Source organism: Oreochromis aureus, linkage group 8 (assembly GCF_013358895.1).
Source record: "Oreochromis aureus strain Israel breed Guangdong linkage group 8, ZZ_aureus, whole genome shotgun sequence".
NCBI classification, from domain to species: Eukaryota; Metazoa; Chordata; class Actinopteri; order Cichliformes; family Cichlidae; genus Oreochromis; species Oreochromis aureus.
In genome coordinates, this window is record NC_052949.1 from 4,857,357 (window position 1) to 4,988,566 (window position 131,210).

The window sequence follows — 131,210 nt, forward strand, 5'->3', positions numbered from 1 at the left end:
TCATACTGAACTCTGGATAAAATAAGACTAAAACAGGCCTTTTAAAAGTAATTTTTAAATTATTAGCTTAAAAATTTTTATTCTTTAAATTAAAGTGTGGTTATTTTTTAACTACAGTGAACTACCGTTTCAGCAGTGAATTACAGTGAATTACTAATAGATTTTCCCCCTCTTCATCACAGCTGTCGCATTTTGTTCGTATAAATAAAAAGGAAAAAGTTTGTCTTATGTTTTATATTTCATAAATGCAGTAAAACACATAGTTACTGTAAAGAAAATGTAAAGCACCAAATAACTTATATAAATATTTGAGTTCCACTGCCTCAGACTGAAGGTGGAAACAGAGATGAATGAGTCCCGTCTGATCTGGGAGTGATTTTTTTGCACTCCTTCACCATCACGGTGACTTCATAGCATTTATTTTCAAATACACATATACAGCAACAAGAATCATCATAAACCAGTTATTGAGAAAATGCACAATAACGAGAACAATCACATTTCCACAACTGTACAGCGTCAGAAGTAACCCCGAAGAGAGGAAAACAAAAACGAAAGAAGGTGACGAGTTGTTACTGTGGAAACCTCTGTGGAGATCGGCTCCCGTCCCTCGGTGCTCGCGTCAGTCCTGCACGCGGAGACGAGCGTGGAACTGGAACTAAAGAGGGTTTAGCATGCAGATTGCAAGCTTTTCGTGTGCTTGCTCGTTTAGGAAACCTTACAGCAAAGTCGGCGACCTTTTGACCCTTAATTGCACATTTTTTTTTATACAAAAAAAAGAAGAATTGGTACATCCGTCCAGTTCCAGAGCAAATATAAACAGGATATACAGACAGATCGCTTTGTGAAAGGGGGGCAACAAGCAGACGGCTGTCTCTTACATGAGCTGCATGCAAGAAGCTGTTTCACTCATTTTAATGCGAGTAATGAATCAGCGGGGGGGCACATCGGGACATCTCTGAGCACATGAACTGGGTTTGTTTGCAGGGGAACGTCTTAACCTGGCTCCAGCTGGAGAACACAACAAAAACGTGACCACATATGCACTGCATGGACAAAAGCAAGTGGACGCACCTGTCTGGCTCAACCATTTAAAAGGGATCATATTTTAATCTGATGCTTGGGCACTTTTGTTGCTAAAAGGCAGGTCTACCTTCCATTTAGTAACTTTGAAGGGTTTTTTCCCAGTGCCAAAAACTGCAGTTCCTCTGATGGCCACTTGAGGCTGGCTCCAAAAGAGAGTCATTCTCCAGAGACACCCATGTTCAAACAACAAACCTTACAGTAGAAATAAACACGTAATTTGATTCCAGCTATCAGCTGAAGTCGTCCTCGTGCTGTTGGCTGTTCCCTAAAGTTCCCTTTGGTGTGAAAGCACCATGAAGGCAGTGAAATCATCACCTCCTCTAAATATTCCTGTTCTGTACTTTGGTCAGTATTTACTGAGAATGTAGACACATTTTCTAAAGGTTAATTAAACACTTAGTCGTGGTTAAATGTAACACCTCATCAAACAAATCTGAGAAAGCACCAATACGGGGCCCAATTCTGAGGTTTCTTTTTGTTGTCTGGCACCACTGTGTGCTGTGGCGTTTGGGCCTCCTCTGGCCCACCAAACACTTCCTGTGATGCTCATCAAGCCTCGCTCGTGACTTTTGGACTACCGCTAAAAATCTGCAGTAGATAAGCTCTCATGCGTCCACAAACTTTTGCCACAAAGTGCACTTTTGCTACTTTGCAGGGAGCGAGAAACACGACCAGCTGATCAGTCCTGTGTTTCAGGTGCATGTGTGTTGGATATAGACTGCCTAACGAGGTCTTCACCGTCCACCATCCGCCTGCTGTGCAACAATCACAATCTTCTCCGTACAAACGATCCATTAACAGTAAAACAGCCGCTTTGTGTGTTTGTGTCACCGCTGTGAAAACTAGTCTACCTACCTGTAAGTGCATAAATACTGTACTCAGCCTCCTCCTCACAGTTTAGCTATGAAAATGTCACTTTAAGGTTAATTTTCCCTCCTCAAGCTGTAGCGCATTTACACAGAGCAGTAAAAAAAAAGAACACTGACAGTAGCAGGCACGATACAAATGTTTCTTCATATCAAATACATGTCATATATCCACAGAGTACGATTATAAAACTGTGCCCAACACAAAGTCTCTACTCTAGCTCTTCACTTCGTCTTTTTTCTGCATTTTTTAAATCCAGGTAACGCTCCCCTCCCCCCTCCCTCACCCCTCCCTCACCTAGGACGCGGGGAGAGCATCAGAAATGAGACCGCGGAGAGGCAGCAGCCCCTCGCTTCGTCACCGAGCTCAGATAATCGATCATTCTGAGCCGAACGACTCACACGGCCAGCAGAGAACAGGAAACAGCGGGGAACAAAAACCAGCTTAAATCAGTCAAATAAAACAGAAGAAGAAATGTGGGGTTTTCACACTTTTGGACATTTTGTTTCTTAAAATTTTCATTATTTAGCTTTAGTATTCTTCCATCGCTCGGGCCCTTTAACTTACATATTTAAGGTGAAATGTTCCCAGCACGCTGCAGCATACCTCTGCAGTGGAAGTTTGAACCTGTGAAAGTGCCACCACGCTGTAACCCTGCGAACACAAGAAGTCTGGATGGCACTGGAAGCTGGCGGTGATGATGACGTCACCGCTCGGCTTTGGTTGCGCTCTCCGCTGCGATTCTAATGGTTTAAATGTCAATCCTTTGGCTGGTTTAGTGTTTTAGACTCAGTCATCCGTCACGCTGACATCCACTGTAGTAAAACCAGGTCGACCCTCGAGGCCTCAGCAGCTGCAGGTCGCAGCAGACAGCACAACTTTACAGTATTGTCGCCACAACGAGCCAGCTACTTTAAAAAAAACTACAAAAACCTGATGCTTCAGTGTATTTATCGATTAACAAATGTTTCGATGGCTGTTAGAACAAGTTGAAGATCACCCTCACTTACGTCTGATGCACACTCGGTCATGTTTTAAGCAGGGAAGAGTTAAACAGCACAGCTGCCGTTGGTAAAGGCCTCTTTCAGCCCTCCGTTAGGTGTAATTTCTCTCTTTCTTCTCGATCTCGCGGCTCTGAACGAACATCTGAGTTCGGCGCGTCCCGTAAAAAGTCGTGTGGAGGTGGCGCGATCAGTCGCCGTTCTCTCTGCGGTCTCACTTCCGCCCCCCCCCCTCCCACCCCACAGTCTCCTGCAGTAGCTCGAGGTGCAGCACATGTCGGGACTACACAAAGCAAAGACAGCAGTGAGGTCTGAAAGCTTTTTTTTCTGCCTTGACGAGAAATATTTGCTACTTTTTCTTCTAACCGTTCCTCCGCCCACTTCACCGGACCCTGTATCTGATCCCTCTGCTTTAGCACAAACGGACCCCCACCCCCACCCCCGTCCCACAAACAGTCTGCATTAACCTCCATCTTCAAGGTTCTGTTTTTTATCAAAAAATAAATAAATAAAAAAGAATCAGGGGACACCCGTCAAAGGTGACGCTGATAAGATACACTTCTAAAAGGGTTTACAGTCAATGTGACGGGAAACCGAGTCTTAGACGATTTAGCGGGATATGTACGGAGATCCTCAGAGGGAGGATTTTGCTCTGCTGGGGTGCTTTAACTCTTAAAGGGACACTTACAAAAGGTTCAAATTAAGTGTAGAGATCAAAGACCACAGAGAGATATTCAATACATGTTGGCCTACTGGTTAATCTGTTTTCTTTTTCAAGACCTCTAATAGCAACACCTCGACGAGATTCAAAGGTTAGTGGAGGATAAACAGTGACGGGCAGCTAAAAAAATCAAACAAAAGTCCTGTGAAAGTAACGAGGAAGGTATCACAACTCCTCTACGTGGTCGTGTGGTCGAGGCGGGGAGTGCGGCAGGCGCGTTCACAAGCCTTGTTTGGCCAGGGAGGCGGACACCTGGTCGGCCAGCGTGGAGAGCTGCGGAGAGTCGGTCATGTTGATGCTGCCAGAGGAGGACACGGTGCTGAGCTGGTGGGGGGAGTCTTCCAAGGAGACGATCTCGGCGCCGTGGTCAGTGCGGGCCTTGGCTGTCTCGCGGAAGTTCAGTTTGTGGCTCTCAATCTGTGGCGAGATCGGAGGTGAAGGTCAGACATCAGAGTGTCCGATCAGCCACGGCCTGGATTTTTCTGATTTTTAAGGACTAATGATAGTCCTGCACTACGTAATCTTTTAATTTCCTGCGTTATGATTCGCCCTAAGCTGTTTACAGAGGCCAAAACCATCAAAACTGTGTGCACATGAGGTACAGTTTGCATGCATGCAACAAAAATAAAGACGTTTCCAGCTCCGGTCGATGGTTGCAGAGCGGTCACAGGAGGCTTCTGGTTGTGAGAATGAACCCTGAGCTGATTTATTGAGCTGATAAAACTTTCATGTGACCTCTTGGCCTGACTGATGATGTTAGGTTAGCTTCACAGCACAGGCCTCAGATCCTGAAAACTCATAATCAGCGCTATCCACGTCATGTCTCATAGCTGAGAGTCTGAGATGAAGCAGCTTGTAGGTACTTACAGGAGTCCTCAATCTTTATGAGAGGGTTCGTCAGGATGGGTGTGATGGGTGCTGAAGGGACAGTCGGAGGTGACTGAGGGGGGGTGACAGCGGGGGAGAGGACCGAGGGGCTGTCTGAGGTGCTCCCCTCTCCGTCTTTCCCCTCCTCCCTCTACAGAGGAGCCCCAGCAAGGAAATGAAAAGGCATGCAACAAAAATACACATGATGGTTTCAACAGAAATGAAAAATAAATAAAATAAAGCAAAACAATTGGTGAGAAAATGTAGCACAGCGTCTCAGGGCAGCTGAAGGTAAAAAAAAAATACAAATAAAAAATGTAAGGCGCTTGGGGGAGGAGTCAGATTCAGAGAATATAATCAGGAATTTAAAGTTTAAACAAAAAAATATTGTTTTACAAGAAAAAGACAAAATTTGTGAGATAAAAAAAAAGACATTTTAGGGGAGAAAAATTGGTAAAAATTAGAAAAAATGTGAAACTTACTAGAAAAATCTGATGAACATATAAGAAAATTGTGATAAAATTATAAGAAAACAAACAAATTTATTATTATTGTTAAATTATTCACTGTTTTTCTCATAGTTTTTTCACATAAAAACTTTGTCTCTTTAAATTGTCCTTTTTCTTGAGATCATCTTTTTTTCCCCTGTAAACTTTTAGCTCCAGTGGCCCCAAAACGCTGTCACAACAATGAAATTTGACAAGAACGACAACCAAAACTTTAAAATGAAGTGAAAATCAGCAGGATGAAGAAGATGGAAGCTTGAACAAAGGAGGGAAAAAGCAGAAAAACCAAGAAAAAAAGCTCTAAAAGCTGCTGTCTGTGTGACACCCTCACTAACGTCAGTGTGGCTGTTAGCGATTAACTGAAATGTTCTCGCTGTTTTAAGCTTTGCTGTTTCTGAGAAGTGAAACGTGCTGTGTTGCTGAGTGTGTTTCACCCACAGAGACGCAGAAGAGCTGAAAGCTGGTTTTCCGAAGAAGACAGCCGAGCACTGAAACATGCTTGAGGCCAAATGGTGCCAAACTTTAGTTAATTTTAATTATATATGTGTCTTCAAATTAAAAGTATGTAGGGAAGAAAAGTTATTTTCAGTTCCAGAATTTCTTAATGTTTTAAATTTTGCTTTTGAAGTTTTTAGCTGCAAATTTTATGTCTCATTTTATATTTTACTCTTTTACAGTTTTAAATATTTTTAGGATCAGTTTCACTTTTCCTCCAACAAGCGATCCAGTGTCTTCCACACAGCATGTAAACTGCATTAGCAGTAAAAGAATAAATTTTTAAAAATCTGATATTTAACTTTAAATTGGTCTCTTAGCTTAGAATAAGAGGACAAGCTTGTAGAAATTTGAATGTGGTGAAGATCAAAATGTTTGTTTTCCAATTTCATTTTTTTCTTTGCGCTGTTGGCACAGATTGGTCTCCATACAGAACCGTGACGAAGCGCCACAGTGCACCGAGTGTTTTGCTTTTAGCCTGCAGAGAGCGCATTGGTGGATTTTTACTTCACCTTCTTCTGTCCGCCTCCAGGAACGTGGCTGATGTTGCCCAGAGAGCCCACTTTGGACTGAACTTTAAACTCCAGCTTCTCGTTTTTGATCTCAATGTTTCCACCACCTAAAAAAAATAATAATCTGAGTGCAGCACCATTATTAAAGAAGTGGAAGAACTTGTACTGGTACTTAGTGTAAGAACCAGCATCAGTAAATTTCCTGCTTTTAAAATCAAACAATCAGAGCTACAGAAGTTTAACTAGTAACCAGTTTTTGTTAATATTAAGAAAACCATCATTAAAAAATGTTTTACTAAAATAATCACAGCTGCCTGAGACCTTCAGGCAGTGACCAAGGCAGTGTTTGCGGGTCGGCTCTCCAAGCCGCTTTGCAACCCACCTCCACCCCAGCTTCTTTGGTTAATGCTTTTCATAGTATTCAGAGCAGAGGCAAGAACATAAATTACTACGTGTGGTATTGCATTTACATTGAAGGTGAGGGAGACTTCTGCTACTAATTATATTGTCGTTATGCACTCATCACCTAAAATTAAGCAGAAAGTTGGAATAATATTTTACCCGGCTTGTGATGAATGTTGTCCTTTGAGCCACACTTAGATGTAACGTTGCTCAGATCGATCTTTTTGTGCACAATTTGAACCTGAGAGGAAAAAAAACAGCACAAACAGAGTTTGAATGCAGACCAGCAGAGTCAGCAGCTCTGAAGTCGCCCTGCATGCAGCCACCGAGGAACTGATCCTATAAAACCGGCCTGTTAGTAAAACTGTTCCTGAAAGCAGGTTCAACGGTCTGAGTCGTACTTTAAACTCGCGTTGGGCCTCTGTCTCTAAACGTGGGAACGTTTAGTGAATCAACACCTTTGTTTTTAGATAAGAGCGACTCAGTCAATAACATGAAATCAGATGATGATTTATGGGGGATTGTGTGGAGTTGCTGCTTTTGCCACTGTGCATCTGGTCTTTAAATTGAAGGCTTCACTTGTTGCACGATGACCAATCATTTTTTAAACATGTATTAATAATAAATCTGTGATTTCCATCTTTCTCCTTACATTTACGACAGACTTGACTATAAAAACCTGCTTTCTGGAACCGGGTTATGGAAGGAAACACAGATCAACATCACTGACTAACAGACTGGATTAACGGTTAAAGTTTTAATCTGAGCGGGGCGACCTTACCCCAGTGCAGAAAAACAAGTGACCATCTTCTGCACTAACTGATAAAAGCCAGATTTCAGCAGCCATGCATCACCATGCATGGATAGATGATGTCACTCTTGGCTGTTTGTCTGCAAACACAGAGCGCTCAGTCTCTCAGAGCTGAGGTCACCTCAGCGTGGACGACAACAGGCACTGTTTGGTGGAGAAGCCGAGGACAGCGAGGCTCTTTGTTACCCGATCGGGACACTTTGAGGGGACAATTAGTTCACTTCACATCAAGGTTTTAGGACTTTTTAAAATAAAAACGTCCACAAACAGGATTCATGCGTGTGGCTTCAGGGGCAGATTTGAGGGCAAAGATTCAACAGAGTTATTGGGCTTACATGAGACCCAGAGCATTGCATAACACAGTAGATCCACTAAACTAAGAAGACTCTGATTTAGGAACTACAGAGCATCTAAACCAGTGAAAGAAAAGTGCTGGGAGGGCGGTTTAGTGCTGTTCTAGTATGAAATGCTCAGATCTGTTCATGTGTTCAGTAAAACTGTTAATGGGAGAAGTTGACGGGTCAGCGTTTGGGAGGTCAGAAGGGCTGGACACAGACGGGAGGATCTGTGCTCCTTTCTGAGGATGCGTTCAGTGGAAGCACACCTCTACTCACATTGCCACCACCAGGTACATGTTTTATATTATCTTTGGAGCCACACCGGGACTGCACATTGCTCAAGTCCAACTTCTTATCGAGAATTTGCACCTGGAAAGTTGATATGTGGGGGGGAAAAAACACAGTTATGGTGGAGAAATCCAAGAGCTGCGAAAGAAGACGATTACTGGAGAGGAAGTTAAATGTTGGAGGGACGAGTTTGAGGCTCAGGGGAGCGAGAGCTGACCGAGATACTCGAGACCCTCGTGAGGAGACGTCCACACATCACCGCGCTGGTGCTTTGAAGCCATTACAATCAGGTGAAGCATTTCAGAGGTTTTCAAACTGTACAGGGCGGAAAACCATCAAGTTAGACCTCTGAGGTCCAAGTCATCATAGGTGATGACCCCAACTCTAACCTGGAGGAAAACAGGTTTTTATTTTATTTTCTCTAAACTGTTTTCCACATTTTTGACAATCGAGGGAAAAAATGAAACGATCAGAAAAAAGTTGAAGGTAACCCTGTGATGAGTTTGACCTTACAGGGTTGAGACTTTTCATTAGCAAAAAAACAAAAACAGTGTACGAAAGAGATCGATGAATACACAGAGAGATGACAGCACCAATTATAAATGCAAAAATATCACACTGACACTCATCAGATACTTTTTTAGATAAATCTTCTTCAACTGCTCCTCACTGCAGGTATCTGTCATGGTTTGATGCTGTGTGGCAGGCTAGGTTAGGACCAAACGCAGGACACTCACAGGGAAAACTTAACTCAAAGCGGCAGCTTTATTTTCTGGGAAAAATAATCTATAAAATAAACGGAAAACAAACCAAAACTTGAAGATAGAAACTGGAAACTAAGACGTTAACACTGGGAGGCTAGAAAACCAGGAGCACGGAGGAAACACACAGCGAAGAGAGTACAACACAGGGCTTAAATACACAAGGGAGTAACAAGGGAATGGGAAACAGGAGGGAAACACAGCTGGGATTAATCTGATATAACGAGACGGGGAGGAAGTAAAACCAATCACATGACAGCAACCCGATGCATTGAGGCATGTAGACATGGTGAAAGACCCGCTAAAGGGCATCAGACTGGGGGGAATAAAGGTGATTTAAGAGACTGAACATGGTGTGGTTGTTGGTGCTAGCAGAGTATTTGAGAATCTGTTCATCTTTTCCCCACACATCCATCTGTGGGTTCACAGAGAACTCTGTAAATGCACAACACGTCGAACCTTGAGGCAGATGGACTGCAATTAGACAACAGAAGACTGAAAAACGTTGCCTGGTCTGATGAGTCTCTGCTGCAACATTCAGGTGGTAGGGTCAGAACTGAAAGCACGGATCCATCCTGCCTCATATGAATGGTTCAGGATGGACGAGGTGGTGTAACGGTGTGGAGGATATTTTCTTGTTGCTGCTCACCATCTCTGGCATCATACTCACAGGTACTTTGGAAAAAATCAAGATTATTTACCACGACTGCTCTTTTTACAGAATTTGTAAAAATGTATTCAACATTTCCTCTTTTGATTGAGTGGATGTGCTTAAACTTTAACTGAACTGATAAAGTTGTAGATTTAGTCGTGTCAGACTCTGAAAACCTCTGAAATCCTTCAGTCTGGATGGAAAAGTGCACAGGTGAGGGGGAGACTGTTAACCCTTTGAGTCACAGAGCAGCGAGGCTGCAGGGGAAGCCTGGCGTATTTGGGTCCACGTGACATTTTCAGTACATAATCAGTTGATTCTGATGAGGTCAGGTACCTGCTGATTTTCATAGAATGGCGCTATCGTAATGACAGGAAGTTGCTTTTTTATGTAAATCAAACTGAACTGCACTTGTAAATGATGCAACAGGCTTTGTGAATAATCCCTTTTCTTGTGCCTTTGTGGAATTTGTGGGACTTCTTTTAAAGCTACAGTCTCTCTCACCTTGCCTCCACCAGGCGTGTGCTTTAGGTTGTCTTTAGAACCGCAGCGAGATTGGACGTTACTTAAGTCCAGCTTCTTCTCAACGATTTTGACCTGCAACAAGACAAAAAAAAGTAAATTCTTCAGGAAATAAAACGAGACGAGCTGGGGGAAGGGAGTCAGCCCGAAAGGAGGAAGTGAGATGGTGAAAGAGATCTTGGCGTTAAAGCTGCCATCTGTAACTCTGCATATTTGTCACACTTCGAGGAAGTCATCAGTTTTCTGACGACTTTAGTGCAGCAGATTGCAAAAATAGCGATGTTTTAATGCAGCTGCAGAGTTTCAAACAGATGTTTTTAGCAAGGGTATTAAAGTTAATTAAAACTTAATTAAGTGTAAAAAAAAATCTTTTTAGAAACAGAAATATGAATAAAAACAAAAAGCAACTAAGAAAATACAGTGCACTCACAAAATAACTTAAATGAAAAAGAAATAATAAAAATTGTATTAATTTTTTTTTTAAATTGCTCAAATTTGTCAACATAACCAACTCGAGGAGGCTCAGCTGTGTTAATGTTAACTGGGAGAGAGCGAGGTATTTGTTAAATATCAGAACAATGTAACAGTGTTTTTGTTTTTTTGTTTTCTGTGTTAAAAGCAAATCAATAATCAGTATAATGTTAAAGATGCCAGCTTTAGCACAGTACATCACCAGTTTTCAGTGAAAGAATTAAAATCATATAAAAACTTCAGTCTTATGTGCATAGACTGTATATAAATGATAGACGTAGCTTCTGGGTCTGAACAGTGAACTGAATTAAACCTGCATTCTTTCTGTGTCCAGCAGAGGGCGACTCCTGTAGTGGCAAAAAGCAGTTTTTGTTAGGTACAGCTGTCGTTCTGCTCATAATGCAATAACTAATTAGCCAATCACATGGTAGCAACTCAGTGCTTACGACTGAATGGACTCAACAGCTATTTTTCTTCATTTTTTTTCTTTTCTTTTTTCTTAGATTTGAGCTTATTACGGCCAAAAAGCATCGTCAGTCTGCTAATGCAGTGTGATTGGTCTGTTAGGTCTGTCTAACAGGCGTAGAGACTATTTGGCAACCACCCAGCATCCACCTGGTCGTTACAGAAAACTGTATATTCACCAGCTGGTTGCTGGCTGATGCAAAAAAGGTTCTGCACCCACAACCTCCTTGTTATTGCTTTAGTTGCTAGCAGAACGCCGCAGTCACCCATAGTTTGCACGGTAGGAGCCGACTTGTCTGTTCGTGGAGCCGTCGTGAAACTAGAGATGGCACGATACCACTTTTTTATGTCCGATACCGATACCGATATCATAAATTTGGATATCTGCCGATACTGATATGAATCCGATATTGTGTGTTTTTTAATCAATAAAACTGTTTTTTTAATATCTTGCTGCATTTTGTATAAGTTCATACTCAAGTTTAAATAAACAACAACACTAAAGCTATTCTGTTATACCTGCATGTAAAAAATACACTGCACCCAAAATATTTCATAGTTCAGCAACACTGATCAATCTAATAAACTTAAACCTGCTCCATCCTTCCTATTCTGGTATTTTAAAGAGTACTTAGCAGAAATATTAAGCAACCTAACTAACAGGGTTGCAAACTCCCAGCGAAAAAAAAAAAAAAATAGGGAACCCCCCACCCTCCACCTCATGATGCTTAATCGATGTAATCAACTTTAATTTGATGCAGGGTGAAAAAAAATGCACAGAAATAAATTATTTTCAAGAATAATTAAATAGATTCAACATCTTTCTTCTACAGAATTGCAGAATTCACAGACGGTATCTTCCCAAAGGAAAAAGTACTATAGCTTACTAGGGTATATAGACTTAAGAGTTACTATATACAGTATAGTAATGGACTTCTATACATTTTACATCAGATTAAAACTTTGGGTGTAAGATTCAGATAATTATTTATTAAAAGCTACATATTTTAAATGAGAATAAGAAAGAAAAGTATGTCTTTGTGCCCCCTTTTCCTGTTCATGCCCTATCGGCCCCCCTGGCTACACTTTGCTAGATCCGCCCCTGCACAGTTACCAGCCGTCAGCTACGTAGAAAAGGATCCTGGTGTAGAAAGTAATATTAAATACATTCTAACAACAGCTTATCAAGCTTAAACGTGCTGCTGTTGTTCCGCTGGTTTCTCTTTCTGGTGTAAAGTGGGCCAAAAACAAAGAAGAGAGACGGACTCATGACAGAAAAGCCGATCAGCTGATCGTTAAGCAGTTTCATGATTGAAGTAGCCGCAGCAGAGGGAGAGAGAGAGCAGTCGCTCCATATATCGGTTGTTAAGCTTAACATGGGAACGCTTTATAAACATTCAGAGATGAACTTACACACTTGCTTTACTTCTCTCTGGGATAACTTCCTCAGAGATGAAATGCTGGTTTGGTAGCGAGGCTACAAATACACACAGCCGCTCTATCACATGACGCATACTGCTGCAACGTGCTACGGTTATGAGCCGAGTTACGCTGTGTTGCAAGTTTTGTGAGGTGCTTTTTTGATATTTAATGGATCGGATTACATTTTTTATTTTTCGCCGATATCCGATCCAGTAATTTAGGTCAGTATCGGACCGATACCGATACGTAATATCGGATCGGTCCATCTCTACGTGAAACTTGAGAAAGTGCATCACAGTTGCACTTTTTGAAACACGCTGGTTGCAGCAGCAGGACAACTTTTACTCTGAAGGTAAAACATTTCTGGTTGGTGCAGACAAGTTGCCGTCTTCCATGCTAACTACGGGTGACAATCTGCTAATGAAAAAGCAATAAAAAGGTGGTTTCCAGTGCAGCACCATATACCTCTGGGACTGTCAACAAAGTCCAGTAGTGGTTACTAGAAAAGAAAGCTCGTGATTATACTGGTGGGTATGTCTAGGGCTGTCCTTCCTTGGGATCTGGAAGACGCTGCTGCATTGCATACCTCAGTTTCTCAGCCAAAACGAAGGCGTCAAAGACCAAAACAAACAGCTCAAGGCTGTTAAATGGGACTCAGCCAACCAGGGTGAGTGATGCCACAGTGGCTACATCAATCTTTTATATACAGTCCATGCCGATTAGGGATATTGAGCAGATTGTGTTTCCACATCCGAGTCCACCTTCTGATCGGATCATTAGAGGAGAGCACTTTGCTTTTACCAGGAGTTAGTTTCTGATGGTCATAACTGCAGAGATACTCAAGAGTCTGGAGTTGAGTTCATCCCCCAGTTACTCACATTGCCGCCACCGGGTACATGTTTGATATTGTCTTTGGAGCCACACTTAGACTGCACATTACTAAAGTCCAACTTCTGATCAAGGATTTGTACCTGGAAAAGTGAAAATGTCAGCTTTTAGATTTAGAGTTTAGACTTGATTTGATTATAGAAGTGGGGAGAAACTCGTGCGGGAGTGTGACCGCATGCGGGGTTGGGGAGAGTCGATAATTCAAAGTGTGCATTGGTCTTCACTTCTTCTCATTTCTTTACTTGTGGCCGGAACCAGAGACTGATTTTCAGCTCTTCTGTCATCTACCAGAATAAAGACTTTCTAGTTTGAACTCTGAATGAAGCTGAATTATTTATTTTGGTCCATAAATATCACAACACGTGATCCTTTTGAGTTTCATCAGTAAAACATCGGACACGTGACTGCACCCTGAGTAAAATTAGACCAAAGACCTGCATGGCTTTAGCTAAAATAAACCTCTAGCGCCACACACACACACACACACACACACACACACACACACACACACACATATACATACACACACACGACATCACACTGCAGACTACACTCGACACACTGAGTTGCAGACTGGAGTTTTACTTCCACAAACATTTCTGAGAGACACGGCTGCCCCGGGATGATTAGAGCTAAACAATAGTGAAATAAAAAAATAACAATAATAATAAAAGATCTTTTTTTTAAAAGTTACATTGTGTCCTTATCAAAACTAACTTGATTAAATTAATCTTTAGTGTATTTGTCTGTTGAGACCTGAGGTGTGCGGATTATTGTGAGTCAGCTGCCTGACCTGTGTTTGTATAGTAACGCCTGAACTTATAAAATCTCACCCTGACAAATCATCATCATCATCTAGTCTTCTTCTTTCGGTTCCTCTTTTTAGGGTCACCACACAGACCATCTGCCTCATCCCAGCATCCTCTTTTCCCACTTACCTTCACTACATCCTCCTTACATCTTCACTGTTACACCTGTCTCCCTCACCTGTCTGTGCTCTTCTCTCCAAGTTAAACTAACTAGTTAATCTGTGTGCTCTTCATTCTCTTCAGAGCTGCCGTTCCCTGAAATAATGCCTTATATGTAATAATAAAAGTAACAATGGAACAAGTAAAAACTAAATGAGCAAATCCACTCTGGAAACTAACACGAAGGGAAAAGGTAGGTGGAAGGAACAACAAAAGGTTCAGGGCCTTGTTTGTTGGTATTAACACTCAAGCATGTAAAATGACCGAGTGGGGTCATCAGATTTTAAACAAAACTGATTTGCAGTTTTTAATAGAGGTGCTTCTCAGACCTGAAAACTGGACAAAACCTGAACTTCCTGCCTGATTTCACCACGTTGTTGTGCAGAAATATCAGCTGATTCTGAGGAACTTTTCCCAGATTTGACCGTTTTTATAAATGGAACAACTCTCGAGGCTCTCCGTCTGCATGGTTCACTGCAAAACATCACAATGTTTAATCACAATGTAGCGATTAAAAGAGGAAGAAATGATGTTAAAAACAGCTTTGTGGCTATCTGCGCTACACCAATAGGCCAAAATGAAACGCTGCAGAAACAGAGGGACAAATTTGTGGTAGGAAAAGGTTTTATGATTAAAAACCCCCAATGGCACATAGAAATATACGCCTGGATCGTAGACGACTCCACTCAGTCACGTGAATGTTAAAACTCTAATCTGCAAACTCAGTGGGCAGTGTTCTGTGGGGGGGTGTATTCAGAGTATTTCCCAGGTTACCTTTCCCCCTCCGGGCTGATGTTTGATGTTTTCTGTGGAGCCGATCTTGGACCTGACGTTCTTCAGGTCTGGCAGCGGCACCGCGGCGGCCAGAGGAGCCGGCGGGCGGCTCTTCAGCGAGCCCGGGGATTTGGGGGTGGAGCGCACCACAGCCACCTTCTTCACTTTGTTGGCCTCGGCCCCCGACTTTGCAGAATTTGATTGGCTAGCCGGGGATTTGGGAGTGCCGGGGCTGCTCTGTCCACTCCTGGCATCTTCAGGAACCAGAGAAATTATAGGTTAGGAGGTTTACAGCGTGATGAGTCATGCATGTAGAAGAAATCATTAAAAAATAATAAAAAAATAACGCATACTAGGAGCTCTACTGGCTAAAAGCTGGCAGAGTTTGATCCAGAAACAGCAGATCAGACCGTGGCATTGTGGCCATGCGAGGCTGGAAGCGATTTCTAATCATTTGCTTGATTTTATTTTATTTTTTTACCTTTTTCATTTTTTGGAGTGAGGGATTTGTTGGCACGAGCTAGATCACAGAAAATATAACACATCATTACCGCATAGTCCAAAAATACGGTAGCCTATATTAAAGTAATATTTTAAAAATGAGCTTTAAGAGCAGACTAAATAATTATTTTACCCGTTAGGCGCCATTCTTTCTTTGAAGAGTTTCTCTGCACTGCTGTTTAGCCACCGACACATTTTCTGTTATTCATTCACTTTGTTGCTTTTGGATTTTGGGGCGAGATTATTTTATGCATGTTTCTGTGATTTAGTAAAGAATAATGACATTTCTACTGGTACATAAATCACATTTATGCAAAGAGTCCACTGATTCTTGGTTAGATGTGGACAGTTTCCTAAACATGGATCCAGTCACACAGAGACTGGTCAGCGACCTCTACCAGCTGGTTGGCATGTGGTTGCTGGAGGCTGCTTGGACCTAAAACCTGCTTGTACCTTCTGAGATGGTGAGGCACAAGCACTACAGCACGACCAGCGTTGCAGACAGCTTGGTGTCTATTAGGGACTACAAGTGACTGCAGCAATCTGCAAGCAACCAAAGCGACTACCACTAGGAACCTCTAACAACCACTCCCAGCCAGTTGGCCAACACGTATTTTCCAGATGGATGGATCTCAATCAATCAGGATTTGGCCCAGAAGATGACATCCAGCAGAGAATTACAGAAGGTGTGAATAAGAAGGGTCAACACTGTAAATATTGACTCTCTGCATAAAAAAATTACCAAAATATTTAACTGAAAAGGGCAACCACAGTCTGCAAACTAAAAGTACATTTACAGCCAAACCCCTTTTGCTGTAAAAATGAGCATGTTTCAGGTTTAAATTATATGGCTAATAGAGTCCGCTTTAGGCTTCCATACTAAAATCAATAAAATAAAAGTTGAGTTTAGCACAAAGTCCTCGGCTCATACCTGGTTGAGCTGCAGTTCTGGCAGAAGTTTTGGCCCCTGGAGTCTGAGACTTTGCACCACTCTGAAAGTCACCACAACAGTATTTTAGTTTCCAGCAGAGACTTCTTTACATTTACTTGGAGATGGTTGAACGCAGTAACATCGCACACTAATCAGTGACGAATTGATGAGTCGTTTCTTCGTATAATGTTTGGTGATAATACAGGGAGGAATCAGGTTCCAGACCATGTTTTTCTTTGACCTTTTCAAACAAGATTGAGTCAGCGAGTGTGAAGAAAACTGAGTGCGAGTCAGTCGGCTCACGTCTGAGCTCTAAGCTGCATTCAGACCTGTACTTACTCCGGGCTGCCTTGGCCCTGTGCTGCTGACTTTAATGGGGATCGAGCTGTGGCCATTTCGGGAGGATGCGGGTGATTTGGTGCTCTTGGCGGTTATGGACGGTCTTTGAGGGGAAGAGGTCGGTGTGGTGGCAGTTTGAGTCTTTTTCATGAAGAGGAAGAAATGAATGAAAAACAAAAGGTCTAATGACAATGACCACAAAACAAAAGAATGATTAAAAATAACTGAAAGGTGATAAAAATAAAGGATTTTTTTATGACATGAATAAAATGTTCTGGTTTATTATAACTTGGATCTTGTATCTACACAAACACACAAACATCTGGTCACATATTACAAATAGAATCTTTTTTATTCATTTTCACTGCATGTAGTGCCAAGAGAGGGGATAGCCCTAATATGGTCATCTCAGGCACAGAAGCCCCACCTCCCTGCTGTTTAGATGGGGCGTCCAATCCAATTTATTCTTATTATTATTATACTTGGAAGTCCAAGGGGGTGTGCTCTTGGGCAAATCAGGCAGGTGCATGAAGCAGCTTTTATAGAGTCATTGGTTCAAGTCAAGAGGCATCATCCTGGGAAATGAGGCCAGTGCCTAAAAACTGCAGTTCCTCTTGTGGCCACTTGAGACTCGCTCCAAATGTGAGTGAATCTCCATAGACTCGCATGTTAAAATGTCCAACACAGACAGGTGTAGCTGCTAGCTGTTTATTATGAATCACCTCTACTAATTGGAGTCCACCAGGTTTTTGATATTGGTGCTTTTGTAGCATTTTCATGGGATTATCCAACAAATATTATAGTTTGCAGTGTTTGTGCTCCAGGTTGAGCTAAACTGCAGTATTTTCTTAGTCAGATAATAAAACAGTAATTACTGAGAGCTCAACACTGTCGCTGGAAGGAGTTCAGTTAAATGTTGAATATATGTGATAGACATGGGTAATAATATGTCGTGTTTGTTAACTAAAGAAAATAAAACCAAAAGTTTTAATAAACCAGAATTTTTCACAACAAATAAAAGGCGTAAAGAAATGAGCCGCTGAACCTAAAAAATGCCGTTGGTGACATACCTTATCTCCGTTATCCATCACTCCTTGAGCTATAGAAAAGAAATAGAAGCAAACTTTAGCTTTTGGCACCTTTTTTTTAAAAGTTTAATATCTATATTATTTTTTCATATCCACCCAAGTGCAATAAGTTAAGACTTTTGCTTCCATGAGCGTGCCAGAATGCATTCTCATGGAAAGTGAAATGAGTGATGTTGGGTATGCAGCATGCAAGAAAACACATAAAACAAAAACGTGGCTTTTTTTTAGGGCTGCATAACCAGCAAAGTGAGCAGAGATGGAGAGATGAAAGAAAAAAGCTAAAGTGGGGGGAGGGAGGACGACAAGCTTCTCCTCGCGTCAAAGTTAACGTCCATAGAAACACTTCGGAGGGAGAGTGCTGCATAACACAGAGCAGAAGCTGCGTTGGAAATCAAAGGAGTGGAAGGAGTTAACTGAAGAGGACTGGTTCTGAACTGGTGAACATGACAGCACACAGACCTTTGAAAACAGCGACCGGCACCAAAGACTTTCTGGCTCGGGTGCTTTGGGGGGGCGTTTTCTGGAGCTCGGCGGTGCCAGTGGTCTGAGCCACACCGCTCCTCATCTCTGAGTCATTAGAAATGTCAGGCTTTGAATAGCTGGCTGTATGTAACGATGAGTCAACGCTGTTTTCAGCTGCCGTGTCAGATGGCAATTTGTTAAAAAGGCGCTGCTTCTCGGAAAGGTCTTCACAATAAGAATCTGAACTAGACTGGAGCGCACTTTGCGTATGAGGAGCCCGGGGTGTTTCTGACGTGATATTTTTGCTTCCGGAGTCACTGAGGGGCTTCAGAGCTGCTCCTTCAGCAGTCAGTCCATCGTTTGTTTCTTCAGAAATGAGCTCCTCGCCCTGAGGAACCCACAAGTTTCTGTCCCCAATGGATGTCAGGTCCTCCAAAGCCGTGCTGCGGACTAAAGACATTCCAGAGAGGTCGCTCATTTCACTCAGGCACTCGGAGGCGTCGAGACTGATGGCCCTCTGAGGATCTGCAGCTCCTGCCCACTCAGGGCTCCCCCTGCTGGCCTGCACGTCCTGTTTAATCTCTGACCCGCAGCTGAGGTCTTCAGAGACCCACGAAGACTCACTTAGCCTCTTCCCACACTCTCCCGCCGCTTTGCTTCCTGGGTCCAGAGAGCAGGAAGCTCCCATGAAGTCAACGCCCTTCCCAGCGTCTCCGTGCAGATCGGGCTCTGCAAATCCAAACTCACCACGGACTCCAGAACCAGGCCTCGCTAATTTGTTTGGAAAGCAGATTAATGGTGACATTCACAGCAGCACTTGTTATCCATCTCCCCAATGAAACAAAAAAAAAAGAAAGTATAGAAGTGATGAAGGAAAATAAAAGACTGTTTGATTACCCAGAACAAACACCAGACACTCAGACAGCTGTGAGCGGTGATGATGCAACACGACAAACTGAGAAGTGACTAAAGGTGGAAACGTGTGAGTTCACATGAAAACAAAATAAAAAACGGACAGTGATGCATCACAGTTGGGTGTCAGACGGAGAGATGATGCATTCCAGTGAACGTAACACACAGACCAGTGATTTATGCTGTTAAAGAATAAGTGATTAAAATGTGATGTAAAGCCTTTCTGAGCCGACTCTGGCAGTGCAAAAATAACGTATCCCACCCCACAACAGACCTCTAATTACACACACGAGTCTGGAGTGTTTCACAAGAATATATTTGGACATTAATATCATATAGTTATGCAAAAATGAATCATTAAATGATCACGCCTGAGAAGCAAATTTCCTCATTCTGGCATTAAATGATAAAAACTTTAAAAAGTTATGTAGTTAAATACATGTATTATTATACTATAAATTAATTTTCCCTTAAGCATATAGAATTATCCATTAACTTATTTAATTTATATTTAATTGTTATTTTAAGTAGTGGGAGGAGCCACTGGATTCAGGGGTGCCAGGTCATGATGGAGAGCGGAGTCTTTATTATCAGGGACCGTTGTTAAAGTGGGTTTAGCCCAGTGCAGAGCTGTTTCTATTCAGTTTCATTTACAGGATCATCTTTAAGTTGGAGATGTGTCATTTATCTTTTTCTAGTTTGATTTTTCTTTAGTTGGCTGCACTGCATCCAACACACTGAGCCACGGTTGTGAAGAAAGGAACAACTATTTATTTCTGCCTCCATCAGTCGGTCAACCTTCACAGTGACCTTGAGCCTGAGGACAGTTTGAGGGAAGACGCATTAGGAGATCACTGTGTGCAAGTTTCGTTCAAATATGACAAATACTCTGAGCCAAGAAGAAACATTTGCAAATTTGGACACCTTGCCGTGGCATGAGGTCATCAGTCCTTCAGCTGAATTAGCCAAAAACGTCATAAATTCCTTCGACTTTGATAAAATATGAAGGCTATCTGCGTACACCGACACGTCAGGACTACTATTGTGGAAATTTGGGGGACTAACATTTACAGTATCTGGTCAAACGGTCAATATCAGAAAAACAATTCAATATAACACATTTTCCCTTTAAACTGAAAATAATGTTCAATTCCAGGAATCTCAAATTGAAAAGTGAAATATAAAAAAACATAGAAAATATAAAAAATTTAAAAACTGAATAATAATTATTTAAAAAGTGTTTTATTGTTACCGTTATGGGTGAGGGTTAGGGTTAGTGCCTGTGGCTGCCGTCAGCCGCAGTCATGCAGTTTAAGATAATTTCATGGTTTAAGTTACAATAAATAAGTTAAAAATACTTTATTTTAATATATCAGATTTAATGTATACATTGTTGGGTTTAAAAATACACATTTAAATGGTTTACAGAATGTTTCCAGGGTGGAACCAATGTTCAGTCTGTTGTTTTGGGCTTGACAGTATTTTCAGTTGCACGCCACACTTGATAGAGGGCTGCATGCTTTCCCCTCTCACTCGGTGGTAGAGCTATGCAGACGCATGCAACGAAGTTTCCAGCTGTGAAAAGGAGTGACATTGCAAGATGTGTTTTCATTAACCCCTGCAAGTTAATGCGACCAATGAGTTCTCACCAACTCCTCCCAGTTGAAAAAGGACGCAAGTCCGTTCTTTTTTACTGGCAGGAGTTACAGTGCCACTCATTGGTGCCATTAACTCAAGCAGGGGTTAATGAAAACACATCTTGCAATGTCACTGCTTTCACAGCTGGAAACTCGCTGCATGCGTCTGCATAGCTCTACCACCGAGTGAGAGGGGAAAGCATGCAGCCCTCTATCAAGTGTGGCGTGCAACTGAAAATACTGTCAAGCCCAAAACAACAGACTGAACATTGGTTCCACCCTGGAAACATTCTGTAAACCATTTAAATGTGTATTTTTAAACCCAACAATGTATACATTAAATCTGATATATTAAAATAAAGTATTTTTAACTTATTTATTGTAACTTAAACCATGAAATTATCTTAAACTGCATGACTGCGGCTGACGGCAGCCACAGTGCCGTTTTTAAAACTATAGAAATACTCTAAAAATAAAATAATGAAAAAATAATAACTCATGCTAAATTATTATATTTACATATTGCACAGATTTGTTGTTTTTAACTTTTAAAATGATGCTTGGTGTAAGGTTTAGATGGAGGCTGATGATCTGAAGAAGGTGGTGTTTTTAACCTTTAATCCAAAAACGCATCATTAAAGGCAACTGATGAACAAATTTTAAAGATTTGCGTGTTTTACCATTTAAATAAACTGAACTGAGTGATAACGTCTGAATTCAGGTGGAACACTCCAGACTCTTTAATATAGTAGCAGGAAAATCATAAACTGTGGTCAGAGGTTTACATATGCAGACATGGATGCTGTGGTAATTTCAGCCTTATAATTATTTCCTTGAAATGTTTCTTTTCCAGGGTGGAATGATTGTACAACATACATGTTTAAGGACTTGGGCAACACAAGTTTGAATATATTAAAAATATTAAATTGTAGATACAGGCTCAGATATATACATACATCCACTTAAATCTCTGAATTATTGGTGTTGAAGGTTCTAACTTGACAAAGCAGAGGTCCATTAACTTCTCATTAGTGACTGTGATTGATTACAGCTGGTAGTTCTTCTTTGCAGCATTTGGAAGTTGGAAAGGTCCTTGGAGCCATTTCTAAAAACCTGCAGTTTTAAGATCAGCAGTTTGAACAACTGCATGAAGGTAAAAGTTATTCTGTCACTGCTTTGCTGAGGAAGACCCAAACTGTCATCGTCAGATGAGAGTAAACTGCTTAGGATGTTCAGGAACAACCACCAAGGCTGAGGCCTGCCATGAAACTGCCTGAACACCAGCATGACTGATCACAGTGAAGCAAAGTTTACATCATCAGGGATTGAGAAGATGCCAAAACAAGAAAGCCCTCCAAAATCCAAAATCAACACCAACACCTTCAAGCTTGACTGAAATTTGAGACTTCCCCTTTACAGTCAAGCCAAATGCCTTCTGGAGAAAGGCCTGATGACCAGGCGAGACAAAGACTGAGCTGTTTGGTCACCATGATGTTTGGAGCACAGGTGAGGCTTTCAAGCCTAAGCACACTGTACCAACTGTCATGGTGGTGGTACCATCATGCTCTGGAGCTGTTTTGCTGCTTGTGGTGCTGATACATCACACAAAGTGGATGGAATAATGAAGAAGAAGGAATATTCAGTTCAATTGTATTTATATAGCACCAAATCACAACAACAGTTGTCTCAAGGTGCTTTATACTGAAAGGTAAATACCCTACAATATAGACTATAACTGTCTAAACTAATGGCCTCCCCAAAGCCCCGACCTTAACGCTTTGATTTGAAAATTTGTGGATTACGATTAAAAGTCGTGTCCATGCCAGGAAACCAACCACTTTAAATTAATTCCACTAATTCTGCTAAGAACAGTGGGCAAATATCCAGACAGAATTATGCCAACAGGCTTGTTGATGGATACTAAAAACATCCGGCCGAGTTGCAACTTGCGAAGGGACTTTTAAACTGATATTAGTGGGAGTGTACAAATATATTTGAACCTATCATTTTGACCATGTGTGGCTTAGAGAAAATCCAAAAAAACTTTATTTGTTTTTGTTTTTTAAAGTCAATAAAGATGTATTTTGCACAATCATTTAACCCTGGAGAAAAAAACTGTTTGAAGAAATCATTAAAAGCCCCAAATTACCACAATATTCATGCGTGTCTGTAAACTTCTGACAGCAACTGTATAGAATAGAGGATACATTTAAGTTAACATTATATGGAACATACTAAAATACAACAGAGTGATCAGCTCCTTCCTCTCTGAGGTTACTTTCATTGCACCTAGGCTCATTCATATCTATCTCCTGCAGTAAATAAATACTGTCTACGTGCAATCAATAAAACATACAACAGCCTACCTGTTGAAGATGCTCCTGCTGCTGATGGAACATAATGAGACAGATGGAAAAGATAGAGAGCTCAGTCAGTAATGGCTTTCTGTCACTCGTGTGTGATTAATACACTCACCCGGTGCAAACGAATCAATAAAAGCTTGCATACAGCATGTCTTCAGTCAAAGCAGAAAGCCCACAGCAAATACAGGTTAGATAAAGACATCATTCAAAATCATAAAGATGGATAAGCAAAGGCACGGCGGTGTTAGGATTTTATTTTCTTGCCTCGTGCAGCAGTACCACACTGAACGCCGGTGCTCTGTGTGGTACTTGAGCTGTTTTTAACATTACCCTGGCTTTCCCCGCAACCGTGCATCTGTTTAACAGATCGCAGGACTCTTAAATCTGCCTGTGGTCTGGCCGTTCCTTTCATTCTGAAATAGCCAGGATGTAACCATCTTTTTGTTTAAAAAAAGGGGGACATGTTTGCCTCTCGAGCCTGCTTACGATCATGTTGCAGTTCTGGAAGGGGCCGCATATACCCATCCGAAAGTAAGCATTGGAAGAAAAAAGCAAAGGCAGAAACCCAGAAACTCTGTTTTCCAGTCAAGATGCTGAAAGAAACGCACAAACATACGGAGCAGCAGCAGGAAGCTTTGGTCACTTTGAAAAATACACATCTCAGCTTTCTTTTACCTACGTTATCTAAGAATAAGAAGTCATAAAGGTGTCCTCTGGCATCAGTGACGACTCACCATCAGCTTTTATGTCATTTTACAGCGTGCAAGGTTAATGTTGAGCAGGGCGACTTTTAACCAAAATCATTACCCTTCTCTAAACCTCACCATGTAGTTTTTGTGCCTAAAACTAAAAAACTAACCAAACAATGTGTGAAAGCGAAAGAAAATGGATACGAAAAACAAAATCCACAGAAAAAAGTGAAGCTTGCAACAATCTTAATAACACTGGAGAAATTTCTGAGAATAACTCCAGTGTTTAAAGGTCTGGGAAGAACGGGCTGAAACACTAACACTGTTCTCACGTCTGTACACCCAAAATAAAGACAATATTAGCTACAGTCAACTAGCTTAGCTTATAATGAGCAATGTTATAATGGGTAACAGAGACAACTAGCTGACATGATAGTTATATCTGCAAAGTCATATATTTTTAACTTTGCTTTACTGCCCACATTTTCATAAACATTTGTTTTTAAAATAAAACAATGGGTATGAAATACCCATGTTAGCTATTATATGGTATGGGGCGGCTCTTAATGCATATCTGTGGAGACAGAAGGTCAGTCCACTATTAAAATCATTAGAACTCCCTGAATTTTCAATTTGGTATCTATTTTTGATGGAATTTTCCTTTTTGTTCCTCTTCCCAAAATCGGATACCAACTTTGGTCTCCTGCATGCACTCAACCTCAAATTTTGTGAGCATTTCAAATGTGAATGAAGTCGACCTCTTCTGTAGTCTCAACCAGTGTTGGCAGATGGCCCCGCCCCTCCCTGAGCCTGGTTCTGCCGGAGGTTTCTTCCTGTTAAAAGGGAGTTTTTCCTTCCCACAGTCGCCAAAGTGCTTGCTCATAGGGGGTCTCTGTATGTATTATTTTAGGGTCTACCTTACAATATAAAGCACCTTGAGGCGACTGTTGCTGTGATTTGTTGCTATATATATAAATAAAATTGAGTTGAATTGTAGTTCATGTGAGAAAACCTTCTTTTAATAAACAACTCTGAGTGTTAGAGGATGTGTCAGGCGGCCTCCTGCTTCCACTAAATACACAACCCACGTAAACGAGTGGACTCTCATGCTAAGCTAAGCTAAACTAACAGCTGTTACAGCTTCTCATCGAGTAAGTGTATTTCTCAAAATGTCCTGCTATTCTTTTAACAATGCTGGGGAAACAAAAGGAAGCACGAGCAGCAGAAAAGAGGCAGCAGCTCAGCGTCTGGAGGCGTACCGAGTTGCCCCTCGTCTTTGCTCGTGGTGCTCTCTGTATCTTCAGCTCCTGCTTTCTCTGCAGGCGCCTCTGCTGTTGGATAAATGGATCTCAGTCAAACATCAACAGGAATTGTTAAAGTCTAATCTGACACTTCATCAGGTTCACACAGCTCAGGCTAATGTTGTGTTTACTACCACACGTCAGCAGCTTCAGAAGCTGTTAAAGAGATCAAGGAGGTTTCTCAGCCCGATGACTTCCCACCTCGCTTCGCTTTGGAAAAGCTGTCAGTCTCAGTATTTGTGATCAAAGCCTGCTCGACCCGGGCTGCAGCGACGCTACTGTGGCCACATCTTACAGGCACGGAGGGGCATTGTTTTCCATGTTAGTCACTGATCTGTTCATGTTCGCTGGCTCTTATTGCACTCTGTGTGGTAACAACACAACTCTGTAGACAACGCTGTAGAATCAGGCAAATCAAAAGGTTTTAGCAAGAAAACTCAAACTTGAATCATAAAAGGTTAGAGTTAGGGAGCAAAAGAAAACCAGCAAACCAAGACGAGCGTTTCTCTCAATACAGCTCTAAATAAAGGAGATAAATCAAGTGATGATTTGCACACAAACTGAACCATGCTAAATAAGAGCTAAAACAAGGGTTAAGCTGCAGCTCAGGCTTCATGTCAGAAGCGCAGGTGGGCGTACCGGGCTGCACCTCGTCATCACAGTGGCTGCTGTCTGGCTGAGAGAGCTCAGACACAGAGTTCACCCCATTTTCACTGAGCGCTGCTTCATCCTCTGCAAATCAAAGGTAAACGGGAGGTCAAAGTCGAGGTAATCGTGACAGAAACTTGGAAAAAAACAACCACACACGCCGCACAGAGGTCAGCTGTGAAGCACAATTCAAAATGGTTAAAAAACATCAGCAGCAGTCTGACATTTAAACCCAGAACCACGAAAAGTCTTCAGTCGGCTCTGTTTAAGGAGTAACACAGACATTTATTCACAGTCTACTCACTTGAATACTGAACTATAGCAGAGCTACTGCCTCGATTTTCCAAAAAGCAGGACTATTTCTGGAATGATGCATTTAGACAGCGGTGTCAGCCTCAGTTTGACTGAGATCCCGAGATCGGTCTAGAAAATTCATAATCAGAAGCACAACTCTATTGTATTTTATTAAATTCTATCCTGGAGTTGGTTTTCTCAGAATTATGAGAATGTCTTTTCTTGTAATGATGAGATGTTTTTAATAATAATGAGAGACTCTGACTCTAAATATCTAAATTAGGAGATATTTTGTAAATTCAGTAAATTACGACAGGCTCTTGTGATTTTATCACTAGTGCTTTATCACAATAATGAACTCTTTATGATGCCTTTTCTCTTAATTGTTTTTTATGTCATCCTGCTGTAATTCAGTAATTCTGAAATAAATCAACATTATGGGATTAATTATGAAGCTATGTTTATAATCTCTTAATTATGGGATCTAATTTTATAATTGTTATTTGAATAATATTTATGCGGTATTAGATCAGGAAAGTCTCTAAATCTCTTAATTATGACATTTTAACCCATAACTATGAGATTACAGTTGAAAACAAAATTCTTGTAACACTAAATTCTCTCTCGTTTTTTTCGCACTTAGCTACAGTTTTGAAAGGTTTCATTTTGTATGCATCACTCCAAAGAACTAAGCAAAGCACCTCTAAACCATCAGATGGCTAAAAGCTCTAAATATCCTAAACTAACTAATCTCACTTTACAAATACGTCACTTTGTACACACCACATCTGCTGCTTAAAGGGATACTCACTTTGTGTTTCACTGCTGATACATGTGTTGTTTACCCCTGCAGATGGACCTGACTCTGTGCGCTGCTTCCTGTTAGCACATAAGATGATGGGAAATGGAAACGGGGAGAACGAATGCACTAGTGAGGGCTGTAAACTGGGGAAAGCTAGGCTACGTACTAATTAGCCATGTGGTCGATTTGGGTAGATTAAAAAAAGAGGGGAGAACACATTGCTGAAAGGTCTGACACTGATTATTCGCTCTGTGACGAATAAATCTGTCCAAACACAGTGAAGCAAACACGATGCATCTTTAGCCATTTATCTGCTTTTCGTTTACGTTTCAGTCATCAAATGGAGCTTTCTGAAAATGCTTTCTGTGCTGCGTTAAAGGCCCGATTGTTTATGGACTGAATTGCGAGCGAACAGTGGAGCTTGATGGAGACGGGGCTCTTTCTCAGGGGTCTGACCCAGATGCCCGGATTACAGAGCACAGTGCAGCTGCAGTCGAGCATGTCTTCTATCCATTATGTAAGGAGAGATTAAAACAAAGCTCTGTAGAAACTCAGGAGCTCGGCCTCCACCCAGACGACAGTGGAATTTGTTTAACTCGCCATTTAAATTCTTCTCTTTGACATTTTTTGATGTCTATTCTAGCATTAAAGCTTTAATTAGAAACCTTTTACCTGTGAGCCCCAAACACAGCTAATACATGCATTTCATACGTTGTTAAAACACATTAAAATGTAGTTTTATGTAATAATTAATGTACAGCATTTAAACCTCTAATGAAGACAAACTGATTTTACAATTTGGCAACTGTGTTTAATTAAGAGTTCATAGTCTGTTTATATAACAGCCTCCTTCCATCAGTGCTCCAAAGGAAAACGCCCACATTACGAGGTGCGACAAATCATTGACTCCAGGCTTTTATATGCTTATAAATGCTAAATAGGTAAGAGACTTACTGTTAAAAATAAATCACATAATAAAAGTGTTTAATGCACAATAGAGTCAAACAGTTTATTCTTTAGCACAAAGTTTCAAACATTTATATTTAAATATTAGAATATTTTACATAATTTCCACTCAAACATGCTGTAGTTTAATTTCAGACAGATTTTTACAGTTCGCTATAATTAGCAGCTAGCTCAGTCTATGTGATGTGATCATAGAGTTTGATTACAGCCTGCTAACAGCTCTCCTCCCATTTATCCACATGTAACATTTAGCCTCAGTGTTAGCAGTGACGCAGTGATCAGTCAGTCAGTTTTATTACTGGGTGGGATCATGGTGGCCAAGTCCATCGTCGATCCCTTTTCAGGAAGCTGTTATTAAGGTGGAACAAGGATGATAATACCTCAGAGGTTTTATTATTGTGGGCACCTCACAAACCTTTAGAGCTTAACTGCAGATGAAGAGCAGTTGACAACAAGTACAAATTTAGCATTTTTTACGTTTCATAATCATTTTGGTCATCAGACAGATTTTTGTTGCTGGTGTACAAAAGTAGATTGTACTTCTGTAGGTCAGTTTTCATCAGACTAATAATATATAAGTCTTCGGTTATATTCAGAGAACGTATGGTACACACCAGCACTGGACACTCGACTGTGAGCCCAGCGGTTCTCAGTGCAGGCGGACCACGGAGGGAAAATATGGAATGATATTAAAATGATTCCTATTCCTAGCTAAGTTTTTACAGTTAATTATTTGTGATAATAAAAGTAAGTGATAAAAAGGTGATGATAGATCATTGATAGGCCTCTCCTGTTCCTACAGCCTGAGCTGAACCTGATCAGATAAAAGCCTCACACGAGCTGATCCCGGATATTAAACCAAAACCAACACTTGCACAGTTTTTCCTCATACTACAAAAACCACATTTATACAAAACAGTTGCTGTTGTCTTAATTTTTGCCTTAAAAATAATAATTTTTCAAGACTTTCCAGAGGTGTTGTATCACTTTGAATCCCCCTGATTGCATAAAGTAACCCGCTTTATGCTTTTATACTGATGAAGAGTGGGGCCATGTAATTTCCTGTCTTCGCTCTACTAGAGGGGCGGCTGGCTACGATCAATGAGAAGCGTGGAATTGACAGATTCTTCGGACGTGCACGTCAGATAAGTAATCTCTCGTATCCTTGGAAACTGAACATGCGTAGGTCTAACAGGACAAAAATAGCGTCATCTCTACTCGTGCTGTGAGAAATAATGGTTTGCAGACAGAAGAAAAGAAAGCTGCTCATTGTTTAATCCCAATCATCTGCCAACCAAAGTGCAGCAGCATCTCACAGCTCTCTGTCATCAGACTGATTTCAGACCCACCAGTGGAGCTCAGAGGATTCACAAGGTGAGCTGAAGCTGGAAAAAGATCTCATTAAAGACACGTTCTGTTCATTTTTAGTGAGTTTGCATTTGCGTGTCGGATCCTATCTTGCTTCCAGACTGTATTTCTAATGTCTGACCTTTCATTTTGACTCCGTTCTCCTGGTGGTGCTGATCCTTGATGGTCATGTTGGCTAAGGAGCTGCTCATGGTGTCTCCAGAACCGTAGCTGTTCGAAGCGTTGTTCACGTACTCCATTGCCAGTCGCGGGTCAGGCTGCAGGAAGACAAAAGCAAATTAATGAAGTACTGAAGGTCCAGGTTGTGTCTCATTACACATGTCAGCTTGAAAGTAGCTGACAAGCAAGAAAAGCCTGTAATGATGGCACACTTAACAGACACTTTGTCTTCCGGCCTGCAGAACAAGCCCGTCACCACAGAATGTAAACAGACACTGTGCCTGTGAAAACCCTGTTATTTATACATCCTGACGTGGGGTCAGCGCTTCAGGTTACAGCCTCACAGACAAAAATAGTGCCCTCTGCCCATGTGCACGCTGTCCTCGCTGTGACAGGGCTGCACCTCCTAAACACCCACTAACTAACTGCAACAACAAGTGCAGCCACGTCTCAGCCATGACAGGCAGGTCATCAGGATGCAAACGCTCCCCACTGTACAACACAACACTGACACGCTCCTTCAACCGCCGAGATGTGAATTGCGTCCAATCTCATAAAAAGAGGATTACATATCAGATTAAACCCGAGCCTCTGGTTACATCAGCGCTTTTCAGCTTGAATCATATTTTTTCCCTCTCCTCTGACACAAACACACACACCCAGGCAGTGTGGACAGCTTACGTCGTAATCAGTCTGTGCATCCAAACTGCATGCCCCGAGTTTGTTTGGTGATGCAGATTTGGCAGCTTCTGGCCTTCGGTTTCGCCCTCATGTCTGCTTTGGCACATAAACATGACACTTTAATCTCTCAGATGTACAATACAGCTTAAAGCGGCTATTATAGTAGCACATAAAATTGTCAAAGTAGTCATGGAAATAAATCAGCAAGTGCAAAAACTGCTGCTTCTAACTCAGGGAAAGTGGATTTCCTCAAGAATGAAAGTGAAAGTTTGACCCATTTAATGCTTTATCCTCCTGGGCTTTTCTCTGTTACTGCATTTATTCAGCCGATACAGTTACTTGTTACTTTACAGATAAAGATTTATACATGAAAATACTATGAGCAGCTTATAAAATCATAATAAGCTCGTGAACGCTTATTAAAAAAAGAAAAACCTGCTCCATACATCCATCTTCTGCTGCCTTTACGTTAGCTCGGTGCTACTGAAATGTCCAGACCTCGCTCACACCAACCACCTCCGCCAGGTCTTTCTGTGAGGTTCTGCCCACAGATGTGAGTTAGCTGAGAGCGTCCCTATGTCCTGGATCTGCTGCAGAGCTTCCTCCTGGTAGGACCTCATCTAAACACATCACCCAGGAGTTGTTCAGGAGCATGCCAGTCGCATACGGAAACACCTGAACTCTCTGCTTTTACTGAAAACAAATCTGATTACTTTTTCCCTCACTTCACGAATTCCTGTGACGTCACCTGATGCAAACGTCGTCTTAAGAGCAGCAGCGCCTGAACTGTTGCTATAGTTACCCCACCCTATAAAACCCGCCCTAAAGCCACGCTCAGCCCGGTTATGCGGCCTTCCCTCTGTGTACCTCCACATCTCCTGACCTTGGGTGTTTAAACAGCGCTCCACATTCAGCACAGATGGCAGAAAAGGGGCAAGGTGGAAACAAGATCAGGCTTAAGCACCACAGAGAGGCTCATTTTCACAAAGAAGCTCGATTCTTCTCATAGTTCAATTACACAGAGAATTCATCCAATCACCTACTGTGAGTTCGTCAAAGCCTGATAGATATTGTCTGTAAAGGTTCTCAGTCATCCAGGTCATCGTAGTGACTTGTGAATAGTGAGTATTTCCAGGAGAAGTGAGGCAAAATAAAGTGTGGCACTCACTTCTATAGAGGAATAATATCTATCAGGTCTAAGGAGCTTGGAAAGAAAAGCATCTGGACTTCTTTAAGTTTCTTGAAGACGTTTCACCTCTCAATCGAGAAGCTTCTTCAATTCTAAGAGCAATTGGTGGAGTCACAGATATTAAACCCTATGGGAGTGTCCCCCAGGAGAGTCATGGACCCCCGATTGATCCTCTGTCTAATCACACGAGCCAAGGTGTGAAAACGGGTGTGGGTCACAGTTTACTGAGGTCACATCCTTGGCCATTTGACCTCAGTAAATCACATGATAGGGTGGGGCTAGGTTTCACACAGGGTTCACCCACACCAGTTTTCACACCTTGGCTCATGTGATTAGACAGAGGATCAATCGGGGGTCCATGACCCTCTTGGGGACACTCCCATAGGGCTTAAAATCTGGGACTCTCCACATTTGCTCTTAGAACTGAAGAAGCTTGGGCTTTCTTTAAGTTATTAAAAACTCGGCCATGTGGAGCTGAGCTACCCAGATAAGTCATTTATACACCCAAGACGTAGCTGTTATGTTCATTACCGAATAACTAGGATAAACCCTGTTGTAGGACAAAAACAGGAGAGATGGATCAACAAAAAGAGTCACTAATGTGTGTGGTTTATACAGAGTGTGCTCAGTGCTTACAGTTTAACACTGAAGGGCTACTTAAACTGTTGTAGCTCACTGCTGGGAGAGAGAAAAGGTGGATGTCAGCTGGAGCCATCCAAAGGCCCAATCCAAAGAGGGCAAACTCTAATGGGCCAATCACAGGACTCCACCTGTCTCAGCATTAAACACAGACCCACACACTGTCTGGAGAAGCGCACCTTACTTTGTCATGTCCACATTAGCCAAGCTGTTGCCATTTCACTCAACTGTACAGTAGATAAGCTGGTTTCTCAGCTACAGCTACTTTGAGTAGTCAAATTGAGTAGAAGAGCGCCAGTCTGTTTATTTTTACTTGATAACAACAACTACATGGATTAAAAACAGTTTTATTCTGACAAAAAAACTCATTAACATAGGAGGAGGTCCTAATACATTATGTAAGTGTGTATCCCATAGGAGGTCTAATGAATAGTGCACTCTCCCGGTCCTCACACACAGTTCCCCAACAAAACCCTTCATTGTAGCGTTACACATGACAGAATCCAAACAACAAGGAGAAGGCAGCACTCGTGCCAGCGAAGACAATCCCTCTGAGAGGTCGTTCACTCTGCATCCGGGAGCTCAGACGGTTGGAGAGCAAACAAACTCGAGTCTGATAAGGAGCAGATCCTTCAGCCGATAATCATGTGTACACCAGCACTGTACATTAGTGTGAATCATATCCTCTGCCTGAGACAGTAAATGTAAGGCCAAAATAAAGAACCTATAGCTCAAACACATAACAGATTCACCACATCTAATTTTAAAAATAGAGGCGATCTGAAACCCGTTATCAGAAATGCTCGAGCGGAAGCAGTCCTGCAAACTCTCCTTTCCAAGAGCATTTCACTGAATTCAGTCCTCTGCAAACTTTACACCAGACACTTTGGACAGGACCAGCACCTCCTTAATGATTTGAACTGGGACAAAAACACACATACACATTTCACCTGCTGCAGAAAGGGAACATGACAGCAGTCTTTGTCGCAGCTTCATGAGGGGGAAAAGCCTCAGAGGGCTGCTGATGCAGCTTGTTCCTCTCAGGGGCGTGTGAAAATGTGATCTTGGCACAGACCGTGCCTCTGCAAGGAGCTCGGTCAACAGGGATGTTGACACAGCTCCAAGAGCTCTGAGCACTCAGTGAGACAAGCAGTCTGAAATTAGGTGTGTGTGTGTGTGTTTCTGCTGTTTCCCCTAGTGGGACAATAAAGATAAGTTTGAATCCCTGCAGAATTCCTGATATGTTACTCATAAAGATTAACCATAAATTGTATATAAAGATGCAGCCGCACTTTGGCCACTGTCATGTTGGCTTTTAGGGCCCAGAAGGGACCATATTTAAACGTGAATGGAGTGCTAAGTCATCAGCTAACAGTAGAAACAGGTATCTGTTAAGTACTTCCAACGAACCAAACAATAAAACTGAAGAATTTCATTAATCAAAAGTGAAGCACAAACTGCTTAGATGAGCTGCGCCATGTATTATTTCCCATTAAACAGTAGCACCAACAGCTTAAACACAGTTGAGTGGTGAGGACACCTGTCAATCAAAGAAACCACGCCCATAACTCCAGAATCCAGAGAGACGAGTTATAAAAAGGTTACCCTGTCAGCTGTTATATCTGTAACAGGCTGCAAACATCTTTATTTCTGATATAAAGTTGGCTACTAGAAGAACTGCAAACCTGCAAGTCATAATGATGGCACGAGGGTTAAGTGGACTCAGATTTGACTTTACAAACAGTTTGTGCACCTTTATAATCTGAACATGCAGAATTACAAATATGCAGCGATCTGGGGACCCTGAGCCTTCATTCTAAGCTTGAATACTGAAAAGTATCAAATTGCATTATTCTTAAAGCCAGGCCCAAAAAACATAAAAATATAAAAGGTTTTAGCGGCTAATTATCCTTTATTGACAAATAATATTAAGGGTTTCTGTCTGTATAAGTAGATGAGTGCCAGCACAGGTCCTTAGCTGCCCGTTACAGCTCATCTCTGATTCTTGAGTCTCTGAGCTGTGCCTCTTAACTGTGTTTGTTTTCTGGAGCATTTTAGTGGACTTATCAGAAGTCTTTGCTCCAGTTTTAATGACTTTCTTGTCTTTTTGTATGTTACTTAGCACTAATTAACACTATCTCTTTCAGTATGATGCACAGATACAGTTTTTGAGCAGTGTTTGCTGACCAAACTTATATTAGCACTCTATCTTCTTGTCCAAATATGGTCTTCATAACAGAACTTCACAAACCAGGTCACCTCAAAGTGGCCATTTCCAGCTTTTATATACAGTCTAAGGCTTATTTTGGAACCATAATAAGACAAATCCAGTTCAGTCCTCAGCATTTTTACAGATTAATGAAGTTTTATCCACAGATTGATCGAGTCATGGTCTCAGCTGCTATGTACTGCAGAAGAAACCTGGGCAGATTTTCTGTGTTCAGTGTGCAAAAAACAAAGATATTTCATTTACACTGACATAAAAGGAAAGAAAAGCAGCAACTTCACATCTGAGAAGCTGAAACCAGATTATATTTAACATTTATACTCGACAAATCCCAACAACTCTCGACCAATCTAATGTTATTGACCAATTCATTGAGTGTGTGACAGTTTTAGAGGTAAAATGGCTCACACTGAGAAACAAAGGCATTCGTCTGATGCCGTGTACGGGCCTGCCGGCTCACCAGCCCTGCGTGTAGCTCAGCTGAGAGACGAGGATGCTGCTCTCATGCTTGATTGCCTCTGTATCTCTGACCTACTTTGCTCACCACTCGCTCTCTCTCTGCGCTCTGGCCCAGCCTCCAGCAGCCAGCACACTCTGACTCTACCTTCCTAATGTGGGCCCGGCCCTGCAGCGGAGGGGCTGAAGGTGGAGCCCGTTTCCATTTTCCCCTCCATCTAAGCGCTGGAGGGGAAACATCTTGCAGGGCCGGTCTGCACACGGCACCACCCCGCCGTCCCGCATCTCCAAGCAGCTAATGTTTGCAATATTTCACCTTCAGGATTTCAGCCACGCCCTGCTCTGCTATCTTCACACGCATCCTCCTTTCAGTTCACATCCAAATAATTGGCACATAATCAATGCCAGACTTGTACTTCTAGGTTCCAGAGAAGTAAAAGACAAACCGCGACATTTCTGAGGCCACAATGTTGCAGTATGGAATTCAAGATATGAGGAATTCTTCTCATGTTTTCATGGTGCAGACTGTTAAATAATCAGGCACTCCAGCTGCTGCTGTATGTTCACAATGAACACACACACACACACACGCAGGTCTCCCAATGCAATGAGCCAGTCCTCAATCAGCATGGTGCCAATTAAGTGTGCACAAGAATGCAGCTGAAATCCTGCTGTGGCATTTCTTCTTCTATTTAATGAGGCAACGCATCCAGAAAAAGGCCTGTTCTGTGAAACATTACACCTCTGTGAGGTTTATCTTGTCCTTCATGTGTTCAGTAAACTAGAATGAATGCACACTTAAAGTGATATCAAAAAGATATCTTGTAAATCAAGAGTATCTAAATGTGGGAAACAACTTTCAAACTCTCTTGATGACGTGCTAAAACTTCTTGCAATGTTCAAATCATTTAAAACAGGGAAAGAGCAGCACATGGACATTTTTGAGGAGTTTGAGCCTTTTTAAAACTAATAAAGTAACTTAAAAGAATATTTCCTTAAATCAGTAGCTCAGCTGCCTGTTTGAGCTCTGAAGCCAAATACAGTAAATCTGAGTAACTTTTAGAAAAGCTCCACTCTGGAGACTTAATTGCTGTGGTGCTGTTTATTCTGCCAGCCTAAGCTCTGCAGGCGGGTCCGTCCAAACTGAAGCCGGCCGGCTGGATGCGGTTGCCTTTGGACTCGAGCCGGCGGGGGCCAACAGGCTGTCAGTCTTTGCTAAATGGAGCACTTCGGTGCGGATTCATTTCATAATGCCCGACGCTTGAGGCCATGATGGAGTCAGCAGTCACATTAAGGAGAGTGACTGATTTATTTCAAAAGAGCTGCACTGCTCACATCAGCCTGCATCTTTAACTACATTACACACGTCTGCGTTTTCAGTTCTTTAGGTTTTCTTTCAGCTTCTTCGTCAGTTCTTTTGGATTTGCTCCGTTTGTACAGCATACACATCTGCATACCTGGTGAGTGTCGTGTGTAGAAGGAAAAGGCTTTAAAAGTACAAAGTGCCATCATAAAGCTCTTGACTCAAACCACATTTAGCCAATCTCCCCTCCGGGATCTTCTCCTTATGCACTGCTGCTGCTGTTTTAGGTGGACATCCAATTCTGACTTGACAGTTCAGGCTTGATGTTTTCTAGCCAAGTGACAGTGAAGTGATGACCGTGTCTAATGCTTGGGACTGTAATAATCCTGCACGACCCCATTCTTTGTTTAAATGATGAGACTGCTCCTAGTTACACTCCTGACCTGATGCATCGCTTTCAGGCTTGGATGCTGTTTGGTCTCATCGATGATTCCCAAAAAGGAGGTTGGGTCAGTTTGAGATCTTTGGCTTTTTAACCACACCTTTTTTACTTATAACTGCTAATAGAGCAATACAAAATACATCGTAACAAGTAAAAATACAGTCAAAATCAGAATGTAAAGGATCGCAGAATAAATCTCAGGGGTGGTCAGATGAGTGATGAGCGAGTGCTGCTGAACAAATCTGCATACATTTCCCTGTCTTATGAAGCCTCGGATGATTTTACTTCTTTGTGCCTCAAACAGCTACTTAAATGAAAACATCTGAGTGGTCTGGAGCGGAAATGTCTCTTTGGTGAAAACAAGAAACCACAACTATGGTGAGACACAGGAGAATGGCTGGGCAAGCTGGTCTTTTTTGTGGAAAAATGTCAGAGTAATACATGTTCCAGAGTAAAAGGCTTGACATGTCCCTTAAAAGTGTAGTGGAGAAAGTAAAACTCAGGTTTTCAATGGAAATATAGATAAATAACCTGTGTTCTAACCTTTAAGAGGTACCTGCATTATGAGGTGGAGCTAATGAGTTTGAAAAAAGCATTTCTTTACCAGAGAAGAAAGAAGCTACAAAGATGCATTATGGGAGCGTGTGGGTTTGACTCCTGCTAGCGACTAAAAGTAGGGATGTCTCAACTTCTGCTATGTTGATTTTGATGCTCACACTTTGTGTGCTGTGCTCCAGAAACCCAAAATACAGCCAGTGTACATGCGTCAGTATGTAAAAATAACTTTCCCAAAAATATATCATGTAGAATTATCAAGCTTACAATCACATATCTCAAAGCTAAAATCTAGACCCAACATATTTCTGGTCCCTGACATATCAGGTGGCAACTTAACTGATATCAAACATTATTTCATCTACATGTATAAAAGCAATCGTACCAAATATGCTGCACAGTGATTTTTCAAATATAACAACACTCATGGGTACTGACAATGACTTTTAAGTTAGGCTGTAATGGAAATATGAAACTTTCCCATTTTTACTGACAGTTTTCAACAACTCTGCACTGTCGTCTGGCTTGTCTGCACTTGAAATTGTGCTTCATATTGCCAGCATTCAATTAATTATGCATACAGTGAGAAGTGGACCTGGGACCCCTGGCTGGAGATGTGTGCACTCAGTTGCCAGCTTTGTTCTGCTGGTAATCCAGCTTCAGTGATAACCCACAGTCCCGCAGGCAACTAGACAGGTTTATATGCCCAAATCGAAAGCAGAGAATCGGCTATAGTCTAAAGGTTTTAGAGGATAGATGCCTCAAGGCTGATCTGAACATGTCCAGCAGTGTTTTTTGGGGGGAGGAGCCCCTCTCAGACCTCCCTGTGCACATACTAGCGTGTCTCTCCAGTCGTGCCCAAGTGCTGCAGAAACTTGCAGAAGGATGTCTGAGTTTATCAAAAAACCAAAATGGCACTGAGATGTGTTTCATTGCTTTCAGTGGATCAGTTGGAATGGCTCCCAGCTGCGGTTACAGACTACAACATGCCCGCTCCTCTTCACTGTAATTGTTACAGAAATCGATGCAATGAGTGAGAACCAGTGAGGGTGGGAGAGAGGTGTGTCCGAGGAAGGAGACGAGAGATTCTCACTCCAACATCCCTCCACCAAACCGAAAGGGGGAAAAAAAATCACATATTGTTTTCATGTGGCGGGCATAAAGGGTTCGCGTTAAAAGGCTTTCATGCACCTACTGTGGGTCAGATCGCGTCCACTGACCCTGGGAGGATTACCCAAGAGCCCATATGTGTCAGATAAGCAGCCTGGTTCACTGCACTGGCCGTGTGACAGCACACGGAGACATGGGCGCTCTCCTCTGTTGATAATATGAAAAAAAAGGAGAAAAAAAATGGGCTTGGCATTTGCGCACAAGCGCTGCTTCATCCCGATTTCCAACACTATCCGCTCTCGAAACAATACAGAGACGCACGGAAATCAATTAAATACACCAGGGGCGTCTCTTTTCTTTTTCTTTTTCTTTTTTGCATGTATTTACATATCAGAATCTCACATATTAAAATCAAAGGAGCTGGTTTGTGAGGCAGCTAGTCTGGAAAGCATTTAGGCCTCAGATGCAAGAAAGAAGCGAAAGATCCAGAATAACGGGAGGGGAGGGGGGTGCATACAGCCATAAATTCACACTCAAAGCCGACACAAAGAACAAAAGTGTTATTAAATTACAGTAAATCTTAGATAAATAACACCGCTTTGTTGCCCCCCTGGGATTCTTTAATAATGAGATTATAAATACTCTGGAGGATTAGTCTCGTTACTGCGCGCCAGCACCAGAGTGGCTGTAACGAAAGCAGGACCTGCTCCGGAGGATGATGGAGACATTTTTTTCCTCTTGAGGAGGAAGAAAAACACTGAATGTATCGTGTTTGTAGGGAGGTGACTGCACCTCCAGGGCTGGTGCGATGATGGCTGCAACAAAAACACGTTTCTGTTTATTGTAGATCGACGGAGGAGCAGATCGCGCACAATGAAAAGCGTGAGCCCCGAAAACACGCAAAATGAAGCTGCTGCAGGGGAATCTGCGCTGTCATGAGATATAAGGGGAACAAATACGCCTCGTGTTCAAGTGCATGATATTTCTATACGTAAAACGCGCACAGGCCCAACCTCTCCCACCTCCTGCAAATAAAATAGCAAGTGACAGGACGAATGCCGATGCAGAATTACGACGCGGGGTTTGAGCCGCACGTCGCTCGCTCTCCTGATGTTTCGGTGTGATTGCACCCACACCGGATCGGTTAAATAAAACAAATATGTCTGGGTTTTCTTACCTGAGTGCAGACAGCGGTCTCGTCTCTTCAGCAGCGGTCGCTCACCGGGCGCGCACGGCTTCTCGTCGCAGTGCAGGCGCAGGCCGGAGCGGGGCGCTGTGGAGCGGCGATGACTGCATGTCCTGAAATGCAACCTGTCTGCGCGCAGCAGCCTCCAGCCCATCTGCTTTCATCTAGGGTGTAAACAAAGAGGTGCAAAGACGGATATTTTGCTCTCAGTTCTTCTGTTTATGCAAAAGCAGCCGTGCACAGTTATATAGAAAGCTTTCCACATCACACAAGCTTTAAGTCTTATTCCTTATTTATTTACTATCTACAAACACAAATAAGGACATTTCAAAAGGAATTTGAAGGTTTTAATATGTCAAACTACCCTATTTGGCAAATAATAACTAACTGCACAAAAATCATAGGATCCTTTTTTTCACTCTTTGTCAATTCGACTGTCAAATAGTTGCCTCAAGGTGATTTATATTTTAAGGTAAAGATCGTACAATAATACAGAAAAACTCCAACAATCAAAAAACTCCCTTCAAGCACTTGGCAACAGTGGGAAGGGAAAAAAAAACCCTTTTAACAGGAAGAAACCTCATGGAGAACCAGGCTCGTGGAAGGGCATTTGGCAGTTGTGCGTCCACGTGTGACCATTTCCAGGCCAATAACATCTACACAGAATCCAGTCACCACTGAGGACATCATTTGATCTTTTGCAGCCTCATAGAAAGAAGGTCCTGAGTTTGAATCTACCAGCTGGGGTCTTTCTGTCTTTCTTCCTCCCACAGTCCAAAGACAAGAATTGGTGGTTCTAAACTCACCCTGTTAATGTGAGCTTAAATAAACGACCTCCTCTGTCTTAGCCGTGACAGATGGGAAGACCCAGTGGATATGACCCCAAACTGGATACGCAGTTAAAACAATTGTGGATATTTTCAAGACAATTACAGAAAAAACAAGAATTTTACACACCATCAGACATACAGACATACTTACTGTTGTTAAATCAGAGCAAATAGTCACAGGAGGTTCAACATCTGTTAAAAAGGCTGAAACCAGAAAAACAGAAGCTGCTACACAAATCTCTCTTTAAAGCCTGAACTATTAAATTTTAAAAAGCCATTTCATTGAACCATCTGACAAATGTGTTTAAAAAAATAATTACATTACATTTCATATTTGCTACATCTGGGATAAAAAAAAATGCTTAAAAATGTATTGTGCAATTTATTCTGATTTTTTCAGGGGGAAAAAAACCACACAGATTATGTTGAAGTCTCAAAAACTCCAAAAACTTCATGTATCAAATATAGTACACTAAAGGGATATGGGCAAAATGCTTGGCTGTCCACATACTTCTGGACATATGTTATGACATATGATATATGTTATATTAGTACTATACTATATTATTAGTATATTTGTCGAAATATCAAATATATGGAGTCACTCTGTAACATTAAACATTATTATTTTCCATGTCATCACACGACAACATACTTTTGTTCATATAAGATCAAATGTGCGTGGATCATTGTTTTCTTTGTAACCCTATGTACAGTTTTCAGTAAAGTCTCCCTTTGTTATTCTGTTGATCTGTTATTGTTACATTATATAGTTGTTTTTAAATTAGGATTTATGCATTTGTGTATTTTATGTGTATAAAAAGGTCTTTGATCATTTTATCAACATAGATCAGTTTTATGTGAATTGATTAGGTCCTTTAAGAAGCAGCAGGCTGATATAAGGACTGTGGGTCATGGGGACAGGTCAAATTAGAACTTGAACTTGTTTTAAATGGCTTAAAGTTAATTAAATTACCCTCTGCCAATCAGGCTCAGACAGTCATTAGTCTTTACAGTCACTATATCTAGCTTTGTTGTAGATGTTTTGCCAATATTATTTTAGGGAGTGAGCACATATACGTTAGTTAAGTCAAATATTTCTAAAAGTCTTTCCCTTTCACTGCTTTTTATTTTGCTTACATATTTCAAAGTCAATTAAGTTCTGAAAAATCAATAATTTTCTGTGAGTTGTAAACATAAAAAATATATAGTTACAATAAATTATTCATGTGATACTCTTTAAATAAGTTTTCTCCATTAATTTTTAGCACTTTTTATCTCAGCCTCCTAATAAAAGATGAGATGCAGGAGTGGCGAGATCTTCAGTAACACATCAGTGACTGAGAACTTGTATTAAAGCTACACCACTCAGTCCAGAACAACTTGCTGCTGGTATCTTACACAAAGCAAACAGGCTCCTGATAGCACTGCTGCACTTAACTCCATTATCATTCTCTGGATTTTCATTTTCATTGGAAGTTGCAGTAGAGCTTCAGCATGCAGTTCATAACTGGATATATCTGGATAAAACAGTGGTCAGAGTAAATTAAGGAAAACACTCGACAGAATGGCGCAGCAATAAGGACACATTTCCAGGTTTGAATATGTTATTGATTGTAAATATAATAAAGTTTTAATAAAGGTATAAAGGTATAATTTTACCATTCTACAAAAGGAAAGTTATAAATTGCTTTATTTTGTTTTTATCCATGTATGAGAGGGGCTTCCAGACTGGACAGTAGCTACAGTAACAGATGAATGCGGTGGGCTCACAAAGGTCGAGTGTTGGCACATAAAGCAGCTGAGACCTGCCAGACTAAACAGTGCACCCTTGTGTCACTCCTCTTTCACTGCCCTCCCTGTGGCCCCTCGGTATCACACACTGAGTGCCAACTTTTACACTGAGTCGAGAAACCAGCAGTGGAATTATTGATGTTCGGATTCATTTGGGAATGCTGGGGCCGTGATGTGTTGGCAAGACAAGTACTTTCTTTCTTTTTCCTCTCCGCCTCTCTGTTTTGCCTTCCTGGAATTGTGCCCAGTGCGACAGCTGGCACTGGCTGTGTGGGTTAAGATGATTTGGTTATTATCCTGTGGTAGGAGTTCTCTGTGAGCCAGGTGCTGCCACGAGACCCTTTAAAGCCTCATGTGGGCACCGGCCTGAAGGAGCTGCTTCACAGGCTGAGGGACTTTCCCTTTTCTTTCCAAGCATTTCAAATAAATACAGTTCAAATAAAGAAATAGTGTAAGACAAATATTTGAAGTTACAGATTTTTATCTCAGATAAAACATTTGTGATTTTAATATTAAGCTACAGGGGATTACCTTTACTGACTGGCCGTATAATCATTCTTTCCATACTTTAAAAAACATGACACTAACTTCAGGCTTCAGGTATTCAGACTAAAGCTTATAACTTTCTCCATTACTCTGAAATAAAAAATAAAAAAAATAAAGAGTAAGATTTCTCCTTTTGCATCAACTTACTAGCAACAATCATCAGTAAGCTAGCAGCTCTTAGTAACTAGCATCCCTGGAGTATTTACAAGCGTTCCTATGTAAGGGATTCATTATCCTCAGCTGGGAACCAGCATTAATTAGTTAATGTGATAACAAGTTAATATAGTAATTTCTAGCATTCGCATTAACTAGCATACCCAGCCTAAAAACTTGCCTTCCTAGGCTAGCAACTAGCATTCCTAAGATAGCTACTATTAACAACCAACCTACACTACCGACTAGAATTTCTAGGCCAGCAACTAGCATGTTTAAGCTAGTAACTATTATTACCTCGCATCCTTATAATACTCACTAGCATTCCTAGAATGATAAATAGGATCCCTAAGTTGGTGACTATTATTAACTAGCATCCTGCACTAGTAACTAGCATTGCTAGGTTACAACCTAGCATCACTAAGTTATCATCCCTTAAGCTCCCAATTAACACTCTTAGGCAAATGAGTCACAATCTTAAACTAAAAGCTAGCATTAATTAATAGCGCCAGGCCTATATTTCTAAGCGAATATCTCTAAGTTAGAAACTACCATGAACTAGCAGAACTAAGCTAAGCTACCCATAGGGTTTTCAACTTTTTAACTACACTCTGCTGTACCAGAAGCGCAGTGCCACCCAGTTTTTTATGCTACATAGACCAAACATCACCTTATTTTTACAAATCACGTATTACTCTTCACATCTAATGTGCATGATGGGCCATCACTGACTGTTGTGACTGGAAAGAAACAATAATCTGATACAAGTGCAGTCAAATCAGATTTAAATGGCATTGCAGGTAATGGTCAATATATACAGGACATCTGAGGTAGAATAAGGGACGAACCAATTTTGCTCATTATACAGGATGTCCCAGCTAAAACGGGACAGTTGGCAACCCTACCTACACAACAATGGTCAAAGAGAAGTTCTTTTTAATTAAGAAATATTTCCATAATAAATTAAGATAATTCCAAGAAACCTATCACAGATATATTCTATACAGAAAATGCACAATTTCCAATTTTTTTTCTTCTGAAACACTTTGATTTACATCCATTTCATAAGCTGCTTATCCGCCAATCATAAGGTATAGATTTTTGTCAGCAGGCAAAACTTAAAAAGGAAGTAAAAGCACGTTTTTACACATCTATTCTGTGGATAAAAGTAATGTGGAAAGAACTATGAATTTGATTCTGTAAAAATAGTAGTGTTATACAGTTTCTTGCATATTACGCTAATTTCTTTATGTTTCAGTTCTGGGACTCCACAGTAGCTTTGCATGACCTTTTGTATATTTATCTTATACGATCCATTTTTGTAGTCTTTTAGTTCATCATCCTTCTTAAACTAGACCTTTCAGCTCTTGTCTCTTTAAGATCTCCCTTTCTTTAAAGTCCTCTGTTTTATGATTAGTAAACTACTGGAAGCTTGCTGAGGGGCAGCACTGAGTGTTTTTGAACTGTGCTGATCATTCACAGAAGTAAACAGACCTTTGTGAAGCCTGAACATTTGGTCCACATATGTTCATTTTCATATATGAAACAAAAAATAAGAAAAAAGGTAAAAATCCACATGACAAGTAGAACTGAAAACAGAAAAAAATTGTTTATTTGTTTTTCAGGTAGCAATTACATTTTAAAATAAAAGAAAGACAATGATTAAGAAAAATAACACTGTGCTTGGTGCTTTGCCTAAATATTGAACATGACATATGTGGTCCTTAAATCAACTATAGCTGCAGCCACTATTTTCACCTCACTGTCCTCACTTTCTATACATGAAGTGAACACATGTTCTAAGTGATAATATTTACCACATTATTTGTAACTGACATATTTACTGGCTTATGTTTTGGTATCACAATTGAATTTTGTCAAAGTTCCTCCATATTTGTTTATGTTTAGACTCTTGCAGGAAAACATTTTGTACCTTAGGTAATCACGTCCTTGACCACAGCAGTCACAGCAGACGCCAACAGAGGCTGTGGTCTGCTTTTCAAAGCAGAGAAAAAATAATGGAACAACATTGGATGGCTGAAATATTTCAGCACTGACTGAGTCAGTGCATTTAGACCAGAGTTTACCCTTCAAAGAGTGCTTGGGTTGTCCTCAGGACTGACTGGAAATATCTTAGATCCATGAAGACCATCTGCCTCCATCACTCTGAGGGAAAAATGTTGTGTAACCCAAATCAGACCCACAAGCTGTGATAATTCCTTTAGATTACTTTCCAGTAACTTCCATTACCCATTCAGTGAGCCACGTAATCCACTACAACTCACTAGAAGGCGTTATAGCTGCATGGAGAGAAATTTGTCTCAACACTCAAAAGTGTTTCACATGCATACAATATGATCCAAAAGCGTAAACTAAGATTTAGAAACGTGTACAGTGACTTGTGCGTCATTTTTGAGGACTCACAAATGCATGGTCCACTCCACACACAAACACAAAGCAGTCTGCCCACACATAAAACTATTTAACAAATGCATATATCCGAACCCAAAACACGGGTGTAAATAGCATTTGTGAATCCTCAAACGTGACACACAAATCACCGCGCACATTTCTAAATCGAAGTATATGAAATTCCAAGTTGGATGTAACACCTATGTGTCAGAATCTATATGTGAGTGATCTATTTAATCTTGTTTTAGCTGTCAAACTGTACTAAAATTGTAGATCTTCATTTTTTTAAGTTTAATTCCTTCTTCATCAAGCTGGCTGAAGGAGAACTATTGGGCTTGGTTAGCCTGCATGACTCCAGATGCAGCTGAGAGGTACTGTCAGGTCACGCGGAACATGGCTTGGGCAGTGGATGAAGCACAAACTCAGGTATGGGAGGAGTTCGGTGAGGTAATGGAAAAAGACTTTCAGACCGCCTCAAAGCAATTCTGGTAACTGTCTGGCGACTCAGGAGGGGAAAGTGGTGCTCTACTCACACTGACTTACTGACTAACTGAGGATATAGTCAAGTGGTGGTAGGAATACTTGAAGGACTTCCTTAATCCTACTGACACGTCTTCTACCAGAGTAAGCAGAGTCTGGGGATGAGGCTGACAACTCGCCCATCATTGGAGGCGAGCTCACCAAGGCAGTTGAACAACTCCTTGGTGGCAGAGCCTCTGGGTTGGATGAGGTTTGCTCTGAGTTTGTGAAGGCTCTGAGTCACCATGTGCTCTGGCAGGTCATGTGGAGTGGAGAGTTGTGGACCCAAATGCAGATAAATCAAATGTGGAAACGAAACTGGATATTAACGAAAAGCAAATCGTTTAATAAGGCTGGTGAAACAGTACAAAACAAAGGGGCAAAGGTGAAACAACATGGGACTAAACAATAACCTTAACTGGGAAAACTAACATAACGCAAATGAACATGAAAACCCGGACACGAGGAACTTGGAATGGGCAAAACTGAAACATGGCAAAACACTAAAATACACATGAGGAAGATGAGGGAAAAGGAAACACACGGGAACACAGCTGGGAAGAATGAACATAATGACAAGACTGGAGGAAGCAAACTGAACACACTGAATATGGAACATGTCACGTCTGGCGTGGCAGACATGTGGAGTAGGAGAATAGGACCCAAGATGCAACTTTTGATGTGAGTGAGCTTTATTTTATAAAGTGGGTGAAAACAAACAGAAACGGCAAAAGAGAGGATGAAAACTAAGCAAAACCTAAACTGGGAAAAACTAACAAAACAAACCTGAAACCAAAAACAGAGATACAGGGAGACACGGAGGGAGATTACGCAAACGAACCAGCAACGCACACAAGAAAACACAGCTGGGGGAAATCAGAGCTGACGAGACTGAGGGAGGTAAAACAGAATACAATAACCTGAGACACTGACCTTCAAAATAAAACAGGAACTCACACATGCAAAGGCACAGACTAAGAAACACGGACTTTACACAGAGGAACACACAGGCAGGAATGATTAAACACTAAACTGAGGAAGAACAGAACCAAAAACCAAAGAGCTAGAAAACCACAACCAAAATACACCACAATAATATAAAACACAAAAGACCCAGGACCATGACAGGACACAAAACTGTCAAAATAAAACAGGAAGCACAGAGACGCAGACCCAAGACACAGGCTTGACATAACGTCAGGGAAATAAAATATGCTCATGAGTTTCGGGTAGTGACTGAAAGAAGGAGATTGCAGATACAAGCGGTGGAAATGAGCTTTCTCTGGCTGGCCTCTCCTTTGGAGATAGAGTGAAGAGCTAAGTCATCCAAGAAGGCCTCAGAGTGGAGCCACTACTCCTCCACAGTGAAAGGAGCCAGTTGAAGTGGTGTGGGCATCCATTGAGGATGCCTCTGGACACCCTCCTGGGTGAGGTTGTTCCAGGCATGACACGCTAGTCAGGTTTTATATCTTAGCTGGCCAGGGAACGTCTCAGTGTTCCTCTGGATAAGTTGGAGGAGGTGCCTGGGAAAATGAGGCCTGGGCTTCTCTGCTACCATGCTACCAGGGGCCGGATAAGCAGAAGAAAATGGATGGATGGATGGATGAATAAAGTTTCATGGTTAAAAAGTAAAGCAAAATAAGAATACTTCCCATTGGTTTTGCAAATGCAAAGTGCCTTATAAACTGACTTTATTATTATTCTTATTGTGACGCCCACAAGTGTATGGTCACAATTATAATTTTTTTGTGGATTGTTTTTGATGTAAAAGACCTGATTTTATGATGGTATGGCACTTTTCATTTAGAGTTATGGACAATGTAATTGCGTGGCATTGCCACAAGGGGGAGATAGCGCTGAGTGCGATAGGCCGTTGCAACGCTTCTGTGCCTCAGACGAGGAAGAGCCTGCAGACCGAACGCAACTGATGTCTCCGGTCTCTGCTTTTCTGTTGAAAAAAACAGGTTAGTATAGTGATGGGTAGATGAGGCCTCGTGAAGCGTTTCAGCACATTCCCCAAACTGTATCGATACTGTGTCGACACAATGTTGCTGTTTTGCTCCATACTGACACCTGCTGGACCTTAAATATCATTGCAGGCAACTTACTTGAGACTCACAACAGACACTGATTCAATGACCTCGTCATACTTGTACACTGTAAGGTACTTTCCATGGAATCATTTTATATCTTTTACATTTCAAATATTGTAGACATCTATAAAATATATTGTGAATGACACTAAGTGAAAATTAAAATGAAAGTATTGTGAATGTAATATTACCCATTTGACTCAGAGTTTATTATAAAATTCTATTCAGAAAAATAAGTTTATCCAATGTTTTTGCATTCAGTCTATTGCGTTTTTTTAACACCATTTCCCCAGCTTTGGAAAACTCACAGGCACAGATGAAGATGGGGTACACAAAAACTGTAAAGTCAGGTGGAAAAAGTTCTGATAAGATGTCTTCCTCATCCCCCAGTACCTTAAAGGATCCTCTGATCTTGGAATGTTTCTCTCCAACACTCTCCACAATACTAAAGGGTTGGCAGTCCCTTCTAATAAAATTCAGGACTGCCTGGTCCAGAACAGTCTTCCTAGATGCTTGATTTCAAAATAATAAAACACATATTAATAAAAAAAAAAATGATGATAAAGCTGTTCAGTGTCAATATAGCCCGACCTGTGTTCATTCTCGGTGTGTTTGTCTCCTCATTTTCATGTTTGGGTTCTCTGTAATGCCTAAACATTAAGGAGGTGCTTTTGTTTGTGTAAGAAAGCGCCAGAGAACAGATGCGACATTTAACCTGCATAAAATGAAATAAATAATTTACACTTCAACTCACATTGCTGTTTTTCCTATTCTGATAGATTACACTGAAACAAAGACAGACAAACTATTACCTTCTTTGCAGTTAAAACATCAAAATGATCCCACACAGCAGAAACATTTCTTTTTCTTTCGGGCTCCATTTTGTTATGGAGAGATGTGTTTTGTTTTGTTTTTTAATCTTTGCGAGAGTAATTTCATGGTTTTTTTTTGTGGTGACTCATTCCATTGGCAGATGCGGATGCGGTACTTTTTAAACACAGTTTGGCGCGTTGGCAATGAGCGATACAGCAGCTGTATCGATCACGTGACTTTTTCTTAAAGCGACGCACGCACCGATACAGGCATCGCTAGGTGAGCTTGATACATGCGTCGGTGCGTCAGTGTTGCTGGACCCATCACTAGGTTAGTAGTTCAAGTTTGCTCACTGCAATGCACATGTAAAGGCAAGAAACCCTTTTCTGTCTTAGTTTGAAGGCCGCAAATGTTGTGAGAGAGTGTGTTTTCACCGACTGAGAAAAAGTTAACTATACCGCCATTTGTAATGGAAGCCGCCATTTCACTGTTAGCTTAAATAGGCAGCTGGTCTCATTACCTGTTTTATTTTGTGACAAATGCAGCTCTTAGACACTTCTTTTATCCTGACATTATTGGAAGTTACAGTTGATTAGGACCTACCCAGTTCTTATGTGTCAAATGTAAATAGTCTGATGTATACTGTTTGTGGATGATTGTAAACTGTTTGTGAGCAATGGTAGAATATTTTTGTTTATTGGTTACAACTGTAATATATTGTTTGAATCTGTTAAAGTATAAAGAAAGTATAATGGTGACATAAGCAGGTTAATGGTACTGCACAGAAATGTTTTTGATGCTGAACAGCAGTAGAATTTGGTAACAGATTTATTGTAAATAAGGAATGGTAAATGGACTGATTCTTATATAGAGCTTTTCTACTCTCTCAGAGTACTCAAAGCGCTCTATACAACATGCCACATTCACCCAATCACACCCATTCTCACAAGCACTTTATCTATACTTAGTGCAATCTAACTACATTCACACACATTCATACTCCGATGGATGCATCGGAGAGCAACTTGGGGTTAGTATCTTGCCCAAGGATACTTGACATGCACACTGGAGGAGCCAAGGATCGAACCACCAACCTTCCGATCAGTAGGTGACCTGCTCTACCTCCTGAGCTACAGTCACACTCATATACAATGATTATTTTGTACGTTTATTCTTGCGAGAGTGCAAGGTGACCAAAAGGGTTTGAGCAATGGACCTAATTGAATGTGTTTGTGTTGTTAAAAGAGAAATGTGTGTCTAAATGAAAAGAAAAGGACGTTGTTAAATTGTCAAGGAAGAGCCTGCAGACCGAACGCAACTGATGTCTCCTGTCTCTGCTTTTCTGTTAAAAAAACAGTTTAAAAACAGACCCCATCGGAGGCCTGTAACATTATACAAAAACAAAGAGGATAAGATGGAAAAATGCAAAAATCTGATGAGCAAAACAGAATCTCTGAAAGATCAATTGGTCAGTCACTATTTGTATGTATGGTGCCAATTCACAAGTCAGCAAGAGAGAGAGTGAACTATAACCCTTTGAACAGAACACTCTTGGATAGCTTTATTTCATGTGTTGCCTCTCTGTAACTGCAGAGTCTGCAGTTTGGGAATGTGGTGCAGCCTTACGGTGTGTTCACACCGAACGCGATAGGCGCGAGCGAAAACGCCCCTAATTTGACGCGTGCACATTCGCACCTCAACGCGTGTCCAAGAAAAATCCATCGCGTGTCAAAATTGTATATTTTGACGCGCGTGAACCGGAAATGTGGGAGGGATGTGGGAGGAAGTTGTGCCAGACGTTATCTTTGCTAGATGGCAGCTGTCGAGCTAGCGTTTGAAGAGAGAGTCTCCCTCCTCTATTTACTGTGGAGAGCAGAGCAGCGGCGTTAAGGACGTCCTCGCCGTACCTGGGTCCATCAGGTCCTCCAGAGGCGTGAGCAGTTTGGTGAGTTTCACCACTTGCTCGAGGAGCAGCGCCTGGATGACGGCCGATTTCAGCGATATCACCGTCTTTCACTCGCCCAGTTTGAGGCCTGCTGTCCCGCGTCGGTCCCAGAATCGCCCGCCTAGACACCAACTACAGGCGCTCAATCCCACCTGCAGAGCGCCTGTCCATCTGCCTGAGGTTAGTAAAAGTGTTTAATACGGTAGTCCTTTATTGATACCTGTGCTAATATATGCTAAACTATCGTTTATACACTGCTAACATGGCTGTGGTATGCTAACGGTGAATGCCGTCGGTGTTTACTGATAGCAAACTGTGGTATGGAGACGACTGTTTATATTTCTAGTGATACTCGACAGTTCTCATCAAGTCCCGATTTAATTCAATTTATGCTGTTATCAGTGTTAGCAATGATAGCATGGCTGTGGTGTCTATCAATGTATGCTCTCGGTGTTTGCTGATATCAAACTGTGGTATGAGGACCACTGTGGGTTAATCTTTGTAGTGATACTCACTCCTTTTTTCTTTACACCTGGTTTAATTCTGGTATAGTTGAATATTTGTATATAATCCCCGCAGCTGTCAGACTCTATAACAGGGGTCAGCAGCCTTTCTTTAAACTGAGAGCTAGATAACATTGTGAACAGTTTGGTTCATCTTTAGTTATATGGTTCTATCTAGCATATTCTATCTTGATAAGCTGTCTTATCACAGGTTAATTTTTCAAAAATATTAATGATTTAAGCAAGGAAAGGGCTACATGTCAACATACAACTCTTTATTTCTATTAATGTCTTACTTCATTCCTACCTGATTGACATGTTGAGGAATTATGAGTGATTGGCTCACTGTAGTGGTAAAAGTTGCTACCAATCAAATTATATGTTAAAGTTAAAACAAAACACAACTGACTGTTTTATATTATATCTAATATATGTTATGTAATTATCCTTATAATTACAAAATGTTTTATGTAAGATTTATGTTTTGTAATTTAAATCTGACATCACAAAAGTATTTTGGAATTTGAATAATGTATTTTGTAACTGCCGTACACATAATACTAATTTTGAACAATTTTGTCCAGGTTCCTTGCCACCGGGGACTCCTTCAGGACCATCGCGTTCAGTTTCAGAGTCGGTGTGTCCACGGTGTGCCAGATCACCCCCCAGGTAGCGACGGCCATCTGGGACTGTCTAGTGGGCGACTTCATGGCTGTGCCTTCACCTGGAGACTGGCGGTCCATCACAGAGGGATTCCAGGAGCTGGAACTTCCCTCTCTGCTGTGGAGCTCTGGATGGGAAGCACGTCCAGACAAAGGCACCCCATATATCACATAGGAGACACACACATTGATATACACTAAATATTTATTCCGTTTTTTTTTTTGTGGTGCCCAAATTTATGCACCTGCTTGATTTATCACATTTAACACAAATATCACTGTGTGTGTCTCCTGTATGATATATTTAACTGACATTTTTATTGTAACAACCAACGATTTATACAGGAAAATAATGGCTATTAACAAGGTTGCCCAAACTTTTGCATCCCACTGTATTAGTATATTCTGTCATTAGTATAATATGAAATAAATTCTACATGTGTCAAGTCGTGTGCCAACATTTGCTGTGTAGTAGAACTGAGACATTAGTCATTATAAAAATTTATTTGAAATAATATTAAAATTCTCAAACAGAAAAACATTAAACATAAATATATAAAATATAAGTATTTACAGAGAGACAGGAATAAAAAGGACCCAGCTGCTCTCCTGAGGAGGAAATGCGCCATTGGAGACTGGCGTGGCCTCTTCAGGGACACCAGGATGGCCAGCTCCACCACCGATGGACCGTCCTGGGACCAGTCCCTCATCTGCCTCGGAGCTGTCCTCCTCTCTGGGCCTGTAAAACAGCACAGTACACAAAGAAATGAGAAGGCTGCTATTAGATTTTAATTTCAACATTGAAAAAAAAAAAAAAAAAAAACAGGATATAATCAGATTGGTTGTAGATATTTAGTAAAGGTGATCACAAGGGAATCCCACCGAGTAAAAAGCTATCAGTGCTTGCTGTACATCTGATGCTACAATTGCATACCTGTGGGTGCAGCAGCAGGAGCTCAGGGACTGGGGAGCAAGGAGAAGCAACAGGGGATGCTCTGCTGCAGAATCAGTTGGTTCTGTCAAGACAATATTAAATGTTAACAGGTTGAATACAATAGTCATAGAGAAAGTATATACAGTGGTCCCTCATTTATTGCAGCAGGGGTTGTCAGAATAACTAGCCCCTCGCCACGCACTTTATACACTTTTTTCCCCACACACATGAACATTAGTCACAGTTCTCACAAGTTGTTTCTCAAAGTGCAAACCTTTGTAGATTGCAAAACGTAAAAGTATTATTATGCCGTGTTTTGTCTTCATCTGCCTGCCACTTTCGTGCGCCTTTTTCCCTCGCGGTGCAGGTGTCATAGTTATGGGTGTTTTTGTGCTGTTTTTATCTATTGGATGTGATGGTTATCAAAACAAAACATGATAAATTTGACAAGCGCAGGAGACACAGCACGGAGGAGATTTGTCAATCAGGCTGCAGAATGCAATGCTGTACTGTGCAAAAAAAAAAAAAAAAAAAAGAAAGAAAGAAATCAGCGAAAAAGCGAGGCAGTGACGGATGAGCGGGACCACTGTGTGCTGTTTATTAATAAACAAAATATATTCCTATATGACAACATGCATAAAAGCAGAACGGTATTTGTACTCCACTGGACCCATTGGAGGTGGTGAGTGACAGGAGAATGGTGGCTAAGCTGTCATCCCTGTTGGACAACATCTCCCACCCCATGCATGAGACTGTGACAGCACTGAGCAGCTCCTTCAGTGGCAGGCTGCGGCACCCACGGTGTGGGACGGAGAGATTTCGCAGGTCTTTCCTCCCCACTGCTGTCAGACTCCACAATAAAGACTTTAACTGATCAAACACACACATCCACAAATGTGCAATAACACTAATGTGCAATAATCTTTTCTGGCATCGTTGTATTTTTACTCAATTGTATATAGCATTTGTACTCTATTTTTATCTCATTGTATATTTTATTCTATTTTATTCTACTGTATATAGTATTTTATTTTATTCTATTCTGTACAGTTGTGTACTGTATTTATTCTTATTTTATTTTATTCTAATTTTTGCTTCATAACTTTTGCACTGTCCACTTCCTGCTGTGACAAAACAAATTTCCCACGTGTGGGACTAATAAAGGTTATCTTATCTTATCAGTGGGAAAATAGCGGTGGCTTGCTAGCTTTTGTGTGGCTTCCCCGGGTCAGTGAAAAATGTAAAAAGAGAAATGAATGAACTTACCAGGTTGCCCGATCTCTTCACATTTCTTCCTCCAAGCTCGGTCCTTTATATTCCTGTCGTTACACAAAGCAGCTGGTGTCGTACAGCTCCGGGTTGTTTGCTACGGCGTTGATTAGCCTTCCCTCCATTAAAGAATGAAGGGCTTTGGCTGGATCTGCCCCTTTGACCTAGGTCACAGCCACGTCACCAGGCTCCTGATTGGTTGTCGCGACGCTGGAGTTCAAATTTTCCAACTCGAGCGGTAGAGGCGAAACACGCGTATGCACAAAATGCAACACAAAAATTCACGCGCGTGTTTTTTTTTTGCGAGTCAAACGCGCCCCACGCGCTACACTGACGCGCGTTTCAGGCGTTTTGGCGTTTTCGCGATGCAAATCTGCCTCCGAATTTTCGCTGGACGCGCAATCGCGTGTCATCGCGCTCTTTCCATTGACTTTACATGTCAACCTGACGCTCTGGCCGCCTCTATCGCGTTCGGTGTGAACACACCGTTAGTTTGTGGGAGACAATTCCAAACTGGGTTTCCAGAATGTGTCCCTTAAGACAAAAGATCACTTGAACCAACCTCAGCCCAGACAAACTGATCGATCAAGGATACCTTGACACCTAAATAGCAAAGACTGCAGATGATTGCATTTAATGTTTTTGTCTTGTGTAGCCATTCTAAAGCTAAACAAAGGATAGGCTTTGTGTATAACCTGTAGTCCCCTGGGTATGTAGCATACACATGTAATATAATAGAATTTTCCACATCAGCTGAAACAAAACCTTCTTGGATGGTCTCGTCGATTAAACATAAATCCATTTCATTTGTTAGATAATTGCACTAAAATGCTGTAAAGAGCAAAAAACGCACAAACATTGACAAGTGAACCAGTTCACAGACTTCAGTAGGCACTCACAGCACTTGTCGCTGTCACGATTGAACTTGAGTTAATGCAGTAAAATGAATCTGCAACAGTGTGAATTCTTGCATGAGTGATGACCTATGTCATAAATGTGTCAAAAGTGGATAATTTTGATGTTCAGACCAATGTTATACACCTCTGAGACACTCCGAGACCTGATGGTAGAGAGATGAACCAGCGCATGACCTTCAATGCAGCCTGCAGAGTTTACAAGTTGCTTAGCAGTCACATTAGGCTCAACTTTTGAGATAAGGACGGTGAGCTACGTTGTCCTCCCATCATGGTGAATTGTATGTGTGGATTACACGAATTTATGTTTTATAAGACATTAAACCTGCAGTGATCCGGTCAGAAAGAGCACTGGACCATTTTTGTGTTTGGGCGTTTCGTCCAAGTGAAGCAATGAAAAACTCACAACTGCATTTCTTAGTATGACAGGACAGGATGATCACACTGAGGTGTTTAAGACGGGAAATTCAGACACTTTAACTTTCAAAGAAATTGTGATGCATTAGTACAAACAAATATTAATAAATCAATATCAGCGAAAGGTTTATGTGATATAAGCAGACAGGCGATGCAGGATGAATTATTAAGATTTATTTATTAATTAACTGATAAATTTAGATTGTCCAATTACTGTTGCTACTAATTCCCTGATTAATACATTTCTTTAGATTTGTCCAATAATTTTTTTGGTTAAATTGATTCATGAATAATTAATTGATCAATTGATCAGTGTAGCAATACAGGTTGCCACTATGCACCTGTATTTATAACTCAGGTTCCTAGTAGCAACAGTTTTTAACCCAGCACAAGCTCTCTAAGAAGACGAGGAAAAACTCCTCAAAAACTTGAGAAGAAACCTCGGGAAAGGCAATTCAAAGAGAGATCCCCTTTCCACGGATTGCTGGGGGTGGTTCCACTGCGATCTCGTGGGTTTTGTGGGGTGCCTCTAGAGGGCTGGCCCTGTAAAAATGACATAATTGTTAAAAACGTACACAGATATGTGACATGGCTTCAGAATTTGACCAAATACTTCTCTGTTAGAGCTTATGCTCTGTAACCCTGTTGTGCTTGGAGTCGATAAGTCATTTGAACCAGGGATGATTTTGAAGTTCCTCCAGGGTGAGGCGGTCTTCATGACTGTCTGCCAGACAACCTAACAGAAAACTCTCGCAGTCTGTTCAGAAATAAAATAGGGGGGGGGGTTCATTTATCATCCAAAAATTGATATGTGCATTACCGATACAGATAACACATAAAACAGAATTTTCTGTTTTGTAACGCAAATCATGACAGGTTAAAGAATTAACATCCGGCTTACTTTCTGAAATATCGGTACGCTTCGAAGACACCTTATTGGCAGAGGTGACTTGGAAGATGTTGTGTAACAGCCTATCCATCACCCTGCCCAGCTGCAAAACTGTGATGCAATCGGCTTTGGTGGCGTTAAACGGCAAGTTTAGAGCCGGTGATTTTCTCCCTAAAATCCAGAGAGATAAATTATTAATGGTAAGAAATTAATGTGGACAAGGCGTTGGGGCGGCAAGAACAATGAGGCTGATGACCTACCATTTCTTCGAGTGACTGCTTCTGGTGTAAAAATGGCTCCACAGCCAAAATCAATGTATTTGACACACCAATTTGCTAAACGTTCAGCTGAGTTTTCAATTATAATATTGTCTGTCTTAATGTCTTGATGGAAAATACCCTTGGAGTGCATTTCAGTGGCTGCATCTACCAACTGTCTCATTATGGCCTAACAGACAAATGAAAGATACGTTAAAACCACAAGATCTTAATTATTCATAAAAGACTGTCAAATATTTTATTCTTGCCACACACTGACCTTAATGTCGCTCTCACAAATCATTTCTCTTCTTTTCAACAGGTAAACTTCCAAGTCTATGTTGTTTTTGCTCCCTTCAAAGACCATAACAAGTTCTTTTTCTAAGTCATACCAGTCGAGTAAAACTGGGGTCACATTGCTGCTTGTAGCCTCTGGTCCTGCCCCCACTTTTATCAGCAGTGCCACCTCCATAGGAATTTTGGTCTTTTCACCATTAAGAAGCTTTAGAAACAGAACATCAGGGTCAGTTGTCAAACATTAGGCTGCTTGAGGTACACGCTGACGGAAAAAACAACCGAAAAAGACAAACATCTCATACCATTGGTTGGCGGTGGAGTGACTTCTGAGAAACATGTTTTATAACCACCTGCATTACAGAGAAAATGTGTTTGAGAAAAAGCACGTAGAGAACAGCATGAACTACAAGAAAACATCCGTAAAGTGCACACATAAGAAGCCATACTTGGAAATTGTCTTCTCTGCGTTTTCCACAGAATACTTTCCCAAACTGTCCTTCACCCAGCACATCCTGCTCTTCATATTTTTCTTCAAACTCCTCTACAGAGAGACAAAACAAACACGGGGTTATCATTAGTTGTATGTAGGAAAGCTGACATCGTCTCAGTTTACACATTCATACAGGCTCTGTTAGAAGCTTCCTAGTGATTACCAGATGGATACCAGCTAAATTCTGAGAGCTTGGGAAAGGGGCTCTCATTTAAAGTGTGATTTGATCTTTTTCTTACCTTTAGTGTGACTTTTGTATGTGTTAGGTAAAGGATTATCTGTCTCATCGATGGAGTTGTTGGACTCCTGTGAGCTTGATGTCCTCCTCTTTTTACTGCGTGGTTCTTCTGTTCTGTTCTTTCTTTTGCTGCTCTTCTTTCTGAAAGCAGCTGCATAAACAAAAACCAATTAGACCTCTGAACTCCACACAGGCCTACAGATGATCAGAAACTATAAAACAAAAAATAATCTCTGTGAATGTCTCACTTACACTTCTCAAAGAAAACATGGCTGGGGCCTGGGGTTGGATTTTCGCTGTCCTTTCTTATTTTTGAAGCTTTTTCCAATCTCTCTGTGGAACCATCTTTTCTTTTGGAGCTCTTGATTCGCCCATCTGACGTCCTGTCCTCTATCCTGAAGGACCAGGGCTCAGTGTGGCGTTCTGCAGTTTGTACAAAAATCTGTTTGTTACAGCTGAATCAAAGCACCTGAAGTAAAAGCCTCTAATTTAAGATGGATTGACAGGTAAAGGAGATTCACTCACCTAGATATTTACTTTCACCCACAGCACGTGGTGTAGTAAAGGTCGGCCAAGATTTTGACGACATGTCAGAAACTGCTTCAAAATTGTACTCCCTGGACTAAACTCACTAATAACTATTTGATTTTGTATGTAGTTGGAACTTTGAAAGGTCCCTTTTTAAAACTGTTTTGATGACATCACTGAACCTAACATTCTAATATATGCAAACTCTCTCGCTGCATGGCTACAGAGCATCAAATTAAATCATTACAAAGGAGTAAAAAGCAGGATCACATGTTTGTCAGCATACAGAAGTGAAGTGAGCTGTTCTGTTCATTTAGAAAAATTAACGCCTGCTTTATTAAAAGAAAACCAATAAATGTCAAATAAAAGAATGCAGGAATAGAGACAAAGCCTAGATGTCCAAGTTTTGCAATGGGGCATGAAAGCAGCTCAGGGAAGCTGACAGTGGGACATTTGTCTCAAAACCCCACCATGCTATCTGTGTGTATGAGGTGAAGCACATACATGTAAGGTTCTGTAAACCAGCGAGAGAGATGTTACGTGTAATTTTACACATTTCTACACACAGAAAGGTTTTTGAACCAGAAAATTATCCAATTCTTGGAGCTGAGGTTAATAAATAGTGATTATTTATGCACGATTTATTCAGGTTTGGATATACGCATTTGTAAAATTTTTATAAATGTGGTTAAATTGCTTCGTATTTGTGTGTGGACTGAAGCACGCGTTTTTGAGTCCTCAAGAATTACACACAAGTCACTGCACACATTTTTAAATATGGTCGTTCAATGTCCCACTTGTCAGTCCGGATAGCCCGACGCACAATAATGTCATGAAAGCATGTTTATAAAAAGCAAACGTGGCCAATAACTTTTCATTCTGATGCAGAATCATTTGGGCACAAAACTAATTTCACTGTTCAAAAACATGCAGACTTCACTATATACTGTGCACACAGTGTGGACCCTGTAAACTAAATTAGTGGGATATGTGCCAATTACCAATAATTAGCATTTCTAGGGTAAACCTTTTTCCAAACTATTAAAACTACTGACTGTGTATTTCAAAAAAAATCCTGCCACCAGGGGAATGTTGGTCATTTTTCCCATTAAGAAGAACTTTCTGTTCAGTGTTCAAACATTACATGTACATGTTACAGGAAAAACAACAGGAACAGACAAACAAATCTCATCACTGGTAGGCAGTCGACTGCTGAGTAACATGTTTAACAACCACCTGCATTATAGAGAAAGTTTATTATAGAGAAAGCTGTGAGCTTGATGCCCTGCTCTTTTTATTATGTGATTCTTTTGTTCCATCACTGCTTGATTTTTATTTACTGGTCTTCTTTCTGAAAGCAGCTGCAAAAACAAAAATCAATTAGACCTCTGGACTCTATGCATGTCTACAGATGATCGTTTACTACAAATCAAAAAATAGTCTCTCACAGTATCACGTTTTTTATGCAGTAATGTAATATCAGGTATCCAGGTTGGCATTCAGAGACTAGCAACTAGCATTTATAAGTGAACAACTAAAACTGAAGCAGGTTAATGGGTGAGCATGTGATAGTTCTCTGTGTTGGGCTTATTTAGGCTACGTTCACACGTACACGGGTATTTTTGAATACGTACACATATACTAAAACAGAAATTTTCTGTTTTCGTTTTTTTTTTTTTTAATCTACATGTAGCTGTGAAAAATATCTCCATCCACATGTAAACGCTAAAAACGAAGTCAAACGCTGTCAAGAACGTTGTTCTTGTCTGATTGTTGTTTTGGCAAAAATGAGATCCACATATGAGGACATTTGTTTTAAATTTCAATAGAACCGTGGCAGTATAATGTCCTTTAAATTGGATATCAGGCCCTTGTAGAGCAAAATTTAGTATTTTGGTCTAGACAACCTAAAATGTGATGTCCACATATGTGGACGCCAGGTCCTAGGAGGTAAAATATAAATGTATTTTTCCAGAAATGCCAGAATATCAGATTAAAACTCAGAAAACTATTTGAACAACTACCAAACTGTTCAAATAACAAATGAAGGAAGGTAAACATATTCTGCACAAAGATGTAAACACAAAACATGAATCGTAAACCCGACAGCACGTACACGAAAATGCCTACGGGACTGAAAGCCAGCATCTCACAGATTCTGATGCTGCAGGTTTTGAACTAACAGCAAAAGAAGATCAAAACTATGCTTCATATTTGATAAAGATCGTCATTGCTTGCTTCTTAAGCACCAGTCTACTGTTGTGTACAATGCTGCCAGACAGTAGGGCTTTTTTTAAAGGACCTCTGACAAAACAGTTTAATTTCTGCTGTTCAATACCGAAGACATTTAAACTTTTACAAGTTATGCCATATTGCAAAACGCTGTGTCTCTAATAAAACCTCTGTAACTTTGGTCTGCTTCACTTCATCGGGTAATGTTCATATGCTGATTCATGGGTTTCTTCCGTTTTTTTGATCTGCTGCAGAATATTTGTAAGAAGGTTGTCTGCTATAAAAAGCAAGGCCAAGAAAATCTCCTTCATGTTTTATCCTCAGTTACTTTGACACAAAGGCATCTGCTGTGATGCCTACACCTCTGATGAAGTCTCACAAATGTTAGCTTTGTTTTTATACATAGATATAAAATATGGATATGTGCTGATAAATGTTAAGAATTATATTTCTGAGTGTCTGAGTCAAAATTGAATCAAATCAAATCGGGGATGGAATCGATTATAGAAATCAGTGACGATACCCAGCCCTGCTGCAAAATTACCATCATCTTGGATTGTGATTTGAGGAAAGGTGGAGCTTCTCCGAAGACGTTATTCCAGTAGAAATTTCTAACTTGAAAGTCCATGGACTTGCTTTACTATTCTATCAACTAACATCTCTAAGCCAGCAAAAAGTATCATCTAGTGCCCATAGGCTTCCAACTCGAATTTCTAGTCTACCAACCAGTGTCACTATGATTGCAAGTACCATTAGTTAGCATCCCTAGGCTACAGAGTTATATTCATAGCTTTTCAATATCATCTCTAGGCTAGCAGCTAGCGTGCCCAAACAAGAAAACAAAATCAGCTAGCTTCACTAGCCTATTGTCTTTCATTCTTAAACTACAAAGTACATTTCTAGAGTAGTATCTAGAATACCTAAGATAGCAACTGACATTAGCATCCCTAGGCTGCTTGGTAGAATCCTAACCAAGTCAAAACCATCATTAGTGTCCCTAGGAAAGTTGGCATATCTTAAGCTACTCATTTACCAGGCTAACAGTTAACTCCTGTAAAGAAATAAATAGCACCAATAAGTATCCCTAGCCTACTGGCAAGCTTTTCAAGGCAACTAATTGCCTGTCAGGTTACCACAAAGAATACCTAAGCTATTAACTAGCATCAATAAGTCAGTCACTAATATTCCTTGGCAGTTGATTAGCATCCCCTGGGCTAGTAACTAGAATTTCCCTCACTATCATTAAGACAAATTTTATTGAATGGTCTCTTCAATTTAACACCAGTCCATATTATTTGTTAAATAATAGAATAGAATAGAATAGAATTCAACTTTATTGTCATTGCACATGCACAGGTACAGGGCAACGAAATGCAGTTTGCATCCATCCAGAAGTGCTTTAGTGATATAGATATATTACAATATATATTAGCAATAATATAGATATGCAAGTATATTACAGAAATGGGTCTATTGTGGTATGTTATAATGTACACGGTATGAAGTATGTTGTGAATATTCTATAACTATAGGTATGTACAGGCTGTAGTGAGTACAAGCTATGTACAGGATATGAACAGGATATAAATATGAAAAACTATACAGAATATGAAATAAATAACTTTACAGAAATATGAGATATACAGTTATACAGAAATGGGAACTATGCAAGTTGTAAACAGTTGTAAGGTTAAAAATTATTGTATGTACAGAATGATTATTTACACAGAACTATACAGTAGTGCAGTTAAGATAAGTGAGGGTGTGGATAATTTCTACAGAGGCTGTATAAAGTGCTAGTGGTTGTGAGTGGTGGTTCAGTCCATGTTATTATTGTGTGTTTGAGGGTAAGGTTGTCCATTGTGGGTGTGTGTATGTTCAGTCCATGTGTTAACGTGGGTCAGATGTCAGGAGGCAAATAACTGCAATAAACTGTAACAAAAATACAAATATGATGTAGACTAGAACGTTAGTCTAAGAATAATATTTAACTTTGCTATAGAATTATATTTATGTCCAAAATTGCACATAAGACAAAAAAAACAAAAAAACATGACCACTAGCAAATAATTTAATTTCCTTTTTAAAAAAATTTCTCGAGGATTAAAGTCACTGCCTTGCCACTATCATGGGGTAATTTGATATAACGCAGTAGGCTGTGGGAATGAATACCAGCGCTCAATAAATCAGATTATTTGCTTGTTTGTGATTGGTTGTTTTTCTTCACACTTTATCCTTCACACTTCACTCTATTGTACTAGTGTCCCTAGCATGACAATTAGACTCTTGGTGGCGCTGTCACTTGGTGTTCGCTCGCTTTGTGGTAGAGTATCACTTCCTGTTCCTGCTCAAACACAGTGGTGTTTCTGAATAGCTTTTCTGCTTAGCAATTTAATTTAAATCTTTTGATACATCCCTTTTTCATAGTATAATCTTAACGTGCTTCATCTGAATCACCCTTTCTGTGTACTCACTACCTAATTTATAGCCAAAGTATTTACTCACTGTCTCTTTACTGTTTCGCTAGCTTAGCTTAGCTCGTAGCCGACTCGTTAGCACCATGGCTACTTCACCTGTCCCTCCTGCACTTTCCTGCTCATTGTGTCAGATGTTTAGTTACTCCTCGGCCTCCTTTAGCAGTAATGATACCTGTAACAAATGTAGTATATTTGCAGCTCTGGAGGCCAGGATTACTGAATTGGAGACTCGGCTTCGCACCCTTCATTCACCCGTAGCTAGCCAGGCCCCTGTAGCTGGTGCAGCCGAAGATAGCATAGGCCCCGCTAGCTGTTCCCCGGCAGACCCCAAGCAGCTGGGGAAAGAGGGCGGCTGGGTGACGGTGAGGAGGAAGCATAGTCTTAAACTGAAGCCCCAGGTACACCACCAACCTGTTCATGTGTTCAACTGTTTTTCCCCACTCGGCGACACACCCGCCGGGGTCAAACTCTGGTAATTGGTGATTCTGTTCTCAGACATGTGAAGCTAAAGACACCGGCAACCATAGTCAATTGTCTTCCAGGGGCCAGAGTAGGCGACGCTGAAGGAAATTTAAAACTGCTGGCTAAGGGTAAACGTAAATACAGTAAGATCATAATTCACGTCGGCAATAATGACACCCGGTTACGCCAATCGGAGGTCACTAAAATCAATATTGAATCGGTGTGTAACTTTGCCAAAATAATGTCGGACTCTGTAGTTTTCTCTGGTCCCTCCCAATCAGACCAGGAGTGACATGTTTAGCCGCATGTTCTCCTTAAATTGCTGTCTGTCTGAGTGGTGTCCCAGAAACGATGTGGGCTTCACAGATAATTGGCAAACCTTCTGGAGGAAACCTGGTCTTGTTAGGAGAGACGGCATCCATCCCACTTTGGATGGAGCAGCTCTCATTTCTAGAAATATGGACAAATTTATTAAACCCCCAAAATATGACTATCCAGAGTTGGGACCAGGAAGCAGAGTTGCAGTCTTACACGCCTCTCTGCAGCTTCTCTCCTCCTGCTACCCCCCCCAAAAACCCATCTCCATTGAGACTGTGTCAGCTCCCAAAAAGACAAAAAACAAACCAAAACCCAGCAATAAACAACTTAAACATAAAAAATCACAAAGAAAGAACAATACAGCATCCACATCTGAACCAAAGAGTAAAACAATGAAATGTGGATTATTAAATATTAGGTCTCTCTCCTCCAAGTCTCTGTTAGTACATGACTTAATAATTGATCAACAAATCGATTTACTCTGCCTTACAGAAACATGGTTGCAGCAGGATGAGTATGTTAGTTTAAATGAATCAACACCCCCGAGTCATTCTAACTACCAGAAATCTCGAAGCACAGGCCGAGGGGGCGGTGTGGCAGCAATTTTTCACACCAGCCTATTAATTAACGAAAGACCAAGACAGACTTTTAATTCATTTGAAAGCCTGATGCTTAGCCTCGTCCACCCCCAGCTGTAAAACTCAGAAACCAGTCTTACTTGTTATCATCTATCGTCCACCTGGGCCTTACACAGAGTTTCTGTCTGATTTCTCAGACTTTTTATCTGATTTAGTGCTCAGCTCAGATAAAATAATTATTGTGGGTGATTTTAACATCCATGTAGATGCTAAAATGACAGCCTCAACATCGCATTTAATCTGTTATTAGACTCAATTGGCTTCTCTCAAAATGTAAAAGAACCCACCCACCACTTTAATCACACTCTAGATCTTGTTTTAACGTATGGCATAGAAACTGAACATTTAACAGTGTTTCCTGAAAACCCTCTGCTGTCTGATCATTTCCTGATAACATTTACATTTACAATAATTGATTACACAGCAGTGGAGAGTAGACTTTATCAAAGTAGATGTCTTTCCGAAAGTGCTGTAACTAAGTTTAAGAATATAATCCACCCACTGTTATCATCTTCAATGCCCTGTACCAACATAGAGCAGAGCAGCTATCTGAACGCTACTCCAACAGAGGTCGATCATCTTGTTAATAATTTTACCTCCTCACTACGCATTTACTCTGGATACTGTAGCTCCTGTGAAAACTAAGGCCTCAAATCCAAAGTCCCTGACTCCGTGGTATAATTCTCAAACACGTAGCCTAAAGCAGATAACTCGTAAGCTGGAGAGGAAATGGCGTGTCACAAATTTAGAGGATCATCATTTAGCCTGGAGAAATAGTTTGCTGCTTTATAAGAAAGCCCTCCGCAAAGCCAGAACATCTTACTATTCGTCACTGATTGAAGAAAATAAGAACAACCCCAGGTTTCTCTTCAGCACTGTAGCCAGGCTGACAAACAGTCAGAGCTCTACTGAGCTAACAATCCCTTTAACGTTAACTAGTAATGACTTCATGAACTTCTTCACAAATAAAATTTTTATCATTAGAGAAAAAAATTACCAATAATCATCCCACAGATGTAACATTATCTACAGCTACTTTTAGTACCATCAATGTTAAGTTAGACTCTTTTCTCCAATTGATCTTTCTGAGTTAACTTCAATAATTAATTCCTCCAAACCATCAACGTGTCTTTTAGACCCCATTCCTACAAAACTGCTCAAAGAAGTCCTGCCATTAATTAATGCTTCAATCTTAAATATGATCAACCTATCTCTAATAATCGGCTATGTACCACAGGCCTTCAAGGTGGCTGTAGTTAAACCTTTACTTAAAAAAGCCATCTCTAGACCCAGCTGTCTTAGCTAATTATAGGCCAATCTCCAACCTTCCTTTCATATCAAAAATCCTTGAAAGAGTAGTTGTCAAACAGCTAACAGATCATCTGCAGAGGAATGGCTTATTTGAAGAGTTTCAGTCAGGTTTCAGAGCTCAGCACAGCACAGAAACAGCTTTAGTGAAGGTTACAAATGATCTTCTTATGGCCTCTGACAGTGGACTCATCTCTGTGCTTGTCCTGCTAGACCTCAGTGCTGCATTCGATACTGTTGATCATAATATCCTATTAGAGCGATTAGAACATGCTGTAGGTATTACAGGTACTGCACTGCAGTGGTTTGTATCATATCTATCTAATAGACTCCAATTTGTACATGTAAATGGAGAGTCCTCTTCACACACTAAGGTCAATTATGGAGTTCCACAGGGTTCAGTGCTAGGACCAATTCTATTTACATTATACATGCTTCCTTAGGCAGCATCATTAGAAGACATAGCATAAATTTTCACTGCTATGCAGATGACACGCAGCTCTATCTATCCATGAAGCCAGGTATCACAGACCAATTAGTTAAACTGCAGGAATGTCTTAAAGACATAAAGACCTGGATGGCCGCTAACTTTCTGCTTCTTAATTCAGATAAAACTGAGGTTATTGTACTCGGCCCTGAAAATCTTAGAAATATGGTATCTAAGCAGATTCTTACTCTGGATGGCATTACCTTGGCCTCCAGTAATGCTGTGAGGAACCTTGAGTCATTTTGACCAGGACATGTCCTTCAACGCACATATTAAACAAATATGTAAGACTGCTTTCTTCCATTTGCGCAACATCTCTAAAATTAGAAATATCCTGTCTCAGAGTGACGCTGAAAAACTAGTTCATGCATTTAGTACTTCCAGGCTGGACTACTGTAATTCTTTATTATCAGGATGTCCTAAAAACTCGCTGAAAAGCCTTCAGCTAATCCAAAATGCTGCAGCAAGAGTACTGACAGGGACTAGAAAGAGAGAGCATATTTCTCCTGTTTTGGCTTCCCTTCATTGGCTTCCTGTTAAATCCAGAATTGAATTCAAAATCCTGCTCCTCACATACAAGGTCTTAAATAATCAGGCCCCATCTTATCTTAATGACCTTGTAGTACCATATCACCCTATTAGAGCACTTCGCTCTTGCACTGCAGGCCTACTTGTTGTTCCTAGAGTATTTAAAAGTAGAATGGGAGGCAGAGCCTTCAGTTTTCAGGCCCCTCTTCTGTGGAACCAGCTTCCAGTTTGGATTCGGAAACAGACACTATCTCTACTTTCAAGATTAGGCTTAAAACTTTCCTTTTGCTAAAGCATATAGTTAGGGCTGGACCAGGTGACCCTGAATCCTCCCTTAGTTATGCTGCAATAGACGTAGGCTGCCGGGATTCCCATGATGCATTGAGTTTTTCCTTCCAGTCACCTTTCTCACTCACTATGTGTTAATAGACCTCTCTGCATCGAATCATATCTGTTATTAATCTCTGTCTCTCTTCCACAGCATGTCTTTCATCCTGTTTTCCTTCTTTCACCCCAACCGGTCGCAGCAGATGGCCGCCTCCCTGAGCCTGGTTCTGCCGGAGGTTTCTTCCTGTTAAAGGGAGTTTTTCCTTCCCACTGTCGCCAAAGTGCTTGCTCATAGGGGGTCATATGATTGTTGGGTTTTTCTCTGTATTTATTATTGTGCTATCTACTGTACAATATAAAGCGCCTTGAGGCGACTTTTGTTGTGATTTGGCGCTATATAAATAAAATTGAATTGAATTGAATTGAAAAGCCCCCTGTCATGAACCAAGGTTCACACGCACAGTGGGGACCCAAAAGCAAACTTAATACGAAATTCACAAGAACTATGTGTCAGGCATCGCTGTGTGGATGTGAGGAAGAGAGGACCCAAACACACGACTCATGGTTTGATGAAGGGTGGTGTTTATTATGATGACAGGACTAACTGTCTGTAATGACTGTGGGATCGACGATGACAAGACAGTGAACAGGAGGAAACAAAGGACTTAAATACACTGACTGATGAGGATGATTGGAGACCAGTGAGTACACAGCTGAACCCTAATCTGACCAATAACACATAGGAAGTAGAACTGGAACATAGTACACATAGACTGAGGCCAAAATAATTAAACAGTAATTATGAACATGTGGGGGGAAAAAAATCAGAACATGAACAAAGTGAAAACACTGGGTCAACAAGCCAGGAACCCTGAAACTATGTACAGATTTATTTGTTTAACAAAAATGATGAGGAACAACCAAGGGAACGAAAATATAACTGAAGCTGAGGAAACTGGGAACTGAAACGCCCTGGGAAGCCGTGATCGGGACTGTGGGAAGCTGACACAGAAAGGGGAACAAGTACTTGTGTGCAGGAAAGCAGAGATATAAATCTGAATAAGAATTAGAATGCTGCAGCTTACAATTAGAGCCAAACTGTGGGGCTCAAAGGGGAGGGTCTCCATGGGAGAAAAGAGACGGAGACTGAGGGAGTTCTCTTGCACGCAGAACAGGCAGGTGGACAGGCTGGGGACGTTTTCAATTACCCGATGGCGACCTGAGCACAAGGGCGTAATATTAACACAGGTCAAAGAATGCTTGAATAAACTTAGAGCTTAGGAGAGCCAAGTTACTATCAAGAGTGACTAACGGACTGGCGTGGAGCAGCCGTCCGCACTGGGAGAAATAGTTCTCCTGTAATTGCCTGGGATGGAGTGTAGGTGCAATGCTGATGGCCCAACCTGAGGGCATGGCCATTGAGGCGACCTGAACACTCCCTGGATACGGACCATGACACCCCCAGAGTGGACAAGTAGTTTGGTGTTTAAGTGGCTCAGAGACTCAAGAATAGGAGCAGTGACAATGTTATCCTCTCATCATCGTAAATCACGTGCACCTTATACAACAGGACATGAGGATGCAGTGAAACGTCATCAGCTCTTGATCCAGTGGCTTTCGAAGTAAATTCACAAAGTCCTTCTGCGCTCCTCTCGTACTGTGTGTCCCATCAGTAGACACTGACAGTATGACTGACAGCGGTATGAGTCCAGTCAGTTCTTCCTGCAGCCCGTCGGAGTTGACATATCTGCAAAACAGTGCTGTCTGCTCAACATCGTTTACATCATTTGACTCACAGGCAATTGAAAATGCTTGAGCTGAATTGATGTCATTCATTTGCTTACGGCTGATGTTTTAATGGTCCTGTCTCTAACGGTCTTTGCGGAGAGAGGCCTTTCTCTAATTTTCTGAACAATTTCCCGTTTGTTTTGAAAGTCTGATAGTTTTATGAACGATTCTTTCATATATTCTCCATCTGTGAATGGCTGCTCCCTCCCGCAGATCACAACAGGTTAAAGAATTAACATCCGGCTTACTTTCTGAAATATCGGTACGCTTCCAAGACATCTTATTGACAGAGGTGACTTGGAAGATGTTGTGTAACAGCCTATCCATCACCCTGCCCAGCCGCAAAACTGTGATGCAGTCGGCTTGGTGGTGTTAAACAGCAAGTTTAGAGCCGGTGATTTTCTCCCTAAAATCCAGAGAAAAATTATTAATGGTAAGAAATTAATGTGGACACAAGGTGTTGGGGAGGCAAGAACATCTAAACAATGAGGCTGATGACCTACCATTTCTTCGAGTGACTGCTTCTGGTGTAAAAATGACTCCACAGCCAAAATCAATGTATTTGACACGCCGATTTGCTAAATGTTCAGTGGCTTCATCTACCAACTGTCTCATTATGGCCTGACAGACAAACGAAAGATACGTTAAAACCATAAGATCTACATTATTCATAAAAGATTGCCAAATATTTTATTCTTGCCACTCACTGACCTTAATGTCACTCTCACACAGAAATGTTCTCTTTTTGACAGATAAACTTCCAAGTCTGTGTTATTTTTGCCCCTTCAAAGACCATAATAAGTTTTTTTTCTAAGTCATACCAGTCGAGTAAAACTGGGGTCACATTGCTGCTTGTAGCCTCTGGTCCTGCCCCCACTTTAATCAGCAATGCCACCTCCATTGGAATCTTGGTCATTTCACCATTAACTAGAACACTATCGCTAAAAGTAGTAACAGCATCACTAACGCTGGGTGATTTTATACCCAACAAAAAGTACTTCTCATGAAAATATGACAACACATGACAAATTAGAGTGGTGTTCTTTTTTTTTTCAACTGTGCCATGTCTAACAAAATGAAAAAAGTGTCATGGGAGGACCCTAAAAAAATGCTGATATTTATTCATAACCGCTGCACAAAATAAGGATAACATGCAAATTCCAGGACCACTCTTACTTACCTATTCCTTACATGCAGTCAGGACACGCAGGGTAGCAATGGCGTGGACTCACTGGTCGATGGCACACATGGCACCTGTGTCGTGGCTTCTTGTCCAAGCCTGCGGAGCACTCAGCACACCTCACTGAGGGACAGTGTTGGGGAGTAACGGAATACATGTACCGCCGTTACGTATTCAGAATACAAAATATGAGTAACTGTATTCCGTTACAGTTACCGTTTAAAAAGGTGGTATTCAGAATACAGTTACTTTGTTGAAATAAATGGAATACACGGCGGTACTTCCCTGTTTCATATTGTCGCGGGTCAGGACTGTTTGGGTTTGTTTGACAGCTACGTTCTGTTGTTCCAGGCGGCAGCGTTACGGTTGCCATGGTTACAGGGTGACGCTCTCTCTCTGCGTGTTTCCTGGGTGAGAGAGCGCTTTTTTGTTGTTGTTGTTGTTGTGTTAAGCTAAAAGGCAGAATGCTACAGGCATAGCTCTAAAGCATGTAGCCTGATGGGCAGTGTAGTCCGTGCTGCAGGGAGAATGGACTACCATACCCGTTATGTGTCTGTGAGCGAGGGAGGGAGAGAAAGGAAATGTCCGAGCTGTCACGGAGCAAAAACGGGAGCTGGAAGCATGTAAATATAATAATAACCACTGCAGCCAAGAAGAGTGCCTGACGAGCCCAGTTGTAAGTAAGCTATTAAGACTCAACTGTACACTGTGTTCGTGTTTTCCTCCGGAAAAAATAAGTTCCGTTGGAGAAGCCTTTCAACGCCTCTCTCTGTCTCCCGCAAGCAAAGTTGACCCAGACAACAAAGTAAAGCTAGTTTACACGAACCCGACGTATTAGCCAGAGGTCCCTTTACTACGTTTCGGAGCCGCGGACCTTCAGTAACAGTAATAAATCACAGCAATAGGACATTCACGTAGTTGTAAACAGCATGATAATATATTAAGTATTCCAGAGTATTCAGAATACGTTACTCTCATTGAGTAACGTAACGGAATACGTTACAGAATACATTTTGGGGCATGTATTCAGTATTCTGTAGTGGAATACATTTTAAAAGTAACCTTCCCAACACTGCTGAGGGACTACTGCTTTCTGCTGCCACTAGTCCTGCCTCACCTGCAAGAGTGTCAGGGGTAGGGATGTCGAGCATGCTACAGATCAGGACTCGTCGTTGTCATGACAGATTTGAAGAGGGGAGCCTCTGCTCTGTCAATGGTTTGATGAATGCCAATACCAAAGCCTGCAAATAAGGCAGGGATGGGCAACTCCAGGCCTCAAGGGCCAGTGTCCTGCAGGTCTTAGATATCACCCTGGGTCAACCCACATGAGTCAGATGATTAGTTTGTTAGCAGGCCTCTGAGGAACTTCAGGACATAAGGGGTGTCCAAATTCATAGGCTGCATCCTCCTGAGGACCCGCCCTTCGCGGTCTACGTGGGCCGGGTCCTCAGAAGGTCGGGTAGACCAGAAGCAAGCGGCTGTGAAATTGGACAGTCTAGCCTTCAGATTTCATCACCGCTTTCTCGGTGGAGTTTAATAAACTCAGCCGTCTGTTCCTTGCTATCTAAAATATAACAGGACGCTGGAGTAAATTCTCGACCATCTCACACTTCTGTTTAATCAGTTTTCTGTTTGACGTTTATTCAGCTGTGTGAAAACCACCTGGGGGATTAATAAAGTTTTATTTTATCTAATCTAATCTAATAATTTTAATCTCAGCCAAACCGATTTACTCACGAACAAATAAAACACACAAAAAAAGCCAAACAATAACATTTTTAGGTTATTTAAGTGACTTATATATCACGTTTAACCTGAGTAGCGAAAGTCCGCGGTGATCTGAAAATGATCCGCTGGGAGTTGTGCCGTTCTTGCCGGCTCTAGTGACCCTCGAGCTCCCGGCTAGCTATTGAGCTGGTGGGTAACAGACGTCTCCGAAAACGTCAGAGCACTTTTGCAAATATGTGATATCTTGATAAACCGAGCAGATATTTGAAGTTTACACACCCACATTCTCGCCTGAAAATATGTTAAAAGTTTATTTTATGACCCAGAAAGAGTAATAAGAGTAATATTAAAAACTTAGTAGCGACTGCCATTGTTGCAAACTGGAATTGTCTGGGCCGCGCTATGAATTCTGGGATATGGTGGGCCACGAAGGACACACCCGACCCATCCTTCAAGTTCGGGGAAAAGGAGGACGCATTTGTCGGCTGCATTCGGAGGAGTCTACGAATTTGGACAGCCTTCGTCGCGTCGCTGTGACATAATCGGCCTACAAATGCGGCCTCAGGAGGATGCAGCCCATGAATTTTGGACACCCCCACAATGACGGGGTCATTTAGCCATTTGAATCAGCTGTGTTGGGTCAAGGACACATGAGGCTGCCAGGCAGGAGGAAACGAGAGAGACTTCAGAGGAGGAACATGGATGTAGTGAAGGAGGACATACAGTGGGTTAGTGTGACAGAGGAGGATGTTGAGATAAGATAAAAAAAGACCATCTCACTTCACCTCTACCATTATTATCATACTGTAGACACTAAAAATGTTGTGTAAAAAACAGTTCTTCAGTTTTTAGTGTGAATTCTGATATTTCACATATCTCAGGCCAAAAGTCAAGTGGTAGTTATGCCAGATTATATACTGAATGATGCAGCTTAAAATATATAGTTTCATGAAGAGAATAAAAGAAAGAAAAATCTGTGTTGCTCTGGATTCATCTGCAGAGCTGCAGTTTAAAAACTTTAAGCTTCATATAAAGTGTTTAACAAACATTTTTTCCATAGCTTTCCTCACTGGTAGATCTACAGTCTGAGGCTGAGCAAACCAAGCCTGCAATATTAGAAAACCTGTTTTGATGAAGCAGGATGAAGATGTGGGGAAAGAGGTATGGCTGCATGCAGGTTTACTGTAGCGGCTCAGTTCCATCAAAGGGTTTGCACTAATTTAAATATATTTAGCCAGCAGGGAGAAGCAGATTTACTGCTTTGTGCCTGCGTGTGATAAATCTTTCATGCCTTGCTCCAGAAAAACTACTTTGATACTCTGAGGTTGATGTGGAGTGTTGGGTATGGAGCGTCTCTTAATGCTCTCCTCACTGCTGTTCTGGTTTTCTACTGTTTCAGGTTGGTTTTGACACCAGAAACCGTCTCATTAAAGGCTGACCTTTAATGAGATGAACCCACATCCTGTTCATTATGAACAAAAACAGTGAGCATGCTCAAAATGTGTCCTTATAGCGGTCCTCTTCTCAAAACAATAACTTTATAACTCTATAAAAAACATCCTGGGTTACACTGTCTCCCAAGTGTTTCAGCTGCAGTGCAAAGCAGCAGTGACCTGCTTCACGTCTTTGTTTTGTCTAACCTTTCCTGGTTGCTGATGAAGGGCCTGTATCTGCACACTGTGCTGCTCTTCACCTTCACTGAAACCATGAAGCTGCTGTGGATCTACACCATCGTTGGCTGGGGTGCTCTGCGTGTTCCAGTGTATCTGGTTTTAATGGTCTTAATTCTTCTCGTCTCATTGAGACTCTGGTTTTCTAGGTTGTGCTTTACTGACTGTTGTGATCTGGTCACTGCTAAAAACACAGCCTGATGATGAAGGGTGGGCAACTCTTCTACTAGAGTAGAGAGTAGAAGTGATCCAAACACTGGTTTTGGTCACTTTAAATAATTTCTTTGTCAGACACAAGGTTAGAGTAAACAACCACAAGTAATATTAATACTATGGTCAGCATTAAAGTGCTGATTATGTTAAAGCTTGAAATGAAGTTCCTGAATCTCGTGACCAAAATCAGGAGTGTTCAACAATCTTTCTTTTGTTTTATGGTCCACAGATAAACTTTGTGATCTCCCTGAACATCAGCAGGATCAGTTTTCAGAAGATGAACACCCACCCACGCAAACCAAAGTGAGACGTGTGTAGATGTTACATGTGTTTATTGATTATCTTAACATCTGTTTTGTAGCCCCCTCCTCCCCCGTCAGTGTTCCCTCTCCTGCTGATCTGCTGCCCTCTGTAGGAGACTCGTCCGCTCTCCTCCCTATCCCTCTGTTTGGCTTCACTATGTTGTGTTCAGCATGTCATCGTGGGTCCTGTAGTTTTAGGCTCCTTCCAGATAACGATCCTAAAATATGTAGTTAGTTGTTTGTATTTTTCATGTTGTCTCAGGGTTTTGTTGTTGCCATGTTGTACTGATTTCTAAACTGAAAGGTAAGGTAGCTTTGTGTTTTGCAAAAATGCATCTTCACAACATCAAGATTTGTCAAACGATCAGCAATAAAAAAACAGCATTTTATAAACCTGTTCTAAGATAATTATGCACTTTTTAAAATATTACTATTAGATTGCATAAAGACAAATGAGTATCGTGTGTGTTTTTTAAAGTGACTTTGTGTATTTTTATTCTTGGGGGGGGCAGCAGTCTAGTTCATTCATATTTTCATTCTTTTCATCATCTCTGTTTGTCTGATCTCAAACTCGGTGAAGTGAAAAAGTCTCATTAGCAGCAGCTTCATGTGTACACAGGCAAAGACACCCCATCAGAGACCTCAGGGGCCCCCAGGTACAAAGAAACAAAGGGCAGGCATGAATGAATAGGTGGAGGAGCCACACAGTAACCCTTTGATGAAATGAATTCCTCCTCTGCTCTCTGAGCCTGAGATTGATGAGTGTGATAAAGTGGGACCATTCAGCACAGGGAGGGTTTAAAAAAGTCTCCAAGTTGGAAAAAAGCATTCCCACCCTCCCCGTCTTCCTGTCTGAATGGCCTAACCCACATGGTTCACAGAATGCCCTCCCCCCATGTGTATGTTGTCTTTTCCTAATATAGCGCAGAGTTATCCGGCTGCACGGCCGTAGGACTCTGGTGTTGGATGGCACCCAGCCTGTGCGTGTCTCTGGAACAGCTTTCATCAGAAAGACTTCACACTCCTTCAGTCTGCACAGCATTCAGAATGAATGGCACAGTGAATGTGAGCGATGAGCTTACTCCTCATGACTTCATGTTTACGTCCGAGTCTGTGGGAGAGGGACATCCTGGTGAGTAGAGGAGTGCTGCTCATCATGTGAGAAACTGCTTTGAGCGCTTCAGTGATCATTGATGGTTTTGAGGAATGTGCAGAAGCCTGATCGGTGCTGCATAAAGCCTACTTTCGTGGAGCAACACGGCGCTGATTTGCACAGGATGAATCCTGGACTGAGAAAACTTCCACTTTAGTTGCAATATAAGCAAAACTTGTGTTTTAAGCTGAACGAACATCTGATGAGTCACTTTTTTGTCATGAATAATTTTTCACTGCAGCTGCTGCTGGAGCCATTTTTGTGGTGCAGACGTGTGACGTATGTTCTGTTAGGAAAAATGTGTCTTCAGCATAATATAAATTATGTCATTTATAAAGTAAATAGTGCAGCTTTGCATTTTTTCTTTAATTTTCTAACAAGTGCATGTTTAATGCACTGCAGATGTTTAGCTTAATCCCACCAGGAAGTGGCTGAAGAACAGATTTAACCTCATCACAGATTGCATTGTTATAATTCTGCAGAACACATCATGTGTGCATCATGTAAAATAATCAGGATAACAGCTTGATTTTTTACATTTTTGCTGATGTGTAAAAATGGTGCTGGTTCACAGGTAATCCCTTATATCAGGTGAGTTTTGAAGACGTGTGCAGTGAAAGTGTCAGCAAAAATAATTCATTTAATTTTACCCATAAAAATGTACTTTAAATGTAAACATGTAGTTAAAATAGCAGCAAGCCAAACTTTACAGATGGGGAAAATCCATGTTTTTAATTTAAAACAAAACCATGAAAGTTTCACCAATAATAAGCCAATAATATAATATTTCTACATTTTTAAGGGTAATGTAAAAATGTTCATCATAAAGCAGGAGAGTAAATTGAAGTTATAGAAGCTTCAGTGCTGTAGTGTAGTACAGTTTGGGAGTGCTTTTGATGATGTGATGGAGTTAGAGTGTACCGTGTCACGCTGGCGTGCATTCACCAAATCGAGGCTATTCATAGTCCTGTAACAGCCAGAGGGAACGAGGTGATATTTTCAGGCTCTGCCCAGATCAGGAATCTGACATGTGCAGTAAAACGATCACACGAGGGACCGAACCAGCACACGTGCAGATATTTATGCCTTTTAGACTTCTCCTTATTCTATTTTTTCCAGATAAGATATGTGACCAGATCAGTGATGCTGTGCTGGACGCTCACCTGAGGCAAGACCCTGATGCTAAGGTGGCTTGTGGTGAGTTTGAGTTTTTGTCCAGCAGAGGGAGGCAACACACAAGGAAGACGGACATTTAAGATGGATGCAAATGGTAATAGTGTCCATGCCATTGGTTTAGTGAGACATTAAAAAAGGATGGTGGGTTGCAAACGGGCTTGCATTTTCTTTTGACTGTAAAAAAAAAATCGCCCATCAGAATATGTCATGTAATAAATGCAGGTGTGATAAGATAAAGCTTCAAACGCCTCAGCATCTTTTGTTTGTATTTCTTTTAATTCAATGTCTATTTTTAGTGTATGGAATAAAAAAGATGACATCTCTGCTGCAGGAAACTCAGTGAAATATTCATTAACAGCAGTGATCCTGACATAAGAACATCACTTCCCAAGTAATTAAATTCACTTTAATCCAGGACACTAGCTGTATTACGTCAATAGTCAGGAAGGACAATAATCCAAATAGAAAAACATTCACATCCAATGGCATGAATACACATATGCAGTGTAATGTCCTGTTTGTGGATGAAACAGAGACGGTATGTAAGACGGGCATGGTGCTGCTCTGTGGGGAGATCACGTCTCGAGCCAACGTGGACTACCAGAGGGTGGTGAGAGAAGTCATCCAGCATATTGGTTACGATGACTCGCAGAAAGGTGAGTGAAGTTTTTAACGTTTTGGCTGTAACTTCATCTACACTGGGATTCCAAATGCTTTCAAACAAAAGCATCCCTTTTCTTCTTCTTCCTCTGTTTTTCCAAGGATTCGACTATAAGACCTGTAACGTGCTGGTAGCCCTGGAGCAGCAGTCACCTGACATCGCTCAGGGAGTTCATATCGATCGCATGGAGAGCGAAATCGGAGCTGGAGACCAGGTCATCTGAGCGCTTACATTTAAATTCTGGACTGAAACACCAATCACTGCAGTCTTTTCTTCTTCAGAATATAAAGTGCTGCTCTTTGATTGTACTCGTGCTGCGTGGACAGGGTCTGATGTTTGGATACGCCACAGATGAGACAGACGAGTGCATGCCCCTCACCATAGTCCTCGCCCACAAACTCAACGCTAAGATGGCCGAGCTGAGGCGAAATGGGACGGTCCCCTGGCTCCGCCCAGACTCAAAGACACAGGTGAGGTCAGAGTAGAAGACAGTGTTGAGATGACTGAACCTGCAGTGTGAGGCAGCGAGGGTGGCATCCTTAATGGGGATGTTTGTTGTGGAGAAGAAAGCTGAACATGCTTCCATGAATCCCCATGAATGAGGTCCAGAACCTTCATTCAGCTCTTCATGTCAGGTTTGTTGAGCTCTGCTTTAACAGGGTTATATGTGAAGTAGATTAATGTAAAATTAACTAAGAACTGTCAAAATTAAATGCTTTAAGGCTTTCATCAGGGTGCCCAATATTTTGCTCCCTCTCACGTGTGGGTGACCTCCAGACTGTGCAGGCAGAGCATGCTGGTATGCAACATCTGAGCTGAAAGACGCTTTGAGCTCCCTGCACATGTGACACACTCGAGTCTCATTCAATCAAAGTAAAAGGACTAAAAGTGGAAATGCATATTGTTTTGCTACATTAACATAATGTTCACCTTTCCCCAGGTAACAGTTCATTACACCCAGGAAAATGGCGCTGTGATCCCCAAGAGAGTGCACACTGTGGTGATCTCTGTGCAGCACAATGATAACGTGTGTGTGGAGGAGCAGAAGAAGGTGCTGAAGGAGAAGGTCATCAAAGCCGTGGTGCCTTCACACTACCTGGATGAGGACACCATCTATCACCTGCAGCCCAGCGGACGCTTTGTGATCGGAGGGCCGCAGGTAAAGAGCCGAGAACATTCGAAGTCCCTGAATACTGTTTACGTTGTTGTCACGCTGCATGAGGATGCTGGCAGTGGCTTTTAGTGCACAGATCAAGTATGATGGCTTCAAATCTAATTTCATAGTTTCAAAGTGTAAAAACAAATAATATAGTGAAGATCTTGCATGCTCGTATGCTGTGTGGCTATAAATCTTTGTGATTTCTCTCAGGGTGATGCAGGAGTGACGGGCAGGAAAGTCATCGTGGACACATACGGTGGTTGGGGGGCCCACGGGGGCGGAGCTTTCTCCGGAAAGGACTACACCAAGGTGGACCGCTCGGCCGCCTACGCTGCACGCTGGGTGGCAAAATCTCTAGTGAAGGCCCAGCTGTGCAGGCGGGTACTGGTGCAGGTGAGACCTCGTTCCAGTTTAATCTTCTCCAAAAGGTTTCTGAGATGTGTGTAGGATGAAAAGGCTCAGAAGTTTTCTGAGTCATTTTATGTAAATCATTCTTTTGGATTTTTGTGGGACTCATTTTTCTACATATTTAAGGTGGAAGTTGTTACGCTGTTCCCTACTTTGTGGTTCAAACCTTTTGTTTGTGAGGGGAAACAATCAAAAGGCTTAAATAGAGAGGGATGGTGGTACACCAAGGTCCAATTAAAAGTAAATTAGAATGGTTTAAAACTGTGAATCAAGGAGTTAGTTTCTCCTTTTTTTTGGACTTTATAAATAAATAATAATAAAATAATTGTGGTAAACCCAGCAGTACGTGGCACTATCACCAGTGGTATCACCATCATCATGGTGGTGCTGAAACAACATGTTCATTAATCACATGCTGTGTTTTTCCAGGTGGCGTATGCGATTGGAGTGGCCCACCCGCTCTCCATCTCCCTCTTCACCTACGGCTCCTCTCCAAAGAGCGAGAAGGAGCTTCTGCAGATCGTCAATAAAAACTTTGACCTCAGACCTGGAGTCATAGTCAGGTCGGGATTACACCCGCACCACCGCCTCTGTGTTTGATTATCTCTGCATAATGTACTGTGCAAATCTGTTAGACTGTACTGAATCTATCTCAACTGCTTGATGCTGCAGAGACCTGGACCTAAAGAGACCAATCTACCAGAAGACGGCATGCTACGGACACTTTGGCAGGAAGGAGTTCCCCTGGGAGGTCCCGAAGAACCTCAACTTCTAGTGTGTGTGTGTATGTGTGTGTGTGTGTGTGGTGGGGTCCATATGGCCTTTTTTCATTGGTCTGAGTCAGAGGTGTGGGTGGGTCAGAGGTGTTCCAGCTGTTGGTGACAAAGTCCCTAAATGACAACTCTGAAGCATGAGAGATATTTACACTTTAAATCTAAACTGCTAAAGAAAAAAAAACAATAAACTGAGTGGATGACCAAATTTTAAAGGAGAAAAACCGTGAATGGGTCATGTCTTAAGAGTTTCAGTGAGTTTTTAAAGAGCCAGTGGGGATTCTGCACGTGTTTGAGGTTTTCTCGGTCGCGTTGGCTCTGATCTCAAATGACAATGTTCTAGGAAAATCCTTCAGAAATTTATACATGCGCTCTTTTATGATTATTTCAGTGGCAAACTCCGACAGTCAGCTAAACCTCTTTGAATAATCTTTATCACAAGTGTCTCAGTTTTGCCTGGATAAAAATGAACTTCCATCCATCCAATTAAGGGTCACTGGGGGGGTGGAGCCTTTCCCAGCTACCATAGGGCGAGAGGCACATACAACACATCGCACTCAACTGATAAAATTCACATCTATAGAAAATTTAGAGTCGCCACTTAACCCAACTCTACTACCTGTATGTCTTTGGACTGATGACACCCTCACATCAGCTGATTGTTGTTTTTAAAAGTTGACTTTAGAAGTCAAAATGACTCAGAAGCGTCTTTATACTATACATAAAAATACATTATTTTAATCAACTTGCTATCAGGGGTGTGGGGGTGTACTAGTAGCCGCACCTCTTGGCACGTCTCACTGTTTAGCCAACTTTCCGCTACATGGCTTGGATGTGGCATCCTGCTCCTGTTACATTGCATGGAAAGCACAAAAATTATTTTGATGAGAGTTTGCAGTTAAAAGAACAGAAGCTGGGTAATCTTAAAACTTTGAGGTTTTCTGCAGGTGTATAAACTTTTCCTCAGCCTTAATGCAGTTCAGTACAATAATGTGAGGTTTTTAATGAGACGCAGACGACCAAAGATGAAAACCAAATGTCCCACAGAGGCTTCATATGTTACCATTTATTAAAGTGTAAAATTAAGCTTTTCCTTCCTGCATGCTTAACAGAATATATATTTTTTACTATCAGTTTAGTATTTTTTTGTTCGTTTGTTTTTCTGTTAGATACAGATGGGTACAAATTAGAAAAAAAACCCAAAACACTAAGTTACTTTGGCCACTGTGTGGCGCCAAAAGAGCTCCGATGCATGTTGGTTTTGCTTCAGAACTCAGCAGGAGGGATGGAACAGTTCTTCTAAATGCCAGTCATCATTTTGGTCTTTTAATATGCGTTGATACAAAATTTCACAATTTCTGGTATTCATCTCATCAAACCATTATGTCTTCTGCATGGGAGCCTTTTCAGTTTCATCAGGATGGAAATGTTTATTCAATCAGAACAACTTTGTACTGATTTGCAGTGAAGCTTTCCTCTAAAGGGACAAACAGACCCGGAGCAGAGATCTCGAGGATCTTTACAGTTTAAAGCTCAATAAGAATGAATCAGGGGATTTCTGTGTATAAAGCTATCCACAACCCGTTATGTGTGCACACGCTGCATCATTTCATATTAACTGTTTTATTGTTTTACTTTCACTGTACATTCTAAGAAATACAATTTTATCAAAGTATTTCTGCGTAGGATGAAATTAAAGATGTTAAACATTTCACCTTCATAGTTTGGTCCCATTAAAGAGAAATTATACAGCATTTTTTTTGGCAACGAGCTAAAATGAGAAACAACAAAAGACAAAACAAAACTGAGCTTATCTGGGAAATATGAGAGAGCCAGATGGGCAATATTGCCTTAAACAGTTGCACCAAGTGTTGAAATTCAGCTTGGAATAACATTTACATCTTTAAGCAACTTTGGTAGAAGAGGTTAGTCGTCAAACATGAACCCCACCTGCTGTCTGATGTTTGTGGAAACCCTCACCTTGCTACGGAGGTACGGAGAGAAACCTGATTGTGTAACAAAACTTCCTGAGTAGAAACAATACAAGGCTCCAGGACTGACGGCACGCAGCGAGGAGCGACATCTGAGGCACTTTCAGAGACCGATTGTTACTCTGAGACAATTAAAACAAACATTAAGGACTGTGGGTGTGCTCATGTGTTTCTTTGTTGGCGTTTGTGTTCACACAGGCATTGTTGGTTTTGTGCAACGCTTTGCAGGACAGAAGTCTGTCAGTCTTTGGTCACTGCTGAGGAGAGCAGCTTTGGCACTTTGTAGTAGTGAGTGTGGTGATATGCAGGGTGCAGCGTCCAGGCTCTAGACTCTGTTACTCTTTCACCTCCAGTTTTTCTCAAACACACCGTAGTTAAGTCACAGGATCGATAAACCCTCTGGCTGGTGGTGGCCGGTCCCTCCGCCAACCTCTGTCTTGTGCTCAGAGGTGGAGAAGCTCTGCATCGCCCCGCCTTTGGAGAGCACCATCAGGGTGTCCCCCGACATACCCCCGAACTCAAAGGCAAAAGTCCCGTAGAAGAACATGATGATCGAGCAGTAGATCCACTCAAAGATGGCAGAGGCGTGCTGCAGGGCGAAGCTCTCCTGGCAGAAAAAAACCCCACCTGGTGATCAGAGGGTTAAGGCGAGCAACGGCTGCACAGTGGTTCAGTTTGACATTGTCTTTATTGCTCACGTACTGAGATGTACTGAACATTGGTCGCTACTTTGAATTCGGTCCTGTACTGTTAATATTAAGATGGTCACCATCACATTGACCTGTGGTCAAACCTGACCCTCTAACACAAAGGCCCACCTTAAAAAAAGTGATGGTTTACCTTTACCATTAACAGCCAGTAAAAGGTTTCCTGTGTCTGAATGCAAGCCTCACATAGACTCCAATGGATACCATCCATAGCATGATGGTCCGCCTTTTAAAGGTGCATTGCAGATGTTTTATCCCTAAATGTTCCCTTACAGACTTGAAGGGAATAAACTCATCAGCCACATAATCTTCATGACCAAAAAGTCCAAGTGAGCATTTGGTTTCAGTCATGTTTGTAAGACTGTCCAGCAGGAGGCAATCCAACATACCATACTTTACTCTATAAATATGCTGGATTTTAAACATTATAAAGAGTGACAGTCATGTGTGCAGACAACCAAGAAATTAGTTTTATACTAATGTGCTGATTTATTGCAAAAAGCTGAGTTTCTCTGGATTTATGCACAAACAAAGCCAGTTATTGTGAAGCAAAATGACCCTATTCTCTCTAATATATCCCTGCAACCCATTTATGCCATCTTAAGGGTTTGATTAGCTACAAATGCACCTTTTAGTAAATTTTGGGGAACAAACTGTGTTAAGTATAATGTATCATAAAGTAACTACTAAAGTGCTACCACACTTACAATTATGTCATTACTTATGTTAAAAAAGGTTTTAAGTTCTCTTCTTAATCTCTTGATGCATTCTTAATCATCCAGGAAAGTAGATTTACTTTCCTGGATGATTGAGAATGCATCAAGACGTTTTAACCCACTTTGGCAAGGACTGCCTAAAGCTTGTACGTCAGTATGAGCAAACAGCACGTAAGATTCTCTTCTTAATGCAAAAGTCATGTAATCAGTACTGTAACTGTAAGTCACTTTCATTACTTTTAAGAACCGTAACAAAAATGTGTAATAATACATTACCTTTTTTGGCTCATTTAATCATCATGAAAGAGAAAGAAAAACTATAGTTATTAAATCTTATATTGACCCATCCATTCACCCTGAGCTCCTCGTTCCTGTCTCTGTGGCTCCATAAATCTACAACTTACTCTGCCATACCTCCTACAGCCACTAGAGGGTGCCATGTCTTGAAATAAATCTTTCTCATCCAGCTCTGACACAACCCTGCAGGGCATCTATGCCACTAACTGTGGTTGTAAACAATCAAATAAATAAATGCAAGCAACGTATGTGTTAGGGAAGTGTTTCACTAAAAATGTACTGTAGTACTGGAAGAAACACAGATAAGCTTCAAGGATACTGAGCACCAGGGCGATGAGGGCCAGCAGGGCCATCCCCACACGTATGTGACCTATCCAGTATTCCTCCTGGGTCTTGGCCAGTCTGTAGGTCAGAGCCGACTGAAGGCACACAAACAGCATGCTGGAGGGGAAGGCGACCCCAGCTCCCACATAGTGAAGGACTTTAGCAAAATCCACCTGAAAAAAACAAAACAAAAACCAGGCAGATAAACAAAAACTGTTACACTGAGGATCTGGAAGCAGATCTCAAAAACGGCACAGATGAGAAAGACCGACTATGTAAAGTGCTGAGTGTAGTTTGATAAAATACAGTATAGACAACATCAACAAAACTGATTAAGACTCTAATCAACTGCAACAAAAATGCACTGATGCTTTTAAACAAGCAGTTTTACAAAAGTTTCAATATTTTAAACACAACTAAAATCCTCCTTTTTTGTGTTTAGGACAAAATAAATTCATGTTATATTACCAACTGCCTTTCGTAATGCTCAACATTATCATATAGCATTCACTGTTTGACTGATGTGAGCTCAGCAGCAGGCTATATTTGATTTTCTGCACTGAAAATCATGTAAACCGGAGGATGAACACTGCCACCCTGTTGGCTGGGTGAGGTTTAAATTTGCTGTGTAAACCAAAATATCTTAACGACTCTGGGAAATTTGTGTTACATTAACAAATGTAACATAAATCAATTACTGGATGTATTTCTCTCAAATATGCCTTCAGACCTTAGTACAAATCTGGAAATGGAAGTTTAAATACGTCCTTTTCTCAGCAGAATATCATTTACACCTCATGGTCTTCTTGTGGGGACATCAGGACAAAACAAAGCTGATAGAAATACAAACAGAGGTCATTGTGACCCAGAACTGTTACCAAATCATCTGTCACAGGAAGCTGTAATGATACTAATTTACAAAGGAAGCTGGATCATCATCATTATCGTCTCTGGCAGTGGAGGAGACGAGACGGTGTCAGCTCGAACTCGACACATAACGAGCGGGAAGATTACCCGTTACTGCCATGAGCTCATCTACTTTCAGCACCACAGACGGAGGAAGTTCATTTTTAATATTTTCTCCTGCACGTTTTCAAATACAGCAGCTGATTTTATGACAACACATCTCCTGAGCCTGGACTTGTGGTTTATTATGGAGAAAAAGCAGCTGTTTAAGCCGTCTGACCACAGGGAAGAGACCCAGAGAACAAGCAAATACTCATTCAGCTTGAGTGATAACTGTGCTTACACCAAGCATCTGAAAGGTCTTTGTTCATGAGCTGCTTTTATGTGGGTCGTATCCTCTCATATTAACCTCAGCATTAATTATAAAACTGATTCAAAGAGAAGGGCGAGCAGGAAGATAGATGAATCTTCACGTGCGAAAGGAGGAAGAGGAGTCAAATGCAGGACAGTTGACAGGTTAGCAGTTGAGGCTGTGCAAAATCCTAAAAACAAGCCATGTTCATACACCAAAGGGCAGTCAGGGAGGCCAAACAATCCAGACAACAGGTCACACAGAAGGAAATAACTACAAACACAAGGAAAAATACCGAGAACACGATGAATTGTGAGGCAGGAGGTTTATGTCCTGAGGACGCTTGTTGGAAACAGACAATTACCAAGCAGGGATCACGAAGAAAGACAAGAAGTAAAACTGACAACAGCGTAAAGAGAACAGTCCAAAAAAGGACCGCCTACCTGCTTTCCTAACCGCTTTTCCTCGACCTCGACAGAAAACATCACGAGGCGAAGGAAAGGAGTGAAGGAGACATGATGAGCACTGTGCACAGGGATTATTGTCTGCCACACAGAAACTACAATGCCCAGAACATGGACTACAAAATGTGTTTAACACAGCTTTATCTTTATTTTGTGAATTATGGTGCGTTATTATTGCCACGGTTTTTTGCACTACTGTATCGGCCTGCAGGGTCCTCGAGTTTCTCAGTCACATCCACACTTTGCTCAAGTCTCTGCAAACATTACAATGGTGTTTCCTACGTCCATCTTTGTTCAGTGTCTATGTGTGTTTTGCATGTAAATAAAAACAACCGGCTGTAATTAGAAGAAAAAAAAAAAAGAGCCATTTAAACCTTATTGTTGGAGCAAACTTATTGGGGGTTTTTTCTGGTGATTGTGACCACCGGAATTAAGGTCATGTATCCCTCCTGATTAATAATAAAACAGGCTTCAAAGCCAAAATAACTCCCTGGAGGTCTTGAAATGATCTTGAAAATGTATATATGAATTACTGTGTCAGGCACTGTGGAATAAGACCTGGGACATGGGATGATAAAGGTTTAAAAATGCAGACATACCACCGATGAATGAGACCACAATAAGCTCTTTGTGGAAAGATGCAAGATGCAGAACAATGCTGCAGAACTTTTCCTTTTCCACGCAGACTCTTGGCCGCATCATTCGTGATTTCCTGAAACTCCAGTTCAGCATTCACCCTTCTTTCTCTGAGACATAAACAGACTGGATGAAGCTGTTTATCATTGTGTCAGAGCCATGCGTGCTTCTACAGTATATCAGCCCATATCACTCAAGACGTCTGCCATGTTTACACTGTGGGAAACACTGGGGTTCATTATATAAGACCGAGCATAGACGGAGAGGGAGGAGGGCGCCGCGGCCAATCGGTGAGCAGGGGAGGGTCGCCCTTAATCGATGGTGGGCGAATGGATGAAAAGAACTGAGGCTGCACTGTGCAGTGACTCTGAGATGTATTTGAGGGGGCCCACATGTGCAGAGACAGGGCAGGGGTAACCTGAGACCCCAGCCTCCCTGCATTACTGTGACCTCTGGCAGCGTGCACACGTGCCTGAATATTATCACTTCTATGTCAAAACAGCTCAGACGGCCGCCACATGCACAGTAAAAGCTGAAGTACTCTGATCTTTTAATCAGCCCACAGTTTGTCTACTTTATTCTTTCGGGACTTTATTTGTACAAATGTTGCTGGATCTTTACTTTAATTTAGTCTCGAGATCAGTGCAGACATTGTGTTTACTTACAACCAGTACAAGATGACACACACTCACATTGCCCTGTGAGTTCATTATGCTAGCACTAGTTGTGCAGCTATAGTCCCAGATCAGCTGATCATCAAACCACAGCTCATCCAACTGGTGAATCTTTGGCCTGCTACATTAGCCTGCCCACAGCTGGTGTCTCTGCAAGCCACTTTGCAACCCTCCTCCACCTGATCCGTTCATGATGTGTCCGACTGCTTCACGTCCTACCTGAACTAACGATATGCTCAATTTTGTGCATCGTGTTAGCGCGTTTCAACAAAGATGATGTAGTTTTGTTTCTGCTGCAAAGTGGCCACTTAAATATGTAAAACTGTTATATGGTGGTTGTAAAAACCGTCAGTTCAATCCCCGTTTGTTACTTTTCATCCAGTTGTTTGGCTGGGAAAATATTTAAAAAACAAAGGGATGAATATGAGGTTAAAATCAGGCTACATCAGTGCAGTTTACATGTAGTGTAGTGGAGCATTTAGCAGCTAATGGGCCTGATATATATATATATATATATATATATATATATATATATATATATATATATATATATATATATATATATATATATATATATATATATATATATATATATATATATATATATATATATATATATATATTTAAATCAGCAATCAGCAACACAGCAAGAATCAGCTGGTTCTTGTACAAAATGGACCAGAGCACACTGATCACATTAGAGCCTTAAAATTTGCAAACATGACTTAGGTTTTCTCTCCTAAAGTATCTGAATCAGCGATTACAGGTTTAAATTAAAGTTAATGTAATGCACCTGTGTTTGTCTGCAAGGACAATCATAAAATGTGGTATGAAGATTAGGAAAGGCAAAGAATGCAGAAATTATAAAAAAAAATCATTCATGGAATTTGTGTCTTTGAAGTGCTGTGAAGTAATATTAAACAATCTTTAATATACCATACACACCTCACCTATAGTGCATATAAAATTGAGTGTATAGGATACATGTAGAGCTGTAAAATAAATGTATTGGATTAAAAAGTCCAACATGTCTCAGTGACATGTTCTGCAGTACATCGCAAACGTTAAGTCCATGTAGCTGGAAATCAAGTGACACAGTTGACTGTATATATTTTTCTTTTGCCTCTTATACGTTTCTTTCCTCTGATCTGCAAACTAAAAACATTCATTATTATCGCGGCTACATTCAGACGCTGCACTGGTGCTGCATTCCTGGCAAAACCAAATCAGCACAGGTTTAACAGCAGATTTTGTGCAGGTCAGAACTTGAAGCACCAAGAAATACACAAGCTCGTGCTGTGAGCCTAATGTATGCGTGTATGTCCTGAGCATCAGCTGTAAAAATCTGCATGTTGGTGCATGTGTTGCAGCTCTTGTCTGCAATGAAACCATCTTCTATGAATCAGAAGAAAAGGTGAGCCAAAGATTTTTTTCTGAAAAATGAACGGGCGCTTTATCGTGAGAGCACGCCCTTACATTACACCACGCTCGAGTGTACCGAGGGCAGAAACACAGACCCACAACACGCAGCCAAAATGTTGTTTTTATGATCACAATACCACAGCGAGACAATTTCCAGACAAAACAAACAGAACATCAAAAGGAAATGTGCTTGGAAGCTCTACAAAGAGCTGCGAGTCTGCAGGAGCGATGATCATCAGAGGCTCCGCAACCGCAACGCAGCAGAAACCCCGTATACGCCAATCCAACATTCACAGCGGTGCGAAAGGACATAATCCAGATCGTAACTTGATTTTTCGAAGGCTCGATTGAAATGGGAATGAGAGACAGAGTTGCAGTGCGTGCATGTAGCCACGTTTGCTGAACAATGGGCTGCACACCGGGTCATTGTGTAACTTCATGTCTTTGATGCTTGACGACGCTGTGTGAAGCTGGAGAAAGGCTTGGTAACAGGTTCGTGAAAATAGTTATGAAAATTAATGTTGCTGTGGGAAAGAGGTGTCAAACATAAGGCCCAGGGGCCAGAATTGGTCCAGAGACTCCAATCCACTGGACAACATTCAAAAACGTGAAGGAATAGGAAAAGGACCGCAGCACGCCTCATTCACCTACTTATATATAGCGCCAATGTGATTTGGCGCTATATAAATAAAATTGAATTGAATTGAATTACTTATAACCATACGAGACCTTTTTTCTACATCCAAGTCCTTTCAATCTAACTTCCACACACAATTATTCTCTGATCAAACAGAAATTTCAGCTTCAGTCTCTTGTCCAAGATACTTGGATACCAGGGATCGAACCATCGGATGACCTGCTCTACGTCCTGAGCCACAGCCAGCCCAAAGGTGTAAGTTTTGCACTTTTAACTCTATTTTCAAGTTTTATAGCTTTACATTTCCTGATAAAGGCTTCACACATGAGTATCCATGCTACACAAAGGTAGGAAATAGACATAAGATTATAGATTAATAGATTAAAGAAACAATGAAATTAATAGAAAGTTCCTGTTTTTTTACTATCTACTAAGGATTTTCTGTTTGTTACAATGGATACACAGGGATGTACACATGGAAACCTTTTTCCTAATCCTGACTATGAAAACAAACCTTTTTAAGGACTTGTGAACCCAAAATGATTTATTTGAAGCCAGGAAATCTGCCCTGAGCTTCATAAAGAAGGTGACACAGCTGATAAATACAAACTACATCACAAAGATGTGATTGTGTCAGCTGCATGTTCTTGAAACATTAACTGTAAAAACAACGCGTGAATATCACACACACCTCCGAGTTTTTAACACTCGCTCCTGTTCGCTCTCCTCGCTGCCTCCTCTCCCCACTCTGGCCTTTCACAGCTGCCTTCAATCCACATTGGAGCCCGTGGATGTATAAACACACCATAATCCCACCACCCAGGTATTAGTCAGTCCTGGGGAATATGCATTGGAGCATCTACTGTAGGTTTTCTCTATTTACATGAGAGCCTTTAGTTGATACATGCCAGATCTTACACAGGAGCAACTGTTTAATAAAGTGATAATAAAGGGCAAAATTAATGAGATATGAGCTTTAACATCAACTTTATGAATGAAGAAATGAAAGAAAAGTCTCAGTCAACTTCTTCAGGTGCAACAAAAGGGGAGGAGTTAGAGAACAAATACACGCAGGTTAGGTCTTTTATCCTGGTAACTCTGTTTTTCTCACCTCAGGATAAAAAAAGCTGTCCTGGAAAGTGCGTTTGATTCCAAACAAATACGGTCCCTCAAATCATAGTTTGGTTTACAGTGGACTTAAATCAACAAAGTGGCGATCCTGAATGGCATCTCAAAGTCTGGACGCAGGTCAAAGTTGTTTCATTCAACAGACTGGCATGCAGGTATGAAAAAAAGGGAATGTGCTTCCCTCAGAGATTAGCTGCCCATTAGCTGAGTTTCTGTTCTGGCTGAGGGGAGGCAGGTCAATCTGACCTTCTTCATGGTCATCTCTAAAATTACCTCCATGCTGTTTGTTACATTCAGGCCTTCTGCTTTCAACTGACACATAAATCATGAAGTCTTATCTCTGCTGTAAGGCCTGAACACGGCATCAAGCTCGTTCTACGTCCTACTTCACTGCAGTAAATGTGGAAAAGCACAAAATTACCCCAGTGTTAATACATTTTCTAAAAACAGCACGCGTTATGCTACACATGGGATACATGCTTCCACCTCAGTTTCAAAGAAAGCAGCTGCACAATAGCCGGAGGTGCCGTGAATCACACACAGTGAGATTTCTATCTCTGATTATGTAACTTACTTTTTGCAGCTTTTTGCAGCTTTTTGTATCTTTTACATATAAATATCACCCCTCAATTGATGTTGTTTAACGATTGCATAAGAATGATTTCGGGCCTCTCAGGCCCACTATCGCTGGTTTCTCTCCCCTGTAATGTCTGTAAAGTCAATCAAATTCTGGATGAAACTGGAACAAAGTTCATAAAATTTGAGTTACTTTAACAGTGAAGATAATGCTCATTAACCTCACTGCATTAGTCATTTAGGAATAATTGCAGGATCCTATGCATTGAACAGAGTCTGCCTAAAGCCACGTGGGACTCTTTTACATGCATCTTTCCTAAAGAGAGGAGTTTGCACTGATAAAGTTTGAAGAAGAACAAAAAACTTCCACTATTATCACCCTTGATTTACATGAAGTGAATGATTATACAGGCAGGGCTGAGAGCTGCGGGCGAAGGTCAGTGTGAACACATATTTACTGTCACTGCTGCTCGTGTGCTGTGAGTCTGTGAAAAACTGGGCTGACAAACATTATCCAGACTTTTTTGATCTCATTGACTCTGACTGGATTAATTACCTGGAAGTTTCCCACCATGATGAGCCCCGCGGCGCAGAGCCACCCGGTGGAGAGGCCGGCAGTGTTGAGGATGCAGTTCTGGTGCTTCTCGATCACGTGAGCGTAGCGCAGCAGGCCGATCAGCATCACTGGAGGAGGCGATGGAAAAAGGAAATGACAAATTGGGAAGAAAGGACCGTTTTTGTTGGTCAAAAAGTTATGTAACCATATTTTTTTCTCTTCCAGGAACAAAGCCCACACTACAAACTCTACCTGAGGTGTTTATGATCGCTTCAGCTGGATGAGCTCCATCTCTAAACAGCAGAAAAATAACCTCAGGGCGACACAGAGTACTCTCTGAAACTGACTCTCAATTCACCGCAGAGTCAGATTAACAGCACCAGTAGTTTTACAATTCCCAACATCACTGGATTATAACAAACTACATGTCCTCAAGTACTTCACTGAAGTACTCTTTCAGTATAGATGCAGCTTATTGAACTATTTCCATGTTATGCTACTATCTGCCTCGATTCTACTACGTTATAGATGCAAATATTGCGTTTTGTACTCCATACTGTTTATTTTAAAGCATTAGTTCCATCTTATTTTAGTGTACAAATGTACCGATAGACACTGTACAGACAAAGGTTTTAGGCCACACCTCTTAATCTTTGAATTCAGGTGTTTTCAGTCCCATTGACAAGAACTTAACCCTTTAACCAGACCAAATGGCTATCTTCCATGCAAAGTTACAGAGCAGGGTCACCCAGTGCTGAAGCGTATAGAAAAATCTGCAATGCTCTGCTGAATCAGTAAATGCAGAACTCCAAACCTCCTCTGGCAATGACATCAGCACCACAGCTGTGCACCAGGAGCTTCATGGCATGGCTTGCCAGGGCCAAGTAGCTCCTGCAGGTGCAATGTGCAGGTGACTCAGTACTAGTATCCTTACAGTATGATTATAGATAAAGCTACCATCTCCACCTGCAACACTGAACTGATATAGCCAATTTAGAATCACCAGTTAATTTAACATGCATATCTTTGGGACTGTGGGAGGAAACTGGAGTACCCAGAGAAACGCCATGCAGGCACAGGAAGAACATGCAAACTACCAGGAAGGCAAATCAAATTTGATAGCGTGTGCCAACTCAGGTCCCTGCTTTAGCCACACCAGCATTTTTGCAACTATAAGACTTCCAGTCCCAAACTGCACAGAATAAACCTTTAGTCGTGCTCAAAGCTAAAGCTTGATGATTCTGCACATCCCTGTGTGAGCAGATTCCTGATGTCTGTTTATGAAACATCTCCTTCAAAGCTTCACAGCAGTTTCACACGGCTCTCCCACCCTCCTGTCTGATGATCATGCCGTTCACATCTGGCACTCATCTCCCTGCAAACTGCAGAGAGCGACTGTTTTGATGTTCCCGTGGGTCATCCAGCAGCGAGCACAGTGGTCAGTTTGTGGCGATCGAGTGCACGCCACGATAAGACTCCGTGTTTTGGGTTCTGGGTTAGGCGTGCGTTTCTTGGGCTGCTGCACAGCAAGGGTTTGACATTTACCATTCTTCTAACCTCACACTACACCTTTGAATTAAACAAACTCCCCCACCAATATAAACTGAGCATTGTGTATGAGAGGGGAATAAAAAAAGAAGGAAAGCTTTTGATGTGGGACAAATTTCCAGAGTGTGAGCTCGCTCATGCCTCCACAGTGGCTTTTAGGAAATGTATCCATCTACATTAAAAATGTGAATATTCTCTTGTTCCAGCATCGGCGAGGATGTGATGCCACACACGTAGATGAAAAGATATCTGGGTTCAATGACCCTCATGTCTGATTAAATCTTTAATTCACGATCTAACACAGATAAGAGTCAACAGCACTGACTAACTGGATCGATAAACCCTAATTTTTGCAGACTTCACCAAAATCGTCCATAAAAAAATGGTAATTACAGGAAAGAACTTGTTGTTCCTGTATTCCTGCAAAGAGAACAAGTATTTATCTATTATCCTTCAAGTTGAATTAAGATGTTGGCACTCCTTGACTTGGAAAGAGCACTGCTCAGCCCGGGGCCGGGACACCACGGACCAGGATCACAAAGTTACACACCAGGGCACAAATGTTTGGTGCGCTTCTGCCAATTTAAGAGAGATTTGGAGAGCTATGTATCGAGCATCTGTGGTCTAACGAACTAGAAAGTGACAAAAGCAAGAGGGCGAAAAACAAAGTGGTGACTCAGAGAAGTAAAGTTTTCTGTTACACTCTAAACATTATTTTTCTAAAGTCTTTGTCGCTGTTACAGACTAATTTCTCTGATTTTCATGTCTTTTTCCACAATGAAAAAACACCGACATGAAGCCCTGAAAGACTTCTGTGCCCCATGGATGGAAAAACAGCGACTGTGTGTTAACAGCCAAGTTCTGAGATAAATCTGGTTCAGGGAAAAAGCCCGAGCTGGAAGGGGTTAACAGGTTTTTAAACTTGCCCAAATTCCAGCATTTTCTCAGAAAAGCGGCACGAACCTGGTGTTCACAGGGGAGAGGTCACCTTAAATAAAGGGCTGTGTATAGAGAGCAAATAGGCAGCTTCAGTCCAGGACACTCAGGTCAAAGGGTTGACAATATACTGCAAAATGTGTCTAAGTTCATGTTGGATCACAGGAAGCTCCCAACACCAGGAAACTGTGTCTGACTGAGGCTCCTACAGTCGCTCTCAAATCTGCATTCCTTTGATACAAACTTCCATTTATGCATTTCCAAAAAGTTCATCAGGGTGAATTCCCTGAGTGTACATTATCAGAATCCTGGCAAACATTTTGAAAGCAAATATAGAAAAAGAGCCAATATACCCTCTGCACACCGAGCAATGAACCCTGAGCAAACCACAGAAAATCAATGTTTTTGGCACACAGAGTAGCTGCCCGTATGGTCAGAGGGTGAATGCTTGTGGGTCATTTTATTCAGAAAAAAGCAGTATCGATGGCCTAGATTGAAGTTTTCTCTCAGATTGAGCCCGGAGCTGGCCGTGGATTCTGGGGAACAGAAAGTTGGCCGGAGCTTCTCCAGCTGAAAAAACAAGTCCTGCTCAACCAAGATGTTGGGTAAATATATACAAGAGTAAAAAAAGAAAAAAATACTATGAAAGTGTATCTGGCTGAATACTTGTAGACCGAAACCATCCTGGTTCTTACCCATAAAGGACCCGGTGCTGCATATGAGGCTGAAAAAGCAGCTTTCAGGTGGCAGAGTTCCACATTTACTACAATGGAAACACAGAGGAGAGGAGGGTGGTTAGTACGGGCTGTCCTGCAAGAGTGCAAGCTCAAAATATGACCCCCTGTGCTTGCTGTCATATACCCCCTTCTCCATATTTTACTTTTTTTTTTACTGTGCATGACTGGAAAACCCATATTTGTGTGCTTAGCTGCTCTGCGGTACTAAAAACCTGCCAGCATTTTTTCTATAAATATAGAGTCTTTGTGGGAGGTCAGAAAAAAGGACACATCTGTATCTCCAGCTCAAAAGCATCACAGGCAAAACATTTTCCCATCATAGATTCACAATAAGCCGATTACTTTTTAAACAGGGTAAATCTTGTCAGCAACACTTATTCAGTACTCTGGAAGTTTTGTGGGGGGAAATAAGACTTGTGAAGCACTCAACAAAAGCCTTTCTTTCTGCTGGGGTGAGGAGGAGCTTCGCTCGGGCAAGTGCGGACTTATCTAAGAGCACGATCTGCACTGCAGCTGCTCGCCAAATATCACTGCAGTTATCTGAAACCGGATTAGTTAAAGAAGCGGACGACATCACTTTTTGGAGCTACATGGAAGACTTGCAAACTCTGAAGCAACAGTTTCAGCTGCTGTTTGTAACGCTGCGTGGAAACAAAAACTGATTTTCAGCCCCATGAACACCTGCAGATCTCGTGGATTCCTGACAGTTAACAAGGATTTACAAGTTGAAGCAGGCAGGTTTTTAAACTCTGAACTTTTGTAGCTTGTTAGTCCTTAATTCATGGATGTCAGGTGCATTTTCACAGGGACCACAATGGCCCCTGTGAAAACTGAGGGCTAAATGTGCGAGTTTACTGACATGCTTTAATTTAATCCCCAAAATAAAAAACTACCTTGGATGTATTGGTTCATGTCCTATAAAAGCTTTTGTACCTGCACTTTAAAACAGTCATGCAGTAACATTTCCTCTGCCTTGATGATGAAACTTTGTTTTTCCAACTCTGACACTTTGATACTTGGCTTGCATAAATATATTCTGTGAGTTCAACGACTTTCTGAAGACTTTGTTTGATGTCCATGTCTCCACATTTCTGCTGGTGTGTTTTAAAAATGACGACACAAAGAGTCTGAGACTGTCTTCTTATTTTTGCAGCTTTTCTTTTTTTGTTTCAATTAGTGGTTTTAGTAAAACAGTAAAAATTTGTTTCTTTTTTAGAAAAAAGTACCAAAAATCAAGCAAGTGCTTGCTCCAACTGAACAAAAGCAGCCATCCCCAAAAATATAAGAATAACTTAAACCACTGACCACAGCAGGGCGGTTTGCTGTGTCACATCATCTGACATCTGTGGTCAGATCATGTGTACAGCATAACTTTTTTGTGTTTCAGTGAAAATGTTATTACTGCAAAAGCAGAACTAGGACCCTCAGTCTGCTTCCTCGTTGTGGTTTAATGAAGGATAGGGCATGAATGACTGCAATGTGCAGCTGTTCTGTACTTTGAAGTTCTCAAATGTTACAAGAAACCAGGAGTTTAGCAGGTAAGCACACAGCAGCAGCGGCTTAGCATGGAAATTAAAGTCCAGCTGTAACACCTGCAGAGGTGGGCTCACTGACCTGATGAGTGGTATGTTGTCCAGGGTGCAACACAGTACAGGTCCCCTCTGTAATGGAAGAGGCTCCACACAGGACTCATTGTAAACCCTAGAAAAACACACGTGCATGCATTTATTTCAGTTACTCAACATTATTCAGTGTTTGGAACGATGGTTATCTCTCAGAGCGCCGAATTTCTTGCGGTTGCTCGAATTTCTTAAAGTAGGATGGGAGGCAGAGCCTTCAACTATCAGCTCCATCTCCTTTTTTTAAGATGATGCTTCAGACTTGGGACAGCACTGTCACTGGTGTTGGAGTTCGAATGCACCACCTGGCCGGGGCCTTTCTGCATGGATGCGGGAGTTCTCTCCAGGTTCCAGCTTCCTCCCACAGTCCAGAGACATGCAGTTAGTGCGGTTAGGTTTGCTAGTGATTCTACATTGGCCGACCGTCTGAATGTGATTGGTCATCTGTCTCTGTGTGTTGGTTCAGCAACGAGATGGGCTTGATCAGGTGACCCCTGAGTAATGCTGCTATGGGCCCACACTGCTGGGGGATTTCCCATGATGCACTACGCACTTCTTCTCCACTCTCATCTTTTTAGTCTCCATGTGTTTCCATTCCACTACTTTATGTCATTAACTTGTGTTTTTTGCCTGACGTTTGCTGTTTGTGGCCTGAATCTGCAGGATTTCTTCCTGTTAAAAGTGAGTTCTTCTTCTCCACTGTCACCAAGTACTGCTTACATGGGATCATCAGATTGTAGGTTCTCTATTGCCAGGATTTATACATCGGGGAAACCAAACAACCTCTGGCGATGTGGATGGCACAACACAGAAGAGCTACCTCGTCAGGCCAGGACTCTGCAGTCTATTTACACCTACAGGCCAGTGGACACTCTTTCAATGATGAGGATGTGCACATCCTGGACAGGGAGGAACGCTGGTTTGAGCGCGGAGTCAAGGAGGCCATTTACGTGAAAAGGGAAAGACCATCTCTGAATCGAGGAGGGGGCCTAAGGGTACATCTGTCACCATCTTACAATGCTGTGATTGCAGCCATTCCCCAACTCTCTGTGAATGGTACTCATGGCCATTGATCAGTGTTCTTTGATCAGTGGGTTTTGGTCAGTGGTTGTTGATCAATGGTCATGAGAATTTGCATAATTAAGATTAAGGAACTGACCTCACAGCCCATTGTTCCTTCAGTGGGCTGGTTTCAGTCATTATGCAAATGTACTGTTTATAAGATTGGGGAAACCTGCAGTCAGCTGAGGCTGAAGAAGTCACCTGGATGAGTGACGAAACGTTTATCCCACAAAACGCTACGTCCAGATGAACAGAATCAACATTTTCTGGAGAGGTAGGTTCTCTAACTTCCAGTAAAAAGGATGAGTAAAAATGTGATCTTAGTGTTTCACATGAGATCAGTGTTAATTCACGGAAACTGAAGAGACCAAAAGTACTGAAACTCTGTTAATGGTTGAGCATCAGCTGCCACACATTTGGCATGATAGCGCTGTCACTGTACGCAAATGACGGTAGAAAATTAACCGAAAATGTTTTCAGGTGAAAGGTCTTTAAAGTAACACAGTTAATGCTCAGCTGCAGACCTTGTTTTGATTTTGGTTTCTATTCTCCATTTGTATGCAAATGACTCCCAAACCGATGTCTCATTTGGCTCAAATTAGGGCTGGGCGATATGGCCTAAAATTCATATCGCGATATAATTTGAAGCATGTGCGATAACGATATATATCACGATATATTCTTTTCTTCTGTACAACGTATTTTCCACACTATAAGGCACACTTAAAATCCTTTAATTTTCTCAAAAATCGAGAGTGTGCCTTATGTATGAATTCTGGTTGTGCTCACTGACCTTGAACCGATTTTGGCGTGTAGAAATCTGTTAAAAAATGTTTTAGTACAACTTTGGTAAGCCTGCTGATGGACTGCTTGATGGATTGTCAGAGCATTACGGCTGCCATAGTGAGGAGTAATCTGGGTCCAAAACTCCGTCCCCTTCAGGTCCCAAAGTCAAACGAACACTGAGAGTTAAAAACAGTCTAAATTCTTTCATCTTTAATTAAATCATCAGCGTTGCTGCTTTATTGGGTGTAACAATTAAGTTTAACATCCAGGCATCCATGAAAACAGAATTTATTAAATTTAACGGAGTTAGAAGTTAACAGGAAGTTAGCTCGCTAGTTTACACCTAAACATTTCATACCATGTTCTGACTGAGATTTTGAAACTAATTAAAACGTACAGCTCTGCTACCACTTCCAACATAAGTGAAGACAGAAACACTAAACAGCAGTGGCGTTTGCAGGGTTACCGGTTGGACTACCTGGTATATAATGTTGTGCTACGTGATTGCTAGCGACACAGCTATGTTAGCATAACACTAGCACAGTGAAGCTGGAGGATGAACGTCAACTTTTTTTCCACTCGATAAAAGTTAACGTGAGGGATTCTGGTAGTCAGGGACAAATGCAATTGCATAGCAGGATGCTATACACGGGCCAAACTTCAGTCAGGAGAACATAATTTACTGATGATAATGGTTGTAGCCGCTGTGATACTTTCTACCAAAACAGGCGCAGCCTGATGACATCATCAACATGCGCTATCGCGATATAGTCAAAATCTCTATCGTTGGCCAAATCTATATCGTTTCTATCGTATATCGTTTATATCGCCCACCCCTAGCTCAAATGCAACATAGCAAACTACATTCCTGCATTATAAATGTTAAAAACTTGGTTTGTAACATTTTATCTATAAATATATACCTGTATTAATAAAATACCTGTGTATACATGTAGACAGGTCCTAAATCTACATATATTTGCAGATGCAGCACTATGAAGGTATGTGGGCCAAAGATCCCAGTGGCCATACATTGAGAAGCAGGGTACAGCCAAGACTGGTCAGGGTGTAACACTAGAGACAGACGACCATTCACACTGACATTCACACCTATGTGCAATTTAAAATCACCAGTTAACCTAACCCCACTATGTCTTTGGACTGTGGGAGGAAGCCAGAGTACCCGTGGAGAGCAAGCAAACCCCGAACACAGCTTGACAGAAACAACGTTGGATTTTTATTAAAAGTCTGTTTTATGTGTTTTTATTTGTTAAGGACACGCTCCTGTTTACAAGTAAACACACAGAGTCAATCTTTAACCTTCATTATTTGATTTGGCTGATTTTGTTTTTTACAAACACTCAGAGAACTTATCAACTTCTAATCTGATATGATGAAAATGTTATCCAACACTCGCTGCTTCACTCATTCAGCAAATAAGGAAAATCATCGTTATCATCTCTGGAGTTTCAGTTTGTAAATATAAATCCAAGATTCACTCCTTTTTTTAAGGAAAAAAAAATCTGTTGTTTTAATTAAATACTCCACTCTATTTATCTCTGAAGCTGCATTTCCACTCAAGGCACCCCGATATTTTCTACTGTGGTCTATATTAAAGGCCACTGAAGATCACACAAATTAGTCTTTCAACCAATGGAGAAATCTCAACTTTGTGACTTCTGGTTTAAGTGGTGATGCTTTGCAAATGGACTCATTAGTTAACATGTTTTTCTAAGTCAGATTGTTTTTAGCATCTTTAAGCTTTCTTCCTGTTGAAAGGAAGTTTTTCTTTCTCACTGTTGCCAAGTGCTTGTTATTGTAGGGTCTTTACCTTGCAATATAAAGCACTGCTATGACTGTTATGATTTGTGATTTGGCGCTGCATAAACAAAAGTGAATTGAACTGCCTGCTTTAACCAAGCAGAGCTGAACATTTGAATGCTGTAATGTAGACATCTCTGATCTTTTTTATCTAATCTACAGTCAAAATCTATCTTTGTGAAAGTGACCTCTGGTCACTGCACTGGAAAAAGTTTCTGATGTGGAAATGCAGCTCATGTCTCTTTGGTGCTTTGAAGCAATATTGAACTGCTGACCAATACTATAGTCTTTAAAATGAACCCGATATGTGTGTGTTTATGTGTGTGTGTGTGAGTGCTGTACCAGTTGTTCACGGGGCAGACGTGCTGGTTGTAGAGGGCCATCGCGTATCTGTGAAGACAAAGAAGAAGAAAATCTTTGGTCAAAGATCTGAACAGACGGTTAAAGAGGCAGAGATAAAATGATGAAGATTCAATCATGCTGTCAGGATACGGTCTGGAGATAACACTGGCTTTACTCTCAAAACATGTCCAGAGCTCTGCTTCACTCGCTGTACTGCAGCATTTGAAAGTATTGTCACATCCAACCACACTAACGTCGGTCCAAGCTCTAATAATGTTTTCCACTAACAAAACACACATGAATCACCACACTGTTGTTTTCAGAGACAGAGACAGCTCATCTTCATCACACATGTGCGCCGAGCCTGACGACTGTTACACCACAGGGATGTTTAAAAAATGTCAGTTACACAATGACAACCTCCACACACACACACACACACACACACACACACACACACACACACACACACACGCAGAGCCTAGCAGCCAAACAGAGATCATTCATCAGACACATAAATGCACATTAGTACATTTTAGAAGCCCGTGTTCTCTTACTCCACCAATTTGGTGCAGACTCCCATCTCTCAAACCCAATGCTGGATTTCCATGAAATTCTGAACAGACACTAATTTCCTCCAGAGGACAAATGCTTCTTGTTTTCGGTGATCCTCCGACTTTCCGTCTGGCTGCACCAGGAGATCTTACATACAAAGGTTTGGCAACTATTAAATAGAGATTTTGCACAAGCTATCCAGACAGTTTTTGTTTTTTTAATACAAAACCTTCTGAGAAGTCCTTGAAAACAATTTGAAAGTGCTGTTTTTTCCAAATATAACTGGCAGTTGACTGAAACTTTAAGATGAAGCCAACACGGAAGTGCCAAAAACTGCAGTTCCTCTAATGGCCACTTGAGGCTGACTCCAAATCCCCATAGACTCCCCTGTTAAAATGCCCAACTTTACAGCATTAAAAAGTATTAAAATCTTTGAGTCCTTCTTCTATTTTTGGCCTCTTCTTTTTTCAGCCACCTTCATTAAACAGCTGTACAGAGTTGACCCTTTGAAGCCATAATTTCTACTTTTAGTCCTCTAATCTGAGTTGCTGAACTGGAGTCCTCTATCAAATTTGTGGTTTTGGTGCATTTTTCTAGGAATTAACTTCTACATAATATACTCTGCTTTGTGCTGCAGACCTCCCAGGAAGTCTGTGCTCTAATTTTGGTGAGTGAAAGTCTATTATTTTACCACAATCTCTCAAACTTGATGAGAATCCAGCTCCTTGTGAAGTAGACTGCAACAGAAATCCCTTCAGAGGTTTTACTCTTCGACTCGTTTCTACTTAGGTTTAGGATCAAAAGCCTGCAAAATGCATGACATTTCTGACATCTCTGGCGACACTTAAGCACAAACTCATGAATCTGCTAATGAAGTTGCATGATAACTTGCAGTGCTTCCACTTTTATCAAATTTATCCCCCCCAAAAAATCACAGATCTGTGTGTCTCATGTTACAACTAGTCTACGCATCTGTTACTGTAACCTGGCTAACCTGATTCAGAGGGTGTCCACTCTCCTCTGCAAAGGCATACATGGATTAAGTCACACGTGCTTCTTGTTCAAAGTGTGTGGCATTTTGTTACCAAAACAAACCTACAGTGGACATATCTGTTCCCACCTGACATCAAATCTCCCATTTTCCACACCATAATGTTGGTGGTGCACTATCACTCAGGTTCAAATATGTCAGAAATGGCCCATTAGCCTCTTTCAAAACAACCATAAGAACATATTGCACCACAGATCAGATACACAGGACCCAAAAAAACAAGATGCCAACAGACATGTGACCGCTGGAGCGTCTTTATTGATCGCTGATAACGAGGGAATTCTCAGGTCAGAAGAATTGATTTGCCCTTTACAAAACAAACAGCGATAGTACGGAGGAGAGCTGCCGTGGAGTGAGTGGCCTGACAGAGGCCGTCCACTCACATCCACTTCCCTCCCTCCCACGACTCATCTTTTTTAGTCTTGTTGCATTTACGCGTGACTTGAAAACTGCATGCCTGTTAAACTAAAGTGAGGAAGATTGCGGCGTGAATGAGCCGTTAAACTAGAGACTCGGATACACCGCCTCTCTCATCCCATCAAATACTTCAGTGTTCTCAAAGCTGTCGGTGCCGACAAATCACACAGAAGGTGACCTTTGGATTCGGTGCTGTGATCGAGTTCAGGCAATAACGTGATGGATTCTTACTGCCAACATGTGAAATACGAACACTTGTAAAGCACTCTTTGTTTGACCGCTGTGTTTCAGTCTTTGGCAGGGACCCCGGTGAATGGCTACCACCCGAAACATGTGAGTCCACCAATAAAGTTTCTCAACATACAAGCGTTGCTGAAGCGTCAATCTTTTTGGTCTTCCCCGCTGCCTTGGAAGTGGGTAAAGTTTTACCAGCAATCATCTGTGAAAACCTAATCAAAGATTCTTTCAGTGTCTAAACCAAACCAGGTTTAGTGTAACATCATCAAACCTCCTGTAAGCATTGATCCACTGCTGTGTTAAATCTACACCGAAGATACGTCATACCTGCAAATCCCTTTGAAACCCGAAAGCATAATCTACCCCATAACCTGATGTGCTCCTCCCCGTAACCACGTCACATCAACACAGCCTGCGGCCGTGTCCACACTGATACGTTTTCATTTGAAAACGCATCTTTTTCTCTCCATTTTGGCCTCTCGTCCACACTGAGACGGCGTTTTTGGTCAAGGAAAACAAAGCTTTTTGAAAACGCTCTCCTAAGCAGATACATTTGAAAACGCTGTTTTCGTGTCACAGTGTGGACCGTGTAAACTGAGCCTTCGGAAACGATGACGCATTTTAGTTATGTGATGCAGTCATGTGACCAATTAAATTTTGACAGCTCTATTAAAGATTAATATCAGTCTGTACATGCTCCACATAGCTTTTCTTCAAATTCTTTAACTCTCACTGGCTTTTGCAACTTTGCACTTTTGTGTTACTCGCAGCAACAACTCCACCTCATTGTCAGTCCATTTAAAAAACTCGGTGCTTTTCCTCACAATTTTGCTGCAACGTTTCAAAGAGCCGGAAATTAAATAAACGGCAAACAGAAATGAGGCAGGTCGAATCGTCTTACGTTTCACGCATACGCAGGACTGTAACGTAAGTGTTTTCGGCCGTTTCAATGTGGACGCACAACTCTGTGAAGACGACTGAAAACGATAGTGTGGACGCGGAGCGCTTTTAGACAAAAGTCTAAAGTTTTCAAATTTATCCGGATTGGTGTAGACGTAGCCTGCGACTATTGTGATCGGCCAGTTCATTGCCTCTACATCAGGACTCACACGTGTCAGTAAATTCATGGAGGTAGATTGCCAAAACTAGATATGAGGAAAAGTACAAAGAAGTGAAAAAAACTTGACAGACATTTTTGCCAAAAAAACAAAAAGTAAAACTGACCACAAACTGACCCATGAGGGAAAAAACTCACAAGATACTTAACACACAATGCATCAGTCCAAGCGTGAATGCTGGCAATAGCCACGTGCATGGATTCACTGCAGAAGTCGAGGATAAACTGCCTGCTGCTCCACCACCACCCTGCCCACCTCCTAATAAACTTGCAGCATGCGACAGTCCATCTCTAGCTGATGTTTTGAGAGAGCAAGGTGCTCAGTTGTGACCTATTACTGATTTTAATACAAAGAACGAGTTAAAGAATAAACCAAAAATATTTCATTTTGGAAAAAACAAAAAAGAAAAGTCATTTCTCCCTTTCAGATGTGATACATTTCAGCTTGATATAAATAATTTACTTAGCTTTGGTTAAAGTGTAAAACTCAAACTCCTCATGTTTTCCCGCAAAAAGCCTCACACAGCTGGCCGGAGCTGTGGAGTGTTTAGGTCATGACAAAAGCTGACAAAGCATTCAAAGGCAGAAACAGACAGGTGTCGACGTGCCTGAAAAAACAGCAGGCCTGACAGGAGGAGGGGGATTACAGATTCAAGCTTTAGAGGCCCGCGTGAAGAACTCTCGCACTCATTTAACAAAGGCGTAAAAGACTCACAGAGGACACTGTGAATCCTCTCACACTTTGAGAGGAAAAGATGGGAAATCAGCTGTTTCCCAGCATCCCAGTCTATAGAAAGTGCAAGAAGGCGTTATCCAGAGGTTATCCAGCCTGGGACCACAGATGTTGGATAGCTTTTTTCTCGAGAGATCATTATCAGGAGCAATAACTGATCTGTGCCTTGATAGACTTACACAATCGTACACTGACTTTTATAGGTAAATTATTATTGACTGACCTTTTCATGCACAGAAATGAGCCTCCAACTAACCATTATGTTTCATTAAAAGGTTACACCAAGAATCCAGTATTAGAAAAGTATTCTGGTCTCAGGGATTTGTGAGAGGTGATCAAATGAAACAGTTCCTTTTTTAATGTTTTTATTTGCTTTTTTGCTGGGAGCTCTGTTACTCGATGAGGTTTTATCAGTTTTATCCTGCTTTGAGGATCAAAACAGGACAGTGCCTATCAAAATCCTGACTTTAAGTAATTTGATTACACATACATTTTCCCTAAACAATTCTTAGTAAAGTACAGTGAAAAAATGTTAAATTCCATGGACTCTGGTCAATGATGATTTCAGATAACTGCAAAATTGTGAGATTTGTTTTTAGAGGGGGACTTTTTGTAGTTTTGTTTAAAGAGAGATGAAATCTTAGATTTTACTTAGATTTTTTTTTTTAAACTTAAAAAAAAACAGATTAACTTTCATCACCTTCTAGAAAGTTAAAATGTATATTTAGTGCTAAAAATACGGATAAAATCCTAGAATTTGACTCACAAAACTGAAGCACAGACTTCTTGGATGGTCAGTGACAATTAACCGAACAGAAACACACAAAATTTATCAGATAATTATTAAAAATGCTCCAAAAGCGACAGCAACACCAACTCAGGCAAGAGGTGAAGCCTAGCAGGCCGCTAGTGGCTACATGTCGACATCCACCTATCGCCCAGCAGCCGTACCCTTAACAATGTCAAACTTTAAGCCTTAAAGCGTTTACATGGGTGAGCTATTAAGAAATATCCAAGCGTCTTACAACTGTCATTAGCAGGACAGAAAAAACAGTTTTTCAGAGCAGGCTGCAAACATGCTCGTCATTTTAACATGAGAGCCTATTGGGATAGGCTCATCTTTGATGGCTGCCTCTGGTGGCTATCAGAGGAACTGCAGGTTCTTGGGTCTCTTTTCAGGAATTCTTACATAAATATAGTTAGAAGCATTAACTCCAGCCAGGGAGGATTTTTAAAACAACTCTTCGCCTGCAAAGTCCTGAAACGAAGACTAAGCGTTTTTTCTGGCTTCCAAAAAAGGAAAACATTTCACATGCGTGAACTTTGCATCATCAGTCGAGATCGTGGTGACCGCAGCAGGGATAACAGATAACATGTGTGACCACACTCGTGTGCACACAGCTTGACTCGTGAGTTGTCTTTTAGGGGAAGAAAGATCACCTTCATCACTACACACTTATTGATTCCAAGGCTCGTATTTAAAGAGGAAGCAGCTGAATGTATTTACCCTAACGAGTCCTAATCTTATCCAAAAGAAGTAAATGTTTACGGGAGTGTTTCGAGAGCTGAACTTTAAATACATATTTAAACTTTGAGTGTACAAACAGACACGGGAACCTCCTGCAGATGCTGATGCACGGCGTGTTTACTCGGAAGTACTCACACCACCCATATTCCTGTGATGATGAAGACAGGCAGGCTGACGGGAAGGATCATCCACAGCGACATGACGGGCGCCAGGCGATCTCCGCCGCAAACGACACCAATGGACACCGGCTTCGTTACAGACCTGAAGGAGCACAGACACAATCAGTCAGGGAAAACAAATGTACAAATATTACAATCACAAATCCTGAAATCAGGATTCCTGATTGGTAATTAGCTCTTTAATCCATCTATAAAACTCCCTCCTGTTCCAGCTCCTATACTGAACTTTCCTCTATACTTCCTTATGCCGCATCACTTTATTGTGTTCCAATATTTTTGGTCCCTTTTTTCCACATTTAGTTTACTTTACTGGATTTGAGCAATTTTAAACTACAGAGCCTGAACTGCTTTATATTCAGTTTCAATAGAATCAAACCTTTAGAGCTCTTTGCCATATTACGTGCATCTCTTTACATGATGATTTATTGTCTTTCATTTAGATTTTTACTCACTGGGTTCATTTCTTTCTTGGTTTGTGTGTGGTAAAACGCATTTTGTGTTGCCATACTGCATTTTAATTTCTCAAGCGATTCTTTTTTTACTAAAGCTGCTGCGTTTGCTGTTTGCTGTAAGATTGGAGTTTCGCAGTTTTTAGAGTATATCTTATGTTAAAAGTGAGGGTTTGTGGCTTTTCTCTACTTTATGTCTCGTAAGCTGAACGTCTTTTGCACTTTGGCATGTCGGTTGAACAAAACAAGACATCTGTGAGAGATGTGCAGTCCCCTTGCAGTGGTGTAAGTAGGAGAATATTACATCTTGAACAACGTGTTTTGTGTCTGTCCTGCAGGTCTGATGTAGCCTGCGGCCTGCAGCAGAGATGAGGAGCTGTCAAACTTGTACCTTCATCACTTTCTCCACAAATACATCAGTGCTTTCCCACAGCAGAGTGAAACAAACAGTAGCCTGTGAAAACGACGGGCCAATGCTCCCAGACCTGCAGTCCTGCTTTTGTCTGTATGGCTGTTTTTCTAAATAAAGATATAAAACTATAGAGCAGCTCTCAGTGCACACACCAAACTGAAACCTTCTCATCAGGACACTGATTTAAACAAGATGAATGTTTTTTATTTACATCCCAAAAATCGCAGATTTCCCAGCATGTTTTGGCAGAGGTATCACAGTTTCTGTCCTTGGACATGTTATCGTCCTGTCACAGATTAAGCACAGTAAGTTTGAACTTTATGGAGTTCAGTGAACTACTGTCAGTCATTCATAAAAAACATGCATATTTAGTGCTCAGGACATAACTTGAGTATTACTATTTTTGCGACTTGTTAAACAAACAATTCCTATAAAGTTGGGACACTGTTAAAAGAAAATCCCATAGAGCCATATTTTACTCACAACAGAACAAAGAAAAAACATAAAATTGTTGAAATGAAATTTACTTTTTCATGAAAAATTTTAGCTCAATTTGAATTTGATGGCAGCAACATTTGGGACATCTACAGCGCATAATGTCACCGACTGATTCCAAGAATCTGGAGGAATCTCTGTGCGCAGGGGACAAGGCTAAAAATCAATAGTGGCTGGCCGTGATCTTCAGCTGTCAGGCGGCACTGCGTCACAACCAGACCTGATTCTGTCATGGAAATCACTGGATGGGTTCAGGAACACTTCCAGAAATCTGTCTGTGAACTCAGCTCACTGTGCAGTACACAAACGCAGGTTAAAGCTCGATCGTGCGTAGAAGAGCAAACATGGTCGAGCAACATCGCCGAAGCTCATTTAAAACGACCTGAGGAAAAGTGTAAAGATGTTCCGTGATCACGCAAATCGAAATCCTCCAAACCAAAGAGGAGAAGGACCCTCAGCTCTGAGGACAACATTCCTCTCCCACGAGCCCAGCAGCTGCTCCAGATGTTTATGAGCTGTTGTTAAAGGAAGAGAGGATGCTGCACAGTGGTAAACATGTTGCTGGCATCACTTTCAGGTTTACCTTATTGTTTTTTTAGATTTACAAATCATCGCTTCTGTTTTTAATTTTACACTGAACAGAGTCCAAAAAGTAAGTTTTACACTTTATCCTCAGATATAACAGATGTCGGCTTATTTCCACTTGTTTTAAGGGGGAAAATACAGATTTTCACAAACAAAGTATGCGATTATCTTATTAAATCCTACATTAAACATGAAATATTCTTTATTTTATCTGCCTGTAAAAGGTCAGCTTTACCGTTTTTGAGCTCATTTATCTGACGTGATAAAATTTCATGTATATAACTTGACTTGAAACACAAGCTGGGCCAGATTTTGACATTTTGAAATTCATTTTTAGTTTTTTCTTCTTTTTTATTTTATACGTGTTTTGTTAAAAAAAAAAATCACACAGCAACTGCAACACGTGCGTTATTTTTTAACACAGCCTTTCTAAGACTGTAATAAGGAATGCTTCAAATAAATAGCCTGCATGTTTTGTGTTATATTAGAGTAAAATGTCTGGGAAACATCATAAAATCGTAAAATTGTTGAGGTTACAGGTAATCACGTGCAATAAAAAGTGACTAACATTAAGTTTTAAGTTATTATAAAATCTTTAATTATTGCCACAGTTTAGTCTGTAATTTCAGATTATTCGTGTTCCTGCTGCGTGACCTCATTAACCCCCCTGAGCTTGAACAGCTGGACTTCATGCTTTAGATGCATGACAACCTGAGATGCACAGCTTCAGTCCTCGGATCCTACCTCTGCCGCTCAGCGAGAGCTCCTCAGTCTCCGCGTCTCCTCCCAGCTCCTCCAGACTCGGGAAAAAGTTGCTGAAAAGTGAGGCCGAGCTGGTGTTTCTGATGTTTCATCGTCCAAACGTGGTTGCAGGAGTATCACTTCATCGGGATCGGGAGAGGAGACGGATGAGCTGGCGTCGGTGCGATCCTGCTCCCGAGGCAGCCCGGTGATCTGTGGTGGGAGGTGAAGAAACCAGCTGGAGTCAGTGACTGGTAGCTCCTCCCACCCACGCGGGTGGAAGCGAAGGTTATTCTAACCCGACAGTCATCGCTGCTTTAAAGCTCTCACTGCTTCTGGGAAATCTCTGCCACTTTTTTCATGTTTTATGAGTCTAAAACACGAGTGTGGGTGGGCAAACTGGACTTCTGCGTGTTCCAGGAAACTAATTTCACTAATTGATTGCAGTCAGACAAGTTGCACATCCGGGGCTGCTGAGCTCGGAGTTTAGTCAGGATTCTGCAAAGTTTGTTCCAGATGTTTGACTGGGAAAGCCTGAATGCAGGGGCGGATGTAGAAGGGTGGCATGGGGTGGCAAGTGCCACCCTAAAATGATCCCTTGCCAACCCAAGTGCCACCCCAGTTTTGCATATGACAGTGTTGTTAATTAAAATAAGATAGCATTAACAGTTTGAGCGTAGTTACAGTCAACAGTGAATATAAATGCTAAAACTGAATATATTGCATAGTCTCCAAAAGTTGAATCTGTTCATCTGGACGTAGCATTTTGTGGGAGAAACGTTTCGTCACTCATCCAAGTGACTTCTTCAGCCTCAGCTGACTGCAGGTTTCCCCAAACCTTATAAACAGTACATTTGCATAATGACTGAAACCAGCCCACTGAGGGAACAATGGGCTGTGAGGTCAGTTCCTTAATCATAATTATGCAAATTCCCATGACCATTGATCAACAATCACTGACCAAAACCCACTGATCAAAGAACACTGATCAATGGCCATGAGTACCATTCACAGAGAGTTGGGGAATGGCTGCAATCACAGCATTGTAAGATGGCGAAAGATGTACCCTTAGGCCCCCTCCTCGATTCAGAGATGGTCTTTCCCTTTTCGCGTAAATGGCCTCCTTGACTCCGCGCTCAAACCAGCGTTCTTCCCTGTCCAGGATGTGTACATCCTCATCATTGAAAGAGTGTCCACTGGCCTGTAGGTGTAAATAAACTTCATTCGCCATCTTACAATGCTGTGATTGCAGCCATTCCCCAACTCTCTGTGAATGGGACTCATGGCCATTGATCAGTGTTCTTTGATCAGTGGGTTTTGGTCAGTGGTTGTTGATCAATGGTCATGAGAATTTGCATAATTAAGATTAAGGAACTGACCTCCCAGCCCATTGTTCCTTCAGTGGGCTGGTTTCAGTCATTATGCAAATGTACTGTTGATAAGATTGGGGAAACCTGCAGTCAGCTGAGGCTGAAGAAGTCACCTGGATGAGTGACGAAACGTTTCTCCCACAAAACGCTACGTCCAGATGAACAGAATCAACTTTTGGAGATTTACTTTCCTGGATGATTGAGAATGCATCAAGACGATATATTGCATAGTGTTCCCCCCTCCACCGTTAACAAATGGTTCAGCCCATAGCAGGACCGCTTTTTTCTTGTTTTCAGTAGCAAGCGATGCTTATGACTGTGCCAGAGCACATTTTGAACAACACCATGGGAATTTCGGATTTTACACATTTGGTTGGATGTTACACTCTGGAAATGGAAGGAAGGTGAGTGTTATTATGATAATATATATAAGCCACGCTTTTTTCTAAATACTGTCGTCACGTTTTTGTGTGTGTGGGTTTTAAGCGTTTTCTAAGGACAGCGCGAAAACAGTAAAGAAAGAAAAAAAGCCTCCTCTTTCCTATCGGTGGAAAAATGTACCATGTCGATCAATTAAAAAAAAAAGTCAACACGTGGGATTTGGTTGTTTAGGAAGAGGGGAGAGTTTTGGGAGTGACGGTAACGGCAGCGAGACAGAGCGAGCGAGTGGGAGAGAGAGAGAGAGAGAGAGTTTTTAGATGTGGGAGATTTGTGACGTTTAGTGTGGAGTGTATACTTAGTGTGTTGTTTTGTGTAGTTGTTCTGTTGTGTAGTCGTTTTGTTTTGTGTGTCAGTGAGGGCACTAATGAAAGTCACAGAGGCACATTTGTAATGTAAACACTGTCACTAAGTAGAAAACCAGCGGAGTGATACACCTCCTGTTGTCAGGCCTGCAGGTTTATCCCTGTGCTGCTCTCCTGTCTTTTGGTGGACAAACTTTTTTTTTTTTACTGGCACACATCATTTGTGGGGCATCTTATTGCGAAACCTGATTGTTCTCTCATTTTAGTTTTAGTAATATTTTTAAATGGTTGTACAAAATGAAAAAAACGGCAGGTGTATTGGCTGCATTTTTAGATAAATAGTTGTATATGTTTACAAAAGTACAATTTATATTTGCATTTCAAGTTATAAAAATTTACTCAACATGTCTGTGGGGTTTTTTTACAGTAAAAAATACTACTAGGATTTTAAGTTCTTTGTGTGATTTCAGATCAGTAATACTAATGCAGTATGTCAGTGAAAAAAACAACTAAATTCAGTTGAGCTGAAAATAATGACACCAAACAAGGCAAGGGGGAAAAAACAAAATGAAACAATTTGAGGGTGATGTTGTGACTTCATGCAGCGTTGCTGCGTATTACAATATACCACAGGTGAAATGCAAACGTAAACTCAAAAGGAGTCAAAAAAAAATCCGGGTGTATTTCAGACCTCAGTGGGTTAATCCAACAAATCATGAAAAATTAGGTTTAAATTTTTGTTCATGACAGTGCAGATTTCTGACATTTTGTGTAATTTAAGCTGGAACAATGTGATTGTTTTCTAACAAAAAACAGTGAAACTTAAGTTAGACCTGTGTTTGTAAATGAACCGCCCCATGTTGTGTAGCTTTCTGGATTTTATACTTATTGGGCTACATATTTATTTATTATACAGGCTATACAGTACATAAAATCAAAACTCACATGTTTTATGTAACTAAAGTGTGTAATTATGTGGGCTACAGACAATAATTAAGTTATAGACTATATTTATATGAAAAACGTGTATACTTACTGCATTTGAATCATTTTAACCATATGTAACCACCTGCATATGTGTTTGGGGGGGGGGGGGGGGCTTTGATTTTGCCACCCCATTTGATTTCTTTGCCACCCTCATGCCACCCTAAGAAAATTTCTCTAGATCCGCCCCTGCCTGAATGTATGAGAAAAAGTTCCTGTCAGGTTGAATGAGCTTTAAGAAGTTCCACCTCTCTAAACCTCTTATTGAAATGAGCATTTGAGAGCTAAAGACTTAAAAATGATCAATAACAATCCGAAAAAGTCAAATAAAATGACGTCTCACCACTTTTTTCTCTCATTACAACCACTACGAAATATCCCATAAAGAGAAAACGGGGAAAATCATAGTTTGATTCCACGTTTTACTAAACTGAGTTCAAAACTAATACTTGTATCTGCAGAAATGTAGACCTGGTGTTACAACTTTGATTTAAGCATGGATGTCAAACTCATTTTACAAAGTAGACCACATACAGCCCACTTTGGTTTTGAGTGGGGTGCCATTGAAACTCCCCTTTCTGTCAGTGTAAAGAAATAAAGAAGTGTATCTATAACAGCAACCTCTGAGATTAAAAGTGCAATTTCAACAGCATGTCGTGATTTTTCTATAAATAAAATTAGCCAAATTACTGAAAAAGCGCTGGTAAGCTCATTGCCCCGACTGTCCTGTACGAATATAAAACATAAAGTTTTGGTTAATTCACAGAGAATTTTTTTTTCTATAAAAATAGACATTTTTATAGAGGAAAGTAAAAAATAGGAACATTTCTACCAGTCAGTTGATTATTTATTACTTAACTATTTTGGTGTAGTATGAAGGGCAGTGGGGGAGGTCTGAGAGCAGGAAAGGAGGAGGTCGAGTGGAGGTGGGTTGCAAAGTGGCTTGCTGATGCACAGCAACTGTGAGAAGGCTAAAGCAGCTTAAGAAATGCACCATAAATAAGATCTGAGCTGAGCTGGCAGTGAGATCAGCTGATCCGAGTTCAACTTTGTTTACATTCAGCTGCTGCGTGTCTTTAACTTTTGTCCACTTTCTCTATGTTTTTTGTTTTTTCTCTTCTCTTCTCTTCGCTGTCCCTTCCAATTCTGGTTCTGTTAGAGGTCTCTTCCTGTGAAAAGACAGTGTCGCCAAATGCTACTCGTATGATTGTTGGGGTTCTCTATCTAATATATAACATAAGCCAGCTTGAGTCGACTGTTACTGACACTGTATGAATTAAAGTTGAATCGTTTGATGTAATGCTTTTTTCACTTTAGTCTGGCAGAGGTTTCATAGGTCCATAATTATTGCTTATATTTGTGCGAATGCTTTAACAAATCCATTCAGGCAGATGAAAGGCTCTCTGTATATACTTATTTCTTCTTTTATAATGCCAGATTAAGTACATTGTAGTGACAAACTAAGACATGTCCACAAATTAATCAGAACAAAGTAACTTTTATTTAAACCCCCAAATCACAAATTTGCCTCAGGGTTTTAGAAGCTTTGACTTTCTGTCCTTGAAAATGTCATCAAAGTTTTTTTTAATTCTACATGCAAAATAGTAGACACAGCTAAGTGATGGATGGATGGATGGATGGATGGATGGATGGATGGATGGATGGATGGATGGATAATCATGGAATAAAAGTGATACCAACTCTTAAACGTCCATTGCTTTGTTTAGAAATTCATTTATAGGGATAATTTAAGTAAATACAGTTACTCACACTTCCTATTTCTGCTGGTTTTTACCTTAAAAGGGGAAATTTTACACCTGTTACTCGGTTACCTGACAGCTTTGGTTGGTCACACAGCAGATTATGAACATCAGTGGGGGGTTGGGGAGAACAGATTGCTTGGGGCATGGTGCAGATTTAAAGAAATTAATTAGTAAAGTTAACTTTAACAGAAAGAATCAATGAAAGGAGAGAGGATGGTAAATGTTTAAGCCTCTGTGTCTGAAAAGTGTGATAAACACAAGCCTGTCTTGTCTTGTCGTCCAGCAGAGGCTGAGTAAAGAAAAAGACAAAATAACATCTGCAGCTGGTTGCTGTACCAGTGTGTCCCATTTAAAAACACCCTACAGGTCCCCGGCAGATGAATCAATAGTGAAAAGGGTAGCTCTTCTCAATAAAATGACTTTTTCATTTCACTAAAAAGCCATGAAATTGAAGGGGCTCTGGGGTTTTCTCAGAAAAGTTATTCCACAGATTGTTCCAAGAAAAATCTGTGGTCTATGGTTGGGTCAAAGAGGCGCCTCGTGGGGCGAAACTTTATTGTGAAATAATCGGCCACAAGGTAAGGCCAATCAGAGAAGATGAGTATTTTCATCTTTTACATGGTAAAAACAATCAGTCACAAGCTTCCTGAAAGAATGAGGAGCTGTGACCCTATTTTGAATTAATACTGTACACATATAAAGTAAACTGAAAAATACTCAACCACATGTCTGCATTTTCCATAAAAAACAAGCAACTAATGCTGCAAAACCTCACAAGGAAACACATGAAGTTCAGATTAACCAGGTTTGTGGCGGCACCTGAAGGCTGCCTCACGTGCCTCCTCGCGTGCCCGCCTGTGCAGAGGTTCGCACAGCTGTTCTTCGTTACAATGTGTGTTGTAGTAAGTAGGAAACAAACGCACCGCTGATGTATAGTTTGGAGCACATGTGGAGAAAGTGGTGATGACAGCCTCCTGCCACACGAGGGCGCCAAAGACTGCAATAACAGCCTCAGAGCGTCAGGATGAAGAAAGTCCTCGAAAATAAAGAAATTATGGTTTTATATTGTTATAGCAATTTAAATAAACGTGGACAGACAGAAGGAGTTTATTATTTAACATGCAGAAGTACTCGATTACAAATAGGAGTTTATTTATTATACTTAAAAAAGGGTTAAACATACAAGTATCCCCCATTTAACCATTCCGGGTAATTTTTATCAGTCTAATCTCATGTTACAGGTTATAATTGTTAATAAATATGAACACAATTATTAAAACACATGTAATTATACAGTTAGTTCATCGTGTGTAATTACAGCAATATGTGCTGGATGTGTTAATGTGAAGGTTATCTTTAATTACTTTAAACACTACATCATATTTCATGAAATGAGCTCCTGCACAAATACAAACTACTGTAACAGCTGATGTTTGTACTGAGATGACTGTCCTCTTCTGCGCACTGCACACATTCAGCTCCTAACAATGCGACTTATTTCTGTAAGTTTCATAAAAAGTTTGCTTTCCATCACAGAGCCGAGCTGAACACGAGCTGGTGGTGTTCACACAGAAAAATCTCACTGTTGTCGTGACCCTAACCCTCTGTGACGAGTTTGTTTAACGCTTTTCCCTCTCGGCTCCTCCACTGCGCGTCTTTCCTCCCGGTCCTCTGGTGTCACCACCCACGGCTACAAGACTATAATGTGCTGAGCAGGCAGAGCTTTGTCTTCCATCAACCCACGACCTCCCAGAGAGCGCTCGGCTCAGCCTGGACGTTTGTAGGGCAGTGTGCTGCGAGCTGGAGAGCTGCAGGAGGCCGGTGTGGTTTTAACTGTGTCAGCAAGACAAATTCCTCTAGTTTAAAGGCCTCACTGGGATTTAACAGCTTCTGATCATCAGAGTCGGACTGTAGAGCCACTGTGTGCTCATCAGTCAATTTATCCTTTAGACTCACACAAGTTTATACAGAAAATACACATCTGTGTCCAATATGAGTATACTGAGAGCCTTGCTTACATACTTCTGTACATTCTGGATCTTAAAAAAAAATCTATTATTAAGACCTAATATGTAGATTTGACATGTTATATATTATCTTTCTCTCTTACTTTACTTTTGACATTTTCTTTCCTCTGTAATTCATGGTTACAATTTAACACAATCCTATTATACACTTTTCCCATTCCTTAAACATGCACTATGACTGCAATGATAAATGAAACTGAACTATCACCTTCTTAGCAATGCCAATAAAACCAACACGAATACACAGGAACAGCATGAGCATCATAAAAGTTTCATTTAACAGCAGTTTCAGAAGTTTTCCAATAACGCCGTCGGTCTTCAAGGAATTCACCTTATATTCAACCTTAATAAAAACAGAAATGTTTGAAAGCCTTAAATTTTTTCTATTTCACTCTATCTTCTGTATATTTGTCTGTGATTTTATTTGTGTACCTGTATTTACTGAAATATGACCTTTCCATCTTTAGTTGTTTTCCCACAGCTGTTGCTGACACCTAAACTGTTTATGGCACTTTCTGGGATTTTATTTGCGACCAATGCAGTGATGGGAGGCGTTATGTCAAATGTACACAAACCTTTTTAAAAAAAATTCTCTCACGGTCGCTGGGTTGCCACATTCAGGCCTGAATAACAGAACAATGTGAGACTGCCATCTATACGGCACTTTTCAGTCCCAGTGACCTTCAAAGGGCTTCACGCTACAACCTTTCACACACATAATTGTCACACCCTGAGGTCGAGGTCACTGAGAACTCATCACCATCTCAGAAATGCATTTTACATTAAGCTGTGTATGCCTGAGTTTAGCTCTCGTCTATAAATAAGACTCGACAATCTTGCAAAAGATGGCATTTAAATTTCGAGAGCCGCTGCTTAGTTAAATAAAAGCAATTAAATATGTTTATAATGTATGTGCCAATAAAAAGGAAAACTCATTTAAAAGAAAATAAAAGAAAATCAGACTGAAGTCCTGGCTTTATCACACATGCCTGTCAGAGGCTTGAATATATGCTTTATATTTTTAAGATAATTTTAATAAAGGAAACTCTAAATCAAACACCTGTCCATGTTTATGGTGAGTTTGTCCTTTTTTCTATTTAAACACAGATATTCTTCCCCACAGTGAAAATATTTCACCCCTGAAACAACAAACAGACATTTGAAACCAGAAAACTTTTATTATAACGTTTCGACACGAAGCCCTTTTTCCAGTAGAAACCACAGGGATTAAAAATCAGTAGGAAACATAAAGCACAGACAACAAAACAAAGTAAAGCAGGAGAGAAAATAAACAGAAGCATGTTTGGCACACCAACGATCCATAACGAGAAGAATCGTTTCAAGTTTTAACAGCGTTACAATGTGTCAGATTTTTATAAAGCAGGCAGTTTCAAACAGTGTTCAGTGCTCTTTTACATTCAATCACTTAAAAACTACTAGAACAGGTTGGTGCTGAAACAATAAGTGCATCTGAAAACGGTGCTTTTATCAGAACTACGTCATTTCTCACGGAAGGCGGAAACTGTAATTCACAAAAATCGGAATTCAACTACAGACACAAACACAAAATCAGCTCCGTCACACCAAGTCAAAAGTCTCCACACAGGTTTTAAACCACAGCGCTCAGCAAACACGTTTCCAACCAGGGCGAGCAGCTTCTGTGGCGAGCACAGGCCCGTTAAACAGGACGTGGTTTGAAAACGTGCTGCACAATTTTAAACACAAACACTGTCGCAGTTCACCCTCCGAAGCGGTGTAAGCACGAGCGTGGATGGAGAAAACTGAACTCAACATGCATCCTAATGTGACACCTGCCAAGTAAACCTCACACCTTCTGGAAAACGCAAAGAAAACATCCTTCTTATCTAAAAACGGACATCAGCGCCTTGTGGCCTCCTCTTTAGCAGGTCATAAAGAGTCAGCGGCAATCGCCACATAAATTTGGTCCTCGTCATCTGCCGTATGTTTGGTATCAGTTTGTTCAAATAATTTAAAGCACAAAAGGAAAATAAATAACCAAAACCAACATGAGCACAGGGCAAAATCACAAAGGATGGATTAAAATAAAGCTTTTTTTCCCCTAACTAAACACAAACATCAGGAATCAAGTGTTGGCAACAAAAAGGCAAATATAGTGGTCGGACCTCGTAGGAGTCACAAGATACAAAAATATCTCCTGTTACGTCACATTATGTTCAATTTATCCTTTTGGTTTGTCTGCTAAATACTTCACACGAGACAATATGGCTTAACTGCTGCTGCTCAGCACAGAATCCAACAGTGCAAACAGTTTTCAGATGCTTTTTATCACTTTTAATAAATGTGCACCATAGAAGTGGAATGTTTTTGTTAAACCTCCGAGTTAAAGCTACAGGTCTGCATCTTCATCACATCTACATGTCTCCTTTTTAAATCCATCGCACAGCTGCACAGAAGAAAAGGTTCGGGAAACTGCGTCCCAACTCCATCAGTGAAGCGCATGTCGTTCCCTGTCATCTCTTATAAAATGTTAAAAAATATATACTGTACAGCGCGTAAACATCTGAAAACAACCCAAACGACAGGGACAGGAGGACGTCCGGTTTAACGCACTTCCTGTCAGCTGTTCGAGCTGGGACGGCTTTCATTTGAGGGACACGTTCCTCACTCAGGCCTCGTCTTACAGAGTGTACGCGTGGTGAAAGCGGCTATAAATATGGGCTATGTTAAAGGAAAGCTGGGTTGCATGAGGTACTTATTAGTGGTCAGTGCATCACCTGCAGTAAAGGGTGAAGCAAAGCAACGCACCGCTGTGGACGGCGTTAGCAGCAACACTAAATTTAACCGCTCTAAGTGTTCGTTTTATAAGAATATAGTTACTTTACTGTTGTGCTCTCAGACTCAGAAACTTCACCTCGATTCAAACCAATACCTTAAAAAAAACAAAAACCTAAGCTAACAAGTCGAGGCAGCTGTAAGCCAGCGAGGTAAACTGGGAGGAGCAGACAGAGAAGGCTTCCTTTTTAGATCAAGGTAAAGTGGTGACAGCATTTTAAAAATTACACCGAACTAAACTCGTATCGCTTTTCTTCCTGCACGTTTACGTGCCATGCATGAAAATATTTCTCTGCCATTTAGTGCATTAGTCTTCACTCCCTGTTACCTGATAACCTGCACAGGCGGACACAGGTGGTACAGTTTCTGCGCCTGCTGGCGCCACGTGATGCTCATTTTTACTGCATCAGATTAGCACCTCCTCTGGTGTCACTTTTAAAGGGATAGTTCAACATTTGGTGCAGACTGTTTATCCTAGCCGAGCATAAAGACAGTGAGCAGGCGGTGTGTAAATGCTGGCCACGTTTATAAGGATCCTGTCTGTAAAAGATGTTTGTGGCGTCTTGGATTTCAGCTGGGGTCAAGAATCTGTTGCTTGTATGTTTTTGTTAATTTGCAGGTTAAACAGAAAGGTACAGAATTTAAATAAGTCAGTTTTCCAGGGAAAGGAAAGTCTGCTTCCAGCCTTTATGCTAAGCTAACCATTTCCCCACTCAAAGTAAAATTAAGCATTTCTTCTTACATATAAATCAATGACTTCTTCTTTAAAAACACACGAACAAGTGTCAGTCGCCTCTGACAGTATTTGGCCCTCATATGGCTGTTTTTAAGATAAAGGAGTTTAAGTAAACAAGGCAATCGTTTAAATGACGACAGCGCTATTTTTAGTCAAACACAGTTACGGAAATGCCCCTCGATCTCCTCACTTTCATCGTGAGATCACATTAAAATGCTCCAAATCGTCCTCTCTGAGCTGCAGTCAGAAGAGGAGGACGTTCAGAGCCTTTAATACGACCCCGAGCGCAGGGAGGCGCGCTACTCTTTCTTGGACCCTTTGTCCCTCGGGGAGCCTTTGAGGTAGGTGTTGTAGAAGAAATAGGCAAAAAGGATCAAGTAGCTGAGGTACATGAGAGAGCCCCACACGATGTTGTCCTGGTGGGACGGACAGCGCACTTCGTGCATCCAGTGGTACACGAGGCCCTGCACGGCCAGGCCCATCACCATCTGCAGGATCTGCAAGGCCGTGATGACCATGGCAAAGGGACGCGGCACCCGCAGGCTGGCCGCCCGGGCGGCGTAGTACGTGTACATGAGAGAGTGAACCATGTAGTTCATGGTCATGAACCAGCCGCCGCCCGCCAGCTGGTCCTTGTAGGTGTACCAGGCGTAAAGCAGCACGGTGATGTGGTGGTACCAGTGCAGGAAGATGAGGCGCTGTTTCCGCAGGACAATGAACACGGTGTCTCCTGAGAGAGGCGGCAGAGAGGAAATCGTTTAAATAAAACCATAGCCGAGCACCAAACCTCAACCCCTCAGTACATCTGGTGTCATGATTAATAACACCAGATGTACTTTATATATCACAAAAGATGGAAAAATTGCTGTGTGAGAGCAGGAAAAATATATTTTTTTAAAACTACAGAAAAACAGCTTAAATGGGAAAAAAGTGAAATACCTGACAGGACCTGACTGCATATCAAGTTTACCGCAGCTCAAATAAAGCCTGACTTATTATCCTTCACTTACAGTGTTTAAAGGGGGGGGGTGTGCTAAATGATTTTATGATGGCCTTACAGGTACGTGAGAAGCACAGAGACTTTCAAGAAGGCAGCGAAAGCAGTTAGCTCACAGCTTCGTGAACATCCATCACAGATTTGTGGGTTTATGTTTGATCTTTCAGGTGGATTTAACAAGTAAAAGGGTTTAGCTTACACAGACAAACTTCCTCTCCGTGTTCCCAAAGCTTACTTTGATAAGTACAAATACAGATGCTGGTGAATCCCATGAAGTTGTTATAAAATAGAACAACCTGTATTTCTAATTTAAAGCTCATTTGAGTCTCTATAAAGAGTCTTTATCCTGCAGTAGGAAGCAGACGTATCCTTCCTGTCTGCGGCTGAGGAAACATTGCTTGTACAGTATCAGCTGTGCGCTAATGGACTTTTCTTGCCAGCTCAGCATCTGCCTCCATTTCAGCTCTTAAGGGAATCACCTGCTGATGGATTTACTGCACAGTGGCGCACACTTTAATCTACAGTGAGCAAATCATTTCATTCTTAGAGTGGCTGAGCAAGAAAAAAAATCCAGTTTGAATTTAGATCCTTTTGGACCAAAGACTGAAACACGTCTAACACATTTACACTTTTACACGCTTTCAGTGCGTACAAGTCTTGCACCAACCCTCATTTCTTAACATTCTGCGAGGAAGGCAGGTGAAACGTGCAAATGTACATGGAAATAGAAAGGTTTGCACAACTATAACAGTAACTTATCTGGTACGATCCATGACTGATGACTGTCACTGTATGTGTTGTTTTTTTAATCCAGGTAAACTTTTACTTTAGTGGCAGCGTGTCTGGGATCATCTTTTATTGAAAAAAGGAGCTGCTGCCGATCAGATGTGTTCCAGGCAGTACTGCATGGTGGATGAAGCTCTGACTTAATATTCTTGTGTTCACAGTTACATTCATTTTGAAAAAAAATCCACACCACTCACTGAAATGCAGCTCTAAACCATGACAGAGCCTCCACCATGCTTTACAGATGGAGGTAGAAACTCATGTTTCATCGCTCCATCAGACCTGTTCTCACTAAATCTTTTTCCCTGCACATCATGCCAAAAAATTAAAAAAAAAAAAATAGTTTTCAGCTAACAGCTCTTTGGGAATCACGTTGTTGTTGCAAATAAACTGTTACCTTTGCATTTTGCAAAGATTCACCTAATTAAATGGGAACAAACTACGTGGTTTTGCACGGTTAGTAGCAACAACATGTCAAGAAACGAAATAAAAAAATGACATCACAGGTTCATCCCTTGAATTATATGCATTTATGTTTGAATTATTCATAGGTCAGTGTTAAGGACTGAACCAAAGAAAAGCTTTGACAGACCTTCAGAAAGTACTGATTAAGACCTTTTTTAAAAAACATTACAAGAAAGTCTGGCTCCTTAGAAGCAAAATACGAAGAGATGAGGGGTGGATCAAGACTTTTGCACAGCACTTTATGCCACATCATCGTTTTGGCTAATGCTAACCCCCACCCTTAATATGATTAAAACAGTGTTTTTTCTGATTGGTGGAGCTCCTATAGTGTAAACAGGTCCTGCTTCACCTTCATTCAATAAAAAAGAAATAAGGAATCTACAGCTGGTGGTCTATGAATAGGTTAGATTTCAGTATCTGCTTCATTCATGGAAGTGACATTTATGAGATCAAATGAAGTCTCACCCAGTTCGGGGGCCTTGCTGAGGGCAAAGGCGTAGGCCCAGAATTTGGTGAGGGGAGCGCTGTAGAAGCTGTTGTCACACACCGACTGTTTGAAGCCGTCGTTTGTGAGGACGTGCAGCATGTAAGCTCCGGTCCTGACCGCTCCTACGATGCTGCAGAGGAAGCACAACAAGAACATGTTAGCCAACAGCTAGGATCACAGACGCTCAGCCATTTCTTTTAGAAAATTATGCCGCTTTACTGGTTTCATATTTTTCACCACTTTCCTAGAACAGTTTCTGTTTTCTCATCCTAATAGTAAAAACAGGGATGGTCTCAACTGGCAGCCCTGATGTGTTAAACTGTAATCATTCTGCCATGCCTCCTGTGGACAAATGAAGCATTGAAAGCAGCATTTTTATAACCCATTTTACTGTTTGTCATAAAAAATAATCAAAAAACAAAACCATAACTGAGCTGCAGAGATCACTGCTACAGTGCAGCCATAAAGGTTTGATGTCAAAAGGTTTATTGACATTACACTGATGACAAAGAGCAACTTGCACAATGGTGCAACACTGATGTGGAGATTTCATACGCAATCTCAGTCAGACCATCTTAAACACACCTCAGAGACTCCCTGTGCCTTTATCTGATGTTCCAACAATTGCAAACCAGATCGCAGTCAACAGGGAGCCAGCCTGTGTCATTTTCTCTGATGACTGATCGTCGTATTGGCCTTCGATCTGACACAAATCAAATGCAGGTCAAACAGGACCAAACTGTGAGTTTGATGGGGATTATGCTCTCTTTTTTCAGAGTATCAGACACAAAACGATGGTGTATGTAGCGTATGGATGCCTGTTTATAAATATAGCCCTCTAATACTCTTACAGTCCTTTTAAACTAAGCCTCGGTCACTCATTCAAACAGCACTTTTAAACTCTTTTTGCTCAAAGACTCTGCAATATATCAGTTGGACAAGCCTTCACATTAGTAAATGAACTGCTGTTTCCTATAACTGTAATACTAACTATATGATGAATGAATAAATAGCCGAAGTGGCCAGAGAGCAGTGAAAAAACCTGATTACAAATCTGAAAACCTTGTGTGGCCCACTGCACATTAGCCTAAGAGGAAGTACTTTCTTTTTTCATTCCATCATGAATATATTTTGAGCGCTTGGCGACTGACTTGTTGAGGTTAAGTCTCCATAAACAGCTTTACTTCCACCTAAGTGCACCAGAAATATTTCATTAGTAGTTAAATTAGTCAGAAAATAATGGTTAATGTCTAAGTTTTAAACTCTTGTCTTCTGCTGGCAGCCCAGCTGTAGTAGCCTCATAGCTCAGTAGCGATAGTTTAGTGCTAAACTGTCAGCTAAAGCTGGGAGTTTACATGTGGATTGCACTGATATCTCTTAATTAGCACCAAGACTAATGAAACACTAGAATGTAATTTAAAAAAAACTAAAGCATAAAGGTATATTTATCACATATTTGAGTTAAAAATGCTACATGAGGCCTTAACACAGGCATGAGGTCTAGCTTTATGACTCCCACTTAGCTGCTACCTGTCTGTGTCAGCACCCACCTGCCACTCAAAGCTACCCCACCCCTAATTACATGACGTTAAAGCAGTCAATCCCTCTCTTAACCAGTAAACCCTCTCATCACGTTCACTTCTGTCAGGTTGTTTACTTTAACATGGGCATCCACGAGAGAGTCACAGTAAGCCCAAATGACAGCAAAGCAACAAAGCGTGCCAGATGTTGTGTCATCATTTCTGACACACGTCTCTGAGGTTGCAAAAATATACCGATAGTAAAAACCAAACATATCCTTTAAAGGACAACAGAGTTAACAGGGTGGATGTAGTAAAAAGCAAAAACCACTACACTAACACCATCGCGTCCTGTGTGCGGACAGCTGAGGGTGAAAGGAGCAGGATGTACCCACAGCACTGGGACTAAGATTAAAGAGAGGGCCTCCTGCACACCTGCCAAGTGGATCCTTGCAGGCTATGGTGGGTTAGACCAGGGGTAGGCAATGTCAGGCCTCGAGTGCCGGTGTCCTGCAGGTTTTAGATCTCACCCTGGGTCAACACACCTGAATCAAATGATTAGTTCATTACCAGCCCCCTGGAGTACTTCAAGACATGTTGAGGAGGTAATTTAGCAATTTAGCCATTTAAATCAGCTGTGTTGGTTCGAGGACACATCTAAAACCTGCAGGGACACCGGCCCTCGTGGACTGAGATTGCCCACCCCTGGTCTAGATCCTCATATACCAGGGGTGCCCAATCCCAGTCCTCGAGAGCTACTGTCCTGCAGCTTTTAGATGCATCCCTACTCCAACACAGCTGAATCAAATAGTTGGATTACCAATTCGGCATGCCATCAAGTCTGGCAAAGGCCTGATAACGAGCCATTCATTTGATTCAGGTGTGCTGGAACAAGGACGCATCTAAAAGCTGCAGGGCAGTAGCTCTCGAGGACTGGGATTGGGCACCCCTGCTCATATACAAATCACCAAATTAGATTGATAATTGTTAACTGAAGGAGTACATTAACAGAAACCTGTTTGGAGTTTGGCTGATGTCCTGCTCTAGATAATTTTCTCAGGTATTCTACCGCGGATGCTTTTTTTAAAGATTGCTTTGTAGAAGCCCTGATCTCCTTCAGCGTGTCAAAATGGAGATCTTTCAACTTGATCCAAGAAGATAAAGCAGCAGGGACATAAAATCCCACTACCTATAGGTGAAAAATGCCAAAAATCTGGCTCTTATCAACAGCAACGATCCTTTGCATGAAATTCAGGTCATTTTGAATGAGAAGCTGAGGTTGCTCTCTGCTGCTTTGAGGTTTGTGGTGAAACTGCAACTCAAGTGGAATGTCCTATTTTGAAAATGCAGCTGCTCTAGAATCTTCCTGGAAATCTCCGAGAAGATGGTCTCAAACAGGAGATTGTCAAAAATGTAAACCAGTTTTATAGGTCAGCCCCTAGAAGTTTTAGATTGCACCTCACAGATACCATGTGCAGATGGACATCAGGACTCTTAGTGAGTGAAATGTTTGTGGTGTTCTTGAAGTACACTGCTTTAAATCTTGCGTTGAACCTTGAGGTGACAGCTGTTATCAGACTGGTTGTGGCATCACAAAGAAATACTCAGAACACATTCCTTCTTTGACTATCCCTCTTTCAGTTCATGTTCCTGTTTACCCAGAAAGGAAAATGACCTTCAGAGAAAAAATACCAAACAACTTTTCTCTGAAACACTCGATTCTAATGTTTGGTTGACTGAGCGTTAAGGTCACGTCAGCTGTCTCAGCTGCATCGACCTTGAGAGTCACTCACCTGAAGATGGCCAGGCTGAGTGACCACAACACCAGTGGGCGCCGCAGGTTCAGTCTTTGCCTTTCTCTCATGAAGTGCTGCCCTCCAAATATGATCGCAGCGTACAGGCCAGAGAATATAAAAGACTTGGTCCTGCAGAGAAACACACACAGCAGACGTCACAATCATCCTCACTGCACCACTTTAACACTTTAGTGTTTTCTTTTTAACAGTAAAGTGTTAAAAAGAAAACACTAAAGTGTTAAAGTGGTGCTGTTTAAAATGCTGTTAATACTGTTACATGCACTACTTACAGCATAGAGACAGTAACAGGAAAAAAAGCTCCCCTCAGACACAAAACACTAGATTGAAAATTTACAGGATCAAATTTTGTAGTTGTTGCAATTAATATTTAATACTTAATTTCAGGGAAACGCATGCATGGAAATTCGGCTGTCGTCAATGTAAAAAGAAAATACTTGCTCTTGTTATTCTAATCAGGCCATAATAGGAAAATCATTTTGGTCCTCAGCAGCTTCTATAATTATTAAACACAAGTGCAGGTCTGCAGGCATTTGTCCATGCACAGTTCTCTGCATATCAGTCAGGATGAGGTCTGGACTTTGACGGGACCATTGCAGCACCTTGTTTCTTTTCTTTTCAGCCCATTCAGTTGCAGATTTGCTTCTGTGTTCGGGATCATTGTCCTGTCGGGTGACCCAATTTAGCTTTAGCTGTCAAACAGATGGCCTCACATTTGACTCCAGAATACTTTGGTATATGAAGGAGTTCATGGTGAACGCAAGGTGCCCAAATCATGACCCCTGCGCTGACAGTAAGTATAAGGTGTGTGCGCTGATATGCTAAGTTAGGTTTTGTGCACCACAGCCAGAAAACTCCACTCTGGTCTCATCTGTCCAAAGAACATTTTAAAGAAGTCTTTTGGTTTTTCCAGATGCAGCTTTGCAAACCTAAGCTGTGCTGCCATGTACTTTTAGAGAGAAGAAATCTTCACCTGGCAACCGTTCCAAACAAGGACCTGCTCAGTCTTATTCTAATTGTACTGTCATTATCGTTAACATTAACATGCTGAGGCATGTACAGTTTGACATGCAGCTCTTGGGTTTTTTGCAGTTTCTCTGAGCACTGCATGGTCTGACCTTGGGATGAATTTGCTGAATGTTAACTCGAAACATCTTTACAGCCGTTCCTAGTCTGACGTGCAGCAACTGTTGCTTCTGCGTTCTGTGCATTAACACAGTGCATTTAAATAACAGCACCTGGCTGCTACTACACTTACCCTCTTAATTCCTGTAGCAAACATATACATAAAATCTTTTAAAAATAGGGTGTACTTGTCTTTAGCCACAACCTCACGTCCCTGAGCCCAAATCTGTGGGAAACACTGATGTTACTTAACACAAAATGCCAGCCTAAAAGCTCCAGCATCACACAGATCTGTGTGTTCTTTGACCTCTATCAGCTTACAATAAAGAGGAAGTACCTCACTTCCCCTGACAAACAGCTCTATTAAACACTAAATCACCTCCTGAGACTTTGAAACTGGAGACGACTACACAGACACAGCGCTCTTACATAAAGATATTACACAATTAGTGTGAGTGAACCAGACAACTGCAATTAAAGACAAATACGAGCTGACATCACAACTCTGTGCTCACTCCAGAGTCGTATGACAAGTCAGAACATCAGGCTATGAATTACAACATGTCAGCCCTCCTGACACCAGCCAACTCAATTATTATACTGATAGTAGAGGATTAAGAGATTAGCTCCTGACACACAGACCACTCAGACTGCCAGCTATGGGCAATAAGGCCGTTTCCACTGGGCACCACTGCGCCTGATGTTTCAATAACAGCACACAGCAGGAAAGAAAAAGTTGATTTTTGGCTGAGCAGAAACAGCCGAGGAGAATACTAAACCCTGGAAACAGAGACCACATGTGCACTGACACCATATATTTTTAATTTTACATTAACCTGCTTCTCATATGTTATTAAAAGCTTTTTTTATTTAAGTAGGGAGGGTGTGCGTGAGGCTGAGGGTATTTGGGAATACAGCAGATGACTAATCCAGATTGGCAACATACATAATACACAGGATGAGTAGATACTACTGCTGCTGCTGCTGCTTGACCCAGTTAGTGGTTATAGTGGATTCTGATAGCTGGTCCCAGTTTGCCCCTGTGGGAGAGGAAAAACCAGCAAAAAGCTAAAGCTGTTCCTGCTGCACAGATCTGAACCTCTGAGCATACCAAGAGTTCTTCATCAAGCTAATAACATATGATCTTAGACAAGATGCTGTTTGTTCCCTGCATACCGAGATTAAATTCAGTAACTGAATAATCATCTAATCAATTTGTCTTCCAGACTCAGTGGTCAAAACTTAAAACAACCAAGAAATCTCAGATTAAAAACAGAAAGAAAGCGTATTATCCTAGAGACAGACTTGTGCACCCAGCGAGGAGCATGTGGTAAGCTTACAATAATTTCGATTTCAGAGGCATTAATCCTGAGATTACCTAAGCCAGCTTTAAAAGCACAGAGTCCTTCAGCTACAAACATTTCACTCAAACGTCCAAATCTCAGTAATAATCTCAGGTCCATAACTTTTTGGACAATGACACACTTTTAATGTAGCTGTCCCTCTGGACACCAACACAATCAATCAATTAAACAAAATGTGACTAAACTGTAGACCTTGAGCTTTACTTCAAGGGGTTTTAAGGACCTCGAAAGCTGCAGGTTGAGGGGATCTCCCCTTTTTTTAAATGTGTTTACAAATCTCTCTGCATTTAATCATTAGTTATTATTAATCTCTGGCTCTCCACAGCCTGGTTCTGCCAGAGGTTTCTTCCTGTTAAAAGGGATTTTTCCCTTCCCTCTGTCACCAAGTGCTTACTCAAAGGAGGACAGTTGGGGGTTTTCTCTGTATTACTGTAGGGTCCTTACCCGACAATAAAAAAAGTACCTTGAGGCAACTGGTGTTGTGAAACAGACTCGTCATTATTGGGGTCTGACTGGAAGGTCAGCTATGATAAAATGAAGCAGAACTGTTCATCCAAACTCTTATCAATACTTCAGCGCTGCCTACTCGGGAACTATGCCAAACTCACACCAGTGTGCATATAAACGCTCCAGGTTTTATCTCCCTGCATAGGGTGAGACAGACGTGAGCTATCAGAGCCACAATCACCTGGCAGAGTGTGTTGTCTCCAGGAGTCAGTAAGCTAGTGGGTGTTTTCAGGGTAATTTAACTTAACTACAGCAGCATTTCTTCCTGGCCTCCTTTAATAATTTTGTCAACTGTCTCTGTGCAAGTGTCACTCAGAAATTGTCTAAATGATCTGATTCACATGCCTCTATCTTTATCATTTCTTTTTATCAGTTACTGACGTGCTTTTCTGACAGTTCAACAAAGCACATACAAATGCTGTCAGATTCATGGGGGTGGAACATTTTATACACCTGAGAAACTTTTTCCTGCTGTTTTTTTTTAGTGTGAATCTGTTTTAATACAAAGTCCACTCCTAATAGATAGCTAATCGTAGGTGGCCTGATTTATGGTCAGCTACTGCTACAAGGTTAATAAATAAAAAAACAATACACAGATTATGGATCATCCAGATAAGGAGCTACAACTTTAATTTAAATGTTTTTGTGACTGAAAAGAAGACATGGTATCAAAACTGAGTTATCAGCACAGGGATACCCAGCCCACAAGTGATCCTGAAGACAAGAACAAAGCAGCAAAGTGAAAACATCCACTCTGGTTTTCCAGAATGGCAACAGAATGGTTCTAATCATATGATGAAAAAACAACCATATGGTTCATGGAAAATGTGCACTGTGTCACTGACTGTGTTCCTAGTTTTTATTCTAGACACAGCTCACAGGCTTCAGGTTCAGAAGTCTCGTCTCTGCTTTTTGCAGACATTGTGGTTCTGTTAGTTTCATCGAGTTACAACCTCCAGCTCGCTCTGAGGGAGATTTGCTGCCAAGCTGGAGGGAACTGGGATGAGAATAACCTTCAAATCTAAGGCCAGAGTTCTGAGCTGGAAAACGTTGGACTGACCACTTCTGGTCGGGAAGTTTAGATATTCCAGGGTCTTTTTTGCAAGTGAGGGAGGGTGTGACAGGAGATTAAACAGGTCTGTTGTAGGAAAGAGAGAACTCTGCATCTCAGCAGTGGCTGAAAGAATGAGACTACAGACATCAAAAGCAGAAATAAGCTTTGTGCGGGGCTCTTTGAAGGATACAGTGAGATAAAGTTAGGAGCTCAGTCCTTTGAAACGGAATAGAGCTGCTACTCCTCAACATTGAAAGGGGCCAGCTAAGGTGGCTCAGCATCTCACTAAGATGCCTCCTTGGTGTTTCATGCATCCCAAACTGTGAGGAGATATCGGTGTAGACATAGGACACACAAGATTATGTCTCTCAGCTGGCTTGGTAGCTTGGGAATGCCTGAGTGTCCCACCAAAAGAGCTGGAGTAGGTGGGCGGGGAGAGATAGGTCTAGGTATCTCCTCGTCTACTGTACAAACAGGCAGCACAAAATAGATGTCTGTTAACAAGATGCAATTATCTTACTCTTAATTATTACATACAGACAAGCTGAAATAGTTACTTCAACAAATGAAGCTTAAAAAAAAATCTTTATAAAAAAAAAACAACAAAAAAAACCCTCTCTCCTCACCCCTGCAGGCATGTGTCTCGAATCTAAAGCAACGAGTGTGCCCCACACAGCCCATTTGACTTTGACACGCTGGACAGGCAGAACTGCTTAACTTTTTCCTAATCTTTTAAATGATTTTTCTTCATAACATGGAGAGAAAATAACAGGAAAAAGTACAGAAATCTGTGCCGCTGCCCAGCAAGGCATGAAACACCTTCACCTTTAACTCATGCTTACTTAAACCCCAAAATAGTTCAAGTAAATAAACTTAATTTAACTCAAATAGGGGAGAAAACGTCACAGGAACTCAAAATGTTTTGATACGATCGATGATCGATACAACGTAACGTCTGTCATTAATCTGAGCAAGGTTGACGTTTGTAACGTACAGATGCCGCTGTTTGAGTCTTACAAACTAGCCAAAAAGTGAAAACGTGCAAGTGAGGAAGGCATAATTTTTGACGTGTTACTCAATATTTGTGCCTGAAGGTGAAGACAGGCAGCCGCAGATCCAGCATGCTCTCTTTACTTTCATAGCTGTTAATTACATAATCAGGACTCCGTGCAGGGCTCGCCTCTTCTCCCTGAAGTGCATCCTTAACTCAAGTTTATTTGAACTAAAGCGAGGGGGAAAAAAAGTTGTTCCTGAGGTTCTAAAGAGATTTCATGGGTTTTAGGCCGAACATGCAGAACATGTTACGTTAAACGGCTTCAACAACAAACGACAGAGACAGCTGCAGTCCACTGAATGACTTATTATTTACTGAAATTTCGCCAACTTCCTCGTTCTTACCAGTTTTCTTGCATCCATTCCATCGCTCTTCTCTCGTCGAAACGTTGCTCGAAGTCGTACACTGACAACGGGTAACTGCTCGGCTCACTCTCGTTCATTTTTCTTCCTTAAAAGTTTCTGGTTTAGTTTTGGAAGGAAGAAAAAAATGCAATAAAAGGCTGAAGAAGCAAACGAGAAGCGATAGTTTTACTGCTGCTCGGTTATCCTCCGCTATCAGCCGTTTTAACTCTGCTCGTCTGAGATGACAGCAGGATGAGGGGCTGTCAAGACAATTTTTATTTAGCGCGAGAAAGCTAGCTGCACGAGCACGCCGCTATTCCGGTTTAGGATTTCAAAATAAAACGTATTTTCCAAAAACTATTAACTAACAAGTCCTAATAACTTTTCTGACCTAGACAATGGCATAGATATATATTATCTGCACTTTTGAGTCAGAAGCAATCAGGAAATACAATAAACAGGAGTGAAGATTTATTTCTATGGCACTTATCACAACCATCGTTTTAAAAACCGCAAAATAAAACACACACAAAAACTTAAAGTCTTGCTGGTTCATTTTGAACACTCTGAAGTCTATGAATTGATCTGTGACAGTGAGAGGCATGAATAAAAGCATGAACAGGAGCCTAAGTGGCATCAAATCTCAGTGTGGATTGTAGCTATAGGATTAGAATTTGTTGAAATAGGTTTGCATGAAATAGCATGCACAGGCAGGGGCAGAATGTTTTCATATGGGGGCCCCTAAAATATTGTGTGTCTTTCCTTCTTTGCTTTATTGAAAAATTAGAATTTCTCAGTTTTATTATGCTGTTGTCAAATATAGGTTACTTGAAAATATGCACAGGGCATAAAAATAGAGAAAGAAAAAAGCATCTGGTTTTAGTTAATTTCCTTGAAAAATATTATAAAAAAAGAGTTAATATAATTGAAAATATATTTTCAATTTTATATGTCCCTATAGGTATATTTGAAAAACAAATAAGATTTTGAAATTCATAAAAATCAGTTTTAAGCAGGAATAAATAACAAGTTGATGTTTCAACTCATTGTAGGGTGTCTTCCTCTCTCTTGTGCTCACGTTTAAGGGCCCACCAAGGGTCCCACCCAAAACTTATAAAGATGCTAATCACATACAAATATATGCAAATCCAGTGTAAGCAAAGAGCAACCAACTGCAACGAAACACAAAAGGGCAAAATCATAACAAGGATATAAAATGAAATCACCACAATACTACTTTGGTTGTTTTTCTTGGTAAAATGTTAGTTTTACCTTTTCATCATTAGCTATACTGTGAGAATAAGCAATGTTTATATCTTTATTTTATGTTTATTTTGATATCTACTTTTAGATTGTTTGGGGAGAGATAGTTTTGATATCTCATCCAGCACTAGAGTTAAAGGTTCAAGTGCTCAATATCAAAATTTCCACCGGTTGTAGACTCAACTTTTATTGCGAAGTTATTTGCTGGCATTTCCGGTATCCCCTGCGCTGTCATTGGGCAATTCAATAAGAACACGTTTTTTATTTTTTGTTTTTTAGAAAGGCGGGGCTTGGGTGTGACGTTTTGTCATCAGGCGAGAGCGCTGGGAGTATCGACCCCATAAAAAGCACTGGGACCAGTCGGACCAGTCTGCTCCTGTCAGCAGGGCCAGGACCCCAGATATCCATACTTGGATTAATACTGTCAGTCAAAACCAGCTGCTTTATTATGTAAGAGAAAAATATCATTTAGATTAACTGGGGCCTTTCAAATACATTATTACATGCACACAGCAGCAGTGTGCACTCAAATGATTAATCTGGGCTGGTTTTAATGCACAAAATTAGTTTTACATGCGGCTATAATTTACTTCTTTCTTCCATTTCTTTTTTTGGTGAATATTTTTGCAAAGGCTTAATCTATCAATCACAAAATGACTTGCAGAATAACTGATAACAACTATATGCAGTTTGAGCTTTGC

The 131,210-nt window shown here is 41.2% G+C and overlaps 5 protein-coding genes and 1 long non-coding RNA gene across 24 annotated transcripts; 1 reads left to right on the top strand and 5 right to left on the bottom strand.

The window, feature by feature from the left end:
* Window positions 1-347: 347 nt before the first annotated feature.
* mapta (microtubule-associated protein tau a) lies at window positions 348-39,145 on the bottom strand. Of its 16 annotated transcripts, XM_039616425.1 has the most exons (16): window positions 39,057-39,145; window positions 29,240-29,375; window positions 25,680-25,772; window positions 24,999-25,070; window positions 23,054-23,074; window positions 17,659-17,687; window positions 16,589-16,729; window positions 16,250-16,310; window positions 14,818-15,071; window positions 13,066-13,158; window positions 9,812-9,904; window positions 7,883-7,975; window positions 6,617-6,698; window positions 6,056-6,162; window positions 4,543-4,693; window positions 3,954-4,092 (listed from the first exon to the last, which is right to left on the bottom strand). In XM_039616425.1, the coding sequence occupies exons 2-16, from the start codon at window positions 29,355-29,357 to the stop codon at window positions 4,088-4,090; spliced, it is 1,413 nt and encodes a 470-aa protein (XP_039472359.1). In that variant the 5' UTR covers window positions 29,358-29,375; window positions 39,057-39,145; the 3' UTR covers window positions 3,954-4,087. The 16 variants fall into 16 exon arrangements, with proteins under 16 accessions (XP_039472358.1, XP_039472356.1, XP_039472363.1 ...); XM_039616424.1 differs by lacking the exon at window positions 4,543-4,693 and having other exon boundaries at window positions 348-4,092; window positions 23,054-23,071; XM_039616422.1 differs by lacking the exon at window positions 4,543-4,693 and having other exon boundaries at window positions 348-4,092.
* A 15,883-nt stretch (window positions 39,146-55,028) lies between these two features.
* On the bottom strand, window positions 55,029-60,526 carry LOC116321246 (serine/threonine-protein kinase pim-2-like). 3 transcript variants are annotated; one of them, XM_039616439.1, is made up of 10 exons: window positions 60,345-60,526; window positions 57,566-58,929; window positions 57,293-57,463; window positions 57,042-57,191; window positions 56,759-56,853; window positions 56,615-56,662; window positions 56,296-56,517; window positions 56,019-56,205; window positions 55,771-55,929; window positions 55,029-55,626 (listed from the first exon to the last, which is right to left on the bottom strand). In XM_039616439.1, exons 2-10 carry the CDS (start codon window positions 57,627-57,629, stop codon window positions 55,535-55,537), a joined length of 1,188 nt encoding a protein of 395 aa, XP_039472373.1. In that variant the 5' UTR covers window positions 57,630-58,929; window positions 60,345-60,526; the 3' UTR covers window positions 55,029-55,534. The 3 variants fall into 3 exon arrangements, with proteins under 3 accessions (XP_039472373.1, XP_039472374.1, XP_039472372.1); XM_039616440.1 differs by lacking the exon at window positions 60,345-60,526 and having other exon boundaries at window positions 56,019-56,039; window positions 56,157-56,205; window positions 57,566-59,385; XM_039616438.1 differs by lacking the exon at window positions 60,345-60,526 and having other exon boundaries at window positions 57,566-59,384.
* Window positions 60,527-67,045: 6,519 nt separating this feature from the next.
* LOC120441429 lies at window positions 67,046-69,422 on the bottom strand. Of its 2 annotated transcripts, XR_005614079.1 has the most exons (4): window positions 69,314-69,422; window positions 68,637-68,754; window positions 68,382-68,539; window positions 68,074-68,092 (listed from the first exon to the last, which is right to left on the bottom strand). It is a non-coding gene; the product is annotated as an uncharacterized LOC120441429 (long non-coding RNA). The 2 variants fall into 2 exon arrangements; XR_005614078.1 differs by having other exon boundaries at window positions 67,046-68,539.
* A 540-nt stretch (window positions 69,423-69,962) lies between these two features.
* Window positions 69,963-80,276, top strand: LOC116321254 (S-adenosylmethionine synthase-like). The gene is made up of 11 exons (XM_031741051.2): window positions 69,963-69,989; window positions 73,154-73,227; window positions 74,150-74,358; window positions 75,499-75,576; window positions 76,089-76,211; window positions 76,318-76,430; window positions 76,543-76,686; window positions 77,157-77,375; window positions 77,586-77,768; window positions 78,213-78,346; window positions 78,456-80,276. Exons 2-11 carry the CDS (start codon window positions 73,202-73,204, stop codon window positions 78,556-78,558), a joined length of 1,332 nt encoding a protein of 443 aa, XP_031596911.2. The 5' UTR covers window positions 69,963-69,989; window positions 73,154-73,201; the 3' UTR covers window positions 78,559-80,276.
* Window positions 79,603-107,517, bottom strand: LOC116321242 (transmembrane protein 150A-like). The gene is made up of 8 exons (XM_031741031.2): window positions 107,296-107,517; window positions 104,567-104,692; window positions 98,794-98,841; window positions 94,778-94,864; window positions 93,122-93,189; window positions 89,943-90,070; window positions 82,587-82,764; window positions 79,603-81,174 (listed from the first exon to the last, which is right to left on the bottom strand). The coding sequence occupies exons 2-8, from the start codon at window positions 104,629-104,631 to the stop codon at window positions 80,927-80,929; spliced, it is 822 nt and encodes a 273-aa protein (XP_031596891.1). The 5' UTR covers window positions 104,632-104,692; window positions 107,296-107,517; the 3' UTR covers window positions 79,603-80,926.
* A 7,816-nt stretch (window positions 107,518-115,333) lies between these two features.
* LOC116321250 (elongation of very long chain fatty acids protein 6-like) lies at window positions 115,334-129,548 on the bottom strand. Its single transcript, XM_031741048.2, has 4 exons — window positions 129,247-129,548; window positions 123,778-123,909; window positions 120,443-120,594; window positions 115,334-118,459 (listed from the first exon to the last, which is right to left on the bottom strand). The coding sequence occupies exons 1-4, from the start codon at window positions 129,342-129,344 to the stop codon at window positions 118,029-118,031; spliced, it is 813 nt and encodes a 270-aa protein (XP_031596908.1). The 5' UTR covers window positions 129,345-129,548; the 3' UTR covers window positions 115,334-118,028.
* Window positions 129,549-131,210: the final 1,662 nt, after the last annotated feature.

What these genes read in the sequence shown, in the direction of transcription:
- LOC116321254 (XM_031741051.2), top strand. Translation starts at nt 73,202, where the DNA reads ATGAACACCCACCCACGCAAACCAAA. An exon ending in TGATGCTAAGGTGGCTTGTG is followed by an intron (nt 75,577 to 76,088) that starts GTGAGTTTGAGT and finishes TGGATGAAACAG; the next exon opens with AGACGGTATGTAAGACGGGC. An exon ending in GCAGGCGGGTACTGGTGCAG is followed by an intron (nt 77,769 to 78,212) that starts GTGAGACCTCGT and finishes GTGTTTTTCCAG; the next exon opens with GTGGCGTATGCGATTGGAGT.
- LOC116321242 (XM_031741031.2), bottom strand. Translation starts at nt 104,631, where the DNA reads ATGTCGCTGTGGATGATCCTTCCCGTCAGCCTGCCTGTCTTCATCATC. An exon ending in TCATGGTGGGAAACTTCCAG is followed by an intron (nt 82,765 to 89,942) that starts GTAATTAATCCA and finishes TGTTTTTTTCAG; the next exon opens with GTGGATTTTGCTAAAGTCCT. An exon ending in CCTCATCGCCCTGGTGCTCA is followed by an intron (nt 81,175 to 82,586) that starts GTATCCTTGAAG and finishes TCTGATCACCAG; the next exon opens with GTGGGGTTTTTTTCTGCCAG.
- LOC116321250 (XM_031741048.2), bottom strand. Translation starts at nt 129,344, where the DNA reads ATGAACGAGAGTGAGCCGAGCAGTTACCCGTTGTCAGTGTACGACTTC. An exon ending in GAATGGATGCAAGAAAACTG is followed by an intron (nt 123,910 to 129,246) that starts GTAAGAACGAGG and finishes GTTTCTCTGCAG; the next exon opens with GACCAAGTCTTTTATATTCT. An exon ending in CTCAGCCTGGCCATCTTCAG is followed by an intron (nt 120,595 to 123,777) that starts GTGAGTGACTCT and finishes CTTCCTCTGCAG; the next exon opens with CATCGTAGGAGCGGTCAGGA.
- LOC116321246 (XM_039616439.1), bottom strand. Translation starts at nt 57,629, where the DNA reads ATGTCGTCAAAATCTTGGCCGACCTTTACTACACCACGTGCTGTGGGT. An exon ending in CCATGTTTTCTTTGAGAAGT is followed by an intron (nt 57,192 to 57,292) that starts GTAAGTGAGACA and finishes TTGTTTATGCAG; the next exon opens with CTGCTTTCAGAAAGAAGAGC. An exon ending in GCAGAGAAGACAATTTCCAA is followed by an intron (nt 56,663 to 56,758) that starts GTATGGCTTCTT and finishes TCTGTAATGCAG; the next exon opens with GTGGTTATAAAACATGTTTC.
- mapta (XM_039616422.1), bottom strand. Translation starts at nt 29,357, where the DNA reads ATGGAGTACGTGAACAACGCTTCGAACAGCTACGGTTCTGGAGACACC. An exon ending in TGATGGATAACGGAGATAAG is followed by an intron (nt 16,730 to 17,658) that starts GTATGTCACCAA and finishes TTCATGAAAAAG; the next exon opens with ACTCAAACTGCCACCACACC. An exon ending in CAGGGCCAAGGCAGCCCGGA is followed by an intron (nt 16,311 to 16,588) that starts GTAAGTACAGGT and finishes GGTGACTTTCAG; the next exon opens with AGTGGTGCAAAGTCTCAGAC.